A 143153-nucleotide genomic window follows, 5' to 3' on the forward strand; every position below is an offset into this window, starting at 1 on the left:
AATTCGGCGGAGAGTCCCTCAGTCACAGACAGTCTTCGGCAGTGGGTGCTTCCGTCTTTGGCTGCAAGGTTTATTACCCGCCGCTGAAATACCGCCAAAGACCGTCCGCGACTGAAGGGCTCTCCGCCGAATTGCTGCTGAACTCCTAGAAGGGTGAGTGCAAAAAACAAAAACAAAAACACCCCCCGCCCCCACCCGCAGCGGTCCCGATATTTTCCCCTTCAACATCTGGTCACCCTAATCGCAACAAGTACCAGGCTAGTGCCCCACCCACTGGATGGTGCTGCCTTAAAGAAGGCAGAACTGGTAATAAACAAAGTTCTCCACAATCCACAGCTGATTTTAGCAATGAAGTCTAGTCAATGTCACTTCTTCCTGGGATAATTTTTATTATTAATCATGTATATTACGTAGTGCCTATGGCCACCTATTGTGCTAGATGCTGTACAAACGCAGAAAGTTATGTGGGCCCTGCCCTGAAGTGCTTACAATCTAAACCAGTCCTTTACATTGCTTTTCCCCACTTTGTATGAGAGCCTCTCTCAGTTACACAGAGAGAAAACCATTTATAGAAAAGTTGGGAGGGTGGGGGAAAATGAATAGGGAGATCAAGGGCTCGGTCACTATCTGAACTTACTTTTAACTTGTTTAAGAAAGAAATTGAGTAGATTTTAAGCTCACCACTTGCTTTTCATTACAGGATCAGGGAAAAAAAATGAAATGTTTTATTTCTCTCTGGCACTTCCTAGGCAGAATTGGTTACGAGCAGCATTCCTCATACTGGCCTGCCTGTTTATTATTAAAGGACTAAGCAGAGGTCATCAGAATAACTTTTTCCACCTGGAGCAAGGCTCCTTTTCGGCAGCAGAGAGAGGAACATTTGCTATCTTGGGGGAGAGCAAGCGTCTAGCAGCCACTGAAGCCCATGAGCAGAACTGAGCACAGAATGTGCCTCAGGCAAGGTTGCCTTTCCAGGGAGGGTTGAAAACCCTGAAAAGCTGGCTAGCGCTTTGATTGACATCTTACTGTCAGGCGCTGCATGGAACTGTTCTCCATATGTGCTGCGTAGCGTTTGATCAGGGTTTGATATGTATTCTTGTGGCACAGAGCTGCAAATAGCTATAACTGGTTGGGGGTGGTGGTGAGAGAGAGAGAGAAGACGTTCAGCCTTAGGGGATATTTTTGAATATACTGTTTATTTTTGAATGGATACAGAGGAAAGGATACACCCACATTATGAGAAATGAAGGGACTCCATTCATCAGTTAAGAATCAACAGCATGATTGCAAAGACCAAAGAGCCCTGGCATCCTTGCAAATTAAGCACGATCAGGGATTGAGCTGTGGCTTAAGGTTGTCTAGCTGTATATTCAGTTTATGTCCGTCACTGGCAGTCTTATTGCACCACTGAGGCTTTTGATGCCCACATGATACAGAATGCTGCTACACAGCCAGCAATATATAGGCTTGATTCTCTTGGAAATGCCTCACATTCCTTGTTCCTCTGAGTTCATTCTCCATGTCAGGGAACGGAAAAAAAAATATTGACCTCTTATCTCTCATAGCTTGAGGTAGGGAGTGGAGACTGATTGCACCCCTTCGCTCTTATCAGAGGAGGGGGAAGTTTCCATTCCAAACGTAGGTGGAGTTCTTCAGGTTTCCTCTGTGGGAGGGAAAAGGGAGAGGACTCAGTGCTGAAGGGGCAAAATGAGAAAAGGGCAGAGCAATGAACTAGTGAAAGAGTCCAACCAAACGGCAAGGTGATATCCAGCTGCTAGCCTCTCCTGTGTAAAGCTGCGATGGATACCATGGGAGGGATTGTCCCCCACCACCGCTCCTAGGGGCAACTACAGCATTATACAGGCTCCATTAACAGCCTGACTAATTGCCCTAGTGCAGCTGGAAAGCACTGGTCAGGGTGTTGTGCACCTCTCCCTATGTCAATCCACCCAGGCAGTGAACCCCAGCCACAGAGCCAGGTTTCTGAACTCAAGCTGTAGGAATCAATGCTTGTAGCTCCAGAGGTCTCTGATGCAGTCCTGGCTGATGGGCGTTGCACAGGGCCTGTACTGAGTCGCCTGTGATGGCCTGTCACAGGGTGCACCACTCACCGCTTGTGTGGTGCCTCCTCCTGGTCACTCTGGAGATTAGCTCTTGAGGTGGATGCCCCTTCCAGCAGTTACACTCAGTCAGTTTCTCCTCTGCAGCCTCTCTCTCTCTCATTCTCAGGAGCCACAGCTGTCCTCTTTGTGACTCAGCCCTCCAGCCAGCTCACTATTGTGGTTTCCCTTTCCGGGGTATAGTCCTTCAATTCTCTGTCATTCCCACAGTGACCCAGGCAGCCTTTTCATTCACTGCCCTGCTGGTCTGTGCCATGCCCTCGGCTGCTGGCAGGGGAACCAGGCTCCACCCACTACTCCAGGGTCCAGTCCAGTGATCCTTAATCCAGCAGTTCTGGGATTTACTCTCACACCCCTTGCTGCTCCTTCTCTGCAGTACTGGGGTTACAATGACACCAAGATGCTGGGCCCACACTGGGAAAGGGCCCATTATGGACCCCTCTAGCCTGTCTACATGGCCAGGGCTGCCCCTCACCTGGGGAAGTCCAGGCCTTGCTGTGTGAGCAGCTCCCAGCCAGCAGATCCCTCTCGTCTGTAGCGGGTTTGCCACCCAGAAGCCAGGCTCCAAGTGGGCTGGGCAGGGCTGCTGGCCGTGGGCATGGCTGGTCGGGCTCTTGGGGGGGGGTCACATCCCAGAGGTCTGCCCTGCTTCCTCGCATGGCTATCTCCAAGCGGTCTCTGCTGCCCGCTGCCTGTGGGTCTCTGCCCACCTCCCTCAGGGCAAGCTTCCAGGGACCAGTGCAGAGGCCAGGTTGGTCTCAGACAGCAAGGGATGGGGCAGCATGGGAAGCTTAGCCAGGTCCTGCTAGGCAAGTGGGTCCTGATGGAGCCTGGCCTGGGCAGGTCCCGCTCTTGCTCTGGCCTGGCTGGCTGCACCGCTCCCGAGGAGCAGAAGTGATCTCAGTCCCACCTCCGAGTGGGGCCGGTGAGTGTGGTTGAGGGGCAGGATGCAGGGGAGGTTTTTCTGGTGGTGGGTGCTGGGCAGTGAGGGATGTGGGATGCTAGGGGAGGTTTATGCATTTTGGGGCACTGGGCTTAGTGGGGTCTGTGTGGTGCGCTGTGTAGTTGTGGTGATGGGGCTGTGGTGGGGCAATGGGAGGTGGTGGAGGGGAAGGGGCAAGCTGACATCGCAGAGCCTGGCTGCCCCATCTCAGCAGCAGTCCCCAGCTGTTGCCAGCTACCCGGCTTGATTGGCTATGCCTGTCCCTGCCCAGCTAAGCCTGCTTGCAATCAATTCCCTGCTCTCTGGCTCTCCCTCCAAGTCCAGCCTGTGGAGTTAATAGGCCTAGATGGCCACCCCTTCGAGTCCTATGTGAGCTAACTCCCCACCACACAGCCCTATGCTGGGCTCCGTGAAAGTCCCAGCACAGGGTGCAGGTTTGGGGAGGGGCTGCTGGGCATGCTGTTCTGACCATGCTAGCTTGAGACTCCTCCACCCTCAGGCTGCCCAGTCTGTGCTCTCTCCAGGAAGCAGAACACAAAAACTCATCCTGTGTGTTCCTGCCAGCAGTTGAATTTCTAGATCATTTTTTTATGCAGGCTGTCATTAGAGAAAGACCTGAGTCCACAGGGACTATGATATGGGATCTTCCAGCTTGGGGTGACTGAGAAGAGAGAGACTATGCTGGGCGATGGGTCAGGGTGATCTTCCAGTGCAGGAGAAGCCTTGGCGAAAGACTGGGGCTAAAAAGGAATGAGCCATTACACAGTGGCCAAGATGTAGAAAAGGTCAGAAAGAGGGAAAACAGTAAAAACTTCCAGAAATTGAAGTACATGTAGAAGAGGAATAGATCCAAAGCCGCACTGAAATCAATGGAGGTATTTTTACTGCATTCAAGGGACACTGCACTTTGAACAGACTATTATGGAAAAATTGGGACATAATATCACCAACTCTTGCAATTTTGTTGCAGTTAACACAACACAAGAATCAAGGGGTCACCCGATGAAATTAATAGGCAGCAGGTTTAAAACAAACACAAGGAAGAACTTCACACAATGCACAATCAACCTGTGGAACTCATTGCCAGAGGACATTGTGAAGGCCAAAGGTAAAAGTGGGTTCAAAAGAGAATTAGGTAAGTTCATATAGATCCAACAATTGCTGTTAACCAAGATGGTCAGAGATGCAACCCCATGTTCTAGGTCCCTAAATCTCTGACTGCCAGAAGCTGAGAATGGGCAACAGGGGATGGATCACCTGATAAGTTTCCCTGTTCTGTTCATTCCTTCAGAAGCAGCTGGCACCGGTCACCGCAGGAAGACAGGACACTGGGCTAGATGGACCATTGGCTTGAGCAGTATGGCCGTTTTTATGTTCTCAACAATGTAGGGGATGTTTTTTTCTCCCACCAACTTGTGAATTTTCCTTTATTTAAAATGGCCACCATCTCCTATTACCATCAATGGGGCTGCTGCCAGAAAGATGGCTGCCATTTCCCTATGAATGAAGATGTGGAAATGAGGCTGCCTCTAAGGAAGATGTTGCCACCTTCCACCATTTATTTTCAGTGAGATTGAAATCATGCCTGCAGGCAAAATGTCTGCAACAATGAGGTGCAGGAAGCTAGATGGGGCTATGGTTGCCAGGTATCTGGTTTTTGACTGGAACGTCCAGTCAAAAAGGGACCCTGGCCAGGCCATTAAAAGTGCAGTTGGCAGCACAGCAGGGCTAAGGCAGGCTCCCTACCTGCCTTGACTCTGTGTGGCTCCCAGAAGCAGCCAGGGCTGGCCTTACCATGAGGTGAACTGACCTCAGGTGCCAGACTGTGAAGGGGCAACACTAGGACCCAGAGTGTAGAAAATTGTGTCTGTTGTTGGTGCATATGTATTCTCTCTGCTCTAGATGCACAGAGATGGTGCAGTGCTGTGCTGGAGGAAAGAGGGCACAAGAGACATAACAGGCAGGCAGGCAAAAAGGTGAGAGGGAATAACAGAAAGCAGCAGGAGCTGCAGGGACAGAGAGGAGGAGGAGCCTCTTATGTACCTCTCTAGCACCCTCAGGAGCCTGGACTGATTAACACCAGCTTCTCAGGGAGCTTCCTGTTTCCTGCTGCTTCCCTGAACCCACTTGAGGAGAACAGGCAGTCAACTGAAGTAATAGGAGCCAGTTAGGCCCTTAAGATGCTGTATCTCCCCTCACACAGGCCCTGCTATCAGCCTGCTTATTTGTCCCCTTCAATTGAGTGTTGAGAGCCACTATAGCTGGCACAGAACAGCAGTCATGAGTGAAAGAAGAAAATGCCCCTCTGGGGCTGCATTCAGAAGAAGAAAGCAAGCAAAGAAAGCTTTTCTATCTAAGCAGGAAGGAGCTCTCCTGAGATACATAGACACAAATGTTCACGGTGAGCCTTCTGTCCCCAGTGAGGATGTGAGTAGTGAAGAGATGCCTGATCTTCCAGTTAGTCAGAGTGCAGATGACCTGGCAGCTACCGCAGCATCCATATCTCCATCTCAAATGGATGTAACCATGCACATTCCTGAAGAAAAAAGTGTAGATCAGAGAAGAGTGTGGTGGAGGTGCAAGAAACAGCTGCTGCTGAGTTCAGTTCCTTAAGTCCAGGTCAGGGGTTGACAATCTCTGGCACGCAGCTCACCAGGGTAAGAACCCTGGCAGGCAGGGCCAATTTGTTTACCTGCTGTGTCTGCAGGTTCGTCCGATTGCGGCTTCCACTGGCCACGGTTTGCAGCTCCAGGCCAATGTGGGTGGCGGGAAGCCGCAGCCAGCACTTCCCTCAGCCCGTGCTGCTTCCTGCAGCCCCCGTTGGCCTCCAGTGGCGAACCGCAGCCAGTGAGAGCCACGATTGGCCAAATCTGCGGATGTGGTAGGTAAACTGGCCTGGCCTGCCAGGGTGCTTACCCTGGCGAGCTGTATGCCAGAGGTTGCCCCTAGTCTAGGTGATCCAGGACTGTGGACCTACTTGAGCAGTGGCCTGAGGGACTTCCTAGTACTGCATAGGCCACAGCAAGTGAAAACTTCATGTTCCCCAAAGACAGTGAAAATAGAAGTTTCCATCCAACGCATTACTGGTGTGAAATCCCCAATGGTGACAAAGTGGAAAGGCCATGGCTTATGTACGCAAAAACCTAGAATGCTGCATACTGTTTTTGTTGCAAACTCTTCCAGTCTAATGTTCCAGCCACATTAGGTTCTACAGGAACAGAGGACTGGAAGAATCTGGCTAGAAATCTGGCATGCCATGAGAAGGCAGCAAATCACCAGAGAGCATTCCATAGGTGGAAAGAGCTTGAGATGAGACTAAGGTAAAAAGGCCACCTGTAACAATGCGGCACTCACCCCTGTGGTGCCCCCTGCTGATCTCCCTGGGAATTAGCATTCCAGCTGTTGGAGCAACCCTCTGCAGATCAATGTCCTGCTGTCATTGGCCCCATGTCCCTCTTGGACCCCGGTGCCCCTCTCCCATGGGTGCTGCCACCTGTTAGTACCCCCACTCTCTGGGCTCCCCTCCCAGAGATAGTCTCACCCTCTATCCCCACCTTGTCTCAGTGTTCACTGCCACTCTTCATGTAGCTCCCGCACTCTGGGGCAGACTGCAGTCCATATCACTCATCATCAGCAAGGGGGGGTGAACCTGCTGCCTCCACCTACCCCTGGACTGCACCTCGCAACCCCAGTACCTTTTCAGGCCTTTGGCTAAGCCTGCAGCCTGGGGGTTTTCCAGGTGGGAGCTCCCCAGCTGCCTTGCCCTATTCCCCTACTCTACTCCCTTATTCACGGGCCAGGCCCTTCTCTCTCTGCACCTAGAAAGAGACTGCCTGTGCTCCCATCCCAAAGCCTCTTATAGGGCCAGCTGTGGCTACTTCCCCAATTAGCTGAGGTTATCCCCTACCACAGCCTTCTCCCAGGGCTGTTTTAAGCCCTTCATGGGAGGAGCAGGTGGCCACCCCCTACACCACCATAGATGATCAGCATCAAGAGAAGATTGCATCAGAGTCTCTTTACTGGCAAAATGTTCTGAAAAGGCTCAATGCCACTGTGAGAATGCTTGCTACCCAAAAGCAAACACTATGTGGCCCTTCACATCAGCTGTATGTGCCAAACAATGGAAACTTCCTTAAAATTGTGGAGCTGATGGCTGAGTTTGATGCTGTACTCCCAGAGCATCTAAGAAGAGTCAACACCCAAGAAATCTACACACACCACTACCTTGGAAAAACAATTCAAAATGAGATCACACAATTACTGGCAACAAAAGTCAAATAGAAGATTGTGGCAGATCTGAAGTCAGCAAGATATTACTCTGTTATTCTGGACTGCACACCTGACATCAACCATATGGAACAAATGACTTTAATGACATGTTTTGTAACAATAGCAGAACCTAGTGAAATTGTCCCTGCAATGGTGACTGTCAGAGAGCATTTCCTAGAATTTATTGACATTGATGATACTACAGGAGCTGGTATGTGCTTCTTAAAAAGCTGCAAGATATAAGAATTGCAGTAGCTGACATGAGAGGTCAGGGCTATGATCATAGTGCCAACATGAGAGGAAAGAACAGAGGAGTGCAGACACAGATCTGAGAATTAAACCCTCGAGTTTTTTTTGTCCCATACAGTTCTCATTCATTGAGCTTGGTGGTCATTGAAGCAGCATCAGCTTCTAGTGAGGTGCTGAATTTTTTAATGTAATTCAAAGCATCTATGTATTTTTCTCTGCATTAACTCATTGATGACAAATTTTGCAGCAACATCTGGGAACATCCTCTGACACTGAAACCACTGAGTGCCACATGATGGGAAAGTTGAGTAGCGGTGATAAAGTCTATCAAACACCAAACTGATAGATGAGGCCATAGTTGCCATTATGGAGCATAATGCTATGACAGGAACAGTTCATGGGAGAACAGTGGCAGAGGGAAATGGAATCACCAGAAACATACATAACTTCAAATTTCTGTGTGGCTTAGTGTTGTGGCATGACATACTGTTTGAAATAAATGTAAGCAACAGGGGCGGCTCTAGGTATTTTGCTGCCCCAAGCACGGCTCTCCTTCCTCTCACGCTCCTCAGAAAATACAGTCCAAAGTCTTCTAGAAGCTTTGGCTAGCATTCATGTCTTCATGTGTTTAAAATATACTCCATTTGCTCAATGACTAGAGTGCCCCCATGGCTTGCCACCCCAGGCACGTGCTTGGTGTGCTGGTGCCTAGAGCCGCCCCTGGTAAGCATGAGATTCCAAGGTGTTGACCGTGCTATATCTGGATCAGTGGAACAACTGGACAAAGCAAAGTCATACCTACAGTTTTACTGGTCGATGAGGGATTTCAAAATGTTCTGAAGAGTGCACAGAAGTTGGCAGAGGAACTTCACATTGAAGTGATTTTCCCACCCATTCAAGAATACAAGAGTTACTGAAAAAGATGACATTTTGATTATGAGGCACAGGATAATCCCATAAGAGACCCCAAACAACAATTCAAAGTTGAATTCTTTAACCAAGTGCTAGATTGAGCAATACAATCAGTTGAAGAACGTTTCATGCAGCTCAAGGAACACAGCAGTGTATTTGGGACTTTGTATGATATTCCAAAATTCCTCACTATATCTGAAGACCTACACCAGCAATTCAGGGCACTAGACACAGTGTTGACACATGATGACATGCGCAATATTGATGCGAGTGATTTAGGTGATGAACTGAAAGCCCTTTCAAGATACATTTCAGCAGGATCAACTCCAAAGGCTATTTTGGAATATATGTGTACAACTAAGGTGACCACTCTCATTCCAAATGCTTTTGTTGCTCAGTGCATACTTCTAACACTTCCTGTAACAGTTTCCAATGGTGCATGCAGCTAGAGGGATAGCTCAGTGGATTGAGCATTGGCTTGCTAAACCTAGAGTTGAGAATTGAGTCCTTGAGGGGGCCATTTAGGGAACTGGGGTAAAAATCTGTCTGGGGATTGGTCCTGCTTTGAGCAGTAGATTGGACTAGATGACCTCTTAAGGTCCCTTCTAACCTTGATATTCTATAATTCTTCAAGCTGAAAGTTAATAAAAACATCTGTGCTCCACAACGACACAGGAGAGGCTGGTTGGCCTTGCAACCACCTCAATAGAGCATGAGCCGGCCCAGACTGTGGACCTTCAGGAAGCAGTTCAAATCTTTGCAACCAAGAAGGCACAGAAAGGACCACTTTGATTATTCAAACAGATAAAAATAGCAGTGTTTACTATGCAGACAAGAAAAGTTACATTTGCTGTTCAGACATTTGAAAGTTAAGTGTTACTTAAAATTTTCAAACAAGGCATTTTAAATTGTTAATTCTCCTTTATATTGGGGTAGGTAGCAGAGCAGTACCATGAGAGGAGTAGAACAGGAAGAAAGTAGAATTGAGACCTTTCAAAGTTTTGGCCCAAGTGAGGCGGTATGGGGGCATCATTTGAGCTCCCCACCTCAGGTGCCAAAATGTTGTGGGCCAGCCCTGGAAGCAGTGGTATGTTCCCCCTCTGGCTCCTACATGTCGGGGCAACCAGGGGGCTTTGCACGCTGCTCCGCCCCAAGTGCTGGCTCCGCAGCTCCCATTGGCTGGAAACCGTGGCCAATGGGAACTGCAGAGGCGAGGCCTGTGAATGGAGCAGAGCACAGAGCTGCCTGGCCACGCCTATGCATAGGAGGAGCTGGGGAGGAACATGTCAATGCTTCTGGGAGCTGCTTGAGGTAAGCACTACCTGGAGTCTGCACCCCTGATCCCCTCCTATGCCCCAGCTCTGATCCCCCTCCTGCCCTCAGAACCCCTCAATCCCAGCCCAGAGCACCTCCTGCACCCCAAATCCCTCATCTCCACACCCCCATCCTGGAGCCCCCTTCCACACCCTGAACCCCTTATTTCTGGCCTCATCCTGGAACCCACACCCCTAGTCCAGAGCCCATACTGCCTCCCACACCCTAACCCCCTGCCTCAGCCCAGAGCCCCCTCCCATAATCCAAACCCCTCAGCTCCAGCCCCCAGCCCAAAGCTTCCTCCTGCACCTGAAACCCCTCATCCCTGGCCCCACCCCATAGCCTGCACCCTCATCTGGAGCCCTCACACACCCCAACTCCCAGCCTGGAACCCCCTCCTGCACCCTGAACTCCTTATTTCTGGCCCCACCCCAGAGCTCACACCCCACATGGGGGTGGACAGCTTCCCCCTAAAGTTTCAAAAAGCAAAAGGCAAATCAAAACCTCATGCAAGTTTATTGTTTTAGAAAATCTCATGATTTTTAAGCCCTTCTCATGATTTTGAGCATCGGATTCACATTTTTTGAGCATGCAGGGCTGGCAATCCTGCAGACAGGAAGAATCCAAATCTGAGGCTAACAAGGAGCAAAAGTAAGAAGGGAATGTTCCAAAGAAGGAGGAAGAGGCAGAGAGATCACTGAAGGCAGAGAGGTGGCCTGTTCAGAACGGAGTGTGTAAAAGCTAGAAAAGGAAACTGTCAGGAAAACCATAGGGAAAGAGCCTATGTTAATGACACTCAGCACAGTATTTAGTCAGGGAGACTTGACACATTATTCTATTTCAAAATATCAACCAACCAAAAAAGTAAATTAAATTAAATTAATAAAACCTAACCCACACCATAAACCTCTGCCCTAAGCAGATTTTTTACCCAAGGGACTCCATGAAATCCACCAGGGACTTCCTTACTCTTATCAATTTTACATGGAAGGCACTCAGGCACTATGGTGATAGGTAGAGAGGCAGAGAGATGCTGAAAGGAAGGTTATAATATTTTCCCCCAAATTTAATAGTAAATGTTTCATGCAACCCTTATAATAAAGAACAACATGCTAGGTGGTCACAGGAATTCATTTTATTGCTTGTTATGTAGTATATCAGTACAAACCTGGCCGCTCACAAAGGGTCAAGTATACCACCTGATGGGCATTGGTATTAGCAGGAACAGTGTGTTAGAGAAGCAAGTTTTTGTTCCTAGAGTAAAGCTACCTTGATAAGAAGGCAGTATGTGTTTCCCTTCCACACCCTTCCCAAGTCTGTGCTTATTATTAATGCAATTAGTTAGTATCATGTGATCCTATAATAAAACCTTCTACTTTACTGCATAGTGTCAAGTGGCAGAGTGAAAGGCCTGATCTACCCACAAACTGGAAATGGCTTAACTAAACCAGTTTAGTGAAACCATTGCAACCCCCTTAGTGAACTTTAAGGGTGCCTAGTTTGGGTTAGCTTCAGCCTGTTAGCTTTTTCTAATCCATTTAAGCTGAACTGAACTAAGTCGCTTTTAAACCAAAATAAGAGGTTCCATACAGAAGCTAGTTCCCATTTTATTAAGTAAGTTTAAATTCACACCTTTAGTTAAATTTGGTGTAACTTGCAGGGGGGCTGGAACAATTTATATAGTGGGGGTGCTGAGACCCAGTGAACCAAACTGTAAACCCTGGATATAATGGAAACCATTCAAGCCAGAGCATGCAGCAGCTCCCCTTGTTCCAGTATCTATGGTAATTTGCTGCGTGGATAAGGGCAACATTACTGTAGAAACTGTAGTTCATAACTTCCTGATTTTGGCAGTTTTAAAATCTCAAATGTAGCACTAAGAGTTTTTACACTGAATTCCCTCAAACACTAAGAAAAAAAACCCACCATCAAATACTTTCCCATTTCATAGGCATCAGTCCCTTTCTGCCAGGGCCCAGAAGATGATAGGTAGAAGTTATGCAAGCATCATAGAAATTATATACCTATAATGTGTGGCACTTATGATGGTTTCAAACTTTTCCCTCCCTCTCCCTCTCCTAATCTAACAACTTTTCCAACACCTGTCTCCCTCCTTTCATCTACCATAAAAATAGCACAAAAAGCTACTGTCAAAGCCAATGAGCATTTTATTCTAGAACAGTGGTCTCCAAACTTTTTTGATCGTGCACTCCCATCAGTAAAAATTTTTTGAGCCGACCACCTCTACCATTTTTGCTGAATTAAAAAAAAAAAGCCACTTGGACTCCTGCCCGAACTGATGAAGCCAAAAAAAAACAAAACAGACTTCTCCTGCTGTGCACCCCCAAGGATCCTCTTGTGCACCCAACTTTGGAGACCTCTGTTCTAGAAGGTGGCTCTAAGCATGTCATAGTATAATTCCCAAATCTGGACCTTAGTGTCCAAAATATGGGTACTAGCATGAATTCACCTAAGCTTAATTACCAGCTTAGATCCTGTAATGCTGCCACCAATCAGGACTTAGAGTAGAGTGCCTGATAGACTCCGGTCTCCCCCAAAACCTTCCCTGGGGACCCCAAGACCCAAATTCCTTGAGTCTCACAACAAAGGGGAATAAACCATTTCCCTTCCCCCTCCTTTCTTCCTCCCAGCTCTTTCCTGTCCTGGGTACACTAGGAGATCACCGTGATTCAACTCCTTGAATCACCATACAGAGAGGAATGATACCTTCCCCCAGAGGCAATCCAGATTCAAGCTCCGTGAATCTAAAACAAAGGGATTCCACCCTTCCCCTCCCTTCTCCTTCCCTGTTAAGTACAGACTCAATTCCCCTGACCCTCAACAAGGGGAAAAAAAATCAGATAGGTCTTAAAAGCAAAAAACTTTTAATAAAAAGAAAGAAAAAAGTAAAAGGTCTATCTCTGCAATTTAGATGGTAAAAAGTTACAGGGTCTGTCAGCTTAAGAAATTGGAGGAACAGCCCCCTCCAATAGAAATACAATTTAAAATACTTCCAGCCAAACTACATAATTGCAAATAAAGGAAAACAAATAAAAAGACTATACCGCCTTTCTACATTTGTACTCACAAATTTGGAATAGAAGATTAGAGAGCTGCAGGTACGTGTGGTCACTCTCAGAAAGAACAAAGCAAAACCCAAAACTACAAACAAGGGCTTCCTTCCACAGAGATTTGAAAGTATCTGTTTTCCCGATTGGTCCTCTGGTCAGGTGTTTGGGTTCCTGTTTGTTAACCCTTTACAGTTAAGAGACATTAACCCGTAGCTATCTGTTTATGACAGCATATAATCATGAATAGTAGCTGTTTGGCAATCAATATTCTGTTAGCACTGTGGAGGTGTTATTGGCAGTACCATGAATATTACAAAAATGCACATACATCAACCATCAGGTGTAGGTATCAGTCAGTTTTAAAATTTGTGTATTTCTTTAAGACAAGGAAAACAATTGGGTCCCTTGATAAGCACTAACCACACATCTCACTTAAAACAAAGTACTTTCAATTACTAGAGTCTCTCCAAATGCACATTGGACTCACATGAACTTGTGTTTTATGTTCCTGTAATTAACCAAAACAAAAAACAAAAAAACCAAACCAAACTGACATTTCTCAAGCTTGCCAAAACATGTTTTCAGACTGAGTTGGGAGTTTGCCAAGTTTGAGCCTGAAAACAATTCATTAGGAGCAACCAAAAACAAATTTGTACTGAAAAAACCCTCTCATCTCAGTCTTGACTATAGCATCAGTAATGCAATACTAACAAAAATACAGCTTTTGCCATGGCTTTGGGCCAGATACTGTTTATCTCAACTGAGAATCTGGCCCCTTATTAACAGGCTAGTTGATGAGTGACTCAAGCGGTTGTATCTTTTCTCAGGAAACAAGAAGCAAGTTACCCAGCAGGCCCAAGTAACTGGCAACATTGCACATGAATCATGGAAAGGCCAGAATAGATTACAAGAGTTATCCCCACCCACCATGCATTTGGCAGGTTTGCTACCCTGTAATTCCCACGAATGGTTTGTCTAAGTGGATTGCAGCTGTCTATAGTGCCTCCTGTAACAGCTGCATGACAGCTACAACTCCCTGGGCTCCTTCCCCATGGCCTCCTCCAAACACCTTCTTTATCCTCACCACAGGACCTTCCTCCTGGTGTGTGATAATACTTGTACTCCTTAGTCCTCCAGCAGTCACACCCACCCATGCTCCCTCCCTCCCTCTCTCAGCTTGCTCGCCACACACACAGCACAAACTGAAGTGAACTCCTTTTTAAACCCAGGTGCCCTGATTAGCCTGCCTTGATTGGTTGCAGGTGTTCTAATCAGCCTGTCTGCCTTAATTGGTTCTAGCAGGTTTCTGATTACTCTAGTGCAGCCCCTGCTCTGGTCACTCAGGGAACAGAAAACTACTCATTCAGTGACCAGTATATTTGCCCTCTTCCAGACTCCTGTACCCCACTGCTCTGGGTCTGTCACAGTACAGTTAGAAACTTTAAAGGGTAGGCCTCACTTTCTTGCATTGCAGGGAGAAGGACACAGCACACTTTACAGATATTGATAGGGCCTGTCTGTAATTGCTGGCTTGCAAAAACTGGTCTGTGTTTCTGCCCCTACTGTCATTCCAGATCTTGCTTTCAAATATGAAATGAGGAGGTTTAGAGTAACAGAAACAGTCTCTCACACTAAGGCCTAGTCTACTCTCATCTTTTGTACTAGTATAACTATGTTGGGTAAGGGAGCAACTGTTTACTAAAATAGTTATACCAGTACAACCCCCAGTGTGGAGGCAGTTATAACAATATAGATTATTCCCCTTCCCATATATAGGAAGCAGCAACAGTGCCATAAAAGGTGTCTTATTCCATTAAAGTCATGTCAATGCTGAGGGTTGTATTGGTATAATTATATCAGTACAGTCAAAGGAGTACAACTTTTGTATATAGACAAGCCCTCAGCATTTAAACAGCTCAAATCAACAGATCAAAGTGAAGCTGCCTAAGGGATTTAGTAACACAACCGCATGTTAATTGAAATGGGAGCTGCGTGAGCAGAGTTTAGGCCCAGGAGGGACCACTCGACCATCTAATCTGACCTAAACCCGTAGCTTTGCTAGAGAGCTCCAATCAAATGGGCTGATTTTAAAAAGTGATGATGAGCACCCACAATGTTCGTTAGCGCCAGTCATCAGCTGCAGATGCTCAGCACCTCTCTGGATCAGACCCATGGACTGGAATATGGCAAGGAGGTTGTTATTTTTAAGGGAAAGATTTCTATAGAGGGCAGAGCGTCACTTCACATTATTGAGACCTGACATAGGACAGCGCTCAGGACTGCTGGAGACTAACAAAAACTGCAGCGAAGAGAGCAAGGAGACCAAAGATTTTAAGCAAATATGAAACCAGGGAATTGTTTGAAGAGTTGCGCACCACGCGTGTTCTTGTGGGTTTGATGATCCGTGCCTTTTGGGTCAGGATGGCATTTCTGGCTCCATCCCACTTCCCAGGGCCGGTCAAGCGGAACTGGAAGGGGCTGCAGGGGCCAAAGTAAATTGTCAGGGCCAGTTTGGGATCCTTCAGAAGCAGCGGAAGGATTCTGGGTCTCGCATCTGAGCCCTCGGCGAGCTCATCCAGATATTCAATGTGATCGGTTTGCAACGTCTGGCTGCGGCTGGTACCAAACCTTAGGAGAGAGCATAGAAAGAGATGCCCCACATCTGTCATAACTTTTCAGTGACTTGTATATATTGAATCTGATACTCCCGATTCATACAGTGCTAAAGGGATGTCATGTAGAGAACTGGTAAATAGCACGCTAACCTATTGCTAAAAAGAGAGAATGGAGAAAGACAGGGAAGCGGACAAGATATGGGAAGACTGAGAAATAATGGGATTCAGAGCCACAAGAAGCACCCCAGATAGACTTGTGGATAGCTGCGGCTCTCTGATGTAGCATCCAGTTAAAGCAAAGCTAGCTCGAGTGAAGCTGTGGCAGCATGGGCAGTTGCTCAGGGCAGCCCCCCCTGCCCATGACCCTGAGTACATATGTAAGCTGCCATGATTACATTGCTATTATTAACCAAGATCTGAGCTACCTCTGGTATGTCTACATGTGCTGCAGTCCCATCTCCACATTGCAATGCAGATATACCCTAAAACTGGCTGAATTGTAGTTGCCTCCATGCCAAAAAACTGTGGACCTGAATTTGCGGAGAACAAGGCACATTTACTGAACATTGGCATCTGCAGGTTACGAACGATTTGTGAAGAACCTGGCATGTTTGCATTACAAATAATATCCTACCTAGGGCATTTCTCATACCTTAGACAATCTTAATCCCTTTCAACTGCAGTTGACTCCCCATTATGGGCCCACAGGGACAGATTTTCAGAATTGTGTTCATACAAACCACCTACATGTAACAGGTCATTGGTATGTGGAATGGTGCTTTTCTGGCTGGAGTGGTGTACATTTTTTTGCAAGGATCACAGCCTCATAGTAGTCAGAGATGGAAAAGAGCTGTTCTACTCAGATCATCTTCTTACACTCCCCAAAACTCTATAATATGTAATCTAAGGCCAGATGGGACCATCGATCTGCTAGTCTGACCTCCTGTATATCTCAGGGCACTAACACCACCCAGCACCTACCACCCAACAACCAAAATTAGACCACAGTATTACAGCCCACAGGTGACTACTGGTGATTTCAGGTTAACATTAGAAAAATGGAAACCTTTTCAATTCAAAAGACAACCTGTGAAATATTTCAGGCTGGAATAAGCAGAACTTTATGTGAAGAATTATTGCTATGCATTCAGTGCTTGGACATGACAGCAATGAACACTACAGAGAAACTTTCAACTCCAATTTTTGCAACCTGCTGAGCCCTTAACTCTTGGCACCTGAACTATTAGATGCACAGATTAAGATTTCCAGAGGACCAGCATGTTTTATAAACTTCATATTTCTGCAGGACAAGGAAGCTAGTGAGCCTGGCCATCCTTTACTGTAGCTGCCTTCTCAATGAGGCCTCTCTCTGATCAACAAAATAAACTATGTGAAAGACCCTTGGGGATATTCGTATAGACTCTCTGATGAGGATTTGAAACTGACCAAAGGGCATGTGGTTTAAGGCTGATGAATATAATATCCAATGCCCACCAATCTGAAGGAGGATAAAACCCACTGCCACTCTTACACAGGAGTGAAAAGGGAGATGGAAGACACACCATAGGGAGGCTGGATCTAAAGACAGTGGTGGCGGAGTTCTTCTGGAAAGTGTTCTGAAAGGTGTCCTGGTTTCCTTTCAGAGCAAGCATGAGAATGGCATTTCATTGCCACAAAATAGCAGAAGGCATCCTTGGCTAGTTTGGAGTTATGTTCATCAGGGGCTACTAGGAATACTCAAGAGACTACACTGATATATGCGGTTGATGTGGTTCCATAATCCTTTTCCTGAGGGAGTGGAATTGTGCAAGCCTCATTAAAGTATTCAGTCTGGAGGGAATACACACACAGGTCTGGCAGCCAGAAAAGAAATGAGGGGAACCCAAATACTCAAGGCATTTGGAATATCTGCGAGCGAGCTAGTCATTGAACAGATGGTGTATATTTTAAACACATGAAGACATGAATGTCAGCCAAAGCTTCTAGAAGACTTTGGACTGTATTTTCTGAGGAGCGTGAGAGGAAGGAGAAATATTTCCTCTATATGTATAAACTGCTCCCATGATGAGTGGAGAATAGTACTATTAATTAGGTGGTGTTTCATACCACTCGATCCTCTTCTTTTTCCTCTTGACAATGTCAGTCATCATGGTGCTCTCACAGGGCAGCGCAGATAGCCCTAGAAAATTAAAGTGGCTGTTACTAATAAGCAACAAGAATTAGAGAGGGACCCCCAAGTTCAGAGCTGGATTTGGGAAGCTTCCTGCCCTGATCTGTTACATCAAGTAGTTTGCACGTTCCATTACAAATGCTTAAAAGTGTTGCTTTGTCAAGGCCTCTGCAGCAAAGGGGACTGAATTCTCCATCGTGCTGCTCCAGTTTTGCCATGGGGACTGTGACAAGACAAATTCATTTAATCTGCTCTTGCACCTGGCTCCAATTCAGCCTTGGCTCTGAGGTCCATCATCCAAGTTACTTAAACTCCTAACTTCCACTGACTTCAGTGGAATACCTTGCAGATCTGGGCCTCAGCGCTTTCACAAACACTCATTAAACCTTACAACAGAGAACTGTTAGGCAGGGAGATATTGTTACAAATAGCAAATCCTAGCTTATGGCTGGCTGAAATCAATCATGTGGCAAGTGCATTTTTCTAGTTGCTCTCCTTAGTGAGGAGTTTGGTTTAAACTATTAAACTCTCAGAAGGGGAAGAAAAGCTTTCCTTTACAACGTTAGTTTAAAAGAATAATACCTAAATTACAATACCCTGCCAGCAGCTTTTGTTTCTGTAGCAACATCAATGCTCATGATGCTTTACAGAGAAGCTCTTGCAAGTTTACAGAGAGCTGCACAATGAGATAGAATTCTAGTGTAGCTGTCTGAAAGATTGTTATGTGCATTCATAGCAACAATTACACTTATTGACTTTTCTTTTGGCTATTTTCAAGATTTGTTGTTCCTTAAGATAAGTTTTGACCCAAGAGGGTGACTAAGTCTTGATAATTTATTTCAAGAGGGAAAAAAATGTCTGAATATTATACAAATTTTACAGATGGATAAATGAGTTTAGGTCACTTGGCCAAGACCTTTGGGTAGTAACTAAGTTCCAGAGCTGGAAATAGAACCCAGGAGTCCTGGTTTCAACTTCTGTCCTTTAACTATTTGATAAACCACTAGATAACACTGCTGCCTAGAAAAATATCAGAGCTGTTCATTCTTAAGTGAAACCTACATTTAGAAAGATTAAACCTGATTTGGAAATGTCTGTCTGTTATGAACAGGAGTCAGAGATTGACCTGAGCACTTCAGGAGGTGAGAGCTTTAGTTTACCTTTTGTTCATTCTGATAGTCCAACTGCTTTGCGAGATTATCAGAGAAGTAAAAGATAGTTGGGGTTGGTCCTGCTTTGAGCAGGGGGTTGAACTAGATGAGCTCCTGAGGTCTCTTCTAACCCTAATCTTCTATGATTCTAAGTAAGATATCAGTGATGAAAGCAGTGGACACTAAATAGCTGCTTCAGAAGACCGCTCTGTAAGAAGTGTAGCCTTGTTCTTTTCCTGGGTAAATATGCTTTCAGCTGTATTTCTGTGGCAGGAGCAACCCAGGATCAAACCAGTTGCAGCTCACAGCTCTTGATTTCTCCTCCAGTCCCCAATTTTACATATTTATTGTAATGATCATATCCCATTGATATTCTCAGATCTCTTTTACTGATTCTTATTGGCTGCAGTGACATTCTTGGATAAGAATACTGACACCGCAGTTCCCTGCTTTCAGATCTCCGGCAGTAAGCTACATTCGAGATTAATACATGTTAAAGCTGATGGGACCATTGTGATCATGTTGTTAGACCTCCTGCATCACACAGGCCAGGGAGTTTCACCTTGTTATTCCTGTATTCAGCCCATAACTTGTGGTTGAGCTAGATTAGAGCAGTTAATTACCCTCACAGTTAAAAGAAAAATCAGAAATGGTCTGTGCAGACTGAGCATGCTAATGAGGGATATTAAGGAGTCAGTCCCATGAATAGGAGTCAACAAATGTGAAACTTTTGAATTTAGAACCTTTACCAGAATCGGCGTCCTTTGCCATTCTCTCCCTGTTCTGTATTTCCATGTATCATTCTTATCTAAATCAAGCATGTGAGCATCTTGCAGCAGGGATGATAAGCCAAATTGAACCCTGATGCAAAGGGCACTAGTATTGATTTCAATGGCAGTTGTGCCCACTTAAGGCTAAATCTGGTCAAATGTTTGGCGTGTTGGCAATTATTATGCATGTAACACAACATACCCGTCCACGTACCTTTAAAGACTCTTGTAGCCCAGCGAGCCTGTAGCTCTGCATTTGGCATGATGGGCCCAAGCGGCTGTATGAGGCCAATGACAGCCAGCGTTGGCTTCTCCAGAGTAGGGGGGAAGACTTGTTTGTACAGCGCGACCTCGTTGTTTTCCACTTTGATGACTGACTGCTCCAGGAAGGGGAACGAGAAGCTGTAGCCAGTGGCGAAGATGACAACATCCACGTTGTCCTCCATAGTCCCATCTTCAAAGATGGCAGCGGTTTCGGTGAACTCCTTCACAATGGGCTTCACCACCACGCTGCCACAGAGGATGCGGCTTGGAAGGTCATCATTGAACACTGGCTCTTTCATCAGGGCTCTGGAAGGAAACCAAATGGTGGAGGTGTCTGGTTTGCTGAGGCCATGCAAAAAGGGTGCAAAGTCCTTACATCCTACCTCCCCTAAATAACCTGGGAGCTGCCAGGACTGAGTGCCAAAGATCCCACAGCTAGTCAGCTGCAGCAAAGCTGTTATTAATTTCACTCTATCAGGCATACCTTGGAGAAGGGTAAGACTTGAAGGATTGGAATGAGCTGACAAAGTGCATATCGATAGAACTACAGACAAGAAGCATGAGGTAGAAATAGCATGTTAGGAATACCCATTTTACACCCTGTTATTCCTATTTTCATAGGTCAGCAGGGTCCGTAGTAATAGAGTGTCACTGAATCATACAGTCATTCCAGGTTCCACACATTGGGGCCAGGTCTTTCAATGCAGCTGTCATAAACATACAGCTAAGGGTAGCATAAAATCCCTTCTTTACCTGTAAGGGGTTAAGATATTTTAAATGTAATGAGCTGGGGCATGTGAAAGCCAACTGCCCCAAGATCCCAGACAGATTGCAGTTCATAACACCGGAATCACACCAGAGGTCCCCAGGCCCAGATTCCTCCCATATACCCTCAGAGCGAAGGGAAGCTGTGAGTGTGGGCGGGAAGAAGGTTATCGCATGGAGAGACACCGGGGCACAAGTGTCAGCTATCCACCAATCCTTAGTGACTCCAAATTCATCAACCCAGAGGCCCAAGCGGCAATTCAACCCTTCATGTCCAACTCTTAAACTTGCCTACAGCCAAGTTGCCTGTCTAGTACAAGGGCTGGTCAGGAATGTCACCTTTGGAAGTCTATGATGATACTGTCTGAGAGGGAAAGACACAGGTCAATCACTGAAAAGGAATGTTACACCATTGCGTATACTCTAGAAAAGCTACGCCCATATATTTGGGGAGGCATTTCCACCTGCAAACCGACCATGCTGCACTGAAGTAGCTTCATACTGTCAAGAAAAATAACAAAAAACTTCTTTGGTGGAGTTTAGCTCTCCAAGATTTTGATTTTGAAATACAGCACATTTCAGGATCTTCTAACAAAGTGGCTGATGCACTCTCCCGTGAAAGTTTCCCAGAATCAACTGGTTAAAATCATCTTTGACATGTGGAAAATATTGTTAGTTTTTATATAATCAGTAGTAGCTAGAGGTGCATGTGTCTTATTAATTCTGTTTTCTCGTAGAGCTCCAGGAAGAAATCACAGCCAGTGTAGACCAGGCTGTCCAACACCATCTGTGATTTGGGGGTCGTGTCATAAACTTACAACTAAGGGTAGCATAAAATCCCTCCTTTACCTGTAAGGGGTTAAGAAGCTCAAATAACTTGGCTGGCACCTGACAAAAAGGACCAATAAGGGAAGAAGATATGTTCAAATTTGTGGGGGAAGGTTTTGTTTGTGGTCTCTTTGTTGTTCTCTCTTGGACAGAGAGGGACCAGGGCAGGAAAAAAAACATCTCCTAAAACTCTACCTGAAATAAGCATTTAAGATTACAAAAATTGTAAGTAATGGCAAGGAAATTCATTAGATTATCTTTTGTTTTAGCTTGTGAATTTTCCCTACGCTAAGAGGTACTGTATATACTCGTTTGTAAGCTGAATATTTTTGGTAAAAAAGTGACGCATCAAAGAGCAGGGGTTGGCTTATAAATGGTTCTTCACCAAAATCTGATGATTTTAAACTCTATGGAATCTCCTCTCCCTCCTCCCTCGACATTTATTTTCCTGGGGAATGTACATGTTTTGATCTTGGACCCTTTCCTGGCATTTTAAGCAGAGATAGGCCCAACCCTTCACATCTGAATCCAGATTTCAATCCCAGTGTTTTGCGGGGGTTAAGATTGGAGGGTTAGTTTGGTCTACTGCAAGATTAAAAAAGAATTACACATGTGTGTGGATAACGAGAACATGCAAAAGTGTAAACCCTCATGCTTCAGGGCATAATCTGACCACTAAGTGATGGCGGTTAGGAAGAAACTTGCCCATGAGTGTCCATAATTGCCCACTACAAAATGTCTTGCACCTTCCCCTGAAGCATATGGTCCTGGCCAGTGTCAGAGACAGACTGAAGTAGAGGGACCTCAAGTCTGAGCTAGTCTGGTCAGTCCTATATTCAGTAAGAGTTTAGCCTGAGTAAAGAGTGAGTGAAGCATGAGTGAGGACAGAGTATGGCCTCATAATAATTACATGATTCAGATTACTTTTCCTCTCCAACTACTCACAGATCAGCTGCATGTTAAAAATGCATACCTGTTTTGAGGCACCAAGCCATAGTTTTCATGGTTAAACCATTGGTTCATCTTTTGTTCATACACCCGTTTCAAAAGGGGCCAAGGCAGTATACTTCTGATCAGATTGCTAAATCGGGTGTGAAATACAGTGTCCCAAGGGTAGCCGTCATCATAGACACGGCTCATTACCCATGAGCCTCCTCTGGTGCTGATGAACACCTACAGGGCAATATAGAATTCCACTTTAAGCAGTGACAGTCTTCCACAGCACGTGCATTATCTGCTTTGCAAACCTCAGCCTAGGTTTGTCTCCAGACATAGAACATCTTCTCCTGCTTGAGGCTACTGAGGTCAAAACAACAGAGAAACAACGTCTCAGAACAGAGTCGGGGCGGGGGGGGGGCTGGGAAAAAACACCCACTTGAGATTGCTTTTCATTGCTGTGGAGGCTGATTCTAGATGTACCAGTCTCAAAGGAAGGGTGATCTTGTGTAACTCAGGAGAGCTGGGTTTGGCTCCAGCCTCCCTTTGTGACCTTGGGGAAATTGCTTAACTTCTTCTTGCCTCAGTTTCCCACCTGTACAAGGGGGATAACTCCACTTCTTTTCTCCCACCCTTTGTCTGTCTTGTCTTTTTAAACTGTAGGCTGAGTGCAGGACCTTTTGCTGTGTGTATGTACCGGGCCTAGCACAATGGAACTTTGATTGCAGGTGGGACCACTAGGTCCTACTGAAATACATAGAATAAACAATCAAAATAATAGCAACCAATCTTTAGAGGCCTTTTTTCCTGCTCCAGAGAAGCAAAGATTTGGGCTTTAATGCCTGGGATGCTGCATATTCTAGGTGATCGCTGCTTTTAACAAGTCTCTGGGCCACAGTAAACTGATGTAGCATGTAATTTACTTACATGCCACATCAGCATATGTTATGGACATAGTAAATGGATGCCTGCCACTGTCCTCACCCCAAATCACAAGGGTAGCAAGCTAAGTCACACTACCCGTTTGGCTCTCTGACAGAGCTCCACGGCAATATCCGATGCAGAGTTCCCCATTCCAATCACCACGACTGTCTTCCCCTGAAATCCTTCGGGGCTCTTGTATTCCCGGCTGTGGAAATATTGGCCCTTGAACTTTTCGATACCTACAAGGAGAGAAGGAAGGATTGGAATCTCAGCGCAGAGATGGGTTTTAAACTGCTAATGCTCAGGTACGCGATTGTACCTGGGTCCTGGGTGGGCGGGGCTAACCCGCTTGTGCCGCCATGGTTTCACCGCTAGTGTTACTCAGTCTAGCTTTGATCAAGCTGGGGTACACATGCTGCAATCACACCTCCCGATTACAGTGTAGACATACCCTCAGCACCAGATTTGGAGCATCTTAAAATTCGGGGGCATTTGGCTGCAGGTTTTGTGGGGATGTCAATTGGTTTGGCCTCTTATGAATATAAAATTCAGATCCAAGTTTGTATTTCAACCCTCCTGCCTCCTCCCAGTGTTTAGAAACATTGGCTTGAGAAGACATCTAGATATGTTTTACTAGAAACAAAAATGAGGTTCAGTGGAGAGCAGTGCCTTTCATTCATGGACACATTGGGTGTAGCCCTCAGGTCCTCTTCCACCTGCTGTGTACTGCTCATGCAGTGAACAGGATGAATGTTGATTGAAAGGAGTGGAGATCCTCCCCGCTGCACACCGTTCTTTGGAGGTGTGGGAGGGATGTGCTGGGGCAGGGCACAACGCTGGGTGCAGGTGGCATAACATGGCAGCTCTGAAGCTGCTTTAAGTTACTCCAGGGGCTGTTATGTTCCTCATCTGGTCCAGAACTGGGAGAATGGAAAGGTGGGCCCCCACTCCTTAACTGCACTGAGTATACACTTGTTGCTGTAGAGGTTTGAGCCCTTTGTCTGCAATCATTTCTCACTCTCAGAGTTAACTGAGTGGGGATGCCAGCTGGCCTGTGCCAAGTGTTAAGAATGGAGCAAATATTTGAGCATGTCTGGTATGTTTGGCTAATCCACTCAAAGGCCTAGCTGCATTTTTGTGTCAAAGTTTGTGTTTGTGCCTGATGTATGTTTGTGCAAAACTTTGATCATGCCAACAATTTTGCTTCAGTACCAGGAAAAACCATTCCGCTAAAGTAGAAACTGAATCAACCTTGGTTCAAAACCAACTGACCCTAAACTTTACTTTTACCGGAAGAGCTGAAAATATTGGAGAGAGTGAGAATTTAAACATTGTGACTGAGATTTTTCAGGGCAAAAAGAAGAGAAGGAAGAAGAAAGCTAGCAGAGAAAAGAAGAATCAGCATGTTTAATATGGCAGTGAAGGTGCTATTATATATATAAAATACACAACAATATAGGAGAGACAATAGAATCAAACAGATAACAGCTTCTTGATTTGAGCTCTGCATTGTTCATGGCCAGGTATTTGTTGAATGTACAGAATTTCACAATGCTCTTGCTTTAAGTTAGTCTGGTTATGTCAGGAAAGCAAACAGCTGGGCCCTATCTAGCACACATTGAAGTGAATGGAAAGATATCCACTGGCTTCAGAGGACGTGGGATCCAGGTCCATCTGAAGTAATGATTTGGATAATCCAATAACTGTAATGGTTCCAAGGGACTAAAGCCTCAAGAGAGACAAGAAGGAATAATCAGATCTGGAGGAACTAATTAAACTGGTCATGCAGCGAGCCTTAGGCTCTCACTCCAATACAGGAATATAAACAATTGTCCCTAGCTGTTCCCGGTTTTTTCACCTTGTTAACCTGGACCCCAAATACACCCTGTAGGAGGGCTTTGCAAACACAGCTCTTACCAGGAAAAGACTGCATCGGGATAAAGGATTCTATATGGTGACCCATGCACACCATAACGGCATCAAACATGGTGGATTCTTGCTTCCCATCACTCTCGGTGACAACAATCCACTGGCCGGTGGTAGAGAAATCCTGGCATTTTCTTACACTGATGACTGTGGTCTGAAAGTAAACCCGAGAAAATACATAAGTGCTTTGGCCCAGCACCATGTGTTAGAGGTGATCTGTTGTGACTCACATACTCAGAGTAGCTCAGAAGCTAGGAATGAACTGGGCTCCACATTCAGGTTTGACTTAAAGCAGGAATGCCAACCATGTAATTTACAGGCCAGAAATGGGTACACTTAATCCAGCCTGCTTGACAGATCCAGACTTTCCAGAATGCAAGCTTTCATTTAACTGACAAGGGAGACTGTAGCCCTTCGGCTGCAAACATAAACTTCCAGCTGTGAATGGAACATAGTACTGCCATAGCCTGAAACAGCTCAGAGATGAGTGAATTGATCCAGTTCACCTTAACTGGGCATTAACTCTTACACCTTATGGTGACATTTTGGCTGTGTCTACACTAGGGTTTCATGCCAAAAGTTTCCCCGCATTGCTCCCTCTCCACTGGTGGTAGCAATGATGGCAACGCTAGGCTGATCAGGTTCTTGTTGCTGCTGTCTTTCATTACCTGTTGCCTAGCGGTGCTCAGAGCAGATCTGGCTGACAGAGTGGTAAAAATGTCACCTGACACCAATATTTCATCACACTATATCTCCCACTGTTGCTACCAGCTTTTATTACCTGTTGCCTAGCATCGCTCAGAGCAGGTTTGGGTGACAGAGCTGTAAAAATGTTGCTACCACTCATGGCCGCCCAGAGGATTCAGGGGGCCTGGGACAAAGTAGGGGAGCTGTGGCACTTGTACTCACTCAGCAGTGGTCTGGGTCTTCGGCGGCATTTCGGTGGCAGGGGGCCCTTCAGTTGCTCCACATCTTTGGCAGCACTGAAGGGCCACCCGCCGCCGAAATGCCGCTGAAGACTCGGACTGCCACTGGGCCAGAGCTCCCGGGGCCTCTGCGGAGCCTGGGGCAAATTGCCCCACTTGCCTCCCACCTCTGGGCGGCCCTGCTACCACTAGTAGAGTTGAACTGCTCGTAGCAACAGTGAAAAATTCTGGCTAAAAGCCTGGTGTAGAAAAGAACTGAAAGGGGAAAGTGTTCAGGTAGCTTAGGTTGCAACTGTGCATCTTGTCTGCACACACAATTACTACCCCTGTGCATGCAAAATGGCCAACTGCATGTGCAAACACCAAAACAAAGTTCAGAAATAATCCTAGTGTTAGAAATACCATACATCATTTATTCCCACTCTGTGACGGTGAATGTGACAGTAACCAAAGTGAGGGCAACATTTTTCAAACTTCCCTTTAATTTTGGGTGTGTCAGAATGCAGGGCACCCATGTCTCCAAATGACTTGGATATCAGGTGCTTTGAATATCAGGCCCCAGAAATCATAACTGGAACATCCCCAGACGTGAAGCAAAATATGTGTACACGTTGGCATAAATGTTAGGTTACTTTATGAGGCCCACGGGATAATGTGCAAATTTGCCAAAAGATTGCACTCGTCACTGAGAGATCCTTTTTGGAGTGATCATAGAACATGGGTCCCAGTTCTGTAGACCCCACTGATGGATCTTGTGACCTCTTGCGGCAGAGGGCATGGGAGTTGCACAGGGTTTTGCAGGGATCCCCTGGGTCAGACATATGCATAATTATTCACTAAAGGGTGGCATACACTGTCTTTACCAACAGTCAGTAACGCACCGGTCAGAGTCATTATGAATAGGGCTGTCGATTAATTGCAGTTAACTCACGCAATTAACTCGCAGTGGATTAGGGGCTGGGCACTCCAGAGAGATGCTCGGAAGTTGGAGTACACCTATTGCTAGCCTGCGAGGAGGAGAGCACAGACCTAGAGGGCATTGCTTGTGTTGCCCATGGAGTCGTGGAGCTGATGCCCAGCGGGTACAGTCGGGGCTTGCTCATGCAAAGGGCAGACAGTAGCAAGGTGCCTCACAGCCCTTCGTATCCCTGGGGAGCAACACAGACCTAATTAATTGTGCAATTTGGCCCTTGTAATAAAATGAGTTGTATTCACCTGGTTTAAAGCAATTTAAGAAACGCAAAGAAAAATGATGCTTTGGTCTCTTTATCCTATTCACTAGCCTGATCTCTTCACACTGTTCCTTGTCCTGACATCCAATGCTTTTTGTGGGGTAGAAACAGGGGCTGGGACTGAATCTGTGAGAAAAAGGCCAGAATCCTGCAAGTGTCCCCTCTCACTATTGAGGGCCTGGTCAGAATTTTGGCCGATCATCTACCCTGTTGAATCTGAATCCGCTTAGCATCTAATCCATGCCCTAACTGCCCTTTTTCCCTATTGCCGCATTGTCCCTTTTCAGTCACCCTGTGCTGGTCTTATCTCTCTTCCATAATACTGATTCTGCTAGCCTTCCCCAGGTCCTCCACCCAGCAGAGAGTTAACCTGAAGCAGAGTATTATCAGAAAGCAATCTGTTCCCCAGTAGCCAGGTCAGCTATAGTTCTAGAGACAAAAGGTGCTGGAGATAATATTGTTTATTGGACCAACTTCTGTTGGTGAGACACACAAGCTTTTGAGCTTTTGCAGAGCTCTTCTTCAGAGTAAGCTCGAAAGCATGTCTCTCTCACCAGCCAAAGTTGGTTCACTAGAAATATTACCTCCCCAAACTTATTTTGCATATATCCTGGGACCAATATGGCTACAACAACAATGCATACAGCTGTAGTTCTACAAACACATGCAGAATCGGTAGGTTACGTTATGTAACAAGCCATTCTGAATTTGTGCTTGCTCGTTTTCCTTAACCTAAAAGACAAGTTATACTGCCTGTAAGTAGGGGACTGGCTTTTGTGTATAGAAAATAAATAAGTAGCAGGACCCTATTTTAATGGGACATACCTTGAACTTGATGTATTTCAGAAGATCAAAGTGCTTTGCGTACAGTTTCAAATATTCCAGGAATCTGGTGTTGTGCAGGAAGTTTGGAAAGTGTTCAGGCATCGGAAAGTCACTGAAGCATGACATCTCCTTGGAGGAATTGGTGAATACAGATTGGTAGATACTGGCTCTGCCTTCCTCTACCTTTTCCTAGAAAACATCAGACAAACAAATGTGTATTTTGAAATGTTACTAGATAGTGCAAATCTGCAGTTTTCTGTGTTGCTGTGTGGTGCTCAATGAGTCTGAAGTCCGATGCATTGTGTGGGCTTTCACTTCTGTCTAAGCTTCCCAATGCAGAGCCAAAGTGATCTCTCTTGCCACAAGTTTTTCTTTGTAGCAAATGTTCTCCTTTGTGAGGATGGTCTTGTAGAGAAGAGTCTGTGCTGGAACTCAGGAGATGTGGATTGCAGACGCCCTATGACACTTTTGGAAGTCACTTAGGTCCAGATCCAATGGAAGTTAGGAGCCTAAATATCTTTGAGGATCTCTCTGAGCCTCTGTTTCCCATCTGCCAAATGGGGATAATGCCACTGCCTTTCTCCTGTGCTTTGTCTGTTGAGATTTTTAAGTTCTTTGCGGATGTCTCACTTGGTGTATGTACAGTACTAAGTTGGGGCATCTAGATGCTGCTGTGATACAAATTATAAGCTGCTGTTCTAGCAACTCTTATGACTTGTGAGTGGTCTTTGCATGCTTGGTTCATGGTGTTACTGAAGTTTGAACAGGTCACTATTTCATGGCCATCTAAGATCATTTACAGTCCACTCCCATGTTACAAGACTTTTGCAAGACTCATTTGTGTCCTAAAGACTTCTTCATCCTTTGGCAGACATACAGGAAAAGTAGTACTTACTTCAGCTCATCAGCACAGAATTGCATGCTTGCCCTAGTGTCCATAGACTATTTACACTGACACCATAATTCAGCTACATTTTTAACTGGGGGAATGGCAGTATGAGCTGTAATTTACCATTCACGGTTGCTGTCTAATGAGGTTATTCTTCTAGGGCAAAATTTCATCCCTGGCATTACATGGTAGAGACTTCCTGTCAAACACAGCATAGTGTACATATAATTCATATTTAAACAAATGCATCAAAACACTCCACAGCGTGCACAATTCTCTCCTTTGGGAGAGAGTGAGAGAAAGAATGAACCATACGTGACAGAGCTTAGTCATGTCACTTAATGCATGACTGGAAGGTGCTCAGGTATTTTGGTAATGAAGGTGGTAAGAACCTCTATAGAATGTCCATCAAGGCTACATTTGATCCTTTCTATAAAGTATAAAATTAAACTCTATACTTACAAACACACATTTGGCATGATTTTGTCTGTTCTTGCTGGGGTTTTAGAGGAATTGCTGTGCATGTACAGTGCTTGCAGTGTGGCTTCTAGCCATCACCAGTGCTGGGGCAATTTTTTCTTGGAGGGTAATTATTTAAAGATTGCCCAACACAGATCCCCTTTGCTTATACACAATCACTGAGACCCAGCTGAGAATTAACAGGCTACTGAGTTCCAGCAGCCGTAGGGTTGCCAGTTTTGGCTGGACATATTCCTGGAGGTTTCATCTTATGACATATTAGTCTTTAATTAAAAATGAATGTTTAATTTCTGGATACTCCAGGACAATCCTGGAACTTTGGCAACCACACCAGCAAGTCCAGATACATTGCAGCTGGATCACTCTGCTTACGTGACATGGAAAAGAAAATAAATCTGTCTTGGGTTGAAAAGAGGGGAGACTGCAACCAAGGTTCCTCTTTGTGTCAACTGGCAGAGGGCTCAGAGTGCAAAAGGATTTAGGGATCCCCAAACTTACCACACTGTGTGCTGCCCTCCACTCCAGAGCCATGGTTGGGAGCTGAGGCCAGGAGAGGGGCCATGGCTCCTGAGGGGGTACACGGACAGAGGGAAGGGGGGGCCCAAGGCTGGGGCTGGAGCCGTGGCCGGGAGCCACGGGCCATGGTCAGGGGGGCTGAGGGCCAGCTGGGGGCTGGGCTGGGGCAGGGGCTGAGGCTGACGGAGGGACTGGAAGTGGAGTCATGACTGCGACATGGTAGGGGCTGGCAGCTGGGGCGGCTGCTGGGTGCTGAACTGTGGCTGGGCTGGGAGTCAGGGGTTGGGGGTTGCTCCCTCTCCACCCACCCTGTGGCAGCTGGCCTGTGCCCCGCTGTGCCTCCCGAATGTTCCTTCACCCCCTTAGGGGGCTGCGCCACACAGTTTAGAGACCACTGCCATAGAGTGTCATGCAATATCTCTACCGAAAGCCTGTGTCACACTAGTCACCATGCCCACTGGGAGATGTATGTAACACTGTTTCTAGGCAGAAGCACAATGTAAAGTAAAACACAAGCCAAACATGAAAACTTACCATCTCCCCCAAACTTTTAGGTTTTCTTTAGACATTACAAAGACACAGAAAAATGGCACACACTTTTATCTGTCTTTGCCTTGACTACATAATATTCTCTCAACCTTTCCCCCCGACAAAGGTTTCACTAGGGGGTAAACAAGCCACATTAGCATAATTAACTCATGTTGGGGAGATAAACATTCGGCCAGCTCTGAAAGTGAACATAAAAACAGCCTTCAGTAATTCGTTCTGCATTCAGTTATGTTTAAAGGACAGAGGGAAATAAATGAACTCTCAGACAAAATTTAGGACAGGCCACATTTAGTTGTTGTATGCAGGTGAAATGCAATGGAGATACATGTGCTTACCCCAGGTCTGAATATAACACAATGTCATCTTGATCTCAGGGAAATACAGCATGAGCCAGTAAATTTACTTTTAGAATTGTTTGATTAAATGTAAAACCTACATTCAAGCACTATTACATTTCACGTGTGAACACACAAAATGTGGGAAAATGCAAGAGCTAAGGTGATTAAAAAGGAAGAAATGTTGAGTTTGGGTTCTTCATTTGTTGTTTTATGAAAAATGAATGAGACCGAAAAGGTTTTGATTACGGGGAAAAAAAAAAGTTTTTCTCCGGTGGGTTTTTTTACACTCTTGTCTAGTCTGAAAGACTCCTGGCAACAGGAGCGCTACTAAAATTACAACACAAATAGGCAAGAGAGAAAAATTGGGCAACTGGGAGGAAAATGAACTAAAAGTTCACTTAGAGTGTTTAAATCTTCGCTTTGTTTGTTTTGGCTAACACCTATTTATCTCCAGTATTTACTGGACACTTGGAAGGAAGAATGTCTTTGTTAAAGACTGAAAACCTCTTTCCATTAGAGCTCACAATACATCTCCAGCAAATGAACATAATTAAACTTTCTCCACCCCCTGTGAGTCCGCCTGTAAAACCAGGGCAGAGCAGACTTATCCTACCTAATATTTACACAGTCAAATAAAAAAAAAACAAAATCACCTTTATAAATAACAGCCCATTGCCCCCAGACTTTCAAGCCTGCCAGAAGCATCAAAAAGCAGCAAAAAAGAGGAGACATGTTTGTCACAAAATCTCTCTGCTAGTCACTTTCCAGGCTCCAGGGGCAAGTTCAGGAGCCAGGCTGCAATCGGTCGCTCCTGTCACAAAGGAGAACGGGGCTGTGCAGGGGGCAGCACAGAGAAGGTGTTAAAGAGTCTTGAAGTCTCAATGAGTTTCCCAGTGGTATGTCATAGATCACGTGTCACGTAACTACAGTTGCCAGCCATCCAGGATTGTCCGGGAGTCTCCAGGAATTTAAGATTAATCTTTAATTCAAGATTATGTCATGTGAGGACACCTCCAGGAATATGTCCAACCAAAACTGGAAACCCTACCTATAACGTGACTGTAACCGTGACCACAAGCAAACACAGCTGTGCAGCCCTGCCCTGTGCCATTAGCAATAAGAAGGCAGAGTTGTAGGAAAGAGATCTGTGTTATGCATGCTGAGAGGCCAGGGCTATGTACTGGGGCTCCAGAATGTGTGTGCAAGCAGCCTGGACCCGGCTTGCATTCCTGAATTCACACCAAACTATGTTCCTCCTCAAGTGTGACCCTTTTTCTCTAGTTCCACTGATCATCTGACATGTCCCAGTGCCATTGGCATGGAACAGCTTCTGTGAGCTCCCAGACACCAGAAGGAGTCTGCTTCAGGGCTACTCCTCCCTCCTCGCTTCAGAATTTTTCCACCCACTGTTTCCCTTCTTTGCTTCCCTCTGTGCCTGGTATATTTTTGATATTAAAATACTCTCTTTAGGAAGGTCAGAACAGAGGAGGGTCCAGTGTACAAAAACAGCCAGTGCACCAACTCCACAGGCAATGAACCCCCCACTTACTTTGAACCTCCAGAGCCCCCCGATGTCATCACTTCTCTCGAAGCAGGTAGGCTGCAGCCCCTCATCCAGGCAGCACTTGGTGGAGGTCAGTCCACTCACGCCAGAGCCGATCACAGCAACTCTCTTGGCCATGGTGTGCCGGTGTCTGGGAGGATCACGCAGTCTGGTCAGTGCAAGGAATCACCAGGGAATGGGGTCCTCGTGGCTTCAGCGGAATGGTTTAGGAATTCAAGTCAGTGGGTCCTCGACTCTGCTCTGTGGGAGGAGGATGAAATGGAGTCTTGAGTGTTCAGGTGAGTCCTGAGTATTGCCAGTGCTGCTGTGAGCTTCCCAACAGTGCCCTGCTCCTCAGTTGCCCCTTATAGTCCTTTCTGACTCCCCAAATGGGATAAAGGGAGCCATATGGTGGGGTAGGAAAGATGCTGAGAATGAACTAAGCTTTGTGGAGGGAGTATGTTAAATATTGGAGACTCCAGAGCACAAGCTCAGTGGAAGGAGAGGGGTAGAAGAGAAGGAGGCTCTGACTATGCTGGGGAGGTGGCCGTGAAGGGGTATGAGGTTAGGGCACAGTTAGGGGGACAGGATGAAGAGGATGGATGATTTGGGAGATCGGAGACATTTAGGGGACAGGAGATAACATATGGGAGCTGCAAGATAGGCACAGGGGATCTATAATAACTATACTGTGCACTCCCAGAATGCTCTCCACCCTCACAGTGCATCAGAAACATGAGTGACTGAACCCCCACAAGAATAATGTAAGGCTAGAAATGGGGAAGCTGAGGCACAGGCAGGCCCAATGAGTGGTCCAAGCTCAGAGCTCTGTGGCAGCACCAAGTGTGGAGCCCAGGTCTCGAGCTTCCTAGCCCTGTTCACCAGTGAGGGAGTTTGGGGAGAAGGGTAGGGAGAAGGAGGGGATTGAAAGCAGGATGCAGGGATGAGTGAGAGGCAAGGTGAAGGCTGGATTTATGGAGGAATTGGGAGGAAGACTGAAGAAGCGGTAGGGAAGGTCTGCAGAAGGTCAAGGAGACTTCAGGAAAGGGAGGGAAACAGAGAACAAACAGAGGATGAAAGAGGAGAGAAGACATGATGTGGGAGTGGAAATAAGAAAGTGAAGCGTGAGGACCAATCAAAACAGCTGTTTGAAAAGAAAGAAGAGTAGGAAAAAGATCAATGCAAGGGAAAAACGGCAGGATTCTACAGTAAACTGTGATCCAGGGAAAAGATACTGAAACGAGTGTAAGATCCAGCATACAAGGAAAGAAAGGGGCATGAAGGGAATGAAAAAATGAAGAGTAGCAGGAGTGAAACCAGAGGTGTCATTTGATTTCTATATTTTGGGGGCCAGCTCCAGCCAGGCCAACGGGGTCAGATGTGTGTGGGGAAATTCCACACCTGCCCAAGGCTTGTAGTCTGGGCGGCAGCATCCCTCCTGCCCTTCCTCCCCCAATCTACACTCTTTGCTGTGAAACCAGGAAAGACGTGGGGCAGTAAAGATAAATAGATTTGGAGAAAGTTTGCAAAAACCAACATACAAAAATTGTTTGAGCTATACCATATGTGTATTCCCCCCACTCCCCTATTCATAATCCCACCTGACTGCTCCCACCCCATTGGCTTGCCCCTTTATCCCCAAATACAACCATCATTATGTGCCCCCAAAACACAATGCTCATAGGTCTACCTACTGCAACTAGAGTCCCTCTCTGCCTTGGGTTAGAGAACTAGAGGCAGCAGCTCAGAAGGTAATTGTAGTTTGTAGCTAAGCCATGCTGTCTGAATCCCCTCCCCCCCGTTCCTCCTCCTCCTATTTTGTCTTTCCATGTCTTACCTCTTTTTCCCTTCCCTTGTGGAGCAGGCAAACTGCCTCTTCACAGGCTGCTGGGTAGGAAGATTAACACGCCCTAACAGAACAAGGGGCTTTATACTTGGGAGGAGCTAACCTTTCCCTTTCCCAGTGTTTATCTCACTGCTCAGACATGTGCCCTGTGGGTTTCTGGTAGAGACGACTCAAACAGTCACTGGGAGTTTGGACTCCAGAGGATCTGTCTTGTAAAGCCTGAATCAAAAGCAAACCAGAAGCCTGGAGGCAGGGTAAATGGGAGCATAGTTTGTCTACACTGGGAAATTGACTGGAATAATTTTTCCCCCATACACAAACCCTTAGAGGCCATTGGCAAGGTACTCTCATGACTCCTCTCAGCTCTGGGACCCTCATGGATAAATTTTTATTAATTTTAATACATTTAGAATTAAATTGAATAGATTAATAAAAAAGAGAACATTGGACTGGGATTCCACAAAGGATCGTGTGTTGCCAACCCTGTTGAGTCTCCCAATAGTTGATGCTTGACTTCAAGCTCCAGCTCCTGGAATCAAGTGATTACGGGAAAAATCTCATTTTTCTGTTTGTTTAAAAGCAAGTTTCTTGCTCTCAGGGTTGCAGAGAAGCTGGAAAATTTGACCCAAATGTGCCCTCACAGCTTGAAAAAACAAAAGGCGAATACAAAGCACAAAAGGATTGTCTCTCATTTTTGGACTTTTGGGGTTGGCAATACTGAAATGAGAGTGTGAGCTCTGCTGGCACAGCTGGTTTGGACTCCAATTGACAGGTTCGTTGTAGGTGTCTGTAGTGACAGTGAAGCAACTCTAAGCAGTGAAAGAAATATATAGTTAACCCTCCCCTCTGCTCCCAACAACCAAACTTCAGATCCACTGGACCTGAGCTTGAGTTACAATGTTTGGATCCATATTCAAATTTCCCTACTGTGTAGCAGTATTCATAACCATCCCTGCACTCAGCATACTGTATTACAGCCTGGATCACCTAAGTTGTACTTATATTGCATAACACACACTCCCCCACATACTTTACATACCAGCATACACATACCCTCCTAGCTTGTATGTAAGGCTAGAATCCAGGAAGCTCCTGAGTGCTAATCTTTGCTCTGCTACAGATGTGCTCTGATGCCTTGGATATGTTTTATGGCCACCGTCTCCTCTGCGAAGTTCTGAAAACACTGATCTACCTCACAGGGGTGTTAGAGGCTTCATTAGTCAGTATTGTCAGGTGCTCTGGGGTGGCTCCTAAGTGGGTACCAACCTCAGGGCAGACTGTTACAAATCAGACCCCATCCCCCACTCATTCCATCCCCCCTCCCTCTGTCAATTGCATTCCCCACCCTCACTCACTTACTCATTTTCACCCATCTGGCTCAGGGGGTTGGGATGCAAGAGGGAGTGAGGGGTCTGGCTAGGGGTGTGGGCTCTGGGGCTGGGCCAGGGATGAGGGATTTGGGGTGCAGGAGGGGGCTCTGGGCTGGGGCAGGGGCACCAGGTTGGTCAGGGAGTGAAGGCTTTGACTAGGGGTGAGGGCTCCGGGTTGGGGCTGGGAATGAAGAGTTTGGGGTGCAGGATGGTGCTCCAGGCTGGGATTGAGGGGTTCACAGGGTGGGAGAGGGATCAGGGCTGGGGATGGGGCAGAGGGTTGGGTCCTGGGAGGGGGTTGGGGTGCAAGCCCTGGGCGGCGCTTACCTCAAGCAGCTCCTGGAAGCAGCCGACATGTCCCCTCTCTGGATCTTATGTGGAGGCGCAGTCAGGCTACACTGCACGCCACCCTGTCTGCAGGCACTGCCTCCGCAGTTCCCATTGGCCACAGTTCCCAGCCAATGGGAGCTGTGGGGGCAGTGCTTGGGGTGAGGGCAGTGTGTGGAGCCACTGGTTGACCCCACACATAGGAGTTGGAGAAGGGACAAGCTAGTTGTTTCCCGGAAGTTGCGTGGCGCTGACCGGAGCCACCAGGATCCCTTTTTGACCGATGTTCCAGCCGAAAAACGGACACCTTGTCACCCTAAGCCAGGAGTGGCCAACCTGTGGCTCCGGAGCCACACGCGGCTCTTCAGAAATTAATATTTGGTTCCTTGTATAGGCAGCAACTCTGCAGCTGGAGCTACAGGTGCCCAGGTCCGGCGCTAGGGGTTTGAGCGCCCTAGGCGCACAGCAATTTCACCGCCCCACGCGCTGGTGCCGCGGCTCTGGTGGAGCTGCTGCAGTGGTGCCTGCAGAGGCTCTGGTGCTCCGCGGCTCTTGTGGAGCTGCCGCAGTGGAGCCTGCGGGCGGTTGACCAGAGCCACGTGAGGAGCCGACCGTCTGCAGGCACGACTGTGGCATCTCCACCAGAGCAGTGGACCCTCCGCAGGCACCACTGAGGCAGCTCCACCGGAGCCGCCTGCCGCCCCCTCTGGCAAAACGGCGCCCAATAATTATTCTGGCTCCCTAGGCGATTGCCTAGGCTGCCTAAATGGTAGCGCCGGCCCTGCAGGTGCCAACTTTCCAATGTGCCAGGGGGTGCTCACTGCTCAACCCCTGGCTCTGCCACAGGCCCTGCCCCCACTCCACCTCTTCCCACCCCCCCTGAGCCTGCCATGCCCTCGCACCTCCCCCTCTCTCCCAGAGCCTCCTGCAGCCACGAAACAGCTGATCTGGAGGTGCAGGGAGGGAGGGAGAGGTGCTGGTTGGTGAAGCTGTCCGTGGGCAGGAGGTGCTGGGAGTGGGGTTTGGGAGCTGATGGGGGGCTGCTGATGTATTACTGTGCCTTTTTGGCAATGTACTTTGGTAAATTCTGGCTTCTTCTCAGCCTTAGGATGGCCACCCCTGCCTAAGCTATGCATTTGTCAGTGTTCAATGAGGCCTAGGTGCCTTGGTGTGAGCTGGCGTCTGGTCTGCCAGTGTCACAAGGGTCTGAACAGCACTCTGCTAATAAAATGCTCTGTATAAGTGCACAGTTATTTTAGTTTCCTAGCTGTAGGTGGAACTTCCCTTTACACCTTACAACACACCATTAGGGACATGTACTCCCTCACTTTGAGCCAATTCCTAGGAAGCACAAGGACATTAGTATGATTCCACCTGCCAAGGGAAGTCATTCACATCACAGGTTTTTAAAGTTGACAGTTTTTATGAGGAGAAGCAATCAATTTTTTTATTACTTTCCTCTGTGACATCACTGATGTGCCTGGCAACATGTAGACAAATAGAAAGATACTGTTCTATCTCTAGGAGTGGGAAGAGTGCCCAACGAACCACTGGGGAAAGAATCTCTGAGGGAAGCAGGAGAGGGGCATGTTAGGGAGAAAAACACTTAGCCACAGGAGATATGCAGACCTAGAAAATGTTGGGATTTTAACAATCTGTTCCTGTTCTCTTTCCTACAAGAACAAGGGCAGGAGTAGGGTGGGTCTGGGGTGCGAGGCTGTGGAAGGAAGATTGAGACAATGTGCAAGAGGAGGCACCAGGGCCTGCGTGCGATGGGGAGGGCCCAGGGAGGCAGCAGGGGCCAGGGCAATGGGAAGGATGGGCTGGGGACTGGGGGAGGCAGTGGGGACCAAGTGTGCCAAAATGCAAATTCGCCCAGGGCACCATTTCCCCTAAGGCTGGTCCTGAGAAAACATAGTATCATAGGACTGGAAGGGATCGTGAGAAGTCCAGTTCCCTGGACTTATGATAGGTCTAAGTATTATCTAGACCGTCTCTGACAGGTGTTTGTCTAACCTGCTCTTAAAAATCTCCGATGATGGAGATTCCACAACCTCCCTATGCAATTTATTCCAGTGTTCATAGAATCATAGAATATCAAGGTTGGAAGGAACCTCAGGAGAACATCTAGTCCAACCCCCTGCTCAAAGCAGGACCAATCCCCTGACAATTTAACCACCCTGACAGTTAGGAAGTTTTTCCTAATGTCCAACCTAAACCGCCTTTGCTGCAATTTAAGCCCATTGCTTCTTGTCCTATCCTCAGAGGTTAAGAAAAACAATTCTTCTCTCTCCTCCTTGTAACAACATTTTAGGTACTTGAAAACTGTAATGTGCCCTTTCAGTCTTTTCTTTTCCAGACTAAACATGCCCAATTTTTCCAATCTTCCCTCATGGGTCACATTTTCTAAATCTTTAATCATTTTTGTTGCTCTTTTCTGGACTTTCTCCAATTTGTCCACATCTATCCAGAAATGTGGCACCCAGAACTGGACACAACACTCCAGTTGAGGCCTAATCAGCACAGAGTAGAGTGGAAGAATTACTTCTCCTGTCTTGCTTACAACACTTCTGCTAATACATCCCAGAATGATGTTTGCTTTTTTTTTGCAACAGCGTTACACTGTTGACTCATATTTAGCCTGTGGTCCACTATAACCTCTAGATCCCTTTCTGCAGTATTCCTTCCTATGCAGTCATTTCCCATTTTGTATGTGTGCAACTGACTGTTCCTTCCTAATGTGTCCTTTGTCCATTTGTCCTTACTGAGTTTCATCCTATTTACTTCAGACCATTTCTCCAGTTTGTCCAGATAATTTTGAATTTTATCCTATCCTCAAAAGCACTTGCAACCCCTCCCAGCTTCGTATCTTCCACAAACTTTACAAGTGTACTCTCTATGCCATTATCTAAATTATTGATGAAGATATTGAACAGAACTGGACCCAGAACTAATCCCTGTGGGATCCCATTAGTTATGCCATTCCCGCATGACTGTTAACCACTGATAACTACACTCTGGGAATGGTTTTCCAACTAGTTTTGCACCCACCTTATAGTAGCTTCATCTAGGTTGCATTTCCCTAGTTTGTTTATAAGAAAGTCATGTGAGATATCAAAAGCTTTACTAAAGTCAAGATATACCACATCTACCACTCCCCCCTTTCCCATAAAGCTTGTTACCCTGTCAAAGAAAGCTATCAGGTTGGTTTGACACAATTTGTTCTTGACAAATCCATGCTGACTGTTACTTATCATCTTATTATCATCTAGATGTTTGCAAATTGATTGTTTAATTATTTGCTCCATTATCTTTCTGGGTACAGAAGTTAAACTGACTGGTCTGTAATTCCCCGGGTTGACCTTATTTCCCTATTTATAGATTGGCACTATATTTTCCCTTTTCTAGTCTTCTGGGATCTCTCCTGTCTTCCATGACTTTTCAAAGATAATCGCTAAGGGCTCAGATATCTCCTCAGTCAGCATGACAGAGAGCATCTTAGTTGACATATCACAATCAAACCAGGGATCTCCAAAGCTAAAAGCCTGAACTTTTACAGCTTGAGCTAAAGAGACAGCCCCTCCAGTTGGGAGCTGTAACAATTCATGTTCTCTGTTGAGCAGCACAGAGGGGGATCTGTAACACACATGCTCACCAGTGAGTAACCTGAATTTTATATTTGGCGAAGCGACTGCAGCCCAGATTTTAATATAACTGGGTTAATGTTCAGAGTAATGAAGATCCAGGGCAAGCTTGATTTCACTGGCTGTTGAACAATCTCTGCATTCACTTCTCTTTTATTATTTTCAATCTCCATACATTTCTTATCACTACCAAGGGCTTCTGTTATTGACTTTACTGCTCTCCTGGTTTCTGCCATCATTTCTGCCAGCCTTGTAGAATTTGGTGCTACCTGGACACTACTGGTCTCTTTTCTATCCCCAGCATCCCACCCCAAAACAGCTTCAGATACACACTGAATAGGAGCATTGGGGAGATTAATCCCCCACTGGGCCTTCCATCAGGGAAGGTGAAACATTGCCTAAAAGAGTGGACCTACTGCAGAGTGATTACATCCTCCCACTAGTTCTTAGACAGGTCACTGCACATCAAGACCAAGGACTCGTGAAAGAACTAAGGAAATGAGCATGGGCAGAGGATCTGTCCATTGCCAGAGAGAGATCATTGGCCAGAGAAATTGGTATAGGTCCTAGACAGCTCCTAGGCCTAAATGCAGACTGGTAAGGATCCCAGAAATATGAAGAACTGGAGGTAGTGTTGAAGGTGATTCCCTCCATTCTTCTCTATAAGCGTCCTCAGGATGAGAGTGTCTGAGGCAGAGGGAGACATGATGAGAATGTTAGTGAGAACTGAGGGTCTCTTGGGCAATATGAAAACAGGTAAGTCAGGTGTGAGAATAGAGAGGTGTCCTAGTTGGAAAGTGAACATAGTAGTGAGGACTTCACCCTTGGGATGTGAGTGACTAAAGGGATGGAGGAGTAAGGGAGATGTGGAGTGAGTTTTAAGAGAATGGCTGGGTGATGTGGTTATCTGGTGCATGAGAGAAACATGTGAATTAAACGTATGTGCGAGAGAGAAGGAGACCGGTCAGATGACAGTCTCATTAGCTACCAGTCCTGATCCATCTTCCGAACACTGTCCAGCCTGTGCTCTGAATAAATAGCGTGTGATCATCTTACTGAAAACCCTGTCATAATGCAAATGCTCAAGGGAGTTGAGTTCAGGTTGCTCAGCCAACACAAATTCTGCCATTTCTCGAATTCTGAGTGCTTGACTTTGCAAATGTAATGTTCCTCTCTCTGTGTGTAACTTCCTAGGTTAGAGCAATCTGAAAAAATGGCAATTCCATGATGTAGGATGGATGAAATGTCCCTCGCTTGGGTACCCTTCTGCAGCAGGCCATAGCATAATAAGTGCATCTGACTCAGTTTCCCCTTCAGTGGTTCCCAGAAACTCCACAAACATGCTCTCTTGCCTAAATAATACCCCTCCTTGGGGACACTATTACAAAAACATAGTGCAAGTAGTCCATAATGAAAGTCCCAGACCTTAGTGCATTTATCACCCCCAGTTCACACAGTCCTTAAAATCCCAAGACATACAGTCTGATACCAATGTCTTCTGCGATAACTGTGCTCTTCTCCAGACTGCTCTTGTCCTTTTACCAGGAGAGGCACCGCAGCCCTTCCAGCTGGAGTGCAACCTCACTCTTCCTAGCAGGAACCACAACAGCCGCTGTGCTAGGAAATCATCCCCACTCGAGAAGCATCCCTCACTCTCCCTGACCCTCAGCCCTCTCCAGCTCTGGCTTCCTCACTTGGGGTAGTCAGCTAACAACCCCCTTTTGCTGCTCTCCTGGCTTCCCACCAGAACCTCCTTCAGAAACCGCCACCACTCTCTGGTAGCTCTCACCTGCCCTTTTCCTGACATGCTTTTCCCATCTCAGCCTCTCATTTCTGTGGCCCAGGTGCCTTATTTAAGACCCCTGGGGGTGAGGGGGCTGTCAGTTGTCACAGGTCTCTTGCCTCTTTCTAAAGGGCCAGTGTTAGCCTGTAACAGGGACCACGGTGAGCCCCACGTGGTTCATCGGCAAGGCTGGAACCCTGACAGTCCCTGCACAGACCTCATCCGCGTGAGCTCAGAGAACCTGGTGGCAGCAGCATGTGGGCCAGCCGCTAGAGGAGATGATGCGCACATTGTGTCAGTGGATTTCACAGATATTTGCAGAAGGATGTTGAGGCTCAGGAATCCTGAGGTCTGAGCACACTCTAGGTCTTCTACTCCTGCCCCTCACAAGCCTGATCCTTTCTGTCTCTGTCCTGGCCCCAAGTCCCAGTCTCCTCCACCCAGCTCCTCATCCCTGTCCTGGTCTCTCCACCACTGCCTTCTTCTGGGCTCGACAGCCCAGGCCAGGTCTCCCTGCATGTCTCCATGTCCCAATGACCCTTCCTCAGCTCCTCATCCCAGTCCCAGAGGGGAAGGGATAGCTCAGTGGTTTGAGCATTGCCTGCTAAATTCAGGATTGTGAGTTCAATCCTTGAGGGGGCCATTTAGGGAACTGGGGTAAAAATCTGTGGGGATTGGTCCTGCTTTGAGCAGGGGGTTGGACTAGATGACCTTCTGAGGTCCCTTCCAACTCTAATCTTCTATGATCAGTCCCACCCACACTTGGCTTCACAGCCACATCCCAGTCCTCCTCCCATGCCATTCTATGTCCCACTCTTCCCCATTCCCTAGGTCTGCTTCCTCTTCACTGCCTAGGTGCTGGCAGAGGAAACATGAAAGCACAGGAGACAGTTTCTCCCTACACTCTGTTCCAATGCCCAGTGCCATAGCAGCTGCTGGCAGCCAGGAGGAGCAATTGCAGGGAAATTCCTGCTCAGCCCTGGGCAGGAGCATGCTCAGTTGCTCTGTGGGGATGGTGCATGCACAGTCCATCAGGCACATAGGACCTATGAGGGGCTGGAGCATGTTCAGTGCAGATGGAATCTTCAGAGGTTTAGATGCCAAAATCTAAGACGTCTTTATGCAGCATGCTGACACAGAGATTTTTCAAAGGCTTATAACTTGGCCATGTTTGGGTGGTTTTTTAAAAGTATGGCAAAAGGAATCTCCCTGACAGCCAGGTGACCCCTGCCATATTTTAAGTCCTTATTCCAACACACCAGGGTGTTAGATCTGCTCAACAAAACAGTTGTAAGTGTAAGCAGAGTCAGGATGAGCTCTACCCTGACATCTGGTGGTGAATTATGGCAAGTGTGGAAAAGAATTTCAAGAGCTGATCTTGTTTGCATAGGCACACCCATCGTGCTTAGCATAGTCCACAGCAGCCTAAAATGGTCACTTTGACAGTTGTGGGATCCTCAATTTCTCTGTTATTGGGTCAGGAGGAATAAAGTGTTGCTACCCTGATTATGTGAATGAGGGACTATGAACCTGTTTTATGACAGAGGATATCACTATCAACAAAGGAGCACTCGCTAGACAAGGGACATGGGTTCCAAAACCCAGTGAATTGAGATGGAGGGTGGGTTGGGTGAGAATGCAGTGATCAATTGCACCTTCTTCTTTCTCTACTGTTGAAGAATAGAGCTAATTTTGATTCTATTAGGAGTCCATCTAGAGGCTGCTGAGCTGAATTCTTTGTGGGTCAATGGTACACCAGCACTGGGGCACCCCTACTACAAGCTGAAATTGCTAAAAAGAGCTAAACTTATAGAGCTGAGTGCTGTGCTAACTAGCAGGGGAGCCTGAAGCTCTATTGCTAAGCAGCTGGCAGAGCAGAGCAGTTTGTAACATGGTTGGAGCAGCCCACAGAGCAGTGTGGAGTGGAGTGGAGCTGAGCAGTTTGTGGGACAGTTGGAGTGGCCCACAGAACAGCAAGCAGAGTGGAGAGGTTTGTGGGGATGGCTGGTGTGACTTGCGGGTCAGCTGGAGGAGCGGCACAGCTGGTGGAGTGGAGCCGGTCATGGTGAAGACTGCAGCAGAACTCCACGGAGAGGCGAGGCACTTGGCCCTAGCCCAAGTAAGGTGCCCCTTAACACCCTATGTGCCCCTCCATTTCCACCCAGGCTGGGGGTGTAAAACTCTGCAGATAAACTTTTGAACCCTGGGGCAGCACTGACCAGGGACAGACTTTTGGGTTGTTGGATTTTGGGGTGATTGGACTTAAGACCCTAAGGGGAAAAGGACATTGCGAAAACTTACTTGGTGGGTCTTTTGCTCTTGGTTTATGTTATGAATCCTGTTTGTGGTGTTTCCCCAATATGATGCCACATTGTTTCCCTCCTTTATTAAAAGGATTTTGCTAGACTCAGACTCTGTGCTTGCGAGAGGGGAAGTATTGCCTCCTAGAAGTGCCTGAGGGGTGTGGTATGTAATTGTCCCAGGTCAGTGGGTGGGGGCTTGAGAGGGTTTTGCATTGTGTTATTGAAACAGAACCCCTGGATACCGAACCCGGCCCTTGTTGCTGCCAACTCCGAGGGGCAGAAGGGTTACATAAGAATTTTTTAACATGAGCAAAACAACATATGTTTCTCCAACCTCATTATGAGAAACCGCTGAACTGTTTTGGCTGAAATTTGACTCAGGCTGAATTTTTCTTAGAAGACACTCAAAATGGAAAAGCTCAGTCAAAATAGTGAAAGGTTGACAAAGCAAGAAGCAAGTGAAAACAGGGTCTTATGAAGGAAAGTGCTGGGCAACCTTAACTACAGGCAGTTTCTAGCTTTCATTCTTGGAGAGAAAAGCTTGAAAGAGTGACACAAGTGCATCCTAAAATCTCAAAAAACAGAAGGCAGATGAAATGAACCCCACATTTATTATGAAAAAAACCTCAAGATTTTTAAGCCAACCTCAGGAGTTTTTGCGGGTTGGGCAATTTAAGATTTTTGAACATCTGGTTTTGGTGATACTGAGGTTAGTCCCAGCAGCCTTTCCCCAAAGTTGAATTTGAAATAACACTGATCTCTCCTCTTTGGACTCAGCAATGCTATCTCCTGTCAGATTGATTGTGAAAACATTTGGGGGCCTAGTGTGTAGAATGCGGGGGACTAAGGTGTGAGGGAACCATCCTTTTTTGACCTTTATATACAGCTAATTATTGCTCCTTATGGTAGTGAGCAGGGCCGGCCTTTCGTGGGTGATGTGGGTGACTGCCCAGAGCACCGTGGTCAGGAGGTCAGGAGGGCGCTGTTGAAGACCTGGGGTGCAAGGCAGCAGAAGGGAGCTCGGGGCAGTCGGGGAGAGGCAGTGGGGCCCAGGGGCGATGGGGAGCCCAGGAAGGCAGTGGGGGGCTAAGGGCGATGTGGTGGATGGGTGCATGGGGAGGCAGTGAGGGCCAGGGGTGCCAAAGTACAAGTTTGCCCAGGGTGCCGTTTTCCCTGAGGCCAGCCCTGGCGGCAAGGGTCATTTGGGGGAAGGACTGAAGGAATCGATAGATTTTAACATTGGTCATGCACCCAAGTGGCTTTAAATAAAATCAGTGGTCAAAACTGCTAGTTCAAACAGAATCAGGAGTTTGGTTTGGGCCTTGCGCACTTCCAGAGCTACCATGGCAATGAGGCCCATAAGTTGCTATATAAACAAGCCTTATAAAGCTGGCACTGGATAAAAGCAAAGCAATCTACAGGACACGCAAGAGAGGCCTTCATTCTCCATGCCACAGCGTCCTTGGCTTGTAAATGCTCTGTACATAGCACATGATCAATCTGTGCAACTCTGCTAAAAGCTTTCATTGAGGCCAAGAGTCAAAAAGAGGACTGGCTGTGTGTATAAACAAAGAGAAAATTAGCAGCTATGCTGGAATTGATACACTATTTTAAAAAATGTAAACTATAAACCCTCATGTTTAAAGGCATAATCCAGCCAGTAAGGGACAGATTTTCCAAAGGAGCTCAACTCCATTTACATACCAGAGTAAGTGGCCAGATTTTCAGAAGAATTTAGCCTGTTGGGCGCTGAGCGTTAATGAAAATCTGGCCATTAGTGTCCCAGTTTGAGCTATTGGGCTCTGGGCACTGTGGAAAATCCAGCTCTGATTTTGAATCCTACACAGGAGTTGAGCACTAATCTGGTTCAAATGATGGGTGCTAGGCACTTGAAAATCCAACTCAATCTGATGGTGTTTGGGAAAACATTTTTGCTGTGAACAGGTATATTCATAATTATCCCACCCTGTGGTTTTTGCACCTTTCTCTAAAGCATCTGGCACTTACCACTGACAAAGACAGGAACACTGGGCTAAAGAGACTGCTAACCTGATCTGGTATGGTGGCTCCCACATTCCTATAGTGGGGCCTGAGTCTCCATTGTCCTTCACCATGTTACCAAAGCGGAGGCAGTATGCTATCACCAGTGGAAGTCAGCAGACAATGAGCTCTGCTGGGTTTCCCACTCACTTTGCACAGGTGTTTGTGATTACACCAGAAGGAAGGCAGGAGAGAATCAGACTGCGTAGATAAGTGGTTTTCAAATGTTTTTTCTGGTGACCCAGTTGAAGAAAATTGTTGATGCTCATGACCCAACAGAGCTGGGGATGAGGGGTTTGGGTTGTGGGAGGGGGCTCTGCGCTGGAGGGTGCAGGCTATGGGTGGGGCTGGGGATGAGGGGTTTGGGGTGCAGGAGGGGGATCCGGGTTTAGAGGGGGCTCACTGCTGGGGAAGAGGGTTGGGGTGCAGGAGAGGGTCAGGGTTCTGGGCTGCGGGTGCAGGCTCTGGGGTAGGGTCAGGGATGAGGGGGTTGGGGTGCTGGAAGGAGATCTGGGTTTGACAGGGAGCTCCGAGCTGGGGTATGGAATTGGGATGCAGGGTTGGGGCACAGGTTCAACTCTGGTGGCTCCCGGTCAGTGGCGCAGCCAGAGTGCAGAGGTAGGCTTCCCACCTGTCCTGGACCGCGGACCGCACTGTGCCCCAGAAGTGGCCCGCAGCAGGTCCAGCTCCTAGGTGGAGACATGCAAGTGGCTCTGAATGGCTCTCACCAACAGGCATTGCCCTCCCCAGCTCACTTTGGCTGGTTCCCAGCCAATGGGAGTGGAGAGCTGGTGCTCAGGGAGGGGGCAGCGCGCAGAGCCCCGTGGCACCCCCTGCAAAGAGCCAGACCTGCTGCTGACCGCTTCTGGGGCTCAGCGCAATGTTGGAACAGGTAGGGACTAGCCTATCTTAGCCACGCCGAACCACCAACGGGACTTTTAACGGTCCAATTGGCAGTGCTGACCAGAGTCACCACGACCCAGTGCCTTACATTCCGTGACCCAGTACTGGATCGTGACCCACAGTTTGAAAACCACTGATGTAGATCATGCCATGGCTCCTGCCAATATCTTTAAGTGGGGAGGGTTGCCTTATTAAGAGATGTTACCACTGATTATTTGAAAGCCTGTCTAGCAGTGGTTGGCAACCTGCGGCTTGTGGGCCGCACACAATGGGCCATGAGACAGTTTGTTTACATTGACCATCTGCAGCTCCCAGTGGCCGCACTTTGCCAGAAGTGGTGCTGGATACAGAGTGGGGAGAAGAGATTCTTCTGCCTGGGAACCTGGGGTTGCTCCTGGGTGCTCTCTCATGAGAGGGCACATTGCAGGAGTGTCCTATTAGACTGCCTGGGGAGACGGGGCAGAATTTGGAAAGCAGCAGCAGTGCTGGAAGATCCTCAGTGGGGAAGTGCTCGAGTTGGCCGTTCCTGTCGAAAGCATCGCCTCACGCTGGAGAGTCACATGAATATTTGTTGTGTCTCTGTACAGCCCCTCACACAATGGGTGGCCTGGTTCATGACGAGTTCCTAGATGTAGGGTGAAATAAATCTTCCTTTTTGAGATCATCATCATCATCATATTCTGTTTAACAAGAGAAATAGAGGAACGGGATACCAAGCCCTTACTGCAGCCAGTGAGTTACCTTCTCTGCAACATTACCATCCACTCCCCCTAGAAACAATGTACTCTAAAGTTCCCATGTTTCAGCCCCTGCTATTAAATCCACATTTGTGGTGTACATCAGTCAGCACACCATTGTGTTGTGTCCATTGTAAACTTGATATTAGGCCTTTCAAGACATTCCCAGAGTGTTATATACATATTAGGACATACCCAGGGGACCTCTGTGTTAGCTTAATGTCTTGGGGTTTTTCTTCCCTCTTCAAGTAGGAGAATGGGCTAGATTGCTTAAGCCATCCCTGTGAATATAATAAATCCATTTCTTATATTGCGCTTTTCATCAGTAGATCTCAAAGCGCCGCACATTCTTTATTGTACTAAGCATAGCACATTTTTGATACTTCTCAGGTGCCAAACAAGTAGGAAACCCCCTATTTTAAAAGCAAACAAACTGTTCCAGGTCTCTTTCTCCACCATGATCAAGCAAACAACGGGACCAATCCAAGTTTAAATAACCTGCCTTCACCAGTGTCTTTGCACTCTGGATTTCTTCAGGGCTGCTGTTTCTTATTTATTCATAATCACATGGTTTATGTATATGTGACTGGGGCCAAACATGCAGAATAACTTTTACCAGGCACTCCCCATATATATCCTGCCTACTCATTGTGGCCAAAAAGAGGCTGACTCAGCTGAGCAAATGAATTACAGCCGTATTTCTGATTTTATCCTATCCCCTAAGGTCTGTTCCATTGTGGTTCTTGAAAATTTACTGATGGGGTGAAAGGTCTAATGGTTTTTCTTTAGTTTCACTGGCACTATATTTGGATCTCTCATTCTAACCCCTCCTAGGACAAGTAGATTTCTATCCAGAAGCAGGAAGGGTTTTTGATTTGCCATTCTCCGATGGCTGTTTACTCATATGCTTCATGCATTTTCTCCTCTTGAAAAGGGAGAGGCAGCCCTGCTTTATGCCTTGTTGGCATTTTGCAGGCAAGCATTTACTTGCTTCACTGGAAAACATTTTTTTAAGTAAAGGGAAGCAATGCAATGTCATCTCCTCCCAGATTGTTATAGGATGATGGGCCATGGTTACCACTTCTAGCTTTCGGGTCACTGGTACTAGATTGCTGGCTGACACATCAAAGGGAGGAAAATGGCTTTAACCCGGACAAGTGCATTCACTTCAGTGGCCATACAGAGGGGAATACATATAGTCCAATGACATGCACACAACTTGCGAGTCTCATGACACGGCACACTACAGGGAAATAATACAAGTTGGCAAAGTACTAAGAAAGACTGAGCCATGGCCAAAGTGGGAGTGAGGCAAATAGTGGTTGGGAGGACAAGAAGCGACAGTGAAGCACACATAAGCCCATGTTTTTTGTAGCCTTGAGGGCACTGGCAGCAGTATAGCTGGGAAAATAGAACAAAAACTTATGATTATTCACGTGAACTTTTAAACAGGGCTTGCAATGATAGTTTTGCTTTGCTGGGAAGGTAATGGAGGGGTTCCCCTATCAGTGCCCCCCTCTGCTTATCAGTGAAATATGTAGCACAAGGAGAAAAGTTTCAGGTAAGAAGACCTTTGCTGACACACTGTAGTATCTCTTGGATAGTAAACTCAGTGGCCAGATGTATCTCGGGTTTCAGATGTATATCTCATACACAATGTGATGTTAATTGCTCACAATGATCTGTCGGAATCACGACCCATCGGGCAGATGGGTGAGTCACTAGAAAATAATGTCAAACCTATCCTCTAACGAGGTGACCACCATACTGCATGCCCAAAGGTTTTTCAACAGTAAGTTACCAATATTCAGAGACCTCTTCTCTCAGGTGGACAGAGTGTCATAAACATACAGCTAAGCGTAGCATAAAATTCCTCCTTACCTGTAAAGGGTTAAGAAGCTCAGATTCCCCTGATTGGCACCTGACCAGAAGGACCAATGGGGAAAGAAGATACTTTCAAATCTCGGGGAGGGGTGAAGGCTTTGTTTTGTGCTGTGTGGGTGTTCTCTCTGGAGACAAAGGGAGAGACCAAGCAAGTAATCCAGCTCCCACTGAAATGATACATCTAATATTAAAGAAATAGTAAGTAATAGCAAGGAAATGCATTAGAATATCTTGTTTTAGCTTGTGAATTTTACCTGTGCTAAGAGGAAGGTCTATTCCTGTTTTTTTCTGTAACTTTAAAGTATTGCCTAGAGGGGAAATCCTCTGTGTTTTGAATCTTTTGTTACTTGCAAAGTAATCTTCCATCCTGATTTACAGAGGTGATTCATTTATCTTTACATAAATTCTTCTTTTAAGAACCTGATTGATTTTTCATTGTTCTTAAGATCCAAGGGTTTGGGTCTATGTTCATCTGTATCAATTGGTGAGGATATTATTCTCAAACCTTCCCCAGGAAAGGTAGTATAGGGCTTGGGGGAATATTTTGGGGGAATAGGACTCCAAGTGGTCCTTTCCCTGATTCTTTGTCTAAATCACTTGGTGGTGGCAGCATACTGTTCTAGGACAAGGTGGAATTTGTGCCTTGGAAAAGTTTCTAACCGTAGCTGGTAAATATAAGCTTAGGGGGTCTTTCATGCAGGTTCCCACATCTGTACCTCAGAGTGGGGAGGGAACCCTGACACAGAGCCTTTGTGAAAAGAGGCCCTTGCTACAACAGATATCTTCTATGTGTAATGTACTGAAACCAGCTACTCAAAGACTGAAACTGATGCCTGGGACTGAAATATTGTCCATTTACTGACAACAGAGAGTGAATCAGAGGATGAAAACAACAAAGGTAAAAATGGAAGACTCTCCAGCGTGGTTCCTAGAACATCACTCACAAATGCTTTGAAGCAATATATCATGGGGAAATATTGGGACAGTTAGCAAAACAAAAGACTACAGAGCACTTACGTGCCCATGTAATGAGTGCTGTGTGCACATTCTTTTAGTGGAGTCTTATACAGAAAATATTTGAGCATCTAAAATAATTTTTATTTGCAGTGTAGTTGTAGCCATATTGGTTCCAGGATATGAAAGAGACAAGGTGAGGGAGGTAACCTATTACCTCCTCTACCTTGTCACTATAGTTTTTAGTTGTGTGAGTACAATCCTGTGTTAGAAGGCTACTTCTGCTAAGGAGCTGATTTTTGTTGCTGCCTCAGATGCTCTTTTCAGACAGATGAGCTGATAAATGGGACCTGCTGCCATCCAGCAATCATGGAACTATCAGATGTTGTTATTCATCACCAAGGGAGAAGGAAACATTGCAAAGACACTATTCAGCTCCAGCCAGGAGCATCTTCCTCTCTGCTGTCCGTTTCATCCTGCCACTGACTCCCCCCGCCACACCTCCACGTTCCTGCCACAACTTTCTGACAAAGTTTCTCTCTCTCTGTGCTCCATCATCCCCTAAATCAGGAGTGGGCAAATCTTTTGGCCTGAGGGCCACATCTGGGTATGGAAATTGTATGGTGGGCCATGAATGCTCATGAAATTGGGGTTGGGGTGTAGGGGCGGAGTGAGAGCTCTGCTAGAGATGCGGGCTCTGGGGTGAGGCTGGGATTGAGGGGTTCGGAAGGCAGGAGGGGGATTGGGGCTGGGTCCTGGCCTATGGGAGTTGCAGGGGCAGCACTTGGGGTGGTAGCAATGTGCAGAACCCCCTGGCTGCCCCTACGCATAGGAGCTGGAGTGGGGACATGCCGCTGCTTCCAGGAGCCGTGACACATGCACTCAGAGTGGCCCCAACTCTGCTTCCCAGCAGGAGCTTGAGGGCTGGATTAAATTGGATGTGGTCCACAGACCGCAGTTTGCCTGCCCCTGCCCTAAATTCTTTTCAACAGCACTGCTCATCCCACAAACAGATGCTATACCTCAACACCCCATAAGTCCTGCCAGCACCCTCTTAGCGCTGCTCACCCTGCTTTCTGCAGCCACATACCACAGCCAGTGTTCCTGCTCTCTTATGTGTGGCTGCCCTCTTGTTTACATGGGGAAATTAACCAGAATAGCTAGTTTAGCATTGCTGTCCAGGTGGGCATACTTATTCCAGTATTAAAGTGTTTTTTTCTGGTATAGCTTAAACCCCTTCCAAAGTGACATACTAGAAAAAAGGTTCTTTTAGACTGGAATAAGAGTGTCCACATAGAGAGTTATACCAGTATAACCACATTGGTTTAAATTCACACCCTACCTTATATTGAAATAACCTTTTCATGAAGACATGCCCTAAGGCACCTCTACTGTGCAATTTACTAGGCTCTCTTCTGGTACCTGCAAAACAGCTGTGGGTGCAGTTTAGGTGAGAAGTTATTAATCTGCAGATGAAATCATGCTATTCACTACCTAGACTTCCAGACGTGTTTCTGCCCCCTTCCCACGAACAGTTTTAAAAAATCAAATCCCTGAAACATAATTAAACGAAATACTTTGGACTGAATCCAAATGCAGAACTGTGGCCAGAGTCTTCTCTTGCTTCCCTTAGTGCATATGGTGTTGCCAGCCTCTACCCTTCCAGAGGCTTATCTGAATCTCTCCCCACCCTGTGAGGTTTTCCCATCCAATGCTCACTTAGTACATCCCATCCTCTTGGTATAAATCATCATCCTTTTGCCCTAGCGCCAATCACTATAATCGACATCCTAGTCCCTCACTTTACACAATACTACAGTTGCTAGCTACATAAACCCCTCGTAATAAATGATTCATTGTTTCCTAGCTGAGAGAGAACCAGGAAACTGGTGAAAAGATTCCAATACATTTTAATTTCAGTATTGTAATTGACTTTATTTTTTTTAAATGGTGGCTTGTACAATAGGAGCCTGATCCAATGTCCATTGAAGTCAATGGGAAGGGGGGAAATGGGTCTTTCCTTTGAGTTCCATGGTGATCAGCTCAGGCTAGGGAGAAGAGACACAACAAATGTAATCCCACCGCGGAACATCTGGGCATGCATCTGGTTTAAACATGACTGGGCATATACCTCCCTCTTCTGTCTGGGTGAGTGAGGATCTGACCACAGCATTCAGTCAAATACTGGATAGCTAACAAGAGCCTGTTCTAGACTGAACAGCTTCAGATATTAATGTTGATTGGTACATATATGGTGCCTTTCGTACAAAGAATGCAAAGCACTTTACAAAGTTGACAGCAGTCCCTGCTTTACAGATAAAAACCAACACACATGCAAATAGCATGGTTTCCCCTCTGACTGCAGTGTAAACATACACTGGTCTCTTGTTCTAACTAGTATGTCACACTGCTTCAAGGGAACATTTATCCAAATGGAAAAGAAGATTCTGGGGGCTCTTACTAAATCATGACTGGGGAAAGGTGGAGAGCAACAACTTGGCTGTCAAGTCCTCACTGACAAGTTCAGAGAAGTTCTCTCTAAAGCCAGCAGGAAACTGTATATTTTGTTTACCCCCCCCCCCCCCAAGCTAGGCTAGTTATTTGGATAGCTCTGTAGTGTATGCATTTCAGATTGTTTGCTAAGAGGCAGATGCTGCAGCTGAACATGCTGTTAGAGAGAATTATTACAAGACCCGATAGAAATTTTCTCACTGAAAGGTTTTCTTCAACAAAAAATGGCTTTTTGACAAAAACAAATTTTCCACAAATATTTTTACTGTGGTTAAAATGTTTATTTTGGTTGGAAAATTTTTTTTTGAGAAAAAATTTGAAACTGATTTTTTTGGGTCGGCAGGGGGGTATAACTCCCCCGTCCTGCCCAAGTCCGCAAAACAGGTTGTCATAAAAACAATTGGGTTTTATTGAAAACTAAAACTAAAAATTGTTTTTGAAGACTGAAAAATTTTTGGTTTCGTTTTTTCAACGACAGATCAAAAATTTCAGTGGGGAAACGTAAAACAATTTAAAAAAACAATTTCCCGTGAAAAATAATTGTTGTGTATTGACCAGTTCTAAGTTTTCACACTATTGAATACTCTAGATGTGAAGGGCCTGGGGTTTAAAAAAACACGGAGATAACATCTTATTTATCTCAATATTCCCCTTGTAATGAGTCTGTTCTTTCAGTATTTCCTAGGATACAAACAGAAGAACACAAATCAGGTTATGTTCATTGACACCAAAAGAACATCTGGCATTGACTTCTATACAGCGATGTCAGTTTACACAGTGGAGGCTGTGGCCCATTGAGTTTATACAAACATATGTGGTATATTTATCTATCTATTTGTCAACATCTCTATCTGCACACACAGTAGGTCAGAACTGATGTGAAGTGATAAGATTCTCTCCTCTCCTTTCTATTTTCCTTTCTATTCATTAACTTCATGTTGAGAGCCTTAAAATTGATGATTAGTTAAACATCAGAAAAACAGCAAGAAGAAGAGGGAAGACAAGTATTTTAAACAAATTCAAGAAGGGGAAATGTTTCTGAGAATCATGTACAACTCTAGTCCTCGTAGCCTTCAGCGTCCGGTCCCACTGGGTCAGGATGGCATTTCTGGCTCCATCCCACTTCCCCGGTCCCGTCAGACGAAACTGGTATGGACTGCATGGGCCAAAGTACACTTCCAGGGCCAGCCTTGGATCCGTCAGGAACAGCAACGGAAAATTGGGCTTCACACCAATAGCAGAGGCGAGTTCATCCATGTAGGAAACATAATCTGTCTGTAGGGTATTGCTCTGCCCATACCTTAAGGTGGGAAGGGAGAAGATATAATACATTGCTGAGTACAGGACTATTGTACTCAGTACTGTTATAGAAAAAAAACCATTTGGTTAATGGACACAAGATTAACTCTGCACTTCTATATGGTGGTAGAAGGGACAGGTAACACCATGGAGTATATCTATTGTTGCTGTGATGCGGTATGCTATTGTTGCACAGAAATGATGCAGCAAAAACACATTTACCTCACTGCAATCTTACGTCTCATTGCCTCAGTGAGAGTTTTGCCTGAGTGAGGGTTGCAGGGACTGGGGCTGCTCTGAATAAGCTACTTCTGAGACTTGTTCAGAAGGGGTGGTTTCATGTGTTTGATATACAGCATTGGACTGTGACTGGATTACATCTGAAAAGGGCCAGTCTGATACCGCTGGAGAGAGAGAAGCCTTATATTTGTTAACAGAAGACATGCAGTGCGTACAACTACAGTGTAGGTGTTCCCCTCCCCCCACCCACACCCCCAAAAAAGCCCCTCACTTGTGTCCTTTATCTGGGAGCTGGTGGGCCCTGTTCCAAGGGTGAGAAGATATTCTGTTCTCAACCTTGGCCTCTGTGCTGTAGGTGTCACTAAAGCAGCCAGTGTAACCGTCCTAGGGGGGGGGGGGGGGATTTGGAATCCAAGCAGGAAAGAGAGGCAGAGACAATCTAGAGGTCAAATTATGTTTTATCTCAATCAGTTGGGGAAATGTAGAAACCAGTTAAGTGGAGAATAACCACAAGTAAATCAGTTAGTTTTTTTAGCAGGAACTACTATTTAGGTTTACACTGTAACCTCCGGTAAACAATCACTGTTATCTATGGTCTGTTGACTATTACTATCTTAATTAAACTCATGTTATAGGCAATAATTAATGAAATAACAGAATTTTCAATTAGAAAAAAAAATGCACCAGAACATAAACCCCACCATTGTACGTTCCCTGGTCAGTTTCTTATTTGCAGCCTCTGTAAGCCCAGGGTTTGGAGAAGAGAATCTTAGGATGTTTAGTTACATATTGAGCAAGTCTCTTGTGCAATCTTTGTTCACTGTTCTAAGATTCATCTTAAATAAAGGCATGTATGTACTCCTTGATGCGATGTGCTGGCTTCTTGATTGAACAATTCTCTCTCCCCTCCTTTCTGGCTTACAGTCCCTTTGCTCAGACATTTTCACTATTCCTGTCACTTCACCTTGTCTACCTCAAGATGTTTTGTTTTACAGTCATTATTATTTCCTTCCTTGTGCTACAGCTCACTTCCTCCTTGTTTCTTAAGTCTGTATCCCTTTAATTAGAGTTTCTTTTATTGCTGCTTATTTCCCCCACATTCATTCTTGCTTTACCTTTCTCAGTTTTCTAACACTCTTTTTCTTATAATTCCTCAGATTACTTAGAGAGACAGTCCTTTTCCCTCATATAACTGTACTTTTCTTCCTTTAACTTTTCCTCTTTTCCCTGTGTACCACTGTCTTGCTTCTTTCTAGGCCCTGTTCCTGTTGTGGCTCTCCCTTCTCTTCCAGTGATCTCGGTCTTTCTTGCCCTTCCTGAACAAGACTTTCTTTCTTTCAGCTCTGTCTCCATTGCCCCTCCGATGATGCAACTTAGCTCTCCGCTTTCTGCATCCCTTCTTCTCTGGTGCCAGTCGCTGCCTCACTCACTACTAGCCTTGCTCTCTTCCACTGCTCTTTTGCCCCAGCAGCTTCCAGTGCAGGTGAGGTGTTACACCAGTGCGACAAGGGTACTCTGCACTGTTGTTCACTAGAAATGGCCCTGAGGCCCCAGACTTCTTCTATTCTATGCCTTCTTGGATCCAAATACCTGGCCCTGAGGACACATCCCATGGCAACGCTACAATCTGGCTTTGTAAGGGATGCAAAAGCAAGTACATTGGCTGGCAGGAGTACTACAAATAAGACCACACTCTGTTAACTCCAGTGACAGTTGTCCATTTGTTATAGATCATGTGATTCTCTCACCTCATATTTTAAAGGTGATGTAAGCGCGTGAGCAGATAGATAGGGTTGCCAAGTCTCCAGGATTGTCCTGGAGTCTCCAGGAATTAATCTTTAATTAAAGATTATCTCATGTGATAAAACCTCCAGGAAGTCATCCAACTGAAATTGACAACTCCACCAGCAAGGGAGTTCAAATAAAGCCCTAACGCCAGGTCAGTTCAAGTCCCTTTCCTCAGGGCCAGCTTTCTCAACAGAAAGAAGATTCCAAAACAGGATCAAAGTAACAGAGAACACTTGGTAACAACTGACAGCTTTCCAGTTGACAGCAAACTGGGAGGGGAGAGGACATTTGCACTTAGGTAGGTTCTCTTGCGACAGCTTCCCTTTCTTTTATAGCCCCACCTGAAAAAAATCACATGATGGGCAGAGAACCAGAGGGAAGTCTTGAAGACCAAGGTATAACTGAGTTGAAAAAAGAATTAGAGAAGTTTCTGGAGCATAGGTCCATCAATGGGTATAGCTAAGACAGCCAGGTATGGAACCCCATGTTCTGGGTGTACCTATACCTCTCACTGCCAGAAGCTCAGAGTGGATCATTCCATAAATTTCCCTGTTCTGTTCATTGCCCCTGAAACACCTGGCATTGGCCACTGACAGGATACTGGGCTAGACGGACCTTTGGTCTGTTGCAGTATGGCCATCCTTATGTTCTGCATGTAACCCCTTCCATGAGTGCACTTACGGAGCACCTGTATACTTTGTCCCTGGTGAGAAGATGCCTATAATAATGGACTGTCCCCTCAGACTGGAACTAACCTTGCTGGTCAGGAACTGAATTTGCATTTTGCAGGGAATTCCATGATTTTGAAAAAATCATTAATTCTGAATTGGAATGAAAAGTCAAATTTAAAAATGTGCCGCAAAATTAAAAGTTTTAGCTTCAGATTTTGACTCTGCTTTATATTGTCTTTTATAAAATAACACAAAAATGTAACAACATTAAAAATGTAACATAAAATAAAAATAAACACATTTCAAACAAAAAGTAATTTCAAAATTGAAAACTCAGAAAGTTCCAGTCCAATAAGGTTGGATTTTGACTGTCAGAAATGACACACTCTCACAGAATGTTTCAAGTTTAACAGATCCACATTTTCTGACAGAAAAACGCCCCATTGGAAATTTTCTGACCAGCTATCTACCCAGTACAGCTCCCGCTGAAGTAAAGGGAAATGCTTCTATTTACTTTAATGAGGACTGGGGGTCAGGCCTGTAAACAGGATTCTCCACCATTCTGAGGGTAGCTACACACTATTAGAGTGAGAGAGGTTCAGAACAATGAGGTATGGGCAGGGGGGTGCTGAATACTTGTTGAGGAGGCCACAGGGTTTTTAATAATCCTAAACCTGGTGCTGCAGAAGTTTTTCCTCTGTTATATTTATTTGGTGGGCCAAATAGGGGAGAACCAAGTTCCCAGGCTGAGGAGAGCATGTTATATACAATATTTGGGATGTGTGCTGGGGTGGGAAGTGGGAGTTTAAAAAAGTGGCTCCTTGGAGAAAGCCACTTGCTTATTGGATGGCAAGTTGTCATAATGTATCTGACAGGGCATATGCATTACAGAGATCAGACCATAACATTATGTCGGGTTTACACAGAAAAGAAGGAGGTGGTGGCCTTTTTCATGCACACAGAGCTTGAAGGACTACCTGAGAACTGCAGTTGCACGTACCATTTGAGCTTTTTCCCCATTTTTTCATCAATATCTTCCATCATGTCATTCACTGGGGGAAGCTTATATAACCCTAGAAAAGAACAGGTAGGAGGTCACTAGTTTATTCCATCTCCTAAGTAATAAAATACTCCTGCAGCCCCTCACCCATGCACTCAGTTAAACCAGCTATACTCCCACTGATCTACAATTTCTGGGGTGAGCAGGCCTAGTAAATCCCATGAGGTCTGCAAGTGTACAAATGTATGCCTGCTTCTCTTTTTGGACCAGATGCCCAGCTTGAATCTGCAAGGAGCTATAGGTTGCATTCTCACATACAAGCTCATCTGGGATAGTTCGCTGCCCTAGTTCCCTTCACCTACCCTTAAACACCCTTATAGCCCAGCGAGCTTGGAGATCTGATGTTGGAATTATTGCACCAAGTGACTGGACCAGGCCAATGACAGCCATGGTTGGCTTCTCGAGTCGAGGAGGAAGGATGCCCTTGTACAAGGTGACCTCGTTGTCTCTGCATTTGAGGATGGCGTTGTCTTCCATGAAGGGGTAGGAGTAGCTGTAGCCTGTTGCAAAGATGACAAAATCAACGTTTTCCTGCACAGTCCCATCCTGAAATATAGCTGAGGTTTCTGTGAATTCCTTCACATTGGGTTTCACCACCACTGTTCCACGTGTGATGCAGCTCGGGAGATCATCATTGAACACTGGCTCTTTACGGCTGGTTCTATAAAGAAAGAAAAGCACAGAGGCCTGTAGTATAAAGTGCTGCCTGTCTCCTGGCTAGGAGAAGCAGAGAGATCACTGTGTTTCTGTACTAACCCTTTCTCCTTGAGCCTATGGTTACTCATCGCCAGCTCTCCACAGTATTAATTCCTGTACTTGCCAGCTTGCTACCTCCCAACACTAGCACTCAAGCATGAGCTGATTTACATGGCATTGTTGGAGTACCTCTTCTTTGAAATGTAAGGCTGCAGACAGGATCACTTTAGCAATGAAGGTTTTTATCCTTTAAAGCTCAAGGAACCCTCTTTCTCATAGTAATTGCTTTAAGTCTGAATAAATCACTTGAAACAGGATCTGCTAACTCACTTTTGAGATTCGGTGACATCACTGTGGTATTGTATCTAGCTGAAAAAAAAAACTATTGTTGCCAGCCACTCGACCCTAAACAATGAGATTGGGTCCACTGATCTCCATATACTGAACAACATATGGAACTCTGCACGTTTCCCATTCTTTCAGCTAGAGCTAAAACTAAGATCATCTCCATGGTGCAATGAGGTTTAAAAGCAAAGTCAGTCCAAACATGGACTTCACTGGCATTCTGAAGTCCCTGCCAACACTTGGGATATTTCAGAAGTAAATTAATCCTTGAATTACCTACTAAAGGTAGTGATGTGTTTTTGGCTTTAGGCAAAGAAGTGGATGTTGTTTAAAAAAGTAGGTAGTCTAATTGTAGCAGTGTCAGTCTCAGGATATTAGGGAGACAAAGTTGGGGGAGGGAATATCTTCTATTGGGCCAACTTCTGCTGGTGACAGAGACAAGCTTTTGAGACACACAGAGCTCGAAAAGGTCTCTCTCACCGACAAAAGTTGTTTCTCTAATGGCTTAGGAAAGACATTGCTGTACTGGACCAGACCTAGCCCTGATAGTCTGGAGTCCCATCTCCAACAACAATGCATGAGAGCATAGCAAACTAGCCATGTGCACCTCTCCGGTTGCATAACTCTGAGCCCATATGGATTAGAAGGGACGGAGGATTCCTTTCCTACTCTTGCAAGCAATCCGTATGGCTCCTGAAGCGTGAGATTCCATTCACTTGTCCTGAGCTCTTATTTTTAAGCTAACCTGCTATAAACCTGCTGCCTGATGAGAAGAAAGTACATTGATGCTACCAGTAGAGTGCAACCAGGACACCACTGTGCTGCCTTTTCAAAGATGAGCAAGGCTTTGTCTTCCTCCTCAAATGCTTTGCAGGGAGAATCTCATAAAATTACCTGTTCAAAGGCATCAGGCCGTAGTTCTCATGCTTAAACCACGTGTTCATCCTCCTCACGTACAGCCAGTCGCTGACGGAGGTGGGAAGGGTATTCCTGAGAAAGGTTTCAAAGCGAGTCACAGTCAACATATCCCAAGGGTAGCCTTTGTCCCAGACACGACTCATCACCCAGGAGCCGCTTCTAGAGCTGAGATAAACCTAAAAAAATAATGGAGAAAGCAGAGTGAGGCCATTACCATTCTAGAAAGGCAACTATAGCATACTGATCACTGGTAGAGTCCTCTTCACCACTTCAGTGCTCCAGTTTTACACCAGTGTCACCACGTGGACTTCACTGCACTTACGTTGGGGTAGAACTGGAGTGAAGCAGTGGTGAATCAGGCCCACTTCACACTTTTCCAGCTCTAGCCCAGAACTTGTGGAAAGATATACTGCAAAGAAGCCTACATTGCAAGAGTGACACCTACAGTGCTATGCGGTTGGCCTGCTCTTGATTACAATTTGTGCCACATACTGTATTCCTCCGTCATGCGACCATTCTAAGCTTATTTTAAGGGTACAAACTTCAAAGCCACCTAGAAGACCTGGATGCCTATTCCCATGAATTGGGTGTCCAAATCCATGATGAGACCACTTTGAAACCCTCAATTATTGTACCTCAATAATGAGAACTAGCAACTCCACAGCAAGACAGGGAATTGTACCTGTGAGGCCGTGTGACTGAGTTCAACAGCAATGTCCGAACCAGAGTTTCCCAGTCCAATCACAAGCACTCTCTTCCCCTTGAATTTTTCTGGTTCCTTGTATTCCCGGCTGTGGAAGTAGCTACCTTTAAACTTCTTTAACCCTGAGGAAAAGTGGAAAGTAAAATGAGTTCATCTGGATATTTAAAGGGATAGATTTTACCCACTTGCAGCTGGACCCCTTTGCAGTAATTTGTGGGGTTCGGCATTTAGTCTCTATCTGATTTCCACAGCAGATTTGCTCATTTTATAAGTCACAAAAAGGATGGTTCATACTACTCATGCTACAGACTCCTCCTAGGCTTTAATAGGTCAAGGGGGTTCTTTTTTGTCTTGGAAACAATCTCAGGCACAGGACCAGGAGCCAGTAGTGCTGGTTCCATGTCCAGCTCTTCCACCTTGTCTAGTTTTTCTGGTTTTTCAAAGTTCTGAGCAGCTGCAGATGGAGTGGTGGGTGCTCAGCAGCTGTGCAAATGAGGTCCATCACCCCTCTGAGATTCAGTCTTCCCAACTGTAAAATCAAGTACGGTGAGGCTGAATTCACTCACATTGGTAAAGAATGTTGAGACGCTTGGACAGAAAGCACTATATAAATGCAAAGCATCCTCATCCTCACCAGGCATAAAGGTTCTGCCACAGCATCTTTGTTGATTGCCATGTCAAGAACCCAGTTGCTCCAATGAAATTGCAAATAGCAGAAGCACTCAGAGGTCACTGAGAGCAGAACCTGGCCCTGCACATTTTGCTGACATTTTTTGGTGAGACTTCCAACCTCAAGACAAGAGAACACTTGCTTGCATAAAAAACCATTGCATTTGACAATAGGCCTTGATCATATAAGAGGATTTGAATTGTTAACATGAATAAAGGACAGAACAAAATCCCCAGAAACAACCTCTCCAAGTTGTTCTAAAGAGATTAATCCTGTGCTTTCATTATGCCCTGCCAAATAATAAAATTTCATGACTATACCATTGCATAATGTTTCTCTAAACAAAAAGCTAGGGTTTACATATTGTAATTGCTAATATTGTATTTGACAATTATATGGTCTTAGTTTTGAATACCGCTTACAGTTCTGAACTAAACAGTTACTAAGAAAGCCTGGCAAGTTTTTAAAGCTATCATTAGAACAAATTGAAAAATGCTTAGTTTTTGTGGGTGACAAGGTGGGCGAGGTGATATCTTGTATTGGATTAACTTCTGTGGGTGAGAGAGACAAGTTTACGAGCCACAGGAAGCTCTTATGCAGGTCTGCAAGGCTCGAAAGTGTCTCTCTCACAACAGGAATTGGTCCAATAAAAGATATGACCTCCCCCACCTTCTCTCGCTATTATCTTGGGACGGACACAGCTACAACTATAAGGCATACAACATATTTTTTGTGTGAAATTGTAAAATTATTTTACACAATTTTCTGCAATTTTGTTTTGAATTTCCTATGAAAGAGAAGAAACTGAAATGATTTTGTTTTCAAAAAATCATTATTAGTACAAATTTTCAGGTTTTGGTGAAGTTTTTGAAAACTGAATTTGTTTCTAAAAGTTTAGTTTTTTTCAATTAAAAAAGCTTCCCAATGTGCTGATGAAAATGTTTTGACTAGTCCTTGCTATAATATATGCACTGAACACACACAACTCACCAGGGAAGCAATCAACTGGGAAATTTGGATGCACATGATGCCCCGAACAAACCATAACCGCATCAAATACAGCTGACTCCTCCTTTCCATTCCGTTTTGTAATAACATCCCACTGTCCGGTGACTGGGAAATCGGGGCGTTTTTTTATACTGCTGACCATAGTCTTAAAAGAAACAAACACATCAGTTTGTATTTATTGACACATAATTCTCCAGGTAGGTAGATTTGTAAGTGTCATCGGTCTTATTGGATTCACAGTACAGAGCTGGATGAAATCTTGCCTCCACTAAAGTCCACAGGAGTTTTGCCATTGACTTTAATAGGGCCAGGATTTCACTCTGGAATACATGTGTAAGAGCTAATGAACTGACCTTGACCCCAATAACAACATGCCAAATTATTTTGATTCTCTTGCCTGGCATTCTCTTACTGCTTTGCCAAAGCGACACCTTACAAAGATGGAAGTCAGTTACAGAGATGTGTTTTCAGTGATATACCATTCTTAGAAGGTAGGCTTTTTGGGGCAAGGACTGTCTTTCTGTTCTGTGTTTGTACAGCTCCTAGCACAATGGGGTCCTGGTCCATCCCTGAGGTCCTACGTGCTATTGCAATAAAGATAAATAATAACAATCACTTTGAGCTGGGTTACCTTTTGGAATCAGAGTTGGACAAATGTAGCCTTTTGGTATGTGTTTACCCAATAGCAGACTGATTTTCACAGGTTTGTTCATTATTAAAACTCAGTCAATTAATGCTTCTCGTAAATTTCAGCCCGTGAATGGATTGCTCAGGACTAGTTCTTTGCTATACCTAATTCACTGTTCTTGCTGTGTGATGTCGTCTAAGCCACATGGAATTGTTTTGACTGGATGACCGAAACATTTATTTTATAAACAGGAGGAAGGCTTAACTCGTATTTAATCCCTGTGCGTCCCCTGTCTAACATTCAATTATTCCACCACCAAAACATCATGTACATAGAAGCCAGACTCAGAGGGGATGTTTTGAGAAGCACAGTATGACCCATTTGCCCATGTGAATTACCAGGAGACAGACTGATTATATTTGTGGTTACTCTGAATTAGTCAGTTAAGTCCTGATGGTGCCCATCTAAGGAGGTCAGTAGGGGTAGGACTCCAGCCTCTGCCCTCAGAGGAATAAGGGGCTGGGAGTGAGTTACTCCACCACTAGGAGCCACTCTTCTAATGGAGACAGGAAGTAGGTAAAGCCATGGCTCTGGCCCTCCATGCACTGGCCTTAGCAGCTCTAAGTCTTACCTTGAACTTTATATATCTTAAAAGAGCAAAGTGCTTCGCATACATCCTGATGTACTCTTGGAGCTTTGAATTGTGCATGTAATTTGGAAAATCGTCAGGGAAAGGGAAGTCAGGGAAACACATCATTTCTTTGCAGGAGTTGGTGAACACGGAGCGGTAAATGCTAGCTCTGCCTTCCTCGGCACATTCCTACAGAGAATAATAATAATTAACAAAACAGCAAAAACATCCGCACAGAAGGTGGCTGCAAGACTTGCTATAACATGGTGGAGATTCACTCACTAAAGAATTAGCCACAGAGACACAATTCTCAGCTTATCTGGGATGCTTCATCCAGCGTTCCTGCACACATAAGATGAGAAGCATGAGCTGATGAGTTACTGTGTTCTACCAGCGTTACCAACTTGCAACATTTTATGTTTATTTTAAAGCCCTTGCTCCTGGAGGCAAGTGATGACATGAGAATCTAATCTTTCATTTTTTAACAGAGTAAGCTGTAGCCCATGGTTGCACAGAAAAGCTTGAAAATGTGACCTGAGTGTCCCTTGGAGGCAAGTAAGAAGAACTCCAGATTTACCATTTTTAAAAAATCATGATTTTTATGCCAATCTCGTGATCTTTTCAGGCCTGATTTATGATTTTTGAACACCTGGGGTTAGCAACACTGGGTTATTTGGAGACGTGCCATTGTAACCCATGTTCCGTGTGCATGCCATCTTCTCCTCTATCTGGGTGAGTCTGCTGTGACTCTTCAGCTCCAGGTGGGGAAACTCATCCTTTTAGCTCCTGAGGTACCTGCCTGGTTTGAACTCCAGCGTGCTAGTCAAAATGTCGGCTATCCCACAATTACAGAGAAATATGCTAGAAGGTCAAAATTCCCATTGATTTCAATGGAAGCAGTATCAGACCCCTAAGTCCCAATTCTACAAGGCACTTAAGCACATTTTGCTGAATAGGGATGGATTTGAGTATGTACTTCAAATTAAGCAGATGCTTAAGTCCCATCTTCAATGGGATTAAATTTAACTGTGTTTTTTAGTGCTTTGCTGAATCAGGGCCCATGTTTTTACCACGTAATTACAGAGTACAGAATTCACCAGTCAAATCCCACTAAGGACGGAGAGAAATGTTTGGTATAAAAATAAATCCAGTCAAGAAAGAGGACTCCAAGCTTTAATATAATAGATGTACAGAAGTGCTGTTGCCTTCTCCAATCCTATGCTCCTTTCACAAAGTCTCTCAGATTCTATCACAGGCAGGGAAGAAAGAACATATGCATAACTTCAAATCAATACTCTTTAAAACAAAGTTGGAGGGAGTGTTGTCTGGGGAAGGTGACCAGGAACCAGGACTTGAGTTACATTCCCAGCTGTGCCACGGGCCAGCTGTGAAATTTTGGGAAAGTTACTTCACTGCTGAGAGAGACAAGGTTGCTGTGACTCAGTTTTCCCATCTATAAAAGGGGGATAATAATACTACGCTAGCTAAGGCCATGGCTACACTGGAGAGTTGCAGTGCTGGTGGTGGGTTTACAGCGCTGCAACTTACTCTGTGTCCACACTTGCAAGGCACAGCCAGCGGTGCAACTCCCTGGCTGCAGCGCTGGCTGTACACCTGGTCTGCTTGGGGTGTAACGATTGCAGTGCTGGTGATGCAGTGCTGCTCGTCAAGTGTGGCCACCAAAAGCGCTGTAATTGGCCTCCAGGTTATTAGGAGGTATCCCAGAATGCATGTTCACAACAAACTGGAAGAATGGCTGAACTCCGGGCACCCTGGAGCTGCTTATCTAAAAAACAAACACAGCTGCTGTTTGCTCCAGCGAGCGAGCGGAGTCAGGCAGGGGAATTGCTTTGGAATGTTCACAGCTGTTTGCTTGAGGAGAGAAGTCACACGGTGGAGGGAGAGGGGGGAGTCGGTGTTGAGCAGCTGCTTATGTGGTCTGAAGGCTATTTAGGAGTGCATAATTTGCATTTAGTGAATAAGAGAGGGGTGAGGGAAGGGGTCGAAACTTTTAAAATGATTGAAGGTAGGTGCTGTGTATCTTCCAGTCCTTAGAACTTGCAAGGCAGGGAGCTGACAACAATGTCAGCTCCAAAAATCTATTCTCTCTGTCTCCCCCACACTCCCTGTCAAACTCCACCCCACCTTCCTCTTTTGAAAAGCACGTTGCAGCCACTTGAACGCTGGGATAGCTGCCCACAATGCACCACTCTGAACAGCGCAGCAAATGCTGCAAATGTGGCCACACTGCAGCGCTGGTAGCTGTCAGTGTGGCCACACTGCAGCGCTTTCCCTACAAAGCTGTACGAAGACAGCTAACTCCCAGCGCTGTAGAGCTGCAAGTGTAGCCACAGCCTAAGATCACTTTGAGATCCTCAGATGAAAGACTCTAAACAGATGCAGACTATTATCATCAACTCCTCCTCCATTTACTGGCCGAGACCATAGTTCAAGTCCTCAGGAGGTCTGTGGTTTCTTTGCTGCAGAGAGCTGCTAACATAAAACCAATGCTCAAAGCAGGGCAAGGAATTTGGCTCCCCATCCCCTCTGTTCCACCAACACCCCCTCTTTGTCTGCTTGTTCGTCAGATTTTTGCACAATCCCCTCCTTCTTCGCAGCCACCTAGGCTTGGTTCAATCTCTCTGAGATCATCTACAAGGCCTCACCTGTCCCTATTTAAAGATCCACTTTTACTGTGCTGCCAACAGTGAACCTAATTGATGTGGATAAAGATCCCGATATAGCATTCCCCTTCCTCTAACTTCCTCCTGTTTGTCTTTGTCCTGCCTCTCGGCCCTTCTTGAAGGTCTACAAAGCATGTGGCATATCCTGGGTGCTGCCCTAAACAGCAGCTATATGCTGATTTGCACCCACTCTGAGATAGGGTGACCAGATGTCCCGATTTTAGGGTCTTTTTCTTATATAGGCACCTATTACCCCCCACCCCCCGTCCCAATTTTTCACATTTGTTGTCTGGTCACCCTACTCGGAGAGCTAGGATGACAAACCACACATGCGTCTTGACTGTGATTCAACGCAGGATTTCAACTCAGGCTTTCAGAGGGACAAGGCTAGCGCCTTAATCTACCTCCCTTTAATACGAATATGAGAGTTCGGAATGTAGAAAATGCAGAAAATTAAGAACATAAGAATGGCCATACAGGGTCAGACCGAAGGTCCATCTAGCCCAGTATCCTGTCTTCCAACAGTGGCCAGTGCCAGGTGCCCCAGAGGGAATGAACAGAACAGGTAATCGTCAAGTGATCCATCCTCTGTGCCCATTCCCTGCTTCTGGCAAACAGAGGCTGGAGACACCATCCCTGCCCATCCTAACTAATAGCCATTGATGGAACTATCCTCCATGTACTTATCTAGTTCGTTTTTGACCCTGTTATGTGTGGCTATTTGGCTTTGTCTGCTCGTGAAATGCAAAGGTCTAATGCGACCCTATTGAAATTAGTGCTAAAAATCCCATTGATTCCAGTGGGTGCAGGCTGTGGCCGGAGTTGGTTAGGATAGTGCAGGGGGAACTAGCTGGGAGCAATAGTATGTAATTTAGAAAAAAAAGAGTTGGACTGAACATCCCGACAGATCTATTTTGTTGTATATTAGTCTCAGAGGGGAAGTGGTGCATGGCATGATATATGGAATCGCTGGCTGTCTTCACTGGGAGGCATTTATTAAAGAAAACAGCTACATGTTACTGAAAAACAAACAGGCTTCCACACAGCTTGAGTTCCAATATTGTCTCTCCTGTTCAACATGGGGTGGGTTTCAGAGACAGAGCTCCAGCCCAAGCCAGAAAGTCTACGTGGCTATTTTTAGTGCTGTAGCCTAAGCAACGAGAATCTCTGCCATGGGTTTGTTTTATTGTTTGCTGTATATGCGTATCTAGAGACAGTGAACGGCTGAATATCAGACTGCAGCCTATTACAGGGCAAGCACTAATCTCCTAGGAGGTTTAAAACTTGACCAAGACATTGAGAAATAAAACGGGTGGGAAGTATCTTGCATTGGCAAGATGGGCATAAAACAGAGAGCCCCGCTGATACTTCTCTGCTAAGCATTAATTTGATCAGTAGTTGGGAAGTTGCCAGTGACCTAAGGGTTAAAGTAGGCCATTGCCAATTCATGCTGAGTGTTTAAAGTTACCTGATATGGGTGCATTTGGACTTGTGCTCTGCAAATGGGAATGTGAAGTAAGAAGGGTTATGTAATGAAAACAGAACAAAACACATAGTTCCCTATTAACAGGCAATGAGGTGCAAAAAAGGGAGTTGAACCTTTGTCAACTGCATGCTTCTTAGCTGGATTTTCCTTGCAAATACAGGAGTATCTTTACCTGTTGAGATAAGGACCTTTATAAACATCTGGGATGGGCCCTGCCTTTATTCACCACACTCACTTTAACTGATTGAAGAAATACAGGATCCCCCTAAAGTTCCTCTCCTTTGTCTCAGATGCTAACAGATTAATGACTCTTTGCGTGACAGCCTGGCTATTCTTAAGCAACAGGCCGAGAAACCACAACCCTGTTGTTTAAACACAATATCACTGTCAACAAGTTTGAACAAGTGATGGCCAGGAGAACTGCACAGTGAATTGTCTGCCAGGTGCAAAGCTTGGGGATCTCGAGACATCTAGACAGACTTATGTGCAGTGCTGGGGAGGAGCTGATGGTCATGGTGCATGAAAGAACCAATGACATAGGGAAAGGTAGGAGAGAGAGCCTGGCGGCCAAATTTAGGATTGAAGTCCAGGACCTCCATAGTAGCATTCTCTGAAATGGTTCTAGTTCCACAACTAGGGCCAGTAAAGCAGGCAGAACTGCAGGGGCTCGATGTATGGATGAGATGATGGTGCTGGGAGGAGGGATATAGGCCATAATGGAGAAGCTAAATGAATTCTTTGCATCAGTCTTCACTCATATATGAAATTGCAGAACTACTAACTGTTGTGTGTAGCTTATCACTTAGATCAGCCTCTGCACCATATGGCTGCTGGACAGCTAATGTGACACTGATTTTTTAAAAAGGCTCCAGTGGGGCTCTCTGTTTGATGCCCATCTTGCCAATGCAAGATTCTTCCCACCCGTTTTATTTCTCAATGCCTTGGTCAAGTTTTAAACCTCCTCTGTCGGGATGTTCAGTCCAACTCTTTTTTTCTAAATTACATACTATTGCTCCCAGCTAGTTCCCCCTGTACTATCCTAACCAACTCCGGCCACAGCCTGCACCCACTGGAATCAATGGGATTTTTAGCACTAATTTCAATAGGGTCGCATTAGACCTTTGCATTTCATGAGCATACAAAGCCAAATAGCCACACATAACAGGGTCAAAAATGAACTAGATAAGTACATGGAGGATAGTTCCATCAATGGCTATTAGTTAGGATGGGCAGGGATGGTGTCTCTAGCCTCTGTTTGCCAGAAGCAGGGAATGGGCACAGGGGATGGATCACTTGACGATTACCTGTTCTGTTCATTCCCTCTGGGGCACCTGGCATTGGCCACTGTTGGAAGACAGGATACTGGGCTAGATGGACCTTGGGTCTGACCCTGTATGGCCATTCTTGTGTTCTTAATTTTCTGTATTTTCTACATTCCGAACTCTCATATTCGTATTAAAGGGAGGTAGATTAAGGCACTAGCCTTGTCCCTCTGAAAGCCTGAGTTGAAATCCTATGTCAAATCACAGTCAAGACGCATGTGTGGTTTTGTCATCCTAGCTCTCCGAGTAGGGTGACCAGACAACAAATGTGAATAATTGGGACGGGGGTGGGGGGGTAATAGGTGCCTATATAAGAAAAAGACCCAAAAATCGGGACTGTCCCTATAAAATCGGGACATCTGGTCACCCTATCTCAGAGTGGGTGCAAATCAGCATATAGCTGCTGTTTAGGGCAGCATCCGGGATATGCCACATGCTTTGTAGATCTTCAAGAAGGGCCAAGAGGCAGAACAAACCAGGGACGCCCAGAGGATTCAGGGGGCCTGGAGCAAAGCAATTTTGGGGGCCCCTTCCATAAAAAAAATTGCAATACTATATTCTCATGGGGACCCCGAGGGGCCCGAGCAAATTGCCCCACTTGTTCCCCCCCACGGGCAGCCCTGGGAAAATAAACCTTCCGCATCTTGACATAAACCCAGTTTTGAGAAAAATGCTTTACAAGGTATCACTGGTTCTCAGAATCAGCTAGTGCAAAAAGGCACTAAAGCTCATTAAAAGGGTTGGACAAATATTTTCTGTCAAAACTTTTTTTGGATCGAAAACTAGGGGTTTTTAAAAAGCAGAAAAAAATCACAGACAATGTCTGCTTTCCTTCAAAATGTGTTGTGGTTTTTTTAATTGAAAAGCTGAAATTAGTCTGCCAAAACCTGAATATGGTTTGGGGTTTCAGAAGTGTGTGGCCAAATATTGGCTGCTTGCTGTGTTTGATTGTTTAAAGAAACAATAAAAAATTCTGCTTAAAAATATCCAAAACTTTTGAACCACCTCAGCTTGTGACCAAACACCTGAGCCCATCCAGTCCGAGATTTTTCCAGGTTTCTCATACTCTACTGGCTTCCTTGACTTATATCTGTCTCCATAACTTTGGGTTCATGTAGGTTTGAACATAAGAACGGCCATACTGGATCAAACCAAAGGTCCATCCAGCCCAGTATCTATCCAGCCCAGACAATGGCCAATGCCAAGTGCCCCAGAGGGAGTGAACCTAACAGGTTAGGATCAAGGATCTCTCCCCTGCCATCCATCTCCACCCTCTGACAAACAGAGGCTAGGGACACCATTCCTTACCCATCCTGGCTAATAGCCATTAATAGACTTAACCTCCATGCATTTATCTGTTTCCTAGAGACTGGCTCCAGGGGGTCCCTCACAAACTAGAGACGGTTACTGTGGGTTTGTCTTTAGTATAGTTTATGTACATACGCCACGAACTGAGCATTTGAGCTTGTTCCAGAATCTGGCATGAGCCTATGTTGTGAAAACTGAAATGCTCAAAGTAGCACATACATATGAATGGACACAGGGTGCTAAAATTAAATTAACCCAGGGGTTCTCAAACTGGGGGTCAGGACCCCTCAGGGGGTCACAAGGTTATTACTGGGGGTCACGAGCTGTCAGCCTCCACCTCAAACCCTGTTTTGCCTCCAGCATTTATAATAGTGTTAAATATAAAAAAAAGTGTTTTCAATTTATAAGGGGGGGGGGGAATTGCATTCAGAGGTTTGCTATGTGAAAGGGGTCACCAGGACAAAAGTTTGAGAACCACTGAATTAACCCCTGTGAAGCCTCAGGGAATGCAGGGGAGGGGGGTGGGTCTCCCTTGGTAGGGGCGGGAAGGAGGTAGGTGCTGTAGGATATTGCTCTTCTCATGTGATCTCTCCCCCAGTGGCTAATTTTAAATGAAGCTACCCTCCCCTGACACTAATCTCCCTATGACACTGAAATTAAATACAGACTATAATTTGGCATTTGAGAAGTGAAAGTGATGGTAGCCCTAATGGAAAAGTTAACAGCTTGGCCCTTCTGCAAGCCTCAAACTGGTGAATGAGCTTTAGGGTAGGGAAGGCTGTGCCTCCCAAACAGCCTGGCTCTGCCCCCTATCTGACCCTCCCCCCACTTCCTGCAATACTATAGAATACTATATTCTCGTGGCGGCCCCTGCGGAGCCCAGGGCCTGGGGCAAATTGCCCCACTTGCCCCCCCCCCCCGGCCAGCCCTGCTTAAGCAGTGAAATCTCAATAAAGCCTCCACAGGTCCTTAACACAAAGGAACTTTTACAGGGACTGACCGGGTGATTTTCAGAGCACCCACAGCTCCCTTCTACTTAACCTGAAGTTGGAGGTGCTCAGCTTTTCTCCAAATCAGTCTGTGGCTGTGACTGTGGTTAGTAAAGTGACCATTAGCATAGATTTCACCACCCTGTGCAAGTGCCATAGAAAGACATGGTGCTCAAAAGTTAGTGATCTGTTCTAAACAATTAACAGATGCTTCTCCTGAAGAGCAAACCAGACTATAGGCATCAGGGAAAGCAAGATACAAGACAGGGTGTATGCAGAATGGAGTGACAGCTGGGATGTGACAAGACCAGCCATATTCTGAAATAAAGAATGTTTTGTCATCCGCCAATGAGCTTCCCACTTACTGTGAATTTCCAGAGCCCTCCTATGTCATCGCTTCTCTCGAAGCAGGTGGGCTCCAATCGCTCGTCCAGACAACACTTAATGGAGGCCAATCCACTCACGCCAGCTCCAATGATTGCCACTCTCTGTACCATGGTCCCCTGCAGCAGAGACGAAGCACACCTCTTCAGTACCTAGAGCTGTCAGTGAGCAGAAACCACAGCATTTCAGCAGAATGGCCTAGAACTTTATTAGAGAAGACTAGGCCACCTTTATGGACAGAAATATTGCACACACGCTCACTCTCTCTATAAATATAGTGGTAGCTTGTTCTGATTCCTATTAACACCCAGTGATGTGAAACAGATAATGGAATGAAATGGAGGTGATTGATTGCCCAAGATCTGCAGGAATGTTAAACTCACAGTTATCAGCTGTCCACTCTGCATTTCACTTTTACAATCACTTTAGCCATTTCTCTCTTTTTAGCCTCCCCAAAGTGATGTCCCGCTTTTGCCATTACCTTTGCTCCTTCTCTTCTCCAGCCGAGTCCCTGATGACTGTGAGTGGGTTTCAGGCAGGCACAGGGGAAAGCAATTGCCTTTCCTGGAACCTATTATTTTCAGAAACACAACTGAAATGTGGGAGGAGCTTCCCTTAAAGAAAAAGCCACTTTTACACACCATATCACAGGAGGCAGGACTCACTCGCAGGGCTGTGTAAGGACATGTCTGTATAGTATTGGTGGTGATTTTTGGAATTTAGCATACCTGGAATGGAAAGCGAGGAGGAGCTTGGAGATTTGAGCTCTCTGCTTCAGAAATAAATTGTCTAGGTGATGCTATTCCAGACAGCACCTGGGGTCATTGGGCAGTGGTGACCAACCCTGATTCCCATCTGGATATAGCATGACAATGATTCCCTAAATGCCCTCCTTCCACATCCCACTTGGCTCTGACTCCACTTTCCAGCCCACGCAGAGTGGTTCCTAGAAGCAACAGACCCTGCAAACAGGCTGGAAATAGTCTTAGATCACATCCCCAGAGTTGTAGTAACAGGAGGGAGAGAAAGGAATACATGGAAGTGGGGTGATCTAGTCATGTTCTGAGAGGAAGCGGGATGGGGCTCAGCATCTGGGGAACCTAAACCACCCATTCACCCAAGGGCTATTTTATAGAAGGCTTCTTATATGCTGTCTGTCTGGTCCCCACTGTCCTGTCAGCTACTGGTTCTTCCCAGAATGGTGGAGTCTCAATACCTCGGTTAGTTCTTGCCATGTTGTCAATACAAAGTGTTGTTAGGAGTGTGCTACTCCTCATTTCAGCCCTAGAGAGGGATTGTTGGGACACCAGTGATGATTCTAGTCCTTGTTTGCACACAGCACAAACCCCACTAGCAGCGAAACGGGTGTATATTCACCTGTCAGCCTGTGCTAAAGAAAGCTGAGGTATCTAGTGAAACCCTATTTGTACACTCTTCAGGATGTCTGGCTCATCCAGATTTTCCACATGCCTTCCTTTGACTCCGAATGTGCAGGCACTTCCTTCTGACCAGCCACAAGCTAGGCACAGAGTCCCTTCGCCAGTGAGTGCTAGACCTAAACAAACCCATAAGTCATTGCCTAGCCCTAGATCCGTGGGATACACGTCTCCCTGCAGTAGATCTGTGTGTCAGAGATTGCACAATGCTGGAGCTGCATGAATAATCCATGGCAAGTAACTTGTTGTGTGCAGCTGGTTAGTAGCAGTGGACAAGAAGAAGTTGTGTTGGTTATTCAAAAACTAGGACTGACCTCGCATATTTTTGAGGGCTACTGACTGGCCCTTCATCTGTTCATATGGATACAAACACAGAGCATCCACCACATGATGTAACTGGCACATTCAGCCTCATTCGCTGTTCACAAGTAGTCTGGACCAGTTTGTCATTTTTTTGAAGTGGCTATTTGTTGGAAATTATTTGCATAATCACATCTGTAAAGGAGAACTTTGGAGCAGAGAGTGGCTGCTGAGGATCTGAAGGATGGGAGTGAATGAGAGCTGAAGGACAATCGTACACAGGGGCCAGTTAGGAAGATCAATGCGACTTCATCCAGGAGAGCCGAGAACCAGCGTAGTGCCTGGTGGGACAGAGAGTTCAATGGACAAGGGGAGAAAAATCATTTGGTGTGATCAGGGACCACGGGTCCCAAACCCTGGTCCACAGGGCTCTGAGGTAGGCAATCAGAACTTTTTGGCTCCTAGAGACCTGGTAACAGTTGCCAGAATGAGAAGCTCAACCCTGACAGAGGACTCTACTCCTGGGCTCTCATTGGTGGAACTCCAGGAGTCCGGATTGTTCACTTCTCCTATTGAAACCAAGCAGAGGAGCAGGAAATTGTCTGTGCAATTGGGTTTCTCCTGCTCAGGGCTGCATCCACTGTGCTACCTGCCCCTACTGGGTCAGCCTGCCCATGTCCCAGTCATGACAGCTATGGAAAAGAGGGCAGAGTAAAGCACATGGATGCATGTTGCCCAGATAGCCTATTATATATTTGTATTACAGCAATACCTGGAGCTTCAGAAGAGTTTGGGATTCAGTTGTGCTAGGCATTGTACATATATAGTGGGTATATCTACACTGTGTGTGTCTTTCAGTGGTGTGTAATGTACATACATGCATAGCCCCCAGCAGGAAAAGCCTCCGGCAGCAGAGATGGAGCCTTTCCCTGCTGCCTTCCTCTGCCAGACACTTGTAGCTACATACTATAACATGGATGCAACCTGCTTTCATCACGGTGCATAGCTACACGTACTTTACACGCCACCATCAGTGGTGCATAGTGAAGACGTGGCCACAGTTAGGCAGTCCCTATCCCAAATAGCTTACAGTCTTAGACTGGACAAAGGGCGTGGGGAGAAACTGAGTGGCAGAGAAGCAAAGTGATTTGCCCAGGGTCACATAGCTAGGCAGTGGCAGAGATGGGAATGTTGTTTAACGCCACAGTTTGAAGTGCTGCTACATAACAGCATTCCCACAGTATTCTTGCTGGCAACTTAAAGAAGTATGGGCTGGAAGAATGGACTATAAGGTGAATAGAAAGCTGGTTAGATCGTCGGGCTCAACGGGTGGTGATCAATGGCTCCATGTCTAGTTGATGGCTGGTATCAAATGTAGTGCCTCAAGGGTTGGTCCTGGGGCTGGTTTTTCTCAATATCTTCATTAATGACCTGGAGGATGGTGTGGACTGCACCCTCAGCAAGTTTGCAGATGACACTAAACTGGGAGGAGTGGTAGATACACTGGAGGGTAGGGATAGGATACAGAGGGACCTAAACAAATTAGAGGATTGGGCCAAAAGAAATCTGATGAGGTTCAACAATCTGTTGCAAGGGACAGTTTGGCAGTTTGACTGTGTGCTTGATTGTTTGATTGTTTGAGTGAAAAGTTTTAAATTGGGAGTGCTTTGTTCAGATGGGTCTTGAGCGGGTCTAACTGTTCTTAAATGGCAGTCAGCAGTGAACCAGCTGAGCAGTGAACAGAGGAGGCTAACAGAGGGAGTTTCCCTGGGCTCTGTCCGAGAGAAGTTACGCTAAGTGCTGCATTAGGGGAGCTGTGTTGGTGAGTAGCAGAGCGTCTGTTACAGGTAGGGTGACCAGACAGCAAATGTGAAAAATTGGGACAGGGGGTGGGGGGTAATAGGAGCCTATATAATAAAAAGACCCAAAAATCGGGACTGTCCCTATAAAATCGGGACATCTGGTCACCCTAGTTGCAGGGAACAGTTTGGCAGTTTGACTGTGTGCTTGATTGTTTGTTTGAAAAGTGTGAATTGGGAGTGCTTTGTTCCAGGTGGGCCTTCAGTGGGCCTGACTGTTCTAAAAAGGCAGTCAGCAGTGAACCAGCTGAGCTGTGAACAGTGGAAGCTAACAGAAGGAGTTTGCCTGGGAGTTTGCCTGGGCCACTGAGGATTTCATATCACCAGCTTCTGTGAATTGCTGCAACAGCTGAGGAAGCTCTTAGAAGGAAGAAAATATGGAAGGTGAGCATTCAGCTGTTGTAACCTGCACAGGCTGTGCCATGTTTGTCTTTCTTCCACAGGACAGAAGTGACCTTGTCTGCATAAAGTGCAAGCTGTTCTCCATACTGGAAGAGAAGGTTCGAGGTATGGAGCAACAAGTATCAACCTTGTGCTGCATAAGAGAAAATAAAGATTTCCTGGACAGACGTCAGGATATGCTTCTATGGGCACAACATCCTGAAGAATCAGAGCAGACTGTGCAGAGGGGAGAGAGGGACGGTGAAGAAATTTGTCAGCATGTGACCTCCAGAAGAAAAAGGAGCATCCATGTACCAGCAATGGAGATACAGATGAGCAACCGTTTTCATGTTCTTTCCACAGGTACTAATGTGGAGAGTGGACCAGATGGTACATCAGAGAGAAGGGAGCAGGAGACTCCACCTATTGGAAGGCACGAGATGCAATGTCCTAGGGATGGTGGTTCCAAGACCACCGCTTCCAAGAGAAAGAGGAGGGTGGTGGTAGTTGGGGGCTCCCTCCTCAGGAGGACTGAGTCATCTATCTGCCGCCCCGACCAAGAAAACTGAGAGGTCTGCTGCTTGCCAGGAGCTAGGATTCACGATGTGATGGAGAGACTGCTGAGACTCATCAAGCCCTCAGATTGCTACCGCTTCCTGCTTCTCCATGTGGGCACCAATGATACTGCAAAGAATGACCTTGAGCGGATCACTGCAGACTACGTGGCTCTGGGAAGAAGGATAAAGGAGTTTGAGGCGCAAGTGATGTTCTCTTTGATCCTCCCTGTGCAGAGAAAAGGCCTGGGAAGGGATCGTCAAATTGTGGAAGTCAACGAATGGCTATGCAGGTGGTGTTGGAGAGAAGGTTTTGGATTCTTCGACCATGGGATGGTGTTCCAAGAAGGAGGAGTACTAGGTAGAGAAGGGCTCCACCTAACAAAGAGAGGGAAGAACATCTTTGCAAGCCGGCTGGCTAACCTAGTGAGAAGGGCTTTAAATTAGGTTCACCAGGGGAAAGAGACCAAAGCCCTGAAGTAAGTGGGAAAATGGGATACCGGGAGGAAGCACGAGCAGGAGAGTGCAAGAGGGGAGGACTCCTGTCTCAGACTGAGAAAGCGGGACAATCAGCGAGTTATCTTAAGTGCCTATACGCAAATGCAAGAAGCATGGGAAACAAGCAGGGAGAACTGGAAGTCCTGGCACAATCAAGGAACTTTGATGTGATTGGAATAACAGACTTGGTGGGATAACTCACATGACTGGAGTACTGTCATGGAGGGATATAAACTGTTCAGGAAGGACAGGCAGGGCAGAAAAAGTGGGGGAGTTGCATTGTATGTAAGAGAGCAGTATGACTGCTCAGAGATCTGGTATGAAACTGCAGAAAAACCTGAGAGTCTCTGGATTAAGTTTAGAAGTGTGAGCAACAAGGGTGATGTCGTGATGGGAGTCTGCTATACACCACCAGACCAGGAGGATGAGGTGGACGAGGCTTTCTTCTGGCAACTAGCAGAAGTTACTAGATCACAGGCCCTGGTTCTCATGGGAGACTTTAATCACCCTGATATCTGCTGGGAGAGCAATACAGCGATGCACAGACAATCCAGGAAGTTTTTGGAAAGTGTAGGGGACAATTTCCTGGTCCAAGTGCTGGAGGAACCAACTAGGGGCAGAGCTCTTCTTGACCTGCTGCTCACAAACTGAGAAGAGTTAGTAGGGGAAGCAAAAGTGGATGGGAACCTGGGAGGCAGTGACCATGAGATGGTTGAGGTCAGGATCCTGACACAAGGAAGAAAGTAGAGCAGCAGAATACAGATCCTGGAGTTCATAAAAGCAGACTTTGACACCCTCAAGGAACTGATGGGCAGGATCCCCTGGGAAAATAATATGAGGGGGAATGAAGTCCAGGAGAGCTGGCTGTATTTTAAAGAATCCTTATTGAGCTTGCAGGAAAAAACCATCCCGATGCATAGAAAAATAGTAAATATGGCAGGCGACTAGCTTGGCTTAACAGTGAAATCCTTGCTGATCTTAAACGGGAAAAAGAAGCTTACAAGAAATGGAAGATTGGACAAATGAGCAGGGGGGAGTATAAAATTATTGCTCAGGCATGCAGGAGTGAAATCAGGAAGGCCAAATCACACGTGAAGTTGCAGCTAGCAAGAGATGTTAAAAGTAACAAGAAGGGTTTCTTCAGGTATGTTAACAACAGGAAGAAAGTCAAGGAAAGTGTGGGCCCCTTACTGAATGAGGGAGGCAACCTAATGACAGAGGATTTGGAAAAAGCTAATGTAGTCAATGCTTTTTTTGCCTCTGTCTTCACAAGCAAGGTCAGCTCCCAGACTACTGCACTGGGCAGCACAGTATGGGGAGGAGGTGAGCAGCCCTCTGTGGAGAAAGAAGTGGTTCAGGACTATTTAGAAAAACTGGACGAGCACAAGTCCATGGGGCCGGATGCGCTGCATCCGGGGGTGCTAAAAGAGTTGGCGGATGTGATTGCAGAGCCATTGGCCATTATCTTTGAAAACTCATGGCGAATGGGGGAGGTCCCGGATGGCTGGAAAAAGGCTAATGTAGTGCCCATCTTTAAAAAAGGTAAGAAGGAAGATCCGAGAAACTACAGACCAGTCAGCCTCACCTCAGTCCCAGGGAAAAATCATGGAGCAGGTCCTCAAGGAAACAATTCTGAAGAACTTAGAGGAGAGGAAGGTGATCAGGAACAGTCAGCATGGATTAGTCATGCCTGACTAACCTAATTGCCTTCTATGAGGAGATAACTGGGTCTGTGGCTGAGGGGAAAGCAGTGGATGTGTTATCCCTTGACTTTAGCAAAGCTTTTGATACGGTCTCCCACGGTATTCTTGCTATTAAAGATCTGGAGGATGGCGTGGACTGCATTCTCAGTGCAGATGACACTTAACTGGGAGGAGTGGTAGATATGCTGGAGGGTAGGGATAGGATACAGAGGGACCTAGACAAATTAGAGGATGGGGCCAAAAGAAATCTGATGAGATTCAACAAGGACAAGTGCAGAGTCCTGCACTTAGGACGGAAGAATTCCATTCACTGTTACAGACTAGAGACCGAATGGCTAGGAAACAGTTCTGCAGAAAAGGACCTAGGGTTTACAGTGGACGAGAAGCTGGATACGAGTCAACAGTGTGCCCTTGTTGCCAAGAAGGCTAATGGCATTTTGGGCTGTATAAGTAGGGGCATTGCCAGCTGATCGAGGAACGTGATCATTCCTCTCTATTCGACATTGATGAGGCCTCATCTGGAGTACTGTGTCCAGTTTTGGGCCCCACACTACAAGAAGGATGTGGAAAAATTGGAAAGAATCCAGCGGAGGGCAACAAAAATGACTAGGGGGCTGGAGCACATGTCTTATGAGGAGAGACTGAGGGAACTGGGATTGTTTAGTCTGCAGAAGAGAAGAATGAGTGGGGATTTGATAGCTGCTTTCAACTACCTGAAAGGGGGTTCCAAAGAGGATGGATCTAGACTGTTCTCAGTGGTACCTGATGACAGAAGGAGGAGTAATGGTCTCAAGTTGCAGCGGGGGAGGTTTAGGTTGGATATTAGGAAAAACTTTTTCACTCGGAGAGTGGTGAAGCACTGGAATGGGTTACCTAAAGAGGTGGTGGAATCTTCTTCCTTAGAGGTTTTAAGGTTAGGCTTGACATAGCTCTGGCTGGGATGACTTAGTTGGGAATTGGTCTTGCTTTGAACAGGGGGATGGACTAGATGACCTCCTGAGGTCCCTTCCAATCCTGATATTCTATGATTCTACGAAGGACAAGTGCACTGCTACAGACTAGGGACCGAGTGGTTAGGCAGCAGTTCTGCACAAAAGGACCTAAGGGTTACAGTGGATGAGAAGCTGGATATGAGTCAACAGTGTGCCCTCATTGCCAAGAAGGCTAACGGCATTTGGACTGTATAAGTAGGGGCTTTGTCAGCAGATCGAGGGATGTGATCATTCCCCTCTATTTGACATTGGTGAGGCCTCATCTGGAGTACTGTGGAAAAATTGGAAAAAGTCCAGAGGAGGGCAACAAAAATGATTAGGGGGCTGGAACACATGACTTATGAGGAGAGGCTGAGGGAACTGGGATTGTTTAGTCTGCAGAAGAGAAGAATGAGGTTCAAAGAGGATGGATCCAGACTGTTCTCAGTGGTACCTGATGACAGAAGAAGGAGTAATGGTCTCAAGTTGCAGCGGGGGAGGTTTAGGTTGGATATTAGGAAAAACTTTTTCACTTGGAGAGCGGTGAAGCACTGGAATGGGTTACCTAGGGAGGTGGTGGAATCTCCTTCCTTAGAGGTTTTTAAGGTCAGGCTTGACAAAGCCCTGGTTGGGATGATTTAGTTGGGGATTGATCCTGCTTTGAGCAGGAGTTTGGACTAGATGACCTCCTGAGGTCCCTTCTAACCCTGATATTCTATGATAACCTTCACTCCTCTCCACCTTGGAATATAAAGGTGCAGTTTCCAAAAGGGTGTAATCTTGGATTATGAAAAATGAGTGGTGCATCTAACTAAATGTGTCTACTGGTTTTGGATTCTGGCCACAAGTTGGCAGCACAGAGCGAAACAGTTACTGACAACTGGTTCCATGTGGGACATGGACTAGCTGACTTCTGGTTGGCACTTCCTGCCCCACATTTCTATGACGGAGTCTGGCCCACAGTGTCAAACACCACATACACGAAAGAAGAATCAAACACAACCAGAAAAGGGGGACTAAGGAGCTGCAGTGGGAAATCATACCCAAGAGAAGGATGTGGCAGTCAGAATGAAAAACAGATTGATTAGGCCCCATTTTATAGACCATTTTAAATTCCATAGACTAATGAAACAATTCAATTAGTTTAACTAGCATGTTTACAATTGAATTGAAAGGTTTTTAATCCTTTTAACTGAGTTCATTAGCTTATTCAGGTTGAAGCAAATAAAGGAGGTCTTTGCAATCGGTTGATTACAGAGATTCAGACATTTGGTTTTGTCACGATTTTCAGCATGAGTTCGTTGTCTAATTTCTTCTGTCCTACTAGGAAGGGATCAATATTATTCTATGTGGGCAGAAGGATAACTCCAAAAAGTTGGGGCATCGCTGCTTGTCATCTGGCCTTTGGATCTAGCTTCACTGTTAATGTGGAACAACATGGGTTTCTTGACCATCTATTCACTTACTTCCCTAACAGTAGAGGACCCAGCCAAGACTGGGTGCCCATTGTGTTAGGTGCTGTACAAACCCACAGTGAGAGACAGCATCTGCCCCAAAGTGCTTCCAGTCTCTGCAGGTAAGAAAGACTCCCAGGTCACAGCTCTATCTGCTAAAGTGCTACTTTCAAGAAGATTCTTCTTTTGACTGTTTTTTGATGAAAAAGCAATTTCAAACAAAAATAGTTGGGTATGCAAATTTTGCCACTAAAAAAGGGGGTAGGGTGAGGAGAAGGTTGTGGGGGGAGGAGAGAGATGGGAGGGAAGAACTGAAATCCCCTAAACCAAACTTTTTTGACCAATCATACAAAATATGAGGCCAGCTAGAAAACGTGGTGGCACAGGGCCAGAAACACAGGTCAATGGGACGGCCTCCCTACTACTCCATTCCACAATGCTACTCTGTAGCTAGGACAGTGACCTTAGCAAGGTCAGTTACCTTGGCTAGTCAGCAAAGAGGACATTGACATACAGGTTCGTGGCCCCCTCAACTCCAGCACGAGTCATGCCCGTAGTGCTCATGATGTTAATATTTGATGTGGAGTGGAGTTAGAGAATGGTTGCAACAGTGCTACAAAATGCTACGCCAGCATTGCTGCAGTATGCAAGTTGCACAAGTTGTAGCTGCCTCTGCTTTCATTGGGATAATGTGGTATCCGGGCCCAAATTTTAATTGAGCTAATACTAGAGCTGTGGAAAGTGGGTCTTTCTGCAAGTGTGTTATGTTGTACAGATAGACAGGGGAGGGTTTGTTTTTTTGGTGACAGTGTTCTTGAAGTCTGGTGCGAATATGACAGCCTCCATCTTGACCAACACAGCAGGGATTGAAATAGGGACCTAGAGATCTGGACGCATGCATTGCTACAGCTGACACTAAAGCTCCCTTGCTAGGACTGTAAGACTCATCCTTTTTGAATCAGGCGCAGAGGGGAACCTGAAGCACTTACTGGCGGGGTACACTAATACCCCCTCAGGCATTTTTCTGTTTGCCAAACTCAAGACACATCAAGGGCTTCTGATTAGAAGAGTTCAATAGGAATTTCCTGCAACAAAGAATACTATAACTAGAACCACCACTAGAGGCCAGTTGTCATAAACAGATAGCTAAGGGTTAATGTCTCTTTCACCTGAAGCACCTGACCAGAGGACCAATCAGGAAACCGGATTTTTTCAACTTTGGGTGGAGGGAATTTTGTGTCTGAGGTTTTGTTTTCTGTCTGCCTGCTTTCTCTGAGCTTTGGAGAAGTAGTTTCTGCTTTCTAATCTTCTGTTTCTAAGTGTAAGGACAAAGAGATCAGATAGTAAGTTATATGGTTTCTTTTCTTTGGTATTTGCATGAATATAAGTGCTGGAGTGCTTTGATTTGTATTCTTTTTGAATAAGGCTGTTTATTCATATTTCTTCTAAGCAATTAACCCTGTATTTGTCACCTTAATACAGAGAGACCATTTGTATGTATTTTTCTTTCTTTTTTATATAAAGCTTTCTTTTTAAAACCTGTTAAAGTTTTCTTTACTGAGAAATTTCAGGGAAATTGAGTCTGTACTCACCAGGGAATTGGTGGGAGGAAGAAATCAGGGGGAGATCTGTGTGTGTTGGATTTGCTAGCCTGATTTTGCATTCCCTCTGGGTGAAGAGGAAAGTGCTTTTGTTTCCAGGACTGGGAACGGAGAGGGGGAGTCACTCTGTTTGGATTCACAGAGCTTGTGTCTGTGTATCTCTCCAGGAGCATCTGGAGGGGGGAAGGGAAAAAGGATTATTTCCCTTTGTTGTGAGACTCAAGGGATTTGGGTCTTGGGGTCCCCAGGGAAGGTTTTTCAGGGGGACCAGAGTGCCCCAAAACACTCTAATTTTTTGGGTGGTGGCAGCAAGTACCAGGTCCAAGCTGGTAACTAAGCTTGGAGGTTTTCATGCTAGCCCCCATATTTTGGGCGCTAAGGTCCAAATCTGGGACTAAAGTTATGACACCAGTCAAAACACTGGGGGACAGGGGGGACTTGCCATTCACTTCAACAGTCACAGCAATATGCCCTGGGAACATATTACTGAATGGATTCCCAAGAGTGTCCCTCACATCTTCCTTCAGGATAGCTGTAGCAATGTCATAGGGCGAGTCCTACCTAGAGCTCCCTCCTTCAGCATGTCAGGGCACAACCAGTGAACCCACCTCAGTTTCCCTCCTTCAGAGGCTTCAAAAACTTTACTTCTGGCTCTCTGGCTGGCTTGAGGCTGGTGGGGAAGGATAGCTCAGTGGTTTGATCATGGGCCTGCTAAACCCAGGGTTGTGAGCCCAATCCTTGGGGAGAGGGGCCATTTAGGGACTTGGGGATTGGTCCTGCTTTGAGCAGGGGGTTGGACTAGATGATATCTTGAGGTCCCTTCCAATCGTAATAATCTATGATTCTAAAAAGTTGTGCAAAACAGTCCATAACAAAAGTTCTAAACATACAGTCAATTTCTCACCCCAGTGCAAGCACTCATTAAAACTCAAGACATCTTGTCCCAAAAGGCCCCACACACCAGCCCCTTAACAGTGCCCAGACTCTGTGAGACCTATTGCATTAATTTAGCTGGAATATCTGGGCCAAAGCTGTTAGCATAACCAACTTACTGTCCAACAGTAAACAATGTTACACAAGGCCCAAGTTTTGGTATATGGAGACCTCAGCCTGCTTAGCGCCATGGCAAAGGCACCATTAAAAATCTTTTAACCTTGTATTACAGATACAGAAAAGACAGAAAACTAGTTGTTAAAGCTTTTGAAATGTAGAGTATTAAATAAGGCTTGCATTTTAACAGCCTGCCTTGTTCCCTGTCCAGGGATGGCATGATATCCTTTCCCTTCAGCTGGCGACAGTTTGTAGAAGGAAAACCCCACTTGTTTAACAGTCTCTTGGACCATATTACAGATAATGACCATCTTTTTTAAGGAAAAGAAGAAATTAGTTAAGATGGACTGAAGCCGTTGTCATTAAAGTCCAATCCTGTTTCCTAGAAGACAAATGCACACAAAGGGGAGAGGAAAGAACAGAAAATGCAACTTCTGTCTCTGTTGTTGACTCCTTGCACCCTCACTGCATTAGGGCTGTTTGTGGTATTGCTTTTAGCTGCCCCTTTCTGGTCACAGACTCACCAGCAGTGTTGCAAAATGTATAGTCTTGGCCGGCTAAGCCAGACTCGTATCAGAGAAAAGGAAAAAAGGAAGGGGGGTGGGGAGGGGAAATAAGAAAGGGATAGAAAAAGACACATAGGGTGGGGTGAGGATAAAGTGTCACATGCCAATGATGGTAGGGATTTAGCTGAACCTGGTAGGGGTAGAAATGTCATCTGAGTCCCTCTCTCTGGCCTGGCCTGGTCAGGACATTTCTCAGAATTAGGATGAAGAAGACCTGAGTTCCCCCGATGAGATGGTGAGGGTGGCAGCCATGATGATGAAACTCACTCCCATGGTCAATTTTTCTCCCAAAGTCTCTTTCTTTAAGGTCCCCAAAGGGATTGATGGGTGGAATTGTCCATCCTTTCATTATTTTGTCCATTAATTAGGCCTGACTTCTGATATGCCAAATTTAGTCCATCAGTGTCCCATTCTTGTTCATCAGGCATAATTTTAACACAGCCCTCGAGTTATATCAGTTGGCCTTTTAGGTTGGACTAATTCATTTTGTTTGCCTCCCTTTTGCATATTTTCCTATTGTCACATGACTAACACACATAGCGGTTCGAGCTGGAGTCAGGCCCAGTGATTAGAGCTGTAGTTGCTTGCCAGAAATAGGAGCCCAGGGCCAAAGTCTGAAGTCAGAAATCAGAGCCCAGAGTCAGGACAGCTAACCTAGAGCAGGGACAGGCAACCTTTCAGAAGTGGTGTGCCAACTCTTCATTTATTCACTCTAATTTAAGGTTTTGTGTGCCAGTAATACATTCTAATGTTTTTAGAAGGTCTTTTTCTATGTCTTTAATATACAACTAACCTATTGTTGTATTTAAAGTAAATAAGGTTTTAAAAATGTTGAAGAAGCTTCATTTAAAATTAAATTAAAATGCAGAGTCCCCTGGACCGGTGGCCAGGACGCAGGCAGTGTGAGTGCCACTAAAAATTGGCTTGTGTGCTGCCTTCGGCACACGTGCCATAGGTTGCCTATCCCTGACCTAGAGTAAAGCAAGGTAGGAGCAGAGCTGGATCCAAGGCTAGAACAAGGCTTAGGACAAGCAGGCAGAGGAGCTATCACAGCCATGGGTGAATGATTTGAGCACCCACTGAAGTACTGCTGCTGCTGGGGTTAAGAGCCCGTGCTGACTCTTCCCATCAAGCAGGCAGCCTCCTACAGGCTGGCTGTGCTCATGAGGTTGCCCAGAGACTGGCTTTGCTGTAGGCCCTGCTCCCTGACAACATTGGCTTGTATAGGTTATTGGGAACTTCATAAGCCTTTATACCCTTTCCCATAACTGAGCTGACAATTAGTGTAAATTTGCAGGCCCAGTTATTACAAAGGGCCTCCTCTGTCCCTGGGCAGGCACCCTGAGTGGGGTGCAATGCTGCTTTTCCCACAGAAACCACCACAGCCTCGCTGCTGGGAGCATCCCTCTCTCCCCTGGCCCTATCCCTTGGGTCCAGCTCTCTGGTCCTGGAGAGCTCAGTGGGTAAGCCCTCCACTGCTCTCCAGCCCTTGCCTCTGGCTTTCCCACTTCCAGCCAGCAGGCAACTCCCTCCGCTGCTCCCTGAGCTACAACCCTCCTCGGCCCCAGCTCGCGGACGCCAGCCAGCAAATCCCTCTTGTTACTGTCCTGCCTTCAGCCTCCCAGATGCAGGTCCCAAACATGCTATCGCTGGCAGCTATTCGCTCTGACTAGCCCAGGCATCCTTCCCAGTTTACTGGCCAAATTGGAAGGTACTGATAAGACCCAGGAACACAGGCCCTGCTCCCTCTTGAAGGGCCAGTGTCACCCTCTGACCAGCAGGTACAGCGCTGATTTTACTAGAGTGGAAGCAATGGATTTGTACTCCAGTGGATGCAGTCCCAGTGTGAACACAGCCAGAGAACCAGCATGAGAGAGAGTCTATGTGGTGCCAAAGTCAAGTAAACTAAACAGGTGAAAATAAAAGCTGAAGCCCAGCATCGGTCTGGATGATGCAGCTGCCATGGAGGAGCTAATGCTTCCACTCCGAGGTTTTTGCAGGAAACAGCAACTCAGGCCACAACTCAGGCAAAATCTTGTTTTGCTCCCTAAGCAAGATGTTGCATTAGAACCCTTTTGTGCACGGCTGCTGGTTCCTTTGTTTAACAACAGATAAGCCATGGTCAAGGTTCTGCATGTCTTGCATTCCTCCGCTCTTCCCCTTAGACACCCACCCACCCATCCAATCGCTGGCTTCTCTCACTAGGAGATTCAGCACTTGGAGTCAAATACTCCTCTTCTGCCTCTAAGAAGCAAATTAAATAGCTTAAGGAAGACAGATAGTAACAGAGAAAATTACAAATGAAAGAAGGAATATCCCTGAAAACTCACAGAGCCAGAGAGTTCCCCAAGCTACTAACTAAAGAACATAAGAAAGAATGGCCATGCTGGGTCAGACCAATGGTCCATCTAGCCCAGTATCCTGTCTGCCAACAGTGGCCAATACCAGATGCTTCCAAAGGAATGAAGAGAACAGGGCAATTATCAAGAGACCCACTCCCTGTTGTCCAGTCCCAGCATCTGGCACTCAGAGACTTAGATATGCCCAGAGCATGGGGTTGCATACAAAGGTAAGTATACATCATAATGACACAATTTGGGGTTCAAAATTTCAGCTACAGTTTTAGGGGACTGGGTTTTGTTAGTTAAAGATTCGATTCTTTTGTTAATAAGAGGTCAGATAACCAGGCTTAATCCACTGATTAATCAAATATTATTAGTGAAAGCATAATCAGCAGGATACAGAAAGGCAAATATATCACCAATCCAGGAAAGCAGTTCTGCAGCACAATTTCAACTATCTTTCAGAAGTTCACTTCTTTATATATCAGGCTTATTTACGAAAAAAAAAGAAAAAGAAAATTCCATTCTTATGGTCTGTTAGCCTGTAGAGTTCCTTTCATGACATCTCCATTTACATAACTGATAAGCTAATATCTGCCTACAAGTAATTAGCTCATAAATTACAGAAAACATCTGCAGTAACAAGAATCCCCTTTCTTGGTTTCATGGACACCCTTTCTAAAGGTCAATGGATAAGAGCAAGAGATAACACACAATCTATTATTTGACAACACACTAAGATTCCCTGGGTGCAAAGGATTATAGATGCAAAGCATTATGGAACTTTGGTTCATCCACAGAGGATCATGGGAGTCTGGTCCATTTGGTCCCCCCACCCCACTGTTGCTGACTTGATTAAATGCCTGGCAGCACTAAACTACTTGGTTAGGTGTTTATAAGAGGCTACAGTTAACACATTCATGTGGGATTTATATTGTTTTACCAAAATACATAAGCAATAATACCAAATTAATACAAATAAATCTAACACTATTTGTAAAACAATTACGGCTTTAAAAGTAACTTTATCCAGGTATTGGAGATAAGGTGTTCAAAATCACTGTCATGATTAAATCTTTTAAAGCACCTTCTATTTATGCATGTCATTGCTGATTTGAATAAGATGGGTATCTTCTCGACGTAGTAATGATTTGTTCTGGCAATCATTTCTCTACCTGCCATTATTTCAAAAGGGGTGGGGTTTGCTGCACTAGCAGGAGTAGCCCTTTTTGGCACATGGCCTAACAGAATTAAGATGTCCCAATTTTTTCCCATTCATAGAGACAGCATCAGTTGAAGGGTTCTGTCCATCCTCTCCACCTGCCCTGAGGACTGAAGCCAGCAAGGAATGTGGAACTTTTGTTTTACTCCTAGTGCCAGCAAACAGTTTTGTAAGATTTTTCCCGTAAAATGAATTCCTTGATCTGATTCCCATTAGGCTAGGAAGCCCCAACAGGAGAATGCCTGCTCTGCCAACACACGAGCCATTGCTAAACCCATGTTGGCCAACACTGGGAAAGCCTTTGTCCATTTCAAGGGTGGGTCTACTATCACCAACCGATAGTCATTTCTATTTTTTACTTGTAGGTAGTGGTCCCACAAAGTCAATCTGCAAAGTGGATCATAGTCCTGCATTTCATGGAGGTCTGAAATGGGTGTTATTCTTACTTGTGGGATTATTTTGCACTCAAGTTAAGCAATTGTCCCAATTCTGTTTCACATCATCCCTCATACCTAGCCACCAACCTAAAATCTCCTGGCTTTGCATGATTTTATCAGTTCCTTGATGCCATCCTGAGGACACATCATGTATCAAATAAATCAAAATCTTTCCCAAGTTCCTCTGGCACTACCCATACCAGAGTTTCATTTTCTTTGTCAATTAGCAAACAGCTCTCTGTTGCTAAGATAATTGAAGTTTGTAAGGTTTTAAAGGTGAGTCCTGTGACAATTTCTTCCCTACCTGCACCTGTCTTATTGCTTCTGGCAACTCTGCATTCTATTTCTGTAGTGTCTGAAAATCAGGTTCAATTTTAGTGCCAACGGCTAGAACAGGAGCACTCACAATTTTATGTGAGAAAGTCCATCACTCCTCCCTTTGAGTCAGTTTTCTGCAACAGAATCAGCTACAGAAATTTCTTAGTGAAATGGAGCTGAACTATGATGATTTTTACTTTTCAGAAGAAAGGGAGGGGAGAGGAGAGGCAAGAGAATCAATATAGGACACTAGGGAGGCATAAGCCAGTGGGAAGCCATTAGTAGAAGCAGAATTATGGGAATGCAAGAACAGAAAGAATTTCAAAAGGGCATTACAAACCCAAACCAAGAGAGAGAGAGAGTGAGAGAGAGCAGAAGGCTAGCACAGAAGAAGTGAACACCAGCAAGTTGAGCATACTGAGCTGAGTGAGGTGTGCAAAGGAAAGAAAGTGAAAGGGGAGGGGCAGACAAAGAACAGAGGCCAAAAGCAGTAAATGCTCTGGCATACTTGCAGAATGTGGAACGGTCCATAAAAATGTCCAGGAAGGGAGATAAGGCTGAAAAACCTGAGGTAAATGAGGAAGGAAGGGAGGCAAAAGACACTCATGAGGCATGCCATCGCACAAAGGGAGAAGCAAAGAGTAGGTGAAGGGTGGACAGTTATGTCTTCCTCCCGCAGTAGCAGTGACCAGTGGGTCATTTAACTGCTGGAAACCCATCTATCCTTGATCCAATCAGAGAGGAGGAATTGGGTGGGTGGGCGTGACATGTGTAGGCTGGTGGCAGAGAGGCCAGTGAAATGTTTGATGCCCGCTAGGTGATTAGTGAGCTATGTTCACACACAAAGCGCTCAAATTCAACTGGTGAGAGTGATCTGAAGGAATAAGGAGGAGCTGAGAACCATTGAACCAAACTGTAAACAATGGGCCTTCCAATGTCATGGCTGCCTTCTGCAGCAACCTCCAAATGAAAAGGTAGGGCAGGGCCAGGTGTGGCCAAGGTTGGAGCAGAAGCCACAGCCTGCTACAACGCAGGAACTGTGTGTACTTCTCTGTCCCATCCCATAGCATCTCCTACTATGGGGAGTGGTAATACAGCCAAATTCAGGTCTAAAATCTCTGTGATGGCCAATAAGGCCTCAAAATAACCTCAGTGCAGAAACAATAGGTAACGGTTAAATAGTAATCCAATCTATTGTCAGGGCTGGACTGTGGGTGACGAGTGGGCCCTGGGCTGCAGTCAGGAGACAAGTAGGGGGAGTCAGGAGTAAGCTGGGTCAGATACCAGGAAGTCAGGGTCAGGCACCAAGCTGCAAGGGAATAGCAGAATTGGGGTCTAGCTGGCCTAGGATACCAGGAAGTCAGGGACAGGCACTAAGTTATAGAAAGCAAGAAAATAGCAAAATTGAGGACAAACCAGGGTCAGAAGCCAAAGTCTAGGGTCTACAGCAAGCTTAGTATGGAGTAGAAGCAGGCAAACAGTCTGAATTGTTGCTTAGACTACTGCCCATCATGACTTCCTGGTGTAAACGGGGCGGCTCTAGGTATTTTGCCGCCCCAAGCACGGCAGGCAGGCTGCCTTCGGCAGCTTGCCTGCAGGAGGTCTCCAGTTCCGTGGATTCGGCGGCATGCCTGCGGGAGGTTCGCCAAAGCCGCGGGACCAGTGGACTCTCTGCAGGCATGCTGCCGAAGGCAACCTGCCTGCCGCCCTTGCGGCGACTGGCAGAGCGCTCCCCGTGGCTTGCTGCCCCAGGCACGCGCTTGGCGTGCTGGTGCCTGGAGCCGCCTCTGGGTGTAAATATTAGCATCAGTCAATCAGTAGGCTGTAATAGGCTGCCACTCAGGCCTTGCTGGGTGGTATGTCCTGCTGAGCCTCGCTTCACAGGGTCTCTAGCAGAACCCTAGTCTAAGCTCCCAGTGGTGATGCAGCTGCTTCAGTTACCCCAAATCCCTATGGTATCAGGTTCTAGTCCTGCAACTTCTGTTGAGAGGGCACCCCTCTGTCTTTGGACAGAATAATCCCTAAAAAGTCAATCGTGTTAGCAAGCATGTCTTGGTTGGGGGTGTGCTTCAGACCAGCTTGCTTAAGTAGCTCACCCAGGAGTCTACGATTCTCTTCCTGGGTAGCAAGACAAGGGTCATCATCATCATATTTGAAAACAAGAGCAGATGGTTTAGTAAATGGAAACAATGTGTGCTTCATTTACCCATAACAGATAGGAGAGTTATGAAAGCCCTGTTGGAGGCAAATCCATGTATACTGTTGTCCCTCAAAGGTACAAGCAAACTTATACTGACATTCTGGATCTAATAGAACAGGTCAATATCCAGGGTAGAAAACCACCATCAGTCAGGAGCTATGGCCACTTTGGGTGAACATGCAGAGGTCATACTGTTCATTGTGAAAGCAGCAGGTCTGTGGCTCAGCACCAGACTGATTGGTGCACTTCCCGGCCATGTGATACACCTGATGCAGTTCCTTCCCCTTCCTATAGCACTGCTTCCAGTCCCTGTTGTACCCCATTTCCTGCATCCTCTGTGCAATCTTTCTGGGGACGTCCATGTTTCTACTGCTGGTCCACAGCTGTGCTTCCCACAGGTCCAGGAGATTCAATACCTCCTGTCTGCTCCAGGCAGGAGAGCATCTAGAGAGTGGAGCTGGCATGGTCAGTTGGCCTGTACACAATCAAGAGCTGTGAGGTGTGCTTGCTAAGCTGGGCAATCAGGAAAAGGCATTGCAAAAATATGCTGGGTGTTCTAAAGGGTGGAAATGGGTGGCGTCTGGTCTCTGACTTGAACCCTGGGCAGTGAGTGAAGTTCACAATTATGACCAGAGCAGACACTGTTGCAGGGCATGGGGCATTGTGGGATAGCTGCTGGAGGACTGTTAAGGTCGACGTAGATCACAGAGTGTCTATACTAACTCTGCGTTGACCGCAGTAGGTTGACCATGGCTCAATGACATTCAGGGAGGTGGTTTTACTGCATTGCTGTAATGGGCACTTATGTTGGCTGGAGACAAATTTGAATATAGATGTGCACAAATAGATCAGCACAAGGCTTTCTAGTGTAGGACAGGCCTAGGAGTTAGCTTGGATACAAGGATTATAGGTTCAAAGAACTGTGCAAAACTTTGGTTCATCTGCAGAGGATCATGGGAGTCTGGTTCATCTGCTAATGGTTTCAACTTCTCTCTGAAGCCTGTATATCAATGCCATCCTTATGTAACCTTCCAGAATTCTCTCTCCCTGTTCCTCCACAGAACTCCTAGAATAATCTGCTGGCCTGTAGCTAATCCCCTCCTTTCCTGCTTTGCTTCTTTCTAGTTTCAGACTACTGATTGGTGTCCAGTTCAATTGGTGTCCCTGACAATTGTGTGCCAGTGCTTGAGTCTCCGTGCAGTCCATTCCTGTCCACGCTTTTATGTTGTCAATTTCTTCTGTCTACCTCTTCTTCTCTTCCCCTGTACTGTCACTTGGAGGATGACCTTGGATAGGCCACATGATCTTCTTATATGGCCGTAACACTTCAGCTTGTGCTTCTTCAGGGTTGTCAGGAGGTCTTCGTATGACTCAGCACATTGGGTGATGATGTTGCAGACCTCTTCATTAGTGATGTGGTTGAAGTAGAAGATGCCCAGGATTTTACAGAAGTATCTCATTTCTGTTCAAGTTTTGCGTAAAGGTCCATGTCTTGAACGCATACAGAAAAATGGAGATGACCAATGCATGCAACACTTTCAGTTTGGATTCCAGGGAGATGTTCTTATTCCTCCAAATTGGCTTTTGCTTTGCCACTGCTACTGCTGTTTGTGCAGCTCTTGCCAGAATTTCTGCCTTTGAGCCTTCATCAGTGATGACTGCCCCCAAATTCTCTAACTGTTTCACTGTCTCCAGCTCTTGTCCACTGACAGTGATATGTGAGCTGATCCTGTCACATTTTGTTTGTCATCAGCTTGGTTTTATCTGCACAAATTTCCATGCCATTTTTTGCAGTGGTTTCATCAGATCGTTTCACAAGGTTGGCAAGTTCATCTTCGCTGCCTGCCAGGCCGTCAATGTCATCAGCGAACCGAAGATTTGAGATTGTTCTCCCCACAATGCTGACTGTGCATATATGATCTTCTGGGGCATAAGTCATTATGCACTCCAAGTAGACGTTGAACAGTGTGGGCAATAGAAGGCAGCCTTGCTGGACTCCAGCAGTGGCGCAAACCCACTCTCCTATTGTGCCATTGATGAGAACTGCACTGCTGGCCTTGGCATATGGTTGTTTAATGGTAAGAAAAAGTTTACAACCAACAATGTACTTCTTCATGGGTGCCCAGAGAGCTTCGTGCCATGCTCTGTCAAATGCCTTCTTGAAGTCGACAAAGAAGTGGTAGATGTCCTGCTGGTGTCCTGCTTCATCTTCCAGCATGAAAGCCAGCCTGTTCTTCAGTGATGACATTCTCTTCTTGTGGTTTCAATCTCTTCAATATGACTTTCAACATCACTTTGCTGGGATGGCTAATTAAGCTTATGGTCTGAAAATTTTGACACAATTGCAGGTTGCCTTTCTTTGTGTCATAAACAGATAGTTAAGGGTTAATAAAACAGGAGTACTTCATGTCTCTTTTGCCTGTAAAGGGTTAACAAGTTCAGTGAGCCTGGCTGTCACCTGACCAGAGGACCAATCAGGGGACAGGATACTTTCAAGTCTTGAGGGAGGGAAGTTTTTGTGTGTGCTGTTAGTTTTTGGTTGTTGTTCACTCTGGGGGCTCAGAGGGACCAGACATGCAACCAGGTTTCTCTCCAATCTCTCCGATACAGGCTCTTGTAAGTTCAGAATAGTGAGTACTAGGTAGATAAAGTGAGTTAGGCTTATGTTTGTTTTCTTTATTTGCAAATGTGTATTTGGCTGAAAAGAGTTCAAATGTGTATTTGGCTGGGAGGAGTTCAAATTTGTATTTTGCTGAAAGGATTTTAATTTGTACTTGTATACTTAGGCTGGGGAGGATATTCCCAGTGTCTATAGCTGAAAGACCCTGTACCTATTCCATTTTAAATTTACAAAGATAATTTTTACTGTTTTTCTCTCTTTAATTAAAAGTTTCTTGTTTAAGAACCTGATTGTTTTTGTATTCTGGTGTGAGACCCCAGGGGACGGGGTCTGGATTCATCAGGGAATTGGTGGGGAGAAAGGAGGGAAGGGGGAGAGAGAGGCTAATTTCTCTCTGTGTTAGGATTACTGTCTCTCTCAGGGAGAGTCTGGGAGGGCGAGAGAGAAGGAGGGGGAAAGGTGCATTTTCCTCTCTGTTTAAGATTCAAGGAGTTTGAATCACAGTGATCTTCCAGGGTAACCCAGGGAGGGGAAGCCTGGGAGAGGCAACAGTGGGGGAAAGGGTTTACTTTCCTTGTGGTAAGATCCAGAGGGTCTGGGTCTTGGGGTTCCCCGGGCAAGGTCAGAGGCGTAGCGAGTGCCCTCCATACCCTCCGACCGGAGGGGGCCCCACAAGGAAGGGGGCCCCTAAAAGTGGCAAAAAAAAATGTAAGGTATAACTAGGTAAGTGACATTTATTGATTGTATTGCACAATCCATGTTGGTTTTACTGACAAAACCGTGAAGTCATTATGTTACATCATAATGGTATTGGCTACATCAGTTGTCTGTTGGTCAGTTTCGAATTTTAGTTGGACTCATTCAAAGAATGTGTATTTGCGTTCATAATGGCGGTCGGTGGATAAATGTTATTAATTTAGTTTAGTTTTTTATCGTTTCTGCATTGTAAGGGGCCCCGGACATATGTTCGGAGAGGGCCACGTTCTTTGTTGCTATGGCCCTGGGCAAGGTCTTGGGGGGACCAGAGTGTACCAGGCACTGAAATTCCTGGTTGGTGGCAGCGCTACAGGTTCTAAGCTGGTAATTAAGCTTAGAGGAATTCATGCTGGTACCCCATCTTTTGGACGCTAAGGTTCAGAGTGGAGAATTATACCATCACACTTTGGCAGAGTGATGATTAGTGACTGTGTCCACATGGAGGGCCACTAACCCGGTCGGCCAGATCTTGATGCAGAACTTGGTGAGTACATCAATTACTATTTCTTCTCCAAATTTCATCAGTTCAGCTAGGATGTTGTCAATATCTGTAGCCTTTCTGTTCTTAAGTGATTTCACTGCTGTCTCCACTTCTTCATGCAGTATTGGAAAGTCATCCTCCTCTGTTAAATCTTCACAGTCTAGGACACTAAGGTCTAAATTTGTCTGGTGGTTGTATAGATCAGAGCAGTAGTTTGTCTGCCTATTGATGATGTTCCTTTCTTCTGTAAGACTGTTCCCTTCTTTGTCTTGAATTGTGTTAGCTTTGGTCCATCTTTCCTTTGTAAGATCTTTTACAACCTGGAAGGCTCATTTGCTATTTTTATTATTGATACACTCTTCAGTTTTAGAGCATTGTTTTTCAATCCATATCTCCTTGGCCACCTTCTTTCCTTCTTGATGTTTCTACCAATCACTCTGCATTTAACAACTCCCTCAGTGCAGTTCTTGTTTCTCTTGAGTTCTCTCCTAATGTCACACATTTGTAGTATTTCATTTGTGACTCATGTTTTTCTCTTCTTACGGTGTTTCCCAAGGATGTCCATTGCTGCCTCATTCATTACAGTGTTGTTGGTCATTGTTTCTACTTCTTCCTCTAAAGCAAGCAGCAGGGCAAATTTTCCACCGATCATTGCTTGGAATGACTCTGCAATGCTTCGGTCTCTGAGTCTTTTTGAGTCAAACTTGATTCTGGTGAGCTTTGGCCTGACAATTTTCCTTAGCCAGAGCCAAAAGTTTATCATCACAAGGTTGTGATCACTTCCAGTATCAGCACTAGGGAAGCTCCTTGTTTTAGCTCTGTTAATCCCAGAATGAAATTGGTTTTGCACCATGATGTAGTCGATCTAGCTGTGAAGTATACCATCAGGTGCCTGCCACATTGATCATCTGGATGCTTTATGTGCTCCCAATGTGTTTGCAAGAACTAGATTCTTATAGCTGAAAAACTCCAAAAGTCTCAATCTCCTGTCATTGGTTACTGCATTACAGAAAGGGCTACAATAATATCACAATTCTACCTGTGTGTCAATACCCACTTTGGCATTCCAATCTCCCTGTACAATCAGGATATCTTTCTTGTGTACCTTATCAATGATGTCTTGGAGCTGATTGTAAATTCTTTAATTTGCTCATCATCATAGTCTGTTGTAAGGGCGTAAACTTGTATTGCTGTGATATTAAATGGTACTGCCTTTACACAGATGGAAATAAGCCTGTTGGATATTGGGCAGCATCCTAATACTGAATTCTTGAGATCTTTATGAACAAGATGTCCCACACCACTGGCATATTTGTCCTCTCCATTGTAATAGCGTACATGGCCTTCTTCCGTTAGTGCCTCTTCAAAGTTCTTCCATCTGACCTCAGAGATTACTAGGATGTGCCAGGTGTATTGCTCCATTTCGTAAGTGATTTCTTTCAGCCTCCCTATTTTTCTAAATGTCCTTACATTCCATGTGGCTATGGTGATGTTGTCTCTTCCACGGATCCTCTTTGTTGGGGTTACACCAGTAGTATACTTGTTGTGTCAGCCCTAGTGGGAGATGGATGGCATGGTCATTATTAACCTGGCCTGTAGCCAATCTGGTATGGACGTGGTTGACTTGCTCATCATATGGTGTGTCATGGGCAAATTTCTAACCTGGCGGAGCCCATCTCTCCCTGGCAGCCCCTTTTTAGTTGCCTGTTATGACATGCAGGAGGAGCAGTGGGCCTATTCTGTCCCCGGACCCACAGGGGATGACTTGGCATAGGCTCATGAATTAATCAGGCCTGATTTTCAGGAGTGCTCTGCATCCTCAGTTCTCACGGAAGTCAGTGGAACTGAGACTCCTCAGCATTTCTGTTCTGTTTTGTTAAGAGAGAGAGTGAACCTGGCCCTTGTCACTGCTGCCACTGCTGGCAGAAGGATTAGAATGGAAAAATAACATAGCCTGCATGCAAATCCCTGCCTCAGTTTCTTCATCTCTTCTAAGAGCCCTTGGGGTCTTATTCTCCTTCCAGGGGGTCCTGGATTCTTTCTTTCCTTCTCCACAGCCTTGTCCTTTTGTTCTGGTCGCCCCTTCCCCCCACTTGCTGGAGAGAGTCCTTTTTAGAAACTTTCAATCTCCTCTATCAGTTGACTCTTGAGTTGTTTCAAGTTCCTTGTCAGACAATTCATTGCTTATTTACAGCCTATCTAGGAGAACTGGACTTTAGCATCTCAGTGTTCCAGTGTGCTTCCATTTGAATGGCGGATCATCTAGGTTAATGACCCTTGATTGTTCTTTACTGTTAAACCTCTGCTAGGAGCAAACTGAATCTCTGCTAATCCCAGTCCAAGATGGAGGTTAAAAGGTAACAGTGAATGTACAATGAACTTTACAATCAAAATGGTATTTACAAATAAAATGGGGTTTGTAAAGACAAAGATATACATCTGTGACCAAGTCAGGCCTTCTCTGTCCTTGCTGGAAGAATTACCACCCTACCACAACTGCTCAAAGGAACATTGTCACCTGGGAAAGAGGGCCCTGAGTCAGACCGTTGAGAATTGCCTCAAGAAGTCAAATCAGGCTCTGGTACAGGCAAAGCCAATGAGACATGATCCCCCAATGGCTAGAAGGGCCGGGAGTAGGCAGCAATCAGTCAAGACCCAGCAGGTGAGTTGAGAATCATAAAAATGTAAGGCAGGAAGGGACCCTGAGAGGTCACAATGTCCGGTCCTCTGTGCTGAGTCAGGACCAAGTAAACCTAAACCATCCCTGACAGGTGTTTGTCCAACGTGTTCTTAAAAACCTCCAATGACAGGATTTCCACAAATTTCATCAGTGTGCTTTGTTCCAGGTGGGCTGGAGTGGTTGATTGGAGGGAAGGCTTTGAGCCAGGGCAACTGCTTCAAGCCAGCAGATTTATAAAAGAGTAGCCACTTGCGAATTGAGTGGAAGCAAACAGAGGAAGTTCGCCCGGGGGGGAGTTTGCCTGTGGAGTTCCCACAGAGTTTTTTTGCCTTTCAGGCTTCTGTGAGCAGTAAATACAACATCTGAAGAGGCTCTTGGAAATAAGACAATATTGATAGTGAATGATCAACTGTTGTGACCTGCATAGGATATGCCATGTTTGTCTTTCTCCCAGAGGACAGAAGTGACTTCATCTGTACGAAGTATAAGCTGGTCTCTATATTGGAAGAGAAGGTTAAAGGACTAGAGACCCAAGTATCAAACCTGCATTGCATCAATGAAAATGAAGACTTTCTCGATAGGATTCAGCGTTTTGTACTGCAGTCACAGCATGCTGAAGAATCAGAGAAGGCAATGCAGAAAGGGGAAGAAAATTGGCAGTATGTGACCTCCAGAAGAAGAAAGAGGAGAACCCATATCCACCCCAATGCAGATAGAGGTAAGAAACCATTTTCAGGCTCTCTGCACAGGTACTACAGCTGAGAATGGCTTGGAAGAGTCATCTGAGGAAGGGATCAGAAGGAGCCCCCATCGACTGGAAGGCATGGGATGCATGGTCCTAGGGATGGGGGTTCCATGACCACCACTCCCAAGAGGAGGAGATGGGTGGTGGTGATTGGGGACTCCCTCCTTAGGCGCACGGAGTCATCCATCTGCCACCCAGACCGGGAGACTTGAGAAGTGTGCTGCTTGCCTGGAGCTAGAATTCAGGATGTGACAGAGTGTCTGCTGAGACTGATCAAGTTCTCGAACCTAAGCTCCCTCTAAGCTGCGTGGCTGTTCAGCTGCACAGCTGCCTATTAAGCCCCACACAGAGGTTCAGTGCTGCAATTGGGAGAGATGCCTTTCCCCCAGCATGGTGGGGAGATGCACCCCTCCCTGCTGGCCTCAGCACGGACCTGCCCCAGACTTGCCACAGCTGGGGGAGAGGAGACCCTCTCTAGGCCCAGCCCAGCCCCACCGGAGCGACTGTAGCTGAGGAGAAGCACCTTTCCCATGGCCCCAAGCTGCTGTGGTGGGAGAGGTCTGGGTGGAGTCCTCTCTGCCCACCACAGCACCAGGGCAGTCTGCACCCCAAACCCATCATCCCCAGCTCAACTCCAGAGCCCACACACCCCCTTCCCAACTCTCTGCCCCAGCCCTGAGCCCCCTCCCACACTCCGAGCCCCTCATCCCCAGCTCCACCCCAGAGCCTTCACCCCTAGCTAGAGCCCTCACCCCCTGCATCCAACTCTCTGTCCCAACCCTGAGTCCCCTCCCGCATCCTGAACCCCTCATCCCCATCCCCACCCCAGAGCCCACACCCCCAGCCAGAGCCCTCACCCCCTCCACATCTCAACCCTCTGTCACAGTCGTGACCCCCCTCCTACACTCTGAATCCCTCACCCCCACCCCCGCCACACATCATCTCTATATTGGTGCACAAACAAAATTCATTCTGCACATGGATGTAAAAAATTAGAGGGAACACTGCCTCAGACCGCTACCCCTTCCTACTTCTTCACATGGGCACCAATGAAACTGCCAAGAGTGACTTTGAGCATGGCATTGCAGACTATGTGGCTCTGGGAAGAAGGATAAAGGAGTTTGAGGCTCAAGTCATGTTCTCATCCATCTTTCCAGTTGAAGGTGAAGGCCCAGGTAGGCACCATCGAACTTTGGAAGTAAATGCGTGGTTATGCAGGTGGTGTAGGAGAGAGACCACCAGACCAAGACAAGTCTTTCTCCGGACAACTAACAGATGTTTCCAGATCACAGGCCCTGCTTCTCATGGGGGACTTCATTCATCCTGACATCTGCTGGGAATGCAATACAGCAGTGCACAGACAATCCAGGAACTTTTTGGAGAATGTTGTGGACAACTTCCTGGTGTAAGTGCTGGAGGAACTGACTAGGGCCCATGCTCCCCTTGAGCTGCTGCTCACAAACAGGGTAGATTTGGTAGGGGAAGTAGAAGCTGGTGGCAACCTGGGCAATAGTGACCATGAGATGGTCGAATTCAGGATTCTGACAAAAGGAAGAAAGGAGAGCAGCAGAATACGGACCCTGGAATTCAGAAAAGCAGACTTTGACTCTCTTGGGGAACTGATAGGCGGGATCCCCTGGGAGGCTAATAAGAGGGGGAAAGGAGTCAAGGAGAGTGGGCTGTATTTTAAAGGGTGCAGGAACAAACTATGCCGATGTGCAGAAAGAATAGCAAATATGGCAGGCGACCAGTTTAGCTTATCAGGGAAATCTTTGGTGAGTTTAAACACAAAAAGAAAGCTCACATGAAGTGGAAACTTGGACAGATGACTAGGGAGCAGTATAAAAATATTGCTGAAGCATGCCAGGAAGGCCAAAGCACAATTGGAGTTGCAGCTAGCCAGGGGTGTGAAGGGTAACGAGAGTTTCTACAGGCATGTTAGTAACAAGAAGGTGGTCAGGGAAAGTGTGAGACCCCTATTGAATGGGGGAGGCAACCTAGCGACAGAAGAGGTGGAAAAAGCTGAAGTATTAAACGCTTTTTTTGCCTCAGTCTTCACAGGCAAGATCAGCTCCCAGACTGCTGCATTAGGCAGCACAGTATGGCGAGGAGGTGAGCAGCCCTCAGTGGTGAAATAACAGATTAAGGATTACTTGGAAAAGCTGGACATCCACAAGTCCATGGGGCTGGATGCAATGCATCTTAGGGTGCTGAGAGAGTTGGCTGATGTGATTGTAGAGCCATTGGCCATTATTTCTGAAAACTCGTGGCAATTGGGGAAGGTCCATGATGATTGGAAAAAGGCAAATATAGAGCCCATTTTTAAAAAAAGGAAAGAAAGAGAACCAGGGGCACTACAGACTGGTCAGCCTCACCTCAGTCCTGGGAAAAATCATGGCGCAGGTGCTCAAGGAAACCATTTTGAAGAACTTGAAGGAGAGGAAGGTGATCAGGAACAGTCAACATGGATTCACCAAGGGCAAGTCATGCCTGACCTACCTGATTGCCTTCTATGTTCAAATAACTGGCTCTGTGGATATAGGGAAAGTGGTGGACGTGGTATACCTTGACTTTAGCAAACCTTTTGATATGGTCTCCCACAGTATTCTTGCCAACAAGTTCAAGAAGTACGGATTGGAAGAATGGATTATTCGGTGGATAGAAAGTGGTCTAGATTGTCAAACTCAATGGATAGTGATCAACGGCTCGATGTCTAGTTGGCAGGTGGTATCAAGCGGAGTGCCCCAGGGGTCTGTCCTGGGGCCGGTTTTGTTCAACATCTTCATTAATGATCTGGATGATGAGATGGATTGCACCCTCAGCAAGTTTACGGATGACACTACACTGGGGAGAAAGGTAGATATGCTGGAGCATAGGGATAGGGTCTAGAGTGACCTAGACAAATTGGAAGATTGGGTCAAAATAAATCTGATGAGATTCAACAGGGACAAGTGCAGAGTCCTGCACTTAGGACAGAAGAATCCCATGCACTGCTACAGGGTGGGGACCGACTGGCTAAGCCGCAGTTCTGCAGAAAAGGACCTGGGGATTACAGTGGACAGGAAGCTGGATATGAGTCAAGAGTGCGCCCTTGTTGCCAAGAAGGCTAACTGCATATTGGGCTGCATTAGTAGAAGCACTGCCAACAGATCGAGGGAAGTGCTTATTTGTCTCTATTCAGCACTGGTAAGGCCATGTCTGGAGTATTGTGTCCAGTTTTGAGCCCCCCAATACAGAAAGGATGTGGACAAATTGGAGAGTGTCCAGTTGAGGGCAACGAAAATGATTAGGGGGCTGGGGCACATGACTTACAAGAACAGGCTGAGGGAACTGGGGTTATTAAATCTGCAGAAGAGAATAGTGAGGGGGGATTTGATAGCAGCCTTCAAATATCTGAAGGGGGGAGGGGTTGCAAAGAGGATGGAGCTAGGCTGTCCTCAGTGGTGGCAGATGACAGAAAAAGAAGCAATGGTCTCAAATTGCAGTGGGGGAGGTTTAGGTTGGATATTAGGAAACACTATTTCACTAGGAGGGTGGTGAAGCACTGGAATGGGTTACCTTGAGAGATGGTGGAATCTCCTTCCTGAGAGGATTTTAAGGTCAAGTTTGACACAGCACTGACTGGGATGATTTAGTTGGGGATTGGTCCTGCTTTGAGCAGGGGGTTGGACTAGATGACCTCCTGAGGTCTCTTCCAACCCTAATTTTCTATGATTCAAGAACTTAACTACCCTTAGTGTTAGAAAGTTTTTCTTAATATCTAACTTAACCTTGCTGCAGATTTATCCATTCCTATTTGTCTGCCTTCAGTGGACATGGAGAACAATTGATCCCTTTCCTTCTTTATAACAACTCTTAACATATTTGAAGACTTATTGTGTCCCCCCCTCAGTCTAAAGGTGTTTTTTTTAGCCATTCCTCATAGGTCAGTTTTTCTAAACCTTTTATAATTTTTGTTGCTCTCCTCTCGACTTTCTCTAATTTGTACATATCTTTCCTGAATTGTGGCACCCAGAACTGGATACAGTATTCCAGCTGAGACCTCATCAGTGCCGAGTGGAGTGGGACAATTACCTCTCATGTCTTATATATGACACTCCTGTTAACAGCCACCCCCACGATAATATTAGCCTGTTCTGACAACTGCATCACATTGCTGACGCTTATTGAATTTCTGATCCACTATAACCCTCTATTCTTTTTCAGCAGTATGACCACCTAGCCAGTTATTCTCCATTTTATAGTTGTGCATTTGATTTTTCCTAAGTGAAGAACTTTGCACTTGTCTTTATTGAATTTCATCATGAGTAATTCAGACCAATTCTCGCATTTGTCAAAGCCATTTTGAATTCTAATTCAGGCCTTCAAAGTGCTTGCAAATCCTCCCACCCAGTCTCAAATTGTATAAACACAGTCTCCACCCCACTATCTAAGTCATTAATGAAAATATTGACTAGTACCAGACCCAGGAAGGAACCCTACAGAGCCCCACTAGATATATTTTCCCAGTTTGCCAACTAACAGTTGATAACTGATCTTTGACGTGGTCTTTGAACTAAATTGTGCATTCACCTTATAATAATTTATCATTGGTGACATTTCCATACTTTGCCTAGAAGGCTTGCCTACTTCTTCTTCTGAGGAGTGCTGGGTGAAGCCAAGATAGGGAGGAGGTCACAGGTCCTAACCCAGAACTGCAGGCCTGGGTCTGGGTCTAACTGCACCTTCAGCTGGAGCTGTGTGATAAACTGGCTATCTTGTTCTGGAGTTTAAAGGCTGAGGAGGCCAACTCTTGAGTTGAACTTAAGAGTGCAAGGAGCTCATTACATGAAATGCCTTGCTCCAGGCAAGCTGTGCCACCATCACACAGGCCAAACTCATTGAGGAACTTGACCTTAGGCACCCAAATTGGAAAGTTTTGACCACAGCCTTTTACCTTTTGGATACCAGTTTATGTTCACTCCAGAGCAGTAGTGCCATCTGACAGCCATTCAGCAGCTAATATGAAGTCAGTTGGTGAGTCTCAGTTGAGTTCCTGGTGAACAAAGTGTCAGCATTTAAAACAAACAAAAGCACAAATGAAATAAAAATCCTATCAGCTCTGGCCTCCTTGTTGGCAGTATCAACAGAGAGGCCAAGAACTAAATGGACCCAGAGACCCTTTTTCTTTCACCACTAGAATTGATTCTTACAGTGCACCACTAAGATATATTAGTGAGTTGCTGTTGGGAAGCTATGGATGGTTGTGCTGTTTCTTTATGGGAGTGACTAGCAGAGAGGAGTAAATAATTGAATTTTAAGTTCAGTGACCAAACTGAAAAATCCCACCCCCACTATCCCAAAAAGTCATTTTGGGTTGAACGGAAATTGAAAATTCAAGTTTCATTTGGAGCTGAAACAATTTTTCTTCTGTGTTTTTTGTTTGTTTTGATTCAGCTGTTTTCAGTTTTGTTGTTTTAAAAATTGGCTGCACTGGAAAATGAAAGGCGGTTTTGAAACAAAAACTTGAAATGAAATGTCTCACCATTTTCTCAAGAAAAATCATTTATTTTCAGTCAAAACTATATGTTGAATTTGACTTCACTTCACAAATAGTTTCAGAGCCCCCCAAAATGCACTTTTGGTGAAAAATCTACTCACCAACCGCCCCATAAAACCCAACAAACCAAAATTCACATCTAGTTTCAGGCCTGACCTAGGGTTGGTTCCATCTAGTTGTCTATTTAATCCTGGGTCTCTCTGATGAGATTGTCAATAAGGAAGCTAGTTGCTGCTAGTTGTGGGATGGTGAGGTGGACACTTGGTCACTAAGAACTGGACTGAATTCTCCCATCTTATTTCACATCCGTCACAACTGGCCTGGGTCAGCTTCATCCTGGTCATCTGGAGAGGAGAGGCTCAAGTTCACTGTCTATCCCCTCACTCATCCAGTCAGCCTTTTCTTAAGCAGGAAATGATAAGAACATAAGAACGGCCGTACTGGGTCAGACCAAAGGTCCATCTAGCCCAGTATCTGTCTACTGACAGTGGCCAATGCCAGGTGCCCCAGAGGGAGTGAAGCTAACAGGCAATGATCAAGTGATCTCTCTCCTGCCATCCATCTCCATCCTCTGATGAACAGAGGCTAGGGACACCATTCTTTACCCTTCCTGGCTAATAGCCATTTATGGACTTAGCCACCATGAATTTATCCAGTTCCCTTTTAAACATTGTTATAGTCCCAGCCTTCACAACCTCCTCAGTCAAGAAGTTCCACAGGTTGACTGTGCGCTGTGTGAAGAAGAACTTCCTTTTATTTGTTTTAAACCTGCTACCTATTAATTTCATTTGGTGATCCCTAGTTCTTGTATTATGGGAATAAGTAAATAACTTTTCCTTATCCACTTTCTCCACATCACTCATGATTTTATATACCTCTATCATATCCTCCCTTAGTCCCCTCTTTTCCAAGCTGAAGAGGCCTAGCCTCTTTAATCTTTCCTCGTATGGGACTCTCTCCAAACACCTAATCATTTTAGATGCCCTTTTCTGAACCTTTTCTAGTGCTAGCATATCTTTTTTGAGGTGAGGAGACCACATCTGTACACAGTATTCAAGATGTGGACTGTCATAAACAGATAGTTAAGGGTTAATGTCTCTTTTACCTGTAAAGGGTTAACAAGCTCAGTGAACCTGGCTGACACCTGACCGAAGGACCAATCGGAAGACAAGATACTTTCAAATCTTGGTGGAGGGAAGCTTTTGTTTTGTGCTGCTTGTTCTGTTCTTTGTTCTCTCTTGAGATAAGAGAAGCCAGACATGCAACCAGATTTCTCCTATCTTACTGAAACAGTCTCTCAGGTTCAAAATAGTAAGTAATAGATAGAAAGCGGATTAGATTTATGTTTCTTTTCTTTATTTGCAAATGTGTATTTTGCTGGAAGGATATTTCACCTCTGTTTGCTGTAACTTATACTTAGGCTGGGAAGGGGAGTCCCTCTGGTCTGGGTAAAGCTGAGACCCTGTAAACATTTTTCCATCTTGATTTTTACAGAGATAATTTTTATTTTTTTCTTTCTTTAATTAAAAGCTTTTCTTTTTAAGAAGCTGATTGATTTTGTCCTTGTGTAAGACCCAAGGGGACTGGGTCTGAACTCACCAGGGATTGGTGGGGGAAAGGAGAGAAGGGGGAGGAAAAGGTTAATTTTTCTCTGTGTTAGGATCCAAAGAGTTGGCATCAGTGTCTCTCTCTCAGGGAGAGTCTGGGAGGGAGAGAAAAGGTGGGGAAGGTGAATTCCCTTTCTGTTTTAAGATTCAAAGAGTTTGAATCACAGTATCTCTCAGGGTAACCCAGAGAGGGGAAGTCTGGGAGGGGAAGGTGGGGGGATGGTTTATTTCCCCTTGTTTTAAGACCCAGGGGGTTTGGATCTTGGTCTCCCCAGGGAAGGTTTTGGGGGGACAAGGAGTGCACCAGACACTAAAGCTCTGGTTGGTGGCAGCGCTATAAGATCTAAGCTAGGAATTAAGTTTAGAAGGGACATGCAGGTCCCCACTTTCTGGACGCTAAAGTTCAAAGTGGGAAAGAGACCCCGACATGGTGGCAGAGGTGGGATAAGCCAGTGAGTTTTTTCTCTCTCCTTTCTAACAGCTTGGAAAACAGTCTCAAAAGCCAGTAGGATTTTTTCTTCTCTCTCTACTAGCTGTTTGAAAGCAGGCTGAGAGGGTTTTTTTTAAAACTACAGCCAGGAATTTTTTTTCTTCTCTCCTTTCTGGCTGCTAGGATAGACAGCCTGAAGGCATAGGTGTTAAATTCTTTAACAAGGGTCTTTGTTAAACAAAGGAAACTCGAGCTGTGAGCAGCAGAGACCAGCAAAAGACTTTGCAAATGAATGGTTCTTTTTTTTTTTCTTTCTAACTCTCCAGGCATAGATAGTTAGAAGTCTCTGTTGCCAAGCAACCCTGAAGAAGCATCCAGAGCTGCAGCATTTCAGGCAGTAAGCAGCAGAGGGTGCACCCAGCACAAGAAAGTAGGAACCATAAGTTCAAAGGAAGCCATTAAGCAGGAACGGGCAAAGCTAGAAGCCATAGAGAAAGACAACGAACATAGGAGACGGATAGAACTAATTAATGCAGAAATAGCCAAGGAAGAGGCAGCCCACAAAAGAGAACAAGACGACAAAGAGGCGGCCCACAGGAGAGAGAAGGAGCTCCAGAGGGAGGCCCACCAGCAGGCCCTGGCATTAGAAAAGGTTAAGCAGAAGGACACAGCCAACCCTAACAGCCCTTCTCCATTACTGTTCCCCATCCCAGGAAATTTCCCACCTACAAGGCAGGTGATGACATTGAGGCCTTCTTAGAAAATTTTGAAAGGACCTGCCATGGGTACTACATCTCTGAAGACCAGTACATGATAGAGCTGAGGCCACAGCTCAGTGGACCCTTAGCAGAGATGGTGGCTAAAATGCCTAAGGAACACATGAACAATTATAAACTTTTTCAAACCAAGGCCAGAATCAGAATGGGGCTAACACCTGAGCATCCCCATCGGAGGTTCAGAGCCCTAAGGTGGAAACCAGATGTGTCATTCACCCGACACACCTACCACATTGGAAAGAATTATAATGCCTGGATATCAGGAGCCAATGTTAAATCTCAGGATGATCTGCACCTCCTAATACAATTGGAGCAGTTCTTAGAGGGTGTTCCTGAGGAAATAGAAAGGTACATCCTAGATGGGAAGCCCAAAACTGTAACTGAGGCGGGGGAGATTGGAGCCAGATGGGTGGAAGTGGCAGAAAAGGAAAAAGCTACTGTCAAGGGGAGCGAATATCACAGGAAGCACACAGACATTAAACCCTATAACCGAGGGCAACCCAAGACCCCACCTAAAACCCAAGGAAAGCCCCAGACTCCCTATTCTCCCACCTCACCAGTCTCCAGTAACCCACCTCGGCCCAGTGACCAGTCAGCTGGGCGATGCTTTAAATGTAATGAACTGGGACATAAAGGCCAACTGCCCCAAGAACCCCAACCGAGTGCAGTTCATTACATCACCATCACACCAAAAATCCCCAGGCCCAGATGCCTCTCAAATACCCTCGGAGCAAAGGGAAATTTTGAGAGTGGGCGGAAAGAAGATTATCTCATGGAGAGACACGGGGGCACAAGTGTCAGCTATCCACCAATCCTTAGTGGACCCCAAATTCATCAACCCAAAGGCCCAAGTGACAATTTACCCCTTCATGTCAAAATCTGTAGACTTGCTTACAGCTGAACTGCCTGTCCAGTACAAAGGCTGGTCAGGAATGTGGACTTTTGCAGTCTATGACAATTATCCTATCCCCATGCTACTGGGGGAAGACTTGGCCAACCAGGTAAAGTGGGCCAAGAGGCTGGGAATGGTTACACGCAGCCAAGCCAGGCAAGCTTCCAGACCCATCCCTGTTCCTGAGCCATCCACAAGGGCCCCGTCTGTGTTACCAGAGATCCAGACAGAGGTGGTGGAACCAGATCCCCTGCCAATGACTGCAACAGCCACAGTGCCTCCAGTCCCAGACCCGGACCTGGAAACGCAACCAGCACCAGAACTATTGCCAGCACTGACGCCAGCGCTTGCAAACCCATCTTCAACCCCAACGCCAGAGGGCATCAGCGGGCCTGAACTGGCGGAAGCAGCAGACAACCATATCCAAGAGGCTCAGCCAGAGCCTGAAATACCACCTGGTACACCAATGGGGAGTGGTGCACCAGCAACGAAAACAATCCCATCACCTACATCGCTTCCAGAGGGATCAAGCCGAAGTCCACAGTCTAAGGAGGAACTGGTGTCTCCAGCCTCAAGGGTACAGTTCCAGACTGAGCAGGAAGCAGATGACAGCCTTCAGAAAGCTTGGGCAGTGGCACGGAGCACCCCGCTGCCTCTCAGCTCTTTTAACCGATCCCAGTTTGTTGTAGAACAAGGACTTTTATACAAGGAGACTCTTTCTGGTGGATACTAGGAAGACTGGCATCTGCAAAAACAATTGGTAGTTTCAACTAAGTACCGGGGGAAGCTCTTAAGCTTAGCCCATGATCATCCCAGTGGCCATTCTGGAGTGAACAGAACCAAAGACAGGTTGGGAAAGTCCTTCCACTGGGAGGGGATGGGCAAGGACGTTGCCAAGTATGTCCGGTCTTGTGAGGTGTGCCAAAGAGTGGGAAAGCCCCAAGACCAGGTCAATGCCCCTCTCCAGCCACTCCCCATAATTGAGGTCCCATTTCAGCGAGTAGCTATGGATATTTTGGGTCCTTTCCCAAAAAAGACCCCCAGGGAAAGCAGTACATACTGACTTTCGTGGACTTTACTACCCAGTGGCCAGAAGCAGTAGCTCTAAGCAACACCAGGGCTAAAACTGTGTGCCAGGCCCTAACAGACATTTTTTCCAGGGTAAGTTGGCCCTCCAACTTCCTTACAGATTCAGGAACTAATTTCCTAGCAGGCACCATGAAAGATCTGTGGGAAGCTCATGGGGTGGATCACTTCGTTGCCACCCCATACCACCATCAAACCAATGGCCTGGTGGAGAGGTTTAATGGAACTTTGAGGGCCATGATACATAAATTCGTCACTGAACACTCCAGTGATTGGGACCTAGTGTTGCAGCAGTTGCTTTTTGCCTACAGGGCTGTACCACATCCCAATTTAGGGTTTTCACCATTTGAGCTTGTCTATGGCCATGAGGTTAAAGGGTCATTACAGTTGATGAAACAGCAATGGGAGGGGTTTACGCCTTCTTCAGGAACTAACATTCTAGACTTTGTAAGCAACCTACAAGCACCCTCCGACACTCTTTAGCCCTTGCTAAAGAAAACCTAAAGGATGCTCAAAAAGAGCAAAAGGCCTGGTATGATAGACATACCAGAGAGCGTTCCTTCAAGGTAGGAGACCAGGTTATGGTCTTGAAGGCACAACAGGCCCATAAGATGGAAGCATCATAGGAAGGGCCATTCACGGTCCAAGAGCGCCTGGGAGCTGTTAACTACCTCATAGCATTTCCCAATTCCTCCCTAAAGCCTAAAGTGTACCATGTTAATTCTCTCAAGCCCTTTTATTCCAGAGACTTACAGGTTTGTCAGTTTACAGCCCAGGGAGGAGATGACGCTAAGTTGCCTGAAGGTGTCTTCTACAAAGGAAAAAGTGACGGTGGCATGGAAGAGGTGACCCTCTCCACCACCTTGGAACGTCTGCAGCGGCAATAGATCAAGGAGCTGTGCACTAACTTCGCCCCATTGTTCTCAGCCACCCCAGGATGGACTGAATAGGCATACCACTCCATTGACACAGGTAATGCTCACCCAATTAGAACCCCACCCTACCGGATGTCTCCTCATGCCCAAGCTGCTATAGAACGGGAGATCCAAAACATGCTACAGATGGGTATAATCCGCTCATCTACCAGTGCATGGGCATCTCCAGTGGTTCTGGTACCCAAACCAGATGGGGAAATACGCTTTTGCATGGACTACCGTAAGCTGAATGCGGTAACTCGTCCAGACAACTATCCAATGCCATGCACCGATGAGCTATTGGAAAAGTTGGGACGTGCCCACTTCATCTCTACAATAGACTTAACCAAGGGGTACTGGCAAGTACCACTAGATGAACCCGCCAAAGAAAGGTCAGCATTCATCACCCATGCAGGGGTGTATGAATTTAATGTGCTTCCTTTCGGGCTGCGAAATGCACCTGCCACCTTCCAAAGAGTTGTAGATGGTCTCCTAGCAGGATTGGGAGAATATGCAGTTGCCTACCTCGATGATGTGGCCATTTTTTTCTGATTCATGGCCCGAACACCTAGAACACCTGGAAAAAGTCTTTGAGCGCATCAGGCAGGCAGGACTAACTGTTAAGGCCAAAAAGTGTCAAATAGGCCAAAACAGAGTGACTTACCTGGGACACCTGGTGGGTCGAGGAACAATAAACCCCCTACAGGCCAAGGTGGATGCTATCCAAAAGTAGCCTGTCCCAAGGTCAAAGAAACAGGTCCAATCCTTCTTAGGCTTGGCCGGGTATTACAGGCGATTTGTACCACATTACAGCCAAATCACTGCCCCACTAACAGACCTGACCAAAAAGACCCAGCCGAATGCAGTTAAGTGGACTGCTGAGTGTCAGAAGGCCTTTACCCAGCTTAAGGCAACACTCATGTCTGACCCTGTGCTAAGGGCCCCAGACTTTGACAAGCCATTCCTAGTAACCACGGATGCATCTGAACGTGGTGTGGGAGCAGTTTTAATGAAGGAAGGACCAGATCAAAACTTCCATCCTGTCATGTTTCTCAGCAAGAAATTGTCTAAGAGGAAAAGCCACTGGTCCATCAGCAAAAAAAAAAATGCTACGCCATTGTGTATGCCCTGGAAAAGCTAAGCCCATACATTTGGGGACGTCGGTTCCAGCTACAAATCGACCATGCTGCGCTAAAGTGGCTTCATACTGCCAAGGGGAACAACAAAAAACTTCTTCAATGGAGTTTAGCTTTCCAAAATTTTAATTTTAAAATTCAACACATTTCAGGAGCTTCTAACAAAGTAGCTAATGCACTCTCCCATAGAAGTTTCCCAAAATCAACTGGTTAAAAATTGTCCTTAAAATGTAAAAAGTCTTGTAGTTTACATACTTGGTAGTATATGTAAAGGTGCATGTGTTGTATTAATCTGTTTATTCTAAAGTTCTAGAAAGAAATCACCGCCAGTGTGGTTCCACACTCTCTGAGATTTGGGGGTGTGTGTCATAAACAGATAGTTAAGGATTAATGTCTCTTTTACCTGTAAAAGGTTAACAAGCTCAGTGAACCTGGCTGACACCTGACCAAAGGACCAATCGGGAGACAAGATACATTCAAATCTTGGTGGAGGGAAGTTTTTTTTTGCGCTGTTTGTTCTGTTCTTTGGTCTCTCTTGGGATTAAGCGAAGCCGGACATGCAACCAGATTTCTCCTATCTTACTGAAACAGTCTCTCAGGTTCAAAATAGTAAGTAATAGATAGAAAGCGGATTAGATTTATGTTTCTTTTCTTTATTTGCAAATGTGTATTTTGCTGGAAGGATATTTCACCTCTGTTTGCTGTAACTTATACTTAGGCTGGGAAGGGGAGTCCCTCTGGTCTGGGTAAAGCTGAGACCCTGTAAACATTTTTCCATCTTGATTTTTACAGAGATAATTTTTATTTTTTTCTTTCTTTAATTAAAAGCTTTTCTTTTTAAGAAGCTGATTGATTTTGTCCTTGTGTAAGACCCAAGGGGACTGGGTCTGAACTCACCAGGGATTGGTGGGGGAAAGGAGAGAAGGGGGAGGAAAAGGTTAATTTTTCTCTGTGTTAGGATCCAAAGAGTTGGCATCAGTGTCTCTCTCTCAGGGAGAGTCTGGGAGGGAGAGAAAAGGTGGGGAAGGTGAATTCCCTTTCTGTTTTAAGATTCAAAGAGTTTGAATCACAGTATCTCTCAGGGTAACCCAGAGAGGGGAAGTCTGGGAGGGGAAGGTGGGGGGATGGTTTATTTCCCCTTGTTTTAAGACCCAGGGGGTTTGGATCTTGGTCTCCCCAGGGAAGGTTTTGGGGGGAGAAGGAGTGCACCAGATACTAAAGCTCTGGTTGGTGGCAGTGCTATAAGATCTAAGCTAGGAATTAAGCTTAGAAGGGACATGCAGGTCCCCACTTTCTGGACGCTAAAGTTCAAAGTGGGAAAGAGACCCTGACATGGGTGTACCATGGATTTATATAAGGGCAATAATATATTCTCCATCTTATTCTCTATCCCCTTTTTAATGATTCCTAACATCCTGTTTGCTTTTTTGACCGCCTCTGCGCACTGCATGGACAGTGAACAGTGGACAGAGAACTATCCACGATGATGCCAAGATTTTTTTCCTGACTCATTGTAGCTAAATTAGCCCCCATCATATTGTATGTATAGTTGGGGTTATTTTTTCCAATGTGCATTACTTTACATTTATCCACATTAAATTTCATTTGCCATTTTGTTGCCCAATCACTTAGTTTTGTGAGATCTTTTTGAAATTCTTCACAATCTGCTTTGGTCTTAACTATCTTGAGTAGTTTAGTATCATCTGCAAACTTTGCCACCTCACTGTCTACCCCTTTCTCCAGATCATTTATGAATAAATTGAATAGGATTGGTCCTAGGACTGACCCTTGGGGAACACCACTAGTTACCCCTCTCCATTCTGAGAATTTACCATTAATTCCTACCCTTTGTTCCCTATCTTTTAGCTAGTTCTCAGTCCATGAAAGGACCTTCCCTTTTATCCCATGACAGCTTAATGTACGTAAGAGCCTTCGGTGAGGGACCTTGTCAAAGGCTTTCTGGAAATCTAAGTACATTATGTCCACTGGATCCCCTTTGTCCACATATTTGTTGACCCCTTCAAAGAACTCTAATAGATTAGTAAGACACGATTTCCCTTTACAGAAACCATGTTGACTATTGCTCAACAGTTTATGTTTTTCTATGTGTCTGACAATTTTATTCTTAACTATTGTTTCGACTAATTAGCCCGGCACTGATGTTACACTTACCGGTCTGTAATTGCCGGGATCACCTCTAGAGCCCTTTTTAAATATTGGCATTACATTAGCTAACTTCCAGTCCTTGGGTACCGAAGCCGATTTAAAGGACAGGTTACAAACCTTAGTTAATAGTTCCGCAACTTCATATCTGAGTTCTTTCAGAACTCTTGGGTGAATGCCATCTGGTCCCAGTGACTTGTTAATGTTGAGTTTATCAATTAATTCCAAAACCTCCTCTAGTGACACTTCAATCTGTGACAGTTCCTCAGATTAGTCACCTACAAAAGCCAGTTCAGGTTTGGGAATCTCCCTAACATCTTCAGCCGTGAAAACTGAAGCAAAGAATCCACTTAGTTTCTCCGCAATGACTTTACCCACAAGTCGACAAAACGAAAATTGCCAAAGGGTGTTCTACACTTGCTCCCTCTATTGACAGATCATGTCCATATTGGGGACACCATCATAGATAGGGTGAGCAATGCACCATGGGTATGTATCCCATAGTGCAGTGTTGTGGGAAGGAAGAGCTGATCAATGTGCATCTTGGGATTCTCTCTGAGTTCTCCCACAGTCCCCTCAGCTGCTGAGAGCAGTATCATGAGTAGCTCTGTGAACTCTCTGTGCTGAGGAATAGCAAAACAACACTGCAGTCCATCCCCCTCCTCCTGCAGTAGCAATCTGCCTGCTGCTGTGTTCCTAGCACAGTGTAGAACAGGAGCATTCCAATGATTTGCTCTTTGTTTGTTCCCCTGTGACAGAGCAGAGCAGCCCCGCACTGGTATTGCCGGAGTTAGTCCTTCCTTCCTAGCAGAGGAAGCCATGCCTCTGAGGCTCTGCTTGGCATGCTCCAACTAGAGAACAGGTATAAAAGCCTGCAGAGCTGCTCAGTCTAGGCCAGGGGTCGTCAACCTTTCAGAAGTGGTGTGCTGAGTCTTCATTTATTCACTCTAATTTAAAGTTTCATGTGCTGGTAATACATTTTAATGTTTTTTAGAAGGTCTCTCTCTACAAGTCTATATATTATATAACTAAACTAGTGTTATATTGTGAAATAAACAAGGTTTTCAAAATGTTTAAGACGCTTCATTTAAAATGAAATTAAAATGTTGACCTTACGCCACCGGCCCACTCAGCCCACTGCTGGTCTCGGGTTCTGTTCACCTAGGCTAGCAGTGGGCTGAGTGGGGCCTGTGGCCGGGACCCCAGCTGGGTAGGGTCTGGCAGCCAGAACCCACACCGGCAGCGGGCTCTGCGGGGCCAACAGCTGGGACCCCAGACCGGCAGTGGGGTGAGCGGCTCAGCCCACTGCCACTCAGGGGTTCCATCCGTCGGCTCTTGCCAGCTGGGATCCTGGCTACCGGACCTGCTCAGCCCGCTGCCAGTCTGGGGTCCCAGCCCTGCCCATATACAGTGGGTACCTACCTTCTCCCTGGTTCTAGTCCATTCTCTTTCTCTCTCTGCACTGAGCTGAGGGTGGGAGTGGACCGAGCACAGGGCTGGGGGTGAAGGATCTGGTGAGCAGCTAGAATGAGGAAGGGGGCTCAGGGTTGGGGTAGGAGGTTTTGGATGTGGAGGCACTTACTTGGGCAGCTCCCATTTGGTATGAGGGGTGCAGGTGGGAATGTGAGTGGGGGTGCAGGAGCTCCCATTTGGTGCTCAGGGTGGGGGTGGGGATGTGCAGGGTGCATGGGATGTAGGGGGGCTGGGGACGTGGGGGGTGCAAGAGTCAGGGCAAAGGCCTGGGGGCATGTGAGGGGGGTGCAGGTGTCAGGGTAGGGGGGCTGGGTATGTGTGGGGGTGCCAGAGTCAGGGCTGGGGTCATGGGAGGGGCGTGAAGGAGTCAGCAGAGGGCTGGGTGGTACAGGGCTCAGAGCAGGGGCCAGGGGTTGTGTGGGGGTGCAGGGCTCAGGGCAGAGGACTGGATGTGTGTGTGGGGCGTCAGGGCTCAGGGCAGAGGGCTGGGTGACTACCCCCCCAGAACCGCCCCCGCTTCTTGTCCCGACTACCCCCTCCTGGGACCCCACTCCCTATCTAAGCCTCCCTGCCCCTTGTCCCCTGACTGCCCCCCTAGGAGCCTACCCCCTACCTGTCCCCTGACTGTCCCAACCCTTATCCACAACCCCGCACCCAGATAGAACTCCCTGGACTCCCATGCCTATCCAACAGCTCCCCGCCCTCTGACAGGACCCCCAGAACTCTGGACCCATACAACGCCTCCCTGCTCCCTGCCTACCCCAACCCCTCTCCACACCCCTGCCTCCTGACAGCCCCCTCGAACTCTCAACTCATCTAAGCCCCCCAGCTCCTTGTCCCCTGAGCACCCCCCATCCTAACTGCCCCCTGGACCCTCCTTGCTCGCTGTCCCCTGACCCCATCTACCTCCCACCCCCAACAGACCCTGGGACTCCCATGCCCCATCCAACCCCCCCTGCTCCCTGACTGCCCCATCCAGAGACCCCCGCCCCAACCATCCCCCCAGGATCCCACCCACCCTGGTTCCTGTCTCTTGACTGCCCCCACTCCTTACGCAACCCTCGCGGCCCCGGACCCGTTATTACGAGGTTCCCCGCTCATCTGGAGCTTTGCCGCCACGTGCGCGCGAGGTGGCAGGGCTCCGGGTGGGCGGGGAGTGTCTTTCCCTTCCCACGGACCCAAACACTGCCTCTCGGGAGCGTGCAGCCCCAGCCCCCAGAGCGCTGCGTGTGCGGTGGCAAGGCTCCAGGGGAAGGCAGTGGAGGGGTCGGCGACTTGCTGCACTTGGCTGGACGCTCTGGCCCAGGAGTGTGGACCCTGAAGCTTGCCGTGTCGGCAGGATTTTTAATGGCATGCGGAGTCCCAGCAGGCAGCCGCGTGCCATTAAAAATCAGCTCGCGTGCCATAGGTTGCTGACCTCTGGTCTAGGCTGACCACCGGAGGGGAAGGAAGCATGCCACCAGCTCCTGAGCAGGGACAGCCTGCACTCCAGGATCTGGAGGCCAGCCAAGCCAGGACATGCCCTCACGCAGTATGTCACAGAAGGGGAACAGACCAGAGGACCCGAAATGGAGGACCCGGAGGTTATGGTAGGAAGTGACCCAGGGGGACTTTAGAGGAAAACGGCATTAAAGCCATACAGGGGCTCAGCGTGTTTCAGGCGGATCCCTGCCGAGCCAGTGGCAAGGGAACTTGCCACTACCAGGGCCCTGGGTTGGGACCCGGTGGAGAGGGCAGGCCCGGGTCCCCCTATCCCTGGCACTGGAATCATATGGATCCTGGCCATTGAGCCATGCTGCCTGGATGTTCCAGGTGAGTTACCCAGACTCTGGCTGCTAGACCGCACTACCCTGCTTGTTAGGGGGATTGTGTAGAGCACTGTGGCCTAATGGCCAGGGTCCAATGTGGGGAGCGATGTATATGGACTCTGGCAATTGGGCCACACTGCCCAGATGTTTGGGGTGAGTTACCTGGATTCCAGCCACTAGGCCTCACTACCCCACCTGTGAGGGGGATTGTACGGACTCTGGCCATGAGGGTGCACTGCTCTGATGCTGGGAGTGATGTGAGGAGGGAGGCTATTAGGCTGCATCAGGCCACCCACAGAGAGGCAAGCATGTGAACTTGGGAGTGGTGAGGTTCCAACACTCCATTCCCCAAAGGGGCAGTGCGTTGCCAGGACCACCACATCCACAAACAGAGTAGCACACAAATACTTCCTGGAGTTTTGAAAGAGGAGGGGCGCATGCCTGGAAGGCAACAGAGATCAAAAGACAGAGCAGAGCAATCAGGACAGGTATCTTGGGATACTTCCAGAAGCCAGTTCTGTCAACAAAACAATCAGCAGTGTCTACACTGGCTCTTTGTCAACAATAAAGGGAGGGAAAAGAAAAGTCTCTCATGGGGCGGAAGTTTTTTGTTGCCAAAACTGGATGTTTTTTGCTACAAAAATCCCATTGTACACTCTTGGTGTTTTGTCACCAAAAGGCAGTTTTTGGTGGCAAGACTTGCCAGTGTAGACAAGCCCAAAGACTCCAGCATGGGAAGGCAGCACAAACTCTAGCAGCAGGGATGGCGCCTTTCCCCGCTGCCTCTGCCCTTCACTGACACATGTAGCTACACACTGCAGTGAGGACACGGTGTGTTTTTCATTGTGGCGTCACGTATGCTTACATGCCACCACCAGTGATGTGTAGGATAGATGTAACTTTATAGTTGTCATCATCCCCCTGCCCCCTTCTCGTGTAACAGGGAGTCCAACAAAGAAAAGTCCAGTGTTCTTACCTCAGGTCTTTGGCCCCTGACTCTAGGCCAGTGGTCCTTATACCCCCTTCTCTCAGGGCTTTCAAAAGTTCTTATCTCCTTATATCAAAGAGCCTCATGCCACATTCCCAGGCTGCTGGTTGGAGAACCCAGGCCCTCCTTCTCCTCTGGGTTCCAGCCCAGGGATTCTGTAGTGAGCAGGTAAGGTCAGTTTATCAGACACTCCATGTTTCCTCCCTTGGCTTCTTCCTACCTCAGCCTGTCAGCAGGCCTTTCCCTCAGCCCACTGTGCAGTTTTATTCCCAGGCTCCATGACCAGTCTAGGTTCTCTCTTCTTTCAGGGTCAGGGCTCACAGGGCTCCCCACTGGAGTCCTCCAGGAAATTCCAGCTGAAAAATGAAACTCACACTAACTTCTGCCCCAGGCTAAACAAATCCTTGGTACCATGGTAACCAAATGGCAGTTGCTCCAGGTCAATCAAGACGCCTGGGGCCAATTAAGATCTTTCTAGAAGGCAGTGGAGATAGCCACCTTGATTGGGACACCTGAAGCCAATCAAGGGCTGGCTGGAACTAGTTAAAAGCCTCCCAGTTAGTCAAAGAGGTGTGTGTGAGCAGGAGTGGGAGTGGCCCGGCCCGGCCGATAAAGAAGGTGTTTGGAGGAGGCCATGGGGAAGTAGCCCAGGGAGTTGTAGCTGTCATGCAGCTGTTACAGGAGGCTCTATAGACAGCTGCGATCCCCAGGGCCCTGGGCTGGAACCCGGAGTAGAGGGTGGGCCTGGGTTCCCCCTAAACCTCCCAACTCCTGATCAGACACAAGAGGAGTTGACCCAGACTGTGGTTTCCACTAGAGGGGAAGATCACTGAGGTGAGCAAATCAGCCATTAAGCGCAGGACCCACCAAGGTAGAGGAGGAACTTTGTCACACTGCTAGATTACAATGTGTATCTGGGCCAAATCTTCAACTAATGTAAATTGATATAGCTCCATTGACTTCAATAGGGCTATACCAGTTTGCATCAGCTGCAGATCTGGTCCTTTGTAACACCTGAACTATCTGAGGCTTTACTGAAGTTCAGGACTCTGCTAATGTCCCCCTTATTACAAACCAGAATATTGCTTTAACTGTGTTGTAACTGAGCCTTCTGACATAGATGCCTATCTGGGCCTGAGGGTGAGCTGCCTGTCACTGACCTTGCTGATTTCTCTCTTGGGCTGGGGAAGGTTGTATGAGGAGTAGGGCAGGCCAGGGTAACTATTACACTTTGTTTGCTTTAGGGCAGGGGGGGAAATTCCACTTGATTTCGTAACTGAATTCTTTAAACACCCATAATTCAGTCTTGCTGCCAGGCTGCGTTCAGGGCCTCATTTGGCATTTAGACTGATTTGGAACTAGGATAGGGGATTCTTAAACCCAATCTGGTAGTTGACAGTTTCCAGCTTTGTCCCTCCAGCAGAGCAGATCACAGTGCTTGTGTCACTGCAGGATGGCCTGTCTCCTGCATGCTTAGATGGGCTGTGTTTAGTCTCATAAAAAATGGGAGAGTTGAGAAATAGCCACAGGATGGAGCTGAAATCCAGGCCTGCAGTAACCAGGGGAAAGAATGAAGGGAAACCTTGCATTGAGGGTAGCTTGGAGGGGCACCTGTCCAGCTGGAGCACCTGGGATGGATTGAAGCACAGGTCCCACAGAATAGTCCATATTCATGCAACAATAACGCCCCAGATTCTGCTTATATCAGGCATGATCCATGTGCAGTGGGCTCAAAAACATATGAGGGGAGGGGCAGGGGACTGTCATCTCTTACAGAGCCTGTGGCCTGCAGACAGGCTCCAGGCTTGATACAGAGCCTCGTCACTCAGGGAGGGGTCAGATTAAGCTTTAAAGAGGACTAGTTTCATCCCCAGTAATATTTGTAGTTGTGCAAGTTTGGATGCAGTAATGATGAATCTCATGCTTTGAACACAGACCCAGCCCCTGTAAGGGTCAGGAGGGAAATGGTCCCCATTCATAGTACGTAGCATAGAGCCTCTGTTCATTGTGGAGAATGGGGCCCTAGTTTCCCAGGAAGCACCAGCTTTTGCCTTTGCTGGAGAAAGAAGATAAGACTGAATGGATCCACGATCTGGTATGTCAAATCTGAGTCCTGTAGTATCTTCTGTTAGAATGGCTGCCCCTCTCCCAGGCGGCTAGGCTAGTCAGGACCAGTGTTTCGTTAGTGTGTAATCCTTTCTATTGTTTTGTGGGTGTGTTATTCTGACTGGTGGTTTTTCTTTCTTTAAGACCTTAGCAAATCTTGTGCTTTGCAGAGCCGGATCACCTTCGCAGCAGGAGGCATGCAGATGTGCCAGGTGCAGGAGATCGGTTAGAACAGGATACCCTTGGCCTCCTGGGTCAAGTTGCAGGTTTCCAGAGTTAATCTCCTGTGGTACATATATGCACTTGGACAGGGGCCCTCCAAGAAGCCCAAGCTACTTAGGTAAAATGGAGCAAACTCATCATGGGTGTATGTAGGTTGACTTCAATGGAATTCTCCTAGGGATGAGTTTGCCCTGATGTGTGTTAGTAAAGACACATGGTGAACAAGTCCAGCTCTTCCAGGTCTGTCCACATATTGATGTCTTGGGGCTTTCAGCTGATACAGCACATTTCCTACATTTCTTTCCAAGGTAGGTCCAGTAGAACACAATCCAGATCTATCCACACGTGCATATCTTTGAAAACGGTGATTTTCCACAGAATATCATTCATTTTTCACCAGTAGATGTCAAAGCACTTCACAAAGGAGATCAGTATCTTTATTCCCACTTTACAGATGGGAGTGGGGTATTGAGACCCAGGAAAGTTAAAGGTAGTTTCCCATGGTTAGTCAGCAAGCCAGTGGCAGAGGTGGGAATAGAATCCAGGTCTCCTGAGTCCTAGTCCAGTGCTCTACCATCCTACAGTGAAGAGAAATTGGCCTGGATGTGCTAATGGCAACATCACACAATGACACCTGGCATAACGTGGTCTGCACAGAGTAAATGTGGGCATGAAAAACTCAAGTAATCTACTTGCCCAAAGTGTCCATGTTTTGCACAGACAGGTGAAGGTGATGGGGTGCAAATCGCACACTGGCACTGAAAGGGTTAGGGGGAACTGGAGAGCTCAATGAAGAGACCTGGTTGCACTTGGAGAGTGGGCTTGGCCCAATGAAGGATGAGGCCCAGCTAGGGAGGAGCTGGGTGGGTCCTGCAAAGGAAGGAGTTCTGGGCAGAAGCGGGGAGAGGGGAGCTTTGGGATTCTCCCTGGAGAATAATCTCTGATAAAGGGTCAGGAGAGAAACAGAGCAGCCACTGGGGTGGAGCAAGCTCTGGTGGTGAGCACTGATATAAGGGCAGGTCTGGACATCCATGGAGAGCACCCTGGGAGGTGTTCAGTCAAGGAATGGAGCAGGGGTAACTGGAGAGGGTGAAAGGTTCTGCCTTCTAGAATGGTTACCATGGTACCAAGGATTTGTTTAGCCTGGGGCAAACATATCTGTTCCTCACTACTTTACTGTAGCCATCTGGCCTTGCCCCATCACAGTGCGTAGGGCACTGGACTGGGATTCCTGCAGGCATGGATACTACTCACAGTTCTTCCACCGGCCTGCTGTATGACCTCAACTCTCTGTGCCTCTGTTTCCCTTCCTACACACTGTCTGTCTTGTCTATTTAGACTGTAAGCCGTTGTGTGTATGTATAAGATCCAGTACAATGGGGCACCAATCTTCCCTGGAGTTCCTACATGCTACCTTAATACTATTTTGGGAGAGCAGAATTTAAGTTGATTAACTACATTTCTTTTTCAGTTAGGTTTTAAAAAAAATGTCAGAGCTAGAGGGTATTGCTCAGTGGGCAATTAAGAGCAGACTGTTTAAATGGACACACCATCCACTTGTCTTCTAGTACATGAACACAACAAAGTTAACGTCTGGTACCAAACTTATCCTGGACCCCCGCTCCCTACCCATCCCTTCCTTCATCCAGCAGGTTTTGTGGTTTAACAAATCACAGTCTCCTGTTTTATAAACATGTTTCTCTCTCTCTGCTTTGGAAAAGACACACTCAAACCAGCAGAGGAAACAGACCAATTTAATTGACTCTACAGAAGAAAGAGCAAAACTGACTAAACATAAAGGCTCAGATCCTCAAGGTATTTATGTACCTAACTCCCACTAAAATCAGTGGGAGTTTGGTGCCTAGACACCTTTCTGGATTTAGGCCAAAGTGCTATCAAATGCACAAAGCAAAGCTACCAAAAATAGAGATGACTGTGTCCTTTTTACCTCTGGTTTCTTTCAACTGTAACAATGGTAGATGTTACCTCTGCCTTAGCGCGGATATGTTGACCATGTCCTTTTAACCTGTGATTTTGAACATGACGTTGCATGTCAGATTAGGTGTGCAGATCCACATACAAAAATGCTCTTTTCCTAGCTGCTTTCATGGGGAAATTTTCAAAGGCACATCAAGGATTTAGGAGCACAAGTCTCATTGCCGTTTGGTGGGACTTGTGCTCTTAAAAACTCTCAAGCTGTTTGGAAATCACCTCTATTTATTACGAAAATAAACCCATTTCTTAATGGCCTGGCACTTTGCTCAGTGCTTCACATGCATTATTTAGACATGAGATCTGCTTCCTTTCTTAATGGACACATGTTAGCATTGGCATGAGCCTCTTCTGTCTGAGCTATAAGAACTAGCCCTGTTATCCCATGGGCTGTAGCAGGCCACTACCAACAGGAAAGGAAGTGAGGTAGCTGAGACCTCATGCTGCAGCTTGTTGTGAATAGAGAGCTGCACTGTGAAGGGTCCCATGGCCACCCCACCTAGGAACCAGACCTGTTGGCCACTTCTGGGGTGCAGCACAGAGCTAGGACAGGTAGGGACTAGCCTGCCTTGGCTCCGCAGCACTGCTGACCAGGCTGTTAAAAGTCCGGTTGGTGGTGCTGACCGGAGCTGCCAGGGTCCCTTTTCGACTGGGTGTTCTGGTTGAAAACTGGACATCTGGTCACCCTAACCTGGGCCCTTGGGAGCCACACCCAGTGGCCTGTGTGGGGTGGAGGGGGGAAAGGGAAGGGAACCCAGGCCCACCCTATTCCACCAAGTTCTGACCCAGGGCCCTATGAAGCTGGTAAATCCTGTATTAATGGTTCAAGCATTGGCTTCTAACACCTTCCCTGGGTCACTTCCAGAGGTGAAAGTAAGCCATTACGCCCAGGTACAGCATACTGGCAAGAGCCGGTGTGCCCTACCGGGGCGTCCCAGCTTCCCCAGGCGGCAATTTAAAGGGTCTGGGGCTCCCAGCAGCAGCTGGAGCCCCTGGCCCTTTCAATTGCCACCAGAGCCCCACTGCTCGAGCCATGGGGTTGAGGCAGCAGGACTCCAGGGGTTATTTAAAGAGCCGGGGGTCCCACTGCCTCTACTGCCCTGGGCCCTTTAAATAGCCGCCAGAGCCCTGCTGCTGCTACCCCAGGGCTCCAGGGGCTATTTAAAGGGCCCAGGGCTCCCACTGCCTCAACAGTCCCAGACCTTTAAATGACCCCCGGAGCCGTGCTACCTGAGCTCTGGGGTAGTAGTGGCAGCTGGGGGCTCCAGCAGCAGTTTAAAGCGCCCGGGGAGGTAGTGGCAGCCAAGCCCTGGGCCCTTTAAACTGCTGTCAGAGCCCCTGGCTGCTGCTGCTACCCCGGTGCGGGAGGGAGAGGGCAATTACTGGTACAGGGTGGGCCGAGCCTGGCTCTGACGCCCCCCATTCCTGCCCCTTCTGCCCAAGGCATGTAACTGTGTGTTATATGCCTTATCAGTAGTGGTAGCCTCATGCATTTTCCCAAGGGACAGCCCCCTTAGGCCTTGCTCACAGAACGGAGTCACCCTGAGTGGAGGCACCTGGCATCACAAAAAAACCCCCCCAACACCCAACCCATGTAAGGAGGGGGAAGAAACCCCTCCAAGCTGCAAGCATGCCTCAGGGCAGAAGGCTACACCATTGTTACACTCTGCCAATTTTAACAACTTTTCATACAGCTGATCTGTGCTGGATCGAAGTCCCTAGTGGGGAAAGGGTCTGCACTAGGGCTGGTCAAACATCTTCCACTAAAACTGTGCTTTGAGAGACTGAATTAATTTTTTCATGAAAAAGTGAATGCAAAAAAATGAGACTTTCAGTTTTCAAATGTTGCTGCAGTGCCTCATAGAAGCTGTATTTCAGTGGCCTCACATCTCCATTTTCCTCCATGAGGCAGTCTCCTTGGATGGACGGCAGCTCTCATGGGATCAGGAGGCCCCCAAACTGTAACTTCTGTGAGGCCCCATGGCAGCATTTCCAGATAGAAATATTTTGTTTTGGGCCAAAATGTTAGTTTTTTGCCAAAAAATTGAAGTTTTCTGCCCACTCCTCCCACTCCCTTCTGGTTTTCACACTCCACTCCACTCTGTAGTCTGTTATCAATTCTCAGAGCCATTCTAAACAGCAAAGAGTCCTGTGGCACCTTATAGACTAACAGACGTATTGGAGCATAAGCTTTCGTGGGTGAATACCTCCTTCATCGGATGCATATATTCACCCACGAAAGCTCATGCTCCAATACGTCTGTTAGTCTATAAGGTGCCACAGGACTCTTTGCTGCTCTTACAGATCCAGACTAACATGACTACCCCTCTGATACTTGATTCCAAACATATTTACGCACCTCCTCAGTGCTGGCCACAGCCCTACGCTCTCCTGCTGGCATGAGCACTTCAGCCCCGGGTGTGCATTCCCCAAGGCTGCTGTGCATGTGTGCAAATGGGAAAGTAAACATTATGAGGAGTCTTTCATTCTCTGCCTGGCATATCCCCTGCTGAATGCCACATTCCAACAGGTACTTGGAACAGCGGCTTCAAGACACTCAATACAAGCGGGGCTGGGAAAGCCAAGTACTTAGAGGAGGATCAAAAGACCTGCCAGCTTGATAAGGTCTCTCTGGGCTCCTGCCAAGACCCATGAGCAGGCCAGCTGACTGAAGTATCTCCATAACATGCAACAGACACACTTCAGGAAGATTTATAGTTCTTACCAGACTGTGGTACAGCATACAAACAACTTTGCTTCAGTCCCTCAAGGAGCTCTATGGGGATCTCTATCAGAGTTCAAGTCAGTTTCCTCTCCCACATTCAGGAGTCTCCATTAGTCCTCATGGAGCTGAGCTGTAACTCAGGATCACTTCCCCTCTATTGGTATCTGTCTCTACTGTTTCCTAGACCCTTGCATACATTCTTTCAGCCTCCCTATTTTTCTAAATGTCCTTACATTCCATGTGGCTATGGTGATGTTGTCTCTTCCACGGATCCTCTTTGTTGGGGTTATACCAGTAGTATGCTTGTTGCGTCCGCCCTGGTGGGAGACAGATGGCATGGTCATTATTAACCCAGGCTGCGACCAATCCAGTATGGACATGGTTAACTTGCTCATCATATGGTGTGTCTTGGGCAAATTTCTAACCTGGCGGAGCCCATCTCTCTCCAGATAACCCCCTTTTAGTCACCTCTTATGACATGCAGGAGGAGCAGTGGGCCTATTCTGTCCCCGGACCCACAGGGGATGACTTGGCATAGGCTCATGAATTAGCCAGGCCTGATTTTCAGGAGTGCTCTGCATCCTCAATTCTCACGGAAGTCAGTGGAATTGAGGATGCTCAGCATTTCTGTTCTGTTTTGTTAAGAGAGAGAGTGAACCTGGCCCTTGTCACTGCTGCCACTGCTGGCAGAAGGATTAGAATGGAAAAATAACAAAGCCTGCATGCAAATCCCTGCCTCAGTTTCTTCATCTCTTCTAAGAGCCCTTGGGGTCTTATTTTTCTTCCAGGGGGTCCTGGATTCTTCCTTTCCTTCTCCACAGCCTTGTCCTTTTGTTCTGGTCTTCCCTCCCTCCCCACTTGCTGGAGAGAGCCCTTTTTAGAAACTTTCAATCTCCTCTATCAGCTGACTCCTGAGTTGCTTCAAGTTCCTTGTCAGGCGATTCATTGCTTATTTACAGCCTATCTAGGAGAAATGGACTTCAGTCAGCTCAATGTTCCAGTGTGCTTCCATTTGAATGGCGGATCATCTAGGTTAATGACCCTTGATTGTTCTTTACTGTTAACCCTTTGCTAGGAGTAAACTGAATCTCTGCTAATCCCAGGCCATGTCTACATCTAAAATTTTGCAGCGCTGGTTGTTACAGCTGTATTAGTACAGCTGTATAGGGCCAGCGCTGCAGAGTGGCCACACTTACAGCAACCAGCGCTGCAAGTGGTGTTAGATGTGGCCACACTGCAGCGCTGTTGGGCGGCTTCAAGGGGGGTTCGGGGAACGAGAGAGCAAACCGGGAAAGGAGACCTGCTTCGCCGCGGTTTGCTCTCGCGTTCCCCGAACCACCCTGCAAACCGCAGGGAAGGAGACCTGCTTGCTCGGGGGTTCGGGGAACGAGAGAGCAAACCGGGAAAGGAGACCAGCTTCGCCGCGGTTTGCTCTCGCGTTCCCCAAACCACCCTGCAAACCGCAGGGAAGGAGACCTGCTTGCTCAGGGTTCGGGGAACGCGAGAGCAAACCGGGAAAGGAGACCAGCTTGATTACCAGAGGCTTCCTCAGGTATGCTGGGATACCTGCTTATTCCACGGAGGTCAAGAAAAGCGCTGGGAAGTGTCTATACTTGATTACCAGCGCTGGATCACCAGCGCTGGATCCTCTACACCCGAGACAAAACGGGAGTACGGCCAGCGCTGCAAACAGGGAGTTGCAGCACTGGTGGTGCCCTGCAGATGTGTACACCTCCTAAGTTGCAGCGCTGTAACTCCCTCACCAGCGCTGCAACTTTCTGATGTAGACAAGCCCCCAGTCCAAGCTGGAGGTTAAAAGGCAACAGTGAATTTACAAATGAAGTTTACAATCAAAATGGTATTTACAAATAAAATGGGGTTTGTAGAGACAAAGATATACATCTGTGACCGAGTCAGGCCTTCTCTGCCCCTGCTGGAAGAATTACCACCCTACCACAACTGCTCAAAGAAACATTGTCACCTGGGAAAGAGGATCCTGAGTCAGACCTTTGAGTATTACCTCGAGAAGTCAGTCAGGCTCTGGTACAGGCAAAGCCAATAAGACATGGTCCCCCAATGGCTAGAAGGGCCGGGTGTAGGCAGCAATCAATCAAGACCCGGCAGGTGAGTTTAGAATCATAAAAATGTAAGGCAGGAAGGGACCCTGAGAGGTCACTATGTCCAGTCCTCTGTGCTGAGTCAGGACCAAGTACACCTCGACCATCCATGACAGGTGTTTGTCCAACATGTTCTTAAAAACCTCCAATGACAGGATTTCCACAAACTTCATCAGAGTGCTTTGTTCCAGGTGGGCTGGAGTGGTTGATTGGAGGGAAGGCTTTGAGCCAGGGCAACTGCTTCAAGCCAGCAGACTTATAAAAAAGTAGCCAGTTGCGAACTGAGTGGAAGCAAACAGAGGGAGTTCGACCGGGGGGAGATTGCCTGTGGAGTTCCCACAGAGTTTTTTGCCTTTCAGGCTTCTGTGAGCAGTAAATACAACATCTGAAGAGGATCTTGGAAGTAATACAATATTGATAGTGAGCGATCAGCTGTTGTGACCTGCATAGGATGTGCCATGTTTGTCTTTCTCCCAGAAGACAGAAGTGACTTCATCTGTATGAAGTGCAAGCTGGTCTCCATATTGGAAGAGAAGGTTAAAGGACCAGAGACCCAAGTATCAAACCTGCATTGCATCAGAGAAAATGAAGGCTTTCTGGATAGAATTCAGCGTTTTGTACTGCAGTCACAGCATGCTGAAGAATCAGAGAGGGCAATGCAGAAAGGGGAAGAAAATTGGCAGTGTGCTGCCTGCCTGCAGCTAGAATTCAGGATGTGACAGAGTATCTGCTGAGACTGATCAAGCCCTTGTACCTAAGTTCCCTCTAAGCTGCATGGCTGTGCAGCTGCACAGCTGCCTGTTAAGTCCCACACAGAGGCTCAGGGCAGCAATGGAGAGAGATGCCTCTCCCCCCAGCATGGACCTGCCGTGGTGGGGAGAGGCACCCCTCCCTGCGGGTCCAGCACAGACCTGCCCCAGACTTGCCACAGCTGGGGGAGAGGAGACCCTCCCTAGGCCCAGCCCAGCCCCGCCGGAGCTGCTGCAGCTGGGGAGAGCACCTCTTCCCTGGCCTCGAGCTCCTGTGGCGAGAGAGGTCTGGGGGAGCCCTCCCTGCCCACCAGAGCCCTGGGGCAGCCTGGGCCCCAAACCCGTCATCCCCAGCTCCACTCCAGAGCCCACACCCTCCTCTGCCCCAGCCCTGAGCCCTCTCCCACATTCTGAACCCCTCATACCTGGTCCCACCCCAGACCCGTCACTCCTAGCTAGAGCCCTCACCCCCTGCACCCAACCCTCTGTCCCAACACTGAGTCCCCTCCTGCATCGTGAACCCCTCATCCCCATCCCCACCCCAGAGCCCACACTCCCAGCCAGAGCCCTCACCCCCTCCATACTCAACCCTCTGTCACAGCCTCCTACATGCTGAAACCCTCTGCCCCATCTCCACCACATGAATTTTGTTATGTACACCAATATAAAGGTGATGTATCACACATAATCTCCATATTGGTGCACATAACAAAATTCATTCCACACATGGATGTAAAAAATTAGAGGGAATACTGCCTCAGACCGCTACCCCTTCCTACTTCTCCATGTGGGCACCAATGACACTGCCAAGAGTGACCTTGAGCAAGTCATTGCAGACTATGTAGCTCTGGGAAGAAGGATAAAGGAGTTTGAGGTTCAAGTCATGTTCTCATCCATCTTTCTAGTTGAAGGCAAAGGCCCAGGTAGGGACCATCGAATTGTGGAAGTAAATGAGTGGTTATGCAGGTGGTGTGAGAGAGAGAGAGCTTTGGATTCTTCCACCATGGGCGGATGTTCCAGGAAGAAGGATTGCTAGGAAGAGAGGGGATCCACCTAATAAAGAGAGGGAAGAGCATCTTCACAGGCAGGCTGGCTAACCTAGTGAGGAGGGCTTTAAACTAGGTTAGCTGGGGGATGAAGACCTAAGCCCTGAGGTAAGTGAGGAAGTGGGATACTGGGTAGAAACACAAGGAGGAGGGTGCAACAGAGGAGGCCTTGGGTTTCATACTGAGAAAGTTGAGCAATCAGCTAGTTGTCTTAGGTGCCTGTACACAAATGCAAGAAGCCTGGGAAACAAGCAGGAAGAATTGGAAGTCCTGGCACAGTCAAGGAACTATGATGTGATTGGAATAACGGAGATGTGGTGGGGTAACTCACATGACCGGAGCACTGTCATGGATGGATATAAACTGTTCAGGAAGGACAGGCGGGGGAGAAAAGGTAAAGGAGTAGCACTGTATGTAACAGAGCAGTATGATTGCTCAGAGCTCCAGTATGAAACTGGAGAAAAGCCTGTTGAGAGTCTTTGGGTTAAGGTTAGAGACGAGAGCAACAAGGGTGATGTTGTGGTGGGCGTCTGCTGTAGAATACCAGTCCAAGACAAGGCTTTCTTTGGACAACTAACAGAAGTTTCCAGATCACAGGCCCTGCTTCTCATGGGGGACTTCATTCATCCTGACATCTGCTGGGAGAGCAATACAGCAATGCACAGACAATCCAGGAACTTTTTGGACAATATTGGGGAGTACTTCCTGGTGCAAGTGCTGGATGAACCAACTAGGGGCCATGCTCCCCTTGAGCTGCTGCTCACAAACAGGGTAGAATTGTTAGGTGAAGTAGAAGTGGGTGGCAACCTGGGCAGCAGTGACCATGAGATGGTTGGTTCAGGATCCTGACAAAAGGAAGAAAGGAGAGCAGCAGAATACGGACCCTGGAGTTCAGAAAAGCAGACTTTGACTCTCTTGAGGGACTGATGGGCAGGATCCCCTGGGAGGCTAATATGAGGGGGAAAGGAGTCAAGGAGAGCGGGCTGTATTTTACAGGGTGCAGGAACAAACTATCCCGATGTGCAGAAAGAATAGCAAATATGGCAGGCGACCAGTTTGGCTTATCAGGGAAATCTTTGGTGAGCTTAAACACAAAAAGGAAGCTCACATGAAGTGGAAACTTGGACAGATGACTAGGGAGCAGTATAAAAATATTGCTCAAGCATGCCGGGATGTAATCAGGAAGGCCAAAGCACAATTGGAGTTGCAGCTAGCCAGGGGTGTGAAGGGTAACAAGAAGGGTTTCTACAGGCATGTTAGCAACAAGAAGAAGGTCAGGGAAAGTGTGAGACCCTTACTGAATGGGGGAGGCCACTTAGTGACAGAAAAGGTAGAAAAAGCTGAAGTATTAAATGCTTTTTTTGCCTCAGTCTTCACAGGCAAGATCAGCTCCCAGACTGCTGCACTGGGCAGCACAGTATGAGCAGGAGGTGAGCAGCCCTCAGTGGTGAAATAACAGATTAAGGACTACTTAGAAAATCTGGACATGCACAAGTCTATGGGGCTGGATGCAATCCATTTGAGGGTGCTGAGAGAGCTGGCTGATATGATTGCAGAGCCATTATTTCTGAAAACTCATGGTGATCAGGGGAGGTCCTGGATGATTGGAAAAAGGCAAATATAGTGCCCATTTTTAAAAAAAGGGAAGAAAGAGAACCAGGGGAACTACAGACTGGTCAGCCTCACCTCAGTCCCTGGAAAAATCATGGAGCAGGCGCTCAAGGAATCCATTTTAAAGAACTTGAAGGAGAGGAAGGTGATCAGGAACAGTCAACATGGATTCACGAAGGGCAAGTCATGCTTGACCAACCCATTTGCCTTCTTTGTTGAGATAACTGGCTCGGTGGATATTGGGAAAGTGACTTTAGCAAACCTTTTGTATGGTCTCCGACAGTATTCTTGCCAGCAAGTTCAAGAAGTATGGATTGGATGAATGGATTATAAAAAGGATAATAAGTGGTCTAGATCATCTGGCTCAACGGGTAGTGATCAATGGCTGGATGTCTAGTTGGCAGGTGGTATCAAGTGGAATGCCCCAAGGTTCTGTCCTGGGGCCAGTTTTGTTCAACATCTTCATTAATGATCTGGATGATGGGATGGATTGCACCGTCAGCAAGTTCATGGATGACACTAAGCTGGGGGGAAAAGGTAGATATACTAGAGGGTGCGGATAGGGTCCAGAGTGATCTAGAAGAATTGGAAGATTGGGCCAAAAGAAATTTGAGGTTCAACAAGGACAAGTGCAGAGTCCTGCACTTAGGACAGAAGAATCCCATGCACTGCTACAGGCTGGGGACTGACTGGCTAAGTGGCAGTTCTGCAGAAAAGGACCTGGGGATTACAGTGGATGAGAAGCTGGGTATGAGTCAAGAGTGTGCCCTTGTTGCCAAGAAGGCTAATGGCATATTGGGCTGCATTAGTAGGAGCACTGCCAGTGGATCGAGGGAAGTGATTATTACCCTCTATTTGGCACTGGTAAGGCCACATCTGGAGTATTGTGTCCAGTTTTGGGCCCCCCACTACAGAAAGGATGTGGACAAATTGGAGTGTCTAGTGGAGGACAATTCCCCTCTATTCGGCATTGGTGAGGCCTCATCTGGAAAAAGTCAAGCAGAGGTTAACAAAAATGATGAGGCAGCTGGAGGACATGACTTATGAGGAGAGGCTGAGGGAATTGGTCTTGTTTAGTCTGCAGACAAGAAGAGTGAGGGAGGACTTGACAGCAGCCTTCAACTACCTATTGAAGCTAGGCTAGGCTGTTCTCAGTGGTGGCAGTTGACAGAACAAGGAGCAATGGTCTCAAGTTGCAGTGGGGGAGGTCTAGGTTGGATATTAGAAAACACTATTTCACTAGGAAGGTGGTGAAGCATTGGAATGGGTTACCTAGGGAGATGGTGGAATCTCCATCCTTAATGGTTTTTAAGGCCCAGCTTGACAAAGCCCTGGCTGGGATGATTTAGTTGGGGATTGGTCCTACTTTGAGCAGGGGTTTGGACTAGATGACCTCCTGAGGTCTCTTACAACTGTAATATTCTATGATTCTATGATTGTAACTGGAACAAGTGAACTATTCCAGCCTGCTCCCCACTGAACACTGCAGGGGTGAGGCAAAGGGATTGCATTACTCATTTGAAACAGTATTATGATTGGCTGAGGGCTGCAGTGTAGGTGGGTCCAAAAGAACAAAAAAAATGTCATGTGGGACTCACATTGTAAAAACAACAGGGCAGTTCCTCAACCTGAGCAAATTCAGTGTCAAATGTGTCGCTTTAAATTCCACCACCTTCCGCAGCAGCTGCAGGGGTTCCAGCTCACTGCACCACATGGGCACTCAGCATTTCTAGAGCACGTGGACAAGCCACTGCAATATTTTGTGGCCTAATTTTGCACTTTGCTCTCATTCCGACTCTCTAAGGCATTCTATGACCCTGAAATTCATTCGCTCATTATAAAGAAATTGCTGGCTCTCTTACCAAGAAACAGAGCCATCTTTAGACACCTGCTGGAAACAATTAGTATTACATGAAGTATCTCAAGTACAGATCCACTGTGAGTGACTTGCTGTTACTGGAGTCTGGAAGAGAACAGAGCGTTTTCTCCTGTGGGTCATCATCGCCACCTTGTGGATGAAGTTGTTTAGTGGCATCTTCCTATTGTGGAAAGGTGATGCAGCCAGGGCTGATGCTTTTACTGGCTAACAGGCGAGACTCGCGGTTCTCCTTTAGTAGCCATCTCAATGTAGAGAGCTAGGCAAATGTGCTGCCCTGAGGCAGACCGTAGCACAGGTGTTTAACAGAATGCACTGGAAGCAGGGGCGGCTCTAAGTATTTTGCCACCCCAAGCACAGCAGGCAGACTGCCTTCGGCGGTTTGCCTGCGGGAGGTCCCCAGTCCCACGGATTCAGGGGCACGCCTGCGGGAGGTCCGCCAAAGCCGCGGGACCAGCGGACCCTCCACAGGCACGCTGCCAAAGGCACCCAGCCTGCCACCCTCGCGGTGACCGGCAGAGCGCCCCCCGTAGCTTGCCACCCCAGGCATGCTTTTGGCATGCTGGTGCCTGGAACCACCCCTGACTGGAAGGCCCTCCCTTGCTCCAGTTCAGAAGGGTGGAGTCTCTGGCCTTTTCTGTGGAAAGGGGGAGGGAATAAATCCTGGCCTTCCAGTTGAATTTGTAGGAAACTAGAGCATTGGACTGGGACTCAGGAGATCTAGAGTCTATTCCTGGCTCAGCCACTGACCTGATATGTGACCTTGGACAAGTCACTTCACCTCTGTTTCATCATCTCCACATTCATAGAATCATAAAATATCAGGGTTGGAAGGAGTCTCAGAAGGTCATCTAGTCCAACCTCCTGCTCAAAGCAGGACCAACCCTCAACTAAATCATCCCAGCCAGGGCTTTGTCAAGCCTGACCTTAAAAACCTCTAAGGAAGGAGATTCCACCACCTTCCTAGGTAACCCATTCCAGTGTTTCACCACCCTCCTAGTTAAATTTTTTTCCCTAATATCCAATCTTAACCTCCCCCACTGCAACTTGAGACCATTACTCCTTGTTCTGTCATCCGGTACCACTGAGAACAGTCTAGATCCATCCTCTTTGGAACCTCCTTTCAGGTAGTTGAAAGCAGCTATCAAATCCCCCCTCGTTCTTCTCTTCTGCAGACTAAACAATCCCAGTTCCCTCAGCCTCTCCTCATAAGTCATGTGTTCCAGCCCCCTAATCATTTTTGTTGCCCTCTGCGGGACACTTTCCAATTTTTCCACATCCTTCTTGTAGTGTGGGGCCCAAAACTGGACACAGTACTCCAGATGAGGCCTCACCAATGTTGAATAGAAGGGAATGATCACGTCCCTCAATCTGCTGGCAATGCCCCTACTTATCCAGCCCAAAATGCCTTTAGCTTTCTTGGCAACAAGGGCACGCTGTTGAGTCATATCCAGCTTCTTGTCTCCTGTAACCCCTAGGTCCTTTTCTGCAGAACTGCTGCCTAGCCATTTGGTTCCTAGTCTGTAGCAGTGCATAGGATTCTTCCGTCCTAAGTGCAGGACTCTGCACTTGTCCTTGGTGAACCTCAACAGATTTCTTTTGGCCCAGTACTCTAATCTGTCTAGGTCCCTGTGTCTGCTATCCCTACCCTCCAGAGTATCTACCACTCCTCCCAGTTTAGTGTCATCTGCAAACTTGCTGAGGGTGCAGTCCATGCCATCCTCCAGATCATTAATGAAGATATTCAACAAAACTGGCCCCAACTGGCTGCCAACTAGACATGGAGCCATGAATCACTAACATGGAGCCATTGACTCTACGTGGCTGGAAACAATTAGTCTTCATCTGTCTTGTTTATGTAGCTTGTAAACTCTTCATACTAGGGGCTTGCTCTTTAGTATGTGCCAGTCTCAGAAGGCCCAGGCACTCCCATGATGCAAATAAAGAGTCAAATAATAGAGCTTCCTCTAAGTAGGGTTTAGATGACATAACACAGAATGGGGCCCTCTGAGCATAATCAACTCCTAGTAATAAACCATTTTCAACAACAATTTCTTTTTGATTTTGGGGACTTCGAAAAGCCACCCACATTTAGTGACCTCGGCTTATTAGTCATCTTGCTCATACACACATTTTTAAGATGTTGCTAAAAGTAATTACTGTTGTTTTTTTTTAGTGCTCTCAACTGGCTCTAACACGCATTCATCTCCCTGCACTGGGAAACACCTCCTAGCTGCAATGTAATCTGAGGCTCAGAAATGACAAGGCAGAGCTGCTGGACTGCAGCTTTCTGAAGTACCTGAACGTAGCGCCATCTTGGATTTCAGGTGACACTGCTCCGGCAGCACTACGCACCGGTGTATAAGAGGCAGTGCTGTGTGCTATGAGCATGTGCAATAGCTACCTAGGAGTAAATATTTAATAGATAAAAGTGGCAGTAGATGGTGCTCAAGAAAAGGTAGCTTAGTTCCTGGGTTGTATAGGAGCGATAAAATCTGGAGCTCTTGTAAATGGCTTCCTCTGTGCAGCTCTGTGCTATAGCTTCCAGCACTGTATGCACTATGGGGCTGCTTCTCCTTGTTTGCTAGGCTGTGAATTAGGAGTACTCCCATGAAATCAATGGAATGACACTAGAGTAAGTCAGATCAGAAGCAGGCTGTGTATGTCTATCAGTCAATAGCCAGGCTCCAGGGCCTTGGAAAGTTACCATAGGCCACAGCATATTCAGATTTCTTCCTAGGTGATCATAGAAATAGGTGTTTGCATAGCCTCCTTCTTCTCTTTCCTAGCATATCGATGGGTTGAGGGAAATCCTTATCCTATTAGCACTTTGAAATCTAATGTCAGTCATGGATAATAAAAGCCTGACTCTGACACTGTGCAAAGTTATAGGATTCCACCTGGGTGATGACAAAGAATAGTAATATTGAGACAAACATGATATGGCTGGGCAGGTCCATCTGCAGGGATTGAACCTGGGAACATGTGGATCTGAAAACAAAAGCATCTACTCCTTGAGCTAAAGGACCATCTGCCTTAGCTTAGAGGTAGCAGCAAACTCAAACCTCTTTAGGTAGTCCAGCCCCTAGGGGGAGACAGACACTTGGCCAGTGTATTACACAAAGCAGCAAAGGTTTGGTCTATGACCATTGCCCACACTGGTCAACATTTTATAAGTCTGTATAATAGTCTCCATCTTCTCGCAATGTCAGCAATCATGACAGCTGCTGGAGGTAACTTAACCAGACCCAAGCGGTGAGAATATTTTGTATTTACACAGACTGATTCTTTGGGGCTCTCAAACCATTTTGCAGCTGGTAATGAGTGATGCTTTAAAATGCACTTGTGGAAATTTTTACATGTGCTTTACAGCTGGGAAAAACAAGCAGCGCATGGTTAAGTGACCTTCTCATGGTCTCACAGCAAAGCAGTGGCACAGCTGTCCCTAGACTTGAGCTTTCTATAACCTGAACAAAAAGATGAACCACAGATTCCATGGAGTCAACTAGGAACTGTGCAATCACCCATCTATTTTATATAGGAGGTGCTCAGCCTCAGGGTGATGGGTGGCTGCACAAAAATATAAGCTAGACAGGCAGAGTTGGGGGGAAAAAAGCCAGGGATCCTAACTTCCATTTTGCTGCTCTGCTCACAAGACCACACTTCCCTTCTAATAGGGCACTGTTGAACAAGAAATCTTCCTCCGTGTCACAAGACAGGGAAGCTTTTTGTTTGTTCCCTTCTTTTCACCGCATAGCTCAGCTCAGGTGCATCATCTGCTTTATAATGTGGTTCCTTCTTTACATTTTGAAACTGCTCTGGGCCAATGCAGGGGCAGATGGCAAGTGGCTTATCTGCTTCGTTTGGGAGCTGCTGAGACCCCAGTGACCCTGCATCAATGCCTTTAGCAGGGTTGGAGAAATCCCCAGGGTACAGAAACGACCTGGCCATGCCTCCTCCTGCCCCTGATGTGCTCAGAGCCTGCCAAGATAGTAGCTCAGCTAAAGCCCCATCTTCCTACCCAATTCATGTAGCAGAGAGGTGTCCTGTATCTGGCCTGCAGGGGGTATTTTTGTGGCTGACATGATATATCCAGGTTGCTTGAAGTTCAACTTTAACTACAAAATAAAAAGTAAGTTTCTAACCCTTGTGGTTGCAGAGATACTTTCCAACCATAACCTAAATATCTGCCTGAGTCTGCAGGCAGGTGGACTTAGAGGAGTGAATGCCCCTCTCCCCTAATTATCTCATTGTCATGACAGCTCTAAAACCCAATGGCGACCCTGCACTGCCCTCATTTTAGAAACTAGCCTGGGCAAAAGGGGCTGGGTGAGAAGCCAAGCAGGGTAGAGCTTAGGATTTGCTTCAAGGAAGGTTGTGCAGAGGGAACAGCAGAGGAGAAATGGGGAAAGGAAAGAACCAGCTAAAGGAGGATGAGGAAGGAAGAGGAACAACAGGCGGAGCAGCAGTGGCCTAGGAGGACTCAGATTGTTCACCGAGTGATGAACATGCCGATAAGAGGCTGGAAGTTAACTGAATGTTCATTACTTTGTGGCAGTTGTATTGAGCCCTAGATCAGCTTGCCCCTCAGTGACATGCTGGGGCATTCTGCTTCAGATGGTGGGCAGTGTGCACTAATATGATAGTTTGAATACAGCGCTTATCCGTCGATCTCAAAGCACTTTACATCGGTCACTCTCATTATCCCCTTTGACAGATGGGGCAAGTGCTGCAGAGGGTGGTGAAGTGACTTGCCCATGGTCAGCCAGTGGCGGAGTGGGAACAGAACAGTTCACTTCAGTCACAGACTAGTGCCCTAGCCCCTAGGTCACACTGCCTTTCTTGTAGCCCCTCCCCACCAACTGAAACCATGTCCTGTAGGTCACTATCATGCATGGAACCTGGCCCCCACCTCCCAATCAGCCCGACACCCCTTCTCTAGCCCCTGCATTTGGTCTGTTCTATGCAGGTTTTCAGGCTGTGCTGGTCACCATCATATCCAAGGTGCTCAGAAATATCCAGATTGCTTCTGGGAAATGTTAACAGAACAAAAGTTTCTGCTGCCCATTTCCCTTCCTCTTAGTGTGTGCCTACACTGTGGCTGCGACCAAGCCTCTCAATCTGGGCAGACAGACTTGTGCTAGTGGGGCCTGCCCTAGCAGGCTAAAAATGTCAGTAAGGATGCTCCTGACCTGAGCAGTAGGGGCTCAGATGGGCTCGAGATCCAGAGTGTCCACAGTACTATTTTTAATGCACTACGTCAGCACCGCTAGCACAAATCTGTCTACTTGGGCTGGGAGACTTATTCCGTGCTGCACTTAGACAGACCCTTAAAGACCCCAGTTGGCCCAGCGGCTTCACGCTCTGAGATGGGCATGATGGCTCCAGTGGCTGGAGGAGATAAGTCATAGCCAGTGTGGGCTAGCTAGATGTGGAGGAAAGATGAACTGATACAGGGGGACCTGTCTGTTGTTGCTTCGTACAGCGGGGGACCCAATCTCGGGGCCTCTAGGCACAGCTGTGATATAAAAAAATAAGCTGAAATTCATAGAGCTTCCTTTTCCCTAAGTTGGGCTAACTGACGTACACAAGAGTGGGACCTGCCAAGCAAAATAGAATTATATTCTTAAATCATTTTCAGCAAAGACTTGCTTGTCATTTTGAGGACTTAAAAAAGGCACCTGATTTAGTGACTTCTCTGCTTATTATTCATGTTGCACTTACATAGGGCTTTAAAATAATTGCTACAAAGTAAGTATTTGTTTTGAGAGATATTTATTTTCAGAAATACAATGTGAGCCTGCTGGCATGCTGCTGGCTTAATACGGATATACTTTGTAGGTTGGTACAGATGGCCCAGGAAGTCGATAATGGTTGGTCACACATGGTTTTGCATGCTGTTCACAATAGCCAGCTCAAGATGAAACTAAACAGTTATTGCTTTCCTTATTGTACACCAGATTTCAGCCAGGAATACATACAGCTGAGTTATAAAGAACTGAGCTTTTTACTTATGATAACAAAAGTGCATAGAGACACGAACAGCTACTGAGGCCATATGGAAAACTTGGAAAAAACAATCAGTTTGGAAACAATTCTGCACTTGTAAGCTATGGAGTCCTATTTTACAAGAGTTAAATCAAAACTGAATGTGTAAATTATGCTCTAGTTCAAGTTATGATCTGGGAGTTATATCAGGGAAGATCTCTGGTCTGTGTTACGTAGGAGGTCATACTAGATGATCACAGTGGTTCATTCTGGCTTTTCAATCTCAATCTACAAGGTAACAGATACTTGCATAAAAACAGGTGGCAAAGTCCTGCCCCTAGATGATCCCCACATTGATATCAATAGGGTACATGGTGGTAAATGGAAGGAGAATTTTTGTAAGAATCCAGCTGGTACTGCTGCTTATTCTCCATCTGACATCATGATCTTTCGTGACATCATAATAGTTTCCTAAGCAATGTTAAAGACCCAATCAGAGTTATAGAGTTGTAGGCCAGAAGGAACCGCCAGATCATCCAGTCTGACCTCGGGTGTCTCACAGGCCATCGATACCACCCAATACCCTCACTCTAAGCCCAACAACTGAAATTAGACCCCAGTATTACAGTCCACATCTGGCACTTCTTACCCACACCAAACTGCCACCAAAGCCAATGGAAGCGGTGTCCAAGTAAAGAGTGCCAGTCTGGGTGTTGCCAGGTGGAGCCATAGGTGCTGGAACTAGGGGTGCTGCGGGTGCTGCTGCACCCCCTGGCTTGAAGTGGTTTCCATCATATACAGGGTTTACAGTTTGGTTCAATGTCTCTCAGCACCTACACTATACAAATTGCTGCAGTACTCCTGGGTGCAGCAGATCAACTGTCTTTAACACCAAGGTAATAGTCTCACGCCAACATCCTCACCAATAGGCCGAAGAGCAAACATTTCAAACAAATATTTTGAAGTGTTGAGATCGAATTAGGCCACTAGGCAGAAAAATGGGCTCCTTGCATTGGCTCCCTTTAGCTCATAAAAACCCAAAGCAGAGGGGACTTAATTCTCCATTTATAGACAGATTTTAGTTGATTGACTGAGAGCAAGCAATTCCAGAATATTGTTTGTGTGTGTGCGTGTTTGTGGGGGGTGATTTAGAATTCCACAGCCCTCCAAACTAAGGAAACAAGGGAGTAGAATTTAAAGCCCAGGGTCCTGTCACAGCTCTGTCTGATGTATTGTCTAAGGAACTTTTATTTTTCAAGGGACTTTTTGTTAGCCTGAGGGCAGATCCTGCCACTATTTTATGAAAGGTAGCACAGCCCCTTGGTTTACTGGGAAAAGATAGTTGCTTCTAGTGGAGTGCATAATCTCCCTTGATTTTGCAATGAGACCACCATTATTAGAGAGGTAAGGTCGGCACGGTCATATCTCTTATTGGATTGCCTCACCTACCTTTGTTTCAGCGAGACCCTGGGACCAACATGGCTACTACGCTGCTATCAGTCATTCTTGTTGCTCATACTGGCATAGCACCTAGAGCAGTGGTGTCTAGCCAGAGGGCTGAACATTTTATTTCAAGAAGGTGAAGGAGCCACAATCAATACTTTGGGGCAGATTCTTTGCATTGCTCTGCTCCCTTTGAACCACCCCAGCATGGAAAATGAGTGAGAACGACCCACAGGTCTCTTGCTGAGGGGTTCTCCTGGCACTGGGGAGTCTAGAGTGCATGAAGAACCTACATAGCCAGCCCCTATATCTTCTTCTCCCCAGTGGGCATGTTAGAGATGGATGGAAAGCATGATATTAAAGCTAACTGCATGCTCTGAGAGGATCCTATCAGACCTGACTTGCAGTGGGCACGGCTGGTGGATCAGTGTGGATCCAGTTGCTAAGTCCACCTGTGGAGGAGGGGAGGACACAGTAGTCTCTGGGCTACTGTGACCCCCAAGGACTCCACTGAGCACAGCCCATTGCACAGAGATCAGGATTTGGGTCTTTGCCTCCTCTTTAGCAGCTACGGTGCAGAGGAGAGAAGGTAGAAATGACCACCTATGGCTCCACCTGGCAAAGCTAGCTAGGTTAGTATGGCACACAGTGGTGAGTAGGTTAGTCCAGCACTCTCTGGTTCCCAAAGATGGATTCAGTGATTCTTGCAAATCTCCTATTTGTAGCGTAATCACCTCTAACATTACCATGACACCTCTAGGCCAGGCAGCTTTGAGCAGGAAGCAAACAACAAGCCATGGAGAGCAAGCAAGATAGTGATGCAAAGCAAAGGCCAGTTTAACATTACGGCTCTATTCACTCTGCAGCTGCATAGTGGCCTTGGAGACCGACACATGGACACTTAAAAATAAGCACAAATGGCAGTAATAAGAACGAACAGGCCCATTATTTTAACGCACAGAGAGAAGACCAGGCAGGTGTCGTTCTCAGAGTGGGTTTTCAGAGCCCAAGTTTTTGTGGCCCTTAAGATGCGCTGTCTCTGGGTCAGGATGCTCTTCCTAGCACCATCCCACTTCCCTGGTCCAGTCAGACGGAATTGGGATGCTGTGCATGGGCCGAAGAGCACTTCCAGGGCCAGCTTCGGATCCGTCAGGAAGAGAAACAGCAGGTTGGGTTTCACATTCAATAGGGAGGCGAGTTCATCCACATGATCAATGTACTGCACCTGCAGGGTAATGTGCTGGCTCGGAATGTACCTTGCGACAAAGGAGAAAAGCCATATGGACCGGCATCGATTTGAGGCTGAATGTTTACTCAGACATGTCTGAGACTATTAGGATGAGATCCAGCTCTGACCTTCCCCTGAGGTAAAAATGTTGAGATCTGTGGCATATTGAAAACTATGATCTACTACTTTAAATTTCAGGGGGCATTTCCTGGTCCTGCTTGGAAGCTGGAAGTTCTGAGGGAAGCAAGTGATCAGAATTGGTCTGCAAAGAGCCAGACTAGAACAAGGCAGGTGAGTTGAGCCTCTCTGCCTTTGGGAGCAGCCTGCTTTGTCTCGCTCTGCTTTTGGCTTCATGTGTTATGGTCCTAGATTCTTTAAAATAAAGTTTTATTACATTGCTACCTTCCAGAAGGAATATTTAATATTTTTATCTAACTTCTCTGTGTGCTGTGAAACTGAACAAGATCCAGAACTGATTTGGCTCTTCTCTAGTTCCAGTCAAAATAATCAAACAAACATTCTGCAAGTATCATCTTGCACCTGACTGGATGCATTATGGGCTTGATCCAAAGCCCACTGAAATTAATTGGCTTCAGTGGGCTTTGGATCAGAACCTATACTACAGGAAATCTCAGTCAATGAGCATTTACAGAGGCACATGTAGCTCATCAGTCCTAAAAGACACCAGCCAGCTACTTGTTTCAGTTGGTGAGCTTATGTACACTTGCCATGCTGTTTCTTCGCTCCGTGTAGCTTCTCTGAGCAGGCATGGTATGAAACATGAATCCTTTGCAGGATCAGGTCCTAACTGACTATGCAATGGAAGCAGTGAAACTGACAGACATATCATGATGTGAAATGCAAAAACCGAAGAACAAACTAGTTTTCTCTCCTTTCTTTTAGCCACTGCTCTGAGGTGTTACATGTAAGAGTGGATATAAATATGTGGCTAGATATGTCATTTTCGAGTTAATTGGGTTCCTTTAATTGAAAACAACCAAATCCTTAGCAAAAACAGTACTAAACAATTGAGTTACTTAGAACAACCAGCTTCTAAACAATTAGCCACCCATAAAGCAGGCATCTTCCAGCGTACTTCACATAAGCAAGGCCTAATCTGTTATCCTTTCTAAAGTAAACACATTGGTCCATACTTACACCTCCTGGAAAGAGTGAGACTCTATTGACCTTTTGTTGCTTCTCAATTAACAGTTAAGGAGGCAAAATAGGACTGTCCCAGTTCACGTCTAGGCAGGACCTTTAAGTTGATACCCCCATCATTGTGAAAAGTGCCATGTGATTTTAACAACTACAGATGGGCAGGACCTCAGCTTTACATTTGAGCCCAAATGTGGATGTCAGAAAGCCATAATAACTAGTAAGCCGTTAACTAAGTAACTAGCAAGAAAGACCAAACTGCCTACTGCTGAGCATTTTCTTTTTAATGAGCTTGGTTATCTAATGTAGTTATGAGGAGGAGGGAAAAGCTACTTTGTTAAACCTTGGGAAGTTTGCTTTTCCAGCCCACTGAATGGATAAGAGAAAGTGTTGCTTGTTTGAGAGTTGTGCGTTAGCCATATACACGTGAATAGTAGGGCTGGCTGGAAAACAAAATTTCCTTCTTATGAAAAAGAAATCAGAGCTTTCAACATTTGTTTGTGTTCTGCAATAGAATGAAAAACTAGTCCTTTCTACAGGTTTTACCAAAAAATGAGAACTCCCATTCCCCACCCAGAATAGCCAGTAGTTCAGTAGTGAGAACACTTGCTTGGAATGTGGGTGATTCGGTTCAGATCTCTGGATGGAGAATAATATTGATGGGGAAACAAGACCTCTGTGAAATGAATGAAAATGGTGAGGTGTTTGCTGATTTTGTGGAATGAATGACCTGTTTGTTAGAGGAACTATTTTCCCTCTCCTTACTAGTCAGGATAACTTGTTAAACAGCTCTCATTCAGGGAGAGGGATAGCTCAGTGGTTTGAGCATTAGCCTGCTAAACCCAGGGTTGTGAGTTCAATCCTTACAGGGGGCCATTTGGGGGTTGGTCCTGCTTTGAGCAGGGGGTTGGACTAGATGATCTCTTGAAGTCCCTAATAATCTATTATTACACTTCAGTACAAATGGGGAAGAGCTTTAGAGGATGTTATAGCAGGCATGGGAATGGACTATGTACCAGTGATAGCTAACTGGAGAATAAAAGTGACAAAAAAAAAGAGAAACCAAATAGAGATGCCCATGTTGTAGCATCACTCATTTGAAACCAATGGCGGTAAAAAAGTTTAGATTTGTGCCAGCAAACAGATACCAGGCACTTGAAAATGAGGATGATGGAAAAGTAGAAGGCAAATGGAACATGTAAAACCTCACCAAAACCCAGGATTCAGGAAGAAACTCTACAATCAATCACTATCTGAGGAGACATGGCAGAAAATAGAAGAAAGATGTCAAATTAAACACACTAAAGCAAGAACAATAATACAGGAAGAGCAGCTCCAGGAGGAACATACCATGAAGAACAAAGAAAGAAAAAAGAATGGCAAGACAGATGAGATTTTAGAGACAAAATGGCAACAGTAGCACAAAATAACATGCAGACACTGTACGATATCACTAGACCAGTTATTCTCAAACTTTTTTTTTTGCAGACCACTTGAAAATTGCTGAGGGTCTCGGCAGACCACTTAAAGATCTTTCCAAATGTTTGTACTGTTAGATAAGTATTGTAAAGTGCTTTGGATAAAAGCGCTGTATAAAAACACCTTAATAATAATTAATGTTTGTTTGTTCTACAAATAAAAGCACACAATTCATATTTTAATATCAGTAGTCTTACCTTTCTAATGCGATGGATGTGCCCATCCCTGAGCAGCTCCACTAATTAGGTGGGTGGCCCTTCATTGTCTCGTGTGGAGCCTCCCAGGCATGAACTTTAGAGGGAACTATCTGCGGACCACCTGAATGGAGCTCGCGGACCACAGTTTGAGAATCTGTAGCCATTGTCAGGCAGAAAAACAGATACCAACTGACTAGTCCAAGACAATGAGGGTAACTTAACCACAAACAGCAGAGCAATTCAATATATGGAGGAGGTACTTAGGTGAACTACTGAATCGCGAGCCAATGGTTAACTCCACAGATGTAGAGGAACATCTGAATTAGGACCCATCACTAGAATAGAATCATGGAATCATAGGACTGGAAGGGACCTTGATGGACCAATGATGGAGATTCCACAACCTCCCTGGGAAATTCCACAACCTCCCTGGGCAATTTATTGCAGTGCTTAACTACCCTGACAATTAAGGTTAGAAGTATAGACAGCAGGCAATTGGTTAAAACGTGGAAAGGCACCACGTCCAGACAAAATCCCAGCAGGGGTCTTTAAGGCAGGTTTAAAGAACGCACT

At 46.5% G+C, this 143153-nt stretch overlaps 3 protein-coding genes and 1 long non-coding RNA gene across 8 annotated transcripts in view; all 4 read right to left on the bottom strand.

The window, feature by feature from the left end:
* Positions 1–1177: 1177 nt before the first annotated feature.
* Positions 1178–4131, bottom strand: LOC115656882. Its single transcript, XR_004001778.1, has 2 exons — positions 2112–4131; positions 1178–1663 (listed from the first exon to the last, which is right to left on the bottom strand). It is a non-coding gene; the product is annotated as an uncharacterized LOC115656882 (long non-coding RNA).
* Positions 4132–8456: 4325 nt separating this feature from the next.
* Positions 8457–34467, bottom strand: LOC115656426 (dimethylaniline monooxygenase [N-oxide-forming] 2-like). Of its 2 annotated transcripts, XM_030573138.1 has the most exons (10): positions 34363–34467; positions 32532–32786; positions 28211–28399; positions 25219–25381; positions 23398–23540; positions 22415–22614; positions 19799–20154; positions 17600–17672; positions 15254–15506; positions 8457–8494 (listed from the first exon to the last, which is right to left on the bottom strand). In XM_030573138.1, exons 2-10 carry the CDS (start codon positions 32661–32663, stop codon positions 8492–8494), a joined length of 1512 nt encoding a protein of 503 aa, XP_030428998.1. In that variant the 5' UTR covers positions 32664–32786; positions 34363–34467; the 3' UTR covers positions 8457–8491. The 2 variants fall into 2 exon arrangements, with proteins under 2 accessions (XP_030428998.1, XP_030428996.1); XM_030573136.1 differs by lacking the exon at positions 8457–8494 and having other exon boundaries at positions 14232–15506.
* A 17805-nt stretch (positions 34468–52272) lies between these two features.
* LOC115656629 (dimethylaniline monooxygenase [N-oxide-forming] 3-like) lies at positions 52273–116993 on the bottom strand. Of its 4 annotated transcripts, none has more exons than XM_030573616.1 (9): positions 116632–116993; positions 71639–71776; positions 63485–63673; positions 62208–62370; positions 60527–60669; positions 59821–60020; positions 58188–58546; positions 57826–57898; positions 52273–54127 (listed from the first exon to the last, which is right to left on the bottom strand). In XM_030573616.1, exons 2-9 carry the CDS (start codon positions 71768–71770, stop codon positions 53788–53790), a joined length of 1599 nt encoding a protein of 532 aa, XP_030429476.1. In that variant the 5' UTR covers positions 71771–71776; positions 116632–116993; the 3' UTR covers positions 52273–53787. The 4 variants fall into 4 exon arrangements, with proteins under 4 accessions (XP_030429476.1, XP_030429474.1, XP_030429473.1 ...); XM_030573614.1 differs by having other exon boundaries at positions 71639–71815; XM_030573613.1 differs by lacking the exon at positions 116632–116993 and adding an exon at positions 72139–72224 and having other exon boundaries at positions 71639–71815.
* A 22426-nt stretch (positions 116994–139419) lies between these two features.
* Positions 139420–143153, bottom strand: part of LOC115656044 (dimethylaniline monooxygenase [N-oxide-forming] 5-like) — a 20470-nt gene continuing 16736 nt past the window's right edge. Inside the window, exon 8 of the mRNA XM_030572272.1 lies at positions 139420–139774. Within this exon, the coding sequence (XP_030428132.1) occupies positions 139420–139774 (355 nt within the window). The remainder of the gene's footprint in view (positions 139775–143153) is intronic.

Source organism: Gopherus evgoodei, chromosome 8, assembly GCF_007399415.2.
Source record: "Gopherus evgoodei ecotype Sinaloan lineage chromosome 8, rGopEvg1_v1.p, whole genome shotgun sequence".
Lineage (NCBI taxonomy): Eukaryota > Metazoa > Chordata > Testudines > Testudinidae > Gopherus > Gopherus evgoodei.

What these genes read in the sequence shown, in the direction of transcription:
- LOC115656629 (XM_030573616.1), bottom strand. Translation starts at nt 71,770, where the DNA reads ATGGTACAGAGAGTGGCAATCATTGGAGCTGGCGTGAGTGGATTGGCC. An exon ending in TAAGATATATAAAGTTCAAG is followed by an intron (nt 62,371 to 63,484) that starts GTAAGACTTAGA and finishes GTTTCTTTTAAG; the next exon opens with ACTATGGTCAGCAGTATAAA. An exon ending in TCAGTCACACGGCCTCACAG is followed by an intron (nt 60,021 to 60,526) that starts GTACAATTCCCT and finishes TTATTTTTTTAG; the next exon opens with GTTTATCTCAGCTCTAGAAG.
- LOC115656426 (XM_030573136.1), bottom strand. Translation starts at nt 32,663, where the DNA reads ATGGCCAAGAGAGTTGCTGTGATCGGCTCTGGCGTGAGTGGACTGACC. An exon ending in CCCGATGCAGTCTTTTCCTG is followed by an intron (nt 23,541 to 25,218) that starts GTAAGAGCTGTG and finishes CTCTCCTTGTAG; the next exon opens with GTATCGAAAAGTTCAAGGGC. An exon ending in GGCTTGGTGCCTCAAAACAG is followed by an intron (nt 20,155 to 22,414) that starts GTATGCATTTTT and finishes GTTTCCTTCCAG; the next exon opens with AGCCCTGATGAAAGAGCCAG.